This window comes from Saccostrea echinata, unplaced genomic scaffold, assembly GCF_033153115.1.
Source record: "Saccostrea echinata isolate AGI-Se365-2 ecotype Australia unplaced genomic scaffold, CSIRO_AGI_Sech_v1 ptg000076l, whole genome shotgun sequence".
Classification (NCBI taxonomy): domain Eukaryota; kingdom Metazoa; phylum Mollusca; class Bivalvia; order Ostreida; family Ostreidae; genus Saccostrea; species Saccostrea echinata.
Genome location: NW_026889825.1, coordinates 1,627,325 through 1,754,929, shown reverse-complemented (window position 1 = coordinate 1,754,929; position 127,605 = coordinate 1,627,325). Strand labels below are relative to the sequence as shown.

Sequence of the window (127,605 nt, the reverse complement as noted above, 5' to 3'; positions counted from 1 at the left end):
TTACTACTCACCCAACACAGGAAAACACTGTGATGGCTATCACCTGAGTGACCAATGAAACAGTGCACCCAATATATGTTATTATGTTGAGGGCCAAAGCATGGATGCTTTCAACCTAAAAAAAAAGATTGAGGGAAAATGTTCGTGGAGCCATGTAATGCAGATTCATCAGTATTTTTTCTGTTTGTATTTCATTATATCACAACCATTCTTATGTGGAAGCATGGAAGTTATGAAAATAAAAAGTACTGGTATGAAAAGAGGAATATTGTGCGGGTAATAAAGCTGGATTTTCTTGACAATAGCCATTTACAAGTTCTTGAAAACGTCTCTTTTCGTAGAAATAGAGATACTGTGGTAATGGATTCAGGTTCATCGGTTTTGCTTGGAAATCGTACAGTTTCAGGGGTATTCTGCGCTAAATTTATGTTCTCAACACATCTCATTCCTTTTTGCCCGATAAATAAGGACAAAGAAACAAAATGTATGACTTTTCTACACTTTATACAACCATTCCTCAAGATAAATTAAGAAGAGGCCAAAGGGCCTTTAATTAACGGTCATTCTTCCCCGTTTCAAATTCGCCCACTCACAGTTCTGTTAAAGAAATTATACTGTGTTTTTTGAATTTGCACCGTTTTAAATTCGCTAATCTGTGAGTAGGTTGAAAGGGGCAAGATAAAACGGGGGCGAAATTTTCCCTGTATACAGTATTAATTTTTATGGTTTTAGCCCTCAATCCCAAGTGGAGCGGATACCATGAAATTCACCAATTTTGTTCTACATTATATAATAATTGATGCTATATACCAAAATTGGTGAGATTGGTTCAGCGGTTCTAGAGAAGAAGGTGAAAATGTTAAAAAAAATTACGAGAACGACGAACTATGACGAAAAAAAACCTAACAGATAACACGATAGCAAAAGAGATAGTCACAAGAAGGATTCAGGTGACAAAAAAAACTTACCATCCTAACACCACTTTATTTTTACCTTGAAATCCTTTATTTGCATAAGTATTGCAAAATTTGTCGTATGATTACAGAAGCATGTTGTATTCCATAAAGATGTGAGTAATACGACACATCCGTCATAAGACCATGACCTGTGGTTACAAAGGTATCTAAAGATGATATGCGTTGTCAAAGTATTGAAAGGTAGAAAAATGTAAATAAACTTAGCACAGATTCGATGTTGATAATCAATTACAATACATGTAATTTTATGTCCTAATTTAATGAACCCACCTTGTTTGCTTGTCTATAAAGCCACATTTTACAGTGCCATTTTCCAAATAGCCATCCTACATAAAAGTGTTCATCCATTAATCTCTTTAATTTATAAATGAAAAAAATAAACAAAACAATAAAAGCAAACAAACAAACGAAAAGAAAAAAAATAATAAAGGGAATGTGTCTATATAGTTATTTGCAATGAAAAGTCAAATCCCTTCTCAAGCTAAAATGTGTAATACGGCCAAATTATATTTTTTAAAGAATTGTTCCCGCGTTTTTGCAAAAAAAGAGTTTCTACTTAATAAAATTAATGATTATATTTATGTAAATTTAATTATACTTGCTTGCATTCACCTGAATGATTGAAGCATAATGTTGCAGTGTAAACGTATGTTCCAGACTGATATAATCCCCCTCCTTAAAAGCAGACAGGGACAACACTGGACTTATCCTTATTACGTCATCTGTGATAGTCCTGGGAAAAATTACAGTTAAATTACTTATTTTCGTGTGGATTGAATTGTCTTTGTTTTCAAGGTTTGAAGAAACACACTAATTCGTGTCCACCACGAAATGTAAAATGTCATATACAAAACTGCTGAACAATTCTTCATCCACGAAATATGATACCCATGAACCCATATTTTTTCTTCAAACCACGAAAATTTGACACCATGAAAATAAGTGATTTACAGTTATAGACAGATATTTACGGTACCCTGTCTCAGATGACTGAGCAAATTCTACTTTGTTATGAATTAAACCTTACCATATGTTATTTCAGACTTAATTTACATTGTACTTAACTATTGTCTTGTTTTCTTGTCTTGTTTTCTTCATGTGTTTAAAAAGAGCAATCTATAAGTATAACTTTCTGAACATTATTTATTGATAAGGTATCAAATTTTTATACAAAAGGCATGGTTATAGTTACCCTGTCGTTCTGTTTTCCATCAGATTCTTGTCAATAATAATCACAATTATCGTAATGTTAGCTGTATGTAATAAACGAAATTAAAGTCAAGGTAAATAAAAATAACGCTATATCACACATCCAATATAAAAGTTGTGTTTGAAAATGATATCAGTAAATACAAGTAATTATATTCAAATGAAGAACTATTTATTGAAACACATATCATGTTTGTAAAGAGTTCCCACTGCTCTCTACCTGGCGTTCAGTTGAAATTTATTTCTGTGAAACGAAAGAGCTCCTCATTTAAAGCTATAATTTTTTTATGATGAAAATCATGTAAAATTTATTTTAATCAACAATTATCATCGATAGAAATTAAAACTCAATTAATATTTCTCATAATATTTCGTAGCATGTTGAATAATAGATGCTTTGTGTATTGACGTATGTATTTTAATTTTCAATATATTTTGTATACCTTCGGGAGAACCATTAATCAAGATGTTTTCAAAAAAATCAGCATTTCCTACATGACCTTTTGAAAATAATTGAGTTGGCTTGTTCCCACCGAGTATGATATTGGAACCCATCTTCCAGGCGTTCGTTTTTATTCGCAACTCTGGAACATAACAACCAAATTGTTAATTTGGCAATATTGCACGAAACTGTCCTAAATTATTTATTCATTCTAAAAGCGCCCAAGATAATTTGTCACTTTTATTAAGTTTCAATTTTACTTCAAATAACAAAGTTCTTTTTTCTACTTTGAAAGTGTCATATTTGTTTCAATTATTTATCTTTATAGTAAATATGTTCCTCATAATAAAAGTTAATAAAGCAAAAATCTAATAAGATGGAATTTACTTGAGTGTTAAATGCTGATCAACCAAATATTAAGACTTGGTGACTCCTTAGACGATTTGAATTTATTGTTATAGATTCCTAACTACCTAAAACTGGTGTGGGTGGTTATAAAAGGTACATTTTCCGCATATATACCTATGTTTTCTCTTTCTTCAATATATACATCGTCCAAGAAGGAACTCGATGTCAAGTCATGTTCAACAGCTTCTAATACGGACGAAATGTTCATAATATGAGAAACGCTTGCCTACAAAGAAGATGTACATAGTAGAAAAGTTATTGTATTTTTCTTTTTGTCTGCTTATATTTTTGAATATCAAAGTGTTACTACCGTTCACGGTAGCTCAGTCGGTAAAGCGCTCGCTTCGTGATCGGGAGGTCGTGAGTTCGAATCTCGGCCGCGACAGACCTAAGTCGATAAAAAATAGGTAGCAACTGTTCCTTCACCATGCGCTCGGCACTTTGAAGTGAAAGTTGCGGGTCCTTCGGATGAGACCTTAAAAACCGAGGCCCCGTGTCACGGCAGGCGTTGGCACGATAAAGATCCCTCACTGCTCAATGGCCCTGAGTGCCGAGTAAAGGTCAAAATTTGAAGCCCTTCGCCGGTATATGGTGACGTCTCTATATGAGTGAAAAATTCTCGAATGGGACGTAAAACAATATACAATCAATCAATCAAAGTGTTACTAATTAAATTACTCACATATTGACCATTCTCTGCAGTTACCGATAGTATGGCATTATAAATATCCAAATACATCTAAAACAATAAAAAAATGAAATAAAATTGTGTTATAGATTTATATAAATAATTTGTTTATCATTTAATTTTCAAGCCTGAAAAATATTTCATTTTAATCATCTTATGAAAGTTACATTTCTCAAAGTGTAGCACTATTTAAGTTTCCTTTGTTATCAAGGAGGGTATCAGGAATACAAAGATCAATAATCGTTACTGACCGACGCTCATCAACTTATCTCATCCATATTGCATCCTTCTAATAAACATTTCCATGACAGTACAGGAAATATACCTTCACACGTTCTGGAAAATTTAAGGCGCGAATTATCTCTCCCACATATCCCACAATTCCAGAGTAATTTCCTGCTAACTCTTTATAACAGTTGTTTTTCTCGATTTCGACCCTTGTTCTGTAGCACTGTAATTAGATTGAGACTCAGTGTTTTCATGACACTAATAATGTTTTATGTGTAATAAAGAAAAACAACAAAGGTCGTATAACCTATCATATTCTTTGAATATGGAAATATATATGAGAATATGGAAATTGAAGTATCAATGATTCTTTTTTCAGCCGATGCGAAATATCTCCACCTTAAAAAGCACTTATATTCTTTTTAAATTGTTTTGATCCAAAAGTAATTGGGAAAAATCATTGAAAAAATTAAAATGTTCTTTCATTTCAGGAACTAAATGGAGCAGAAAATCTTTGACCAGTGTCAAACTTGGTTTACCAAAATTCCCCAATTGTTGTAAAGGTGGAAGTCCTTTGAAGTATGTAAAAAAAAATGAATAAAGCTTAATAAATCAGCAAACTGACCAGATATATAGCAATAATGAGAGGATTGGTTGATGTTGTTATACGCCCATTGTAGAATTTTTCACTTATATAAAGACGTCACCATATACCTCAGAACCTCGGTTTATAAGGTCTCATCCGGGAAAGACCCGTGACTTTCACTTCTAGCGCTTGCGCTTGTCGAAGGAACAGTCACTATCTACATGTATGTTTAAGTCTTAGGTTTGACGCGAACGAGAATCGAACCCGGGCCATTCGATCACGAAGCGAACGCCAACAATAAGAAAAATCATTCAGCTTACTCATTAGCTGAATAGAATTCCTCTGATGGCATTTGATCTTCATGATAGATGTCACCCCACTCCCCACCCCATCCCCAAAAAATAAAATTTCTAGAGACTCAGAGTTCTCTGAAAAGTTTTACAGAAAAAACGTAATATAGAAGGGCCCCTTTGTCTAATTCATTTTTTCCTATTTTTACAGCAAAAGAAAACATAATTAACGAAACTATCACTCATAAAATAAATCAAAATAATATTGCATTCAAGGACAGATTTGGTCATGACAACTTATTTACAACAACAACAACAACAACAAAAACACTGTTCGTTGAACAACCTAGTCATCGATTTAAAATTCCTGTTCACACGCGTACATGTAATAAGGACTTGCTCACCTATAAAATTGACCTGTCGAGTTAAAATCGGACTGAAGAGTGTCTTTTATTAAAAAAAAAAAACTTATTCAGTATTTTCAGTCTACGTAACTAAGCCATAAAAATTAAACCCGGTTGTAATTACAAAAGACCGCAAAATGAATACAGGAATTGAAATTATTTTACAATATACGCTTTAGACAAATAAACATTTAATGGTTTTACAAATAATATTTGAAGCACCATAGTTAGCAATAGTCTGAGCTGTGAGTCAACTTTATTTTTATACAAAAAATAAAAAATAGTGTGCCTATGTCAATTTTTCAGTCTTTCGATAATATGAGTTAACCTGGAATTGCCGAATCTTCATTTCGCTGCCCAAATCCTTTATCTTGTCTCGTTGTTTATAATAAAAGCCAATAGCCGACCTTATACCCACTCTTAAGGAAAGTAAAGCAAAATAAAAACATTCAATAATCTTGAAAAAAAGATGAGATAATTTATTCGTTCTAAATAAACATCTACATTTATTAAAACATGATATTTCCTGTAAAGTACAAAGACAATTTTTTTAATCATTGTACTCTAGTTTAAATCTTAAAAACATGTTTTTCCTTTAATACGACAGTCTTTTCATGCTGAACTTTACATTGCTATGCCATAAAATTTCTGTTCTATGGAATGATTTGGATTGCTATTACATGCATGACTAGGGAGATAGAGGATACTCTCCTGGGATTTCCAGTTATTATATAGTTGACCTTGGACACTCCCCCGTAAAAAACACGTAGTCCGTTGAACCTTGGTGAGGAAAGTCATAAACACATATGTATATATGAAGGAAAGCGACTTGTCTTACATTCTCCTAATAAGTTTTCGGGTTTGGAAAAGTTGTTTATGTGTTGTTATTTATTTATTTATTTATTGCTTTGCTTCTTTTTTTCTTTTTCATCTCAAAAATTTCGTGTCGAATTTCTTCTTTTTTTGTATAAAATATATATTTATAAATAAAACAAGAGGCCCAAGGGCCTTAACGGTCATCTGAGTATAATACAACAATTTAGAGGATCCATAGAGTATTTAAAAAATGATAGATGAAGCTTCGTTGCACAAAAGGTAGAGAAGTAGGAAGATCAGGACCAACAAAATAATTAGTCTAATATTCAGTATAAACTCATAAATAAAGTTCTAATTTGCCCCTCACTAATCACTATCACCAAGCAGACTATCAACAAACTGTTAATGCTTCTGTACTATTACCATACTAAAACCTCTTACATTGACCTCTCAGGGTCTTTGAAGAACATTTAATAAGATAAGTTATTTTTGTCTCATTTTTATTTATCTATTATTTACAGGTCGACCTGATCATTAAAACTACATGTAAGAAGTACTCTTTGTATTATACAATAAAAATTCTTGCATAATCATCTTATTCTATTAACCTTTCAAGTGCATTATTTACAGTGATTAATTATCAAAGGTGAATGGAAAAGGGGAATAACTTCTCTCACTAGAATACAAATTAATAGAGCTCTGCCGAGGACCAGAACGCTTAACCAAATGGTCCGGATGTTCAAAAATCTGGTAAAAATGCCCTTGCTTATTAAAACTTCTACTCAATTTGCCTCCGATATGCCCAGAAGCAGAGAAAAATTTCACAGGCAGTACAATGCCCTAACACCAGAACCCCTGACCCAGTGGTCATAAAATTCACAATTTTGAAAGAGGCATCTTTGCTCATCATAACTATGTACTCAATAAGTTTGTTTAATACACAGGAGCAGAGAAGAAGATTTTCAAAGAATTAATGCATTTTCACTATATAATCGATAGAGCCCCGCCCTTACACCAGAACCCTGACACAGGGGTCATGAAATTCACAATTTTTGGAAGAGGCATCCTTGCTCATCATAACTGTGTACTCAGTTTGTTTAATACCCAGGAGCAGAGGAGAAGATTTTTTAAGGAATAATGCATTTTCACTATATAATCAATAGAGCCCCGCCCTAGCACCAGAACACTTGACCCAGGGGCCATGAAATTCACAATTTTGGAAGAGACACACTTGCTCATCATAACTATGCATTTAGATTGTTTGCTGAATATCCAGGAGCAGAGGTGATTTTTTAAGGAATGATGCATTATCACTATATAGTCAACAGAGCCGCGCCCTAGCACCAGAACCCCTAACACAGGGGCCATGAATTTCAAAATTTAAGTAGAAGACACAATGCTTAATACAATAATGCCAACAGTTTGACTGCATGATGTCCAGGAGTAAAGAAGAAGATGTTTAAAGATTGCATTAATTTTGATCGTTTTGGCCCCACCCCTCAGGCCTCGTTGCTCCCCTTCACCCATAGATGCTATGTGCCAAAATTGGTTGATATTGGTTCACTGGTTCCAGAGAAGAAGCTGAAAATGTTCAAAAGTTTACGACCGACGAACAACGACGGACGAAAAGAGATAGCAATAGGTCACCTGAGTAACTCAGGTGACCTAAAAAAAAGTAACGACATGCTTTGCTATGGTACGTTATGTTATACAAAGAGACAGTAAGAGACAGTCACATTACACAATAGGTCCACTTATTTAAAAAACAAGATTTGTTTGTGAAACACTGATGCCCCCGTATGGCAGCTTATGGCAAAGGGTCTCAAATGCAAGTCAAACCCCAGGACAAGAGTTCAAAAATGTTGGTATCCAAAGAAATGTTTTCTTTCGAGGAATATACCTGTGAAATATGAAACCCTAGCACCAACCGTTGAAAGTAATAGCGAAGTTTAAAGTCTTTAAAAGTAAGTAAAACGTCAAGGTCAAGATCAAATGGTGCTCAAGGGAAGATCTTGTCACAAGAGATACACATGTTCATGAAATGTGAAAGCCTTGGAACCAAACGTTTAAATTTTATGGCCAAGGATAAAGTTTTTTAAAAGTAGGTCACACTCCAAAGTCAGGGTCAATGCCAAAATTGTTGGTATCCAAAGGAAGGTCTTGTCACAAGGAATATACATGTGAAGTATGAACCCCCTGACACCAACTGTTCAAATGTTATAGCCAAGGATAAAGTTTTTCAAAAGTAGTTCAACTCCAAGGTCAAAGGGTCAAAGTGCTATCTAAAGGAAGGCCTTGTCACATGGAATGCACAGGTGAGGTTTGAAAGCCCAAGCACCAACTGTTCAAAAGTTATGACCAAGGTTAAAGGTCAAGTATAATATATTTTTTAAAATTCATAATTATTCATGATTATCAGCCTTTGGAACAATATGAATAATATCATATAGTCTGTTTATTTTTTTGTCACCAATTCCCATCAATAATCGTCGCCTAAATTTACCTGTGTGACAAGTGGACCTTTTATTGTAAATCGCTTCTCTCCCTTTATGCGTGACGTCATAAGAGACGAGAAATAGAAAGTACAAACTTTATTGCCGGGTTTGGAACATTATTGTTGGCGAGATGTTGCCATCGATGTGCGCTTTTAACTGTACCAATAAATTAAAACAAGACATGAGTATATATTTATTTCCTAAGTACCCGAAATTGAGGAAAATATGGACATTAAATTTAAGATGGTATTGAACCCAATCAATATGCGACGCCATGTGAGCGACATTTTACATGACCAGTTTACAGTTTTATTAAACATAAAACGACTCATGAATTTCTTGGTTTTATTTCAAATTTATATTGTATATTAGTTTGTCAGTTTGGGTTTTAGCCGCAATACTGTTTGAAGGGCAAGGTTTTTAGGATTTGCGTTACAGTTGAGTAGTAGACAAGATCACAGGCACTTGACGAATTGTTTGTATACATTGCCCCCCCCCCCCTTTCCTACTGAGAATTTAACTTTTAAATATACATGAATTCCTTGTCTGTCAGTTCAGGAATGTTTTTCCATTAAAGATAAAACATTTTTACATTACCATAAAATCAATGGTAAAATGAAATTGATGTAAAAAGTTAACTATTATACCAGATTTGTGGACAATTTTTTTTTCCCAAGTTCACTGATATGTCCTTTAAAGAATTATGACGTTCAATTTGCTATTTGAAAGAATATTTTTTTTCATGTTTTATACCCTGAATTGGTCCTTCTTTCGTAGAATGGCTGATATACCGTAAAGGAACAATCTCTACAACTTGAAAAACGGAAAATGATATCAAATATCGAAGTATTGGTATGATAGACAAGGAATTTATGTATATTTGCTAAGTTACCGCGTGGGGATGGGGGTATATACAGTAACAATTCGTCAGGTACCTGCGCACAAGAATTCATCTGTTCTTCGGACACTTCTTCCCGAGGCGCTGGTATACCCATCCGACAAATATGCGATAAGCGACATGTATGTAGAGTAGGAAATGATTAAGGAAATACCATTTGCATGTTGTTTTTTCATTGTGTACATAAATGTTATTCTTTCAAAGAAAAAAATTAGCATGGTGAAAGAATCAATAGCCAAGGGGGGCAGACTGAATGGGGGAGGGGGCGTAATTGACAAGCCAAAAAGATTATTGATAAAAACTTTGAAAAGCCAAAAGAAAAAATCCAAACTCAAAAAAAAAAAGCTTAAAAGGGGTGGGGAGGGGGTAGTCTTTTTCTTATTAAAAAAATGGATATATTGAGGTGTGGGAAATTGACCTCACTGTGACAAAACGGGGAGGGGTTGTTACCATCTTTTCATGAAAATTTAAAAAGTAATAAATTATACTTCTAGAAAAAAGTGAGAGAAATTAATTCTAGGAAAAAGTCAGGGGAGCATCCCCTACCTTGATACTTCCTGCCTGTACGTAAAGCATTTTCCTTGGATATTATACAAAGTGATTGTTTCTCAATTTTACTGTACACAATATTTGTTTTTCTGCAGCATTTTTTTTCTCTTGCTGTCGGCATCGTAACACAGTTACCACACAATTACCACATGAAATCAGAATAGATAGTTGAATATTAATTTTTTCTTTAATCTAAAAAATATATTAGGGTGATGTAATTGATTTTCAAATATTTTTTAATGAAAGTGTCTTATGGCGTAGCCAGAATGGAAGTGAAGTGTACGCAGAGAGCGGCAGGGGGGTCGGGAGGTGAGAGTGTTAGGCTCCAACTTTCAAAAATCAAAAATTTTATTAATACATTACCAGATAACCATGTCTGATGATTTAATTACGCTTCAATCACCCTTTCAAATAACATTTTCAATAGTAAAAGGTAAGGTCTGGAAATAAGTGGGGGAGGTGGGATGCCCCCCACCCCACCCCTAACTAGTGACTGCTGTTGAAGGCACAGAAACTTCTGTCTTTTAACAGTTATTTCATTCCTTTTCTGGCAAAATGAAAATTATGCCATGTAGTTTTTGTTTACAGAGTAAAAGACGTAGTAATATTTATTATTTTAACGCAAATTTAATACTTTCATGGAAACTTATTGGACATGTACATGTAGTATCAAAAGCACGGATATATACTAAATGTTAATTTTTAAATCATATATTTATAGATCATATCATTCAACGATGCGTTTGAATTTTAATTTCTCGAAGATCTTTTTTTTTTTTTTTTTTTTTTTTTTTTTTTTTATATATATAAAAATCAATGTATTAAAGAACAATTACAAATCAATGAATGATTTGCAATGGTTTAATAAAGGATTTCAAATTTTATTAAAGAGTCATGATAATTTAAAATTCAAATCAAAACAGTATGACACAAAATAATTCGAAGCACGAATATTTGTTGGATGGGAATGATTTTTTTGCGGATCTCTCTCCCTCTCTCTTTTTTTTTTTGGGGGGGGGGGTGTACGCACTTGCGTATCTGCATATCTACTAGGCAGCTACGCGCCTGGAGCATTCGGACGACACAGAATTGGTCGAAGAAGAATAATAGTTTTCATGTACTTTCCTTGATTGGCTCAAACATATAGAGCCTATTCTTAACTGAGGGATCTACCTCTGTTATATCAACATCTCCGTTCCCTAAAATTTGCCATTTTTAAAGATAATCGAGAGCACTATATCATATTTATATTACTTATACTATATTTATATTACTATATATTACTTATACTATATTTATATTACTATATGACTGCCGTCATGAGAAAAGGGTCCTTAAGGTCAAAATTTCACAAAATGACTTTTTGGTAAATTTTGATAGCCTGACTCTTTCTGAATGCAAAAATACATTACCTTTAAAAATATCTTATTTTTTCACTATTTTATGACCATTTTTGTAAGGCGCATCAAAACAACGTTGACGTCATTCCATGAAGACGTAATGACGTCGCAAGCGTAAAATTCGGTTTTAAATTATTCAAATAAACTTAATGATACGTATAAACTCTAGCCGATATTTGATTTCTTCTTCCAAGTTACTAGTTTGTCAATATAAACCCTGAAGTTGCCTTTGTTCTACTATGTTTACAATTCTAGAGGCAGATCCAGTTACATGGATTTGGGAAAAGGAGAGAGAGAGAGAGGGGGGGGGGGGGGGCTAGACAGGCTCTAGAAACGGATTATGTTCATTCGAAAATAAAATGCATGTACTGTACAATTCCATACTAGGCATTCTATTCTAGCTCAACTAAAGAATATATAAAGCACTTGTAATTAAAATATAAAAAAAAATATACACATGCAGTTCTGGAGTAAGGGAAGATCCAACCCAAACAAAACCTCGCCCTTTTCTCATGACGGCAGTCATATATTATCAGTTTCTGATGTTGATTGTCTCTTATGACGTCACAAAAAGGGGAAGTAACTCGATTGATAAACGTTGTTTTTAGCGATTTTTAAACAGGTAAATAAAAAAACCAGCGAGGTTTAAAACTTTATGAATATTGTTATTCCCTCTTTTTAACTATTATTTACAACATATATCATTTACAAGTGTTTCTATTTTCTATGAATTTGACCTTTAAAGTCTTATAAAATTTCGTAAAAGTGGGTCAAACTCCAAGGTCAAGTTCAAAAGGTCAAATATAATGGTACCCAAAAAAGGTCTTGCTACAAGGAATACACATGGGATTTATGAAAGTCATAGCTCCAACCAATCAAAAGATATGAGCAAGGTTAAAGTTTTTGCGGACAAACAGACTTACAGATAGACATACGGACGGATGGACAGGGCATAAACCATATGCCCCCAAATCTTCGATTACGGGGGCATAAAAATTAAAAGTATGAAGTCAAAATTGCATTTCAAGATTTTAAAGTTGGTTAAAGCATAAAAAAGAGGCTAAATTCAGGAATCAGTGCTATCTAAAATCTATTAAAATTTGTAAAAATCTTATAATGTGTCTTCTTTGTTTGGCAACATCGCAGATGTGAAATAAATACGTTTTACCAATATATATACGTACATATGAATAATATCAACAAAATTGAAAGATATCAAATTATTCTTTTTCATTTGGTCCATGAAAAGTAATTCAGAGCTTGTTTATTTTGCCACAATAGGGGCCACAAATTTCACAATATTTGCTTTTACAAATTGTATTTCTCAAAAAGTACTTAAATAAAGAAAAAAAAAAAAGAATTTCTTATACCGATTACTTTGAATAGAATGGATAGACTTCGAATTTATTAAATAACAAATTCATGAATCTCAGATTGTGATATTTGATAAGACACAGAACACACATGTACAAAGCGGCCATCACTGATGTGATAATTTAATTTACACTAAATATTATCTCGGCGATGGTTTTATTTTAATCGCATCTTTTCCTGTCTACGGTATTAATCTAAAGCCTATATACTTGAATGTACACTCTTGCATGATTGGATATAACCATGTACTTAATTCAGCATGACATATTCATTAAACGTAAATTAGAATATTGAAAAAAAAAGTTAGTATACCAGTTACATGAAATGTCTCCGAGCATTTAAGAATTTAACATTTCTAAAAAAAAAAAAAAAAAAAGTATTTTGAAAATCTCGAAGTCGTGTCAGTCATATCAAAGCTTGACTAGCCACCTAGTATAGATAAAGAGGGATAATGCTGGAGTACACATTTAATGTTGAAATATGTCAGGATAAAATCAATGATTCAAAAGAAATATCGTAGAATGACGAAAAAGTCTAAGTAATTCTGGTTTTATTTAAAACATTTCCTAAAGAAACTAAAGTTTCGTAATAAAAACCAGTTAACACGCATAACAGAAGTTGTTTGAAAACATAACTACATAAAAAGTTTTATATGAAGATGAAAAGAGAATTAATTGTGAGAAAGAGTAATACTCATACTTTGCAAAACTCTTGAAGCTATTAAAACCAAGATAAGGAAAAGGAACAAGAGGCCCATGGGCCACAACGTTCACCTGAGTAACTTTGGCCTTGCTATTTTTCACCTGATTCCCCCCCCCCTTGTAGTACTTATTGTGGCCCCGCTCTACCCCCAGGGGTCATAATTTGAAAAATTAGAATCTACACTACCCCAGGATGCTTCCACATAAGTTTCAGCTTTTCTGGCCCAGTGGTTCTTGAAAAGATTTTTAAAGATTTTTACTACATATTTCAATGTGAAAATTGGATTCCCTATTGTGACCCAGCCCTACTCCTAGGTGTCATGATTCGAACAATTTAGAATCTACACAACTCAGGATGCTGCCACTTACGTTTAAACTTCTCTGGCCCAGTGGCTCTTGAGAAGAAGATTTTTAAAGATTTTTTCTATATATTTCAATGTAAAACTTGGATTTTCTATTGCGGCCCGCCCTACGCCGGGGGTCATGATTTGAACAATTTAGAATCTACACTACCCCAGAATGCTCCCACATAAGTTTCAGCTTTTCTGGCCAAGTGGTTCTTGAGAAGAAGTTGAAAATGTGAAAAGTTTACAGACGGACGAACGACGGACAACGGGTGATCAGAAAAGCTCACTTGAGCTTTCAGCTCAGGTGAGTTAAAAAAAAAAAGCTCATGAGTCAGATAAATGTACCGTTAGAGTAGATTTGAAATTCACTGGAGAACACTTGACTCCCTTTGATCTGACAACTTTAGACAATGTTGAGTTAATCATCAAAAAGTCAGCAACCAAGTCTTGCGAGTTGGATCCGCTCCCCATTTGTCTGACAAATCAATACTTGGAGTCACTTCTACCTGTCATAACATCTATAATAACGCATCCTTTTCAGAAAATGCAGTTCCCCCCTAGCTTCAGGGAGGCAGTCATCATACCATTGCTTAAAAATAGGATTAAATAATGAAATCCTTTCAAACTGCAGACCTCTCAGTAATCTACCTTTCATCTCTACAATACTTCAAAAGGTAGTTACAAGCATCTTAAATTGTCTTTTTGACGCAATGCAGTCAGCATACAGGAAACAGCATTCTACAGAAACTACTATCCTTAAAGTCCATCAGGACATAACGCAGGCATGCATTAGATAACGGGTCATCTGTCGTCCTTGTGCTCCTCGTTCTGTCATCAGCTGCATTTGACGAAATTGCCCATCGTATTCTATTGGATAGGCTTAATAAGCTAAAAATGGAATAACAGTGGTTTCATGTTTAATTAGAAAATCGACGCCAGTCTGTGTCAATTAACTTTCTCAAATCTTCTCTTCCAAACACAACGTAGAAAAGATCCCACCTCACCACATTAAAAATGGAGAAAACAACTTATCTGTTGCATCGCTTGTCAAGAACCTTGGTGTTCATTTCGATTCCAATCTCACATTTGAGAGTCATGTGTCATCTATTGTGAAGACATGTTACTTCCATATGAGTAATATTGGACGAATTCACCATCTCATAACGACTGAAGCATGCTAAACTGTCATCAACGAACTCGTCACATCAAGGTTCTCTTATTTTAACTCGGAAATTATCCTATCTTGTGATTGGTCATCAACAGAATTACTTTGTTAAAAATCATTCTGATTTTACACAAAAGTATTCTGAAGTTGATATTAAAAGGATGCTGGAGTTCATTGACAACATTTATGTAATCTTCGGAGACCAGGTCTTCCATCACACTGTTGGGATTTCGATGGGCACTAATTGTGCTCCTTTATTAGCTGATCTAATTTATATTCCTTCAATTTATTCAAACTTCTATATGATAAGAAGTAAACACTTGATGTGGCCATCAACTCGACATTTAGATATATCGGCAATGTATGAGTATTATCAATCAAGTTACTTTCATTCATATGTCGATTCGATATATCAGAGTGAACTTGAAATAAAAGACACCACAGAATCTGTCACATCTATTTCTATTTCAATGTTTTACTGACTTTTGACGATAAGTGTATGAGAAACGAGATGACTTCCACTTTTTCATCGTCAACTTTCCTTATTTATGTAGTAATATCCCGCTATCACCTGCATAAATTATAGTGTTAACAACTCCCAACTTATTCGATACTCAAGAGCATGCTACGAATTCGATCAATTTTTAAACCGAGGCAGGCTACTAGCAGATAAGTTGATGTTACAGGGATTTCAACATCCTCGTTTAAAGTCAGCACTTCGTAACTTCTATGGTCGTTATGATGACCTTGTTAGCAAATACAACTTATCACTGGGTCGTATTTTGGCAGACTTGTTTCATACCAATTGTTAGACCTTTGTTTTTATACTGAAATTGACTAAGGGATGTTCCGTCTACCTGATCAATATATAGGTCTCACGGCGGGTGTGACCGGTCAACAAGGGATACTTACTCCTCCTATACACCTGATCCCATCTCTGGAATTCCCAGGGGTCTGTGTTTTATGCCCTTTTCACAGAATTGTATAATTGTTTATAGATTTTTGGAGATCGAACACTGTTCGTTATCTTCAACTTTTTCATCTTTTCTGTTTGGAATCAGCAGGACAACCTCGGACCGCTAATAGAAGGTGCAGTATACTGCAGACAGTCTTGTCTTGATGACATGGATGCGGAATCATATTTCTCCGGTCCAGGCGGAGCTACATCGGCTTCCATTGCAGTATTGACCACTATTTAAGATATTGGAGCTTACTTACTGCACCTTGTTGGGAGTGCTCCTGTATATCTTTAAATCCAGCCCGATCACTAAAATCGGAAACATCACTTAGTCATGTTGTTTCAAAAGTCCACACTAAGATTTTTGAAGATCGCACTTTTACTTGGGTTGTAGCACGATTGTGGAATGGACTTCCGACACTTGTGAAAGTTGCGCAAAAAGCTTTTGTTTTTAAAAGACTGCTAAAACGCATTTTTCAAGATTGCGTTTTAACTCCTATGATCTTTAAATTTTCTCAAATACTGTTTTTCTAACAGTTTATAAAGCTTACTCGATCGTTTTGTAATTTACTTTAAAATTCTGGACCATTTTTAAGCGGTTAGCGTATATGCTAATCGCTTTATGTCATGTAACCAAAGTTCTTACGCAATTTTTGTCGACACCGGAAGCTTCGTCAAAGCGCTACCTATGCGACATAGGAAGTTTCGTCAAAGCGCTACCTATGATCTGTTTATCATCGCTACCTCTACTGCCTTTCTGACTCTGACAGGTTAATACCGAGATAATCGCTCGGCTTGAATTTTAGGGGTTACCTGCAGAGTATAAACTCGTCGGTAAATCCTGCAATCGCGATTTATAGTTAATGTTTATTTTTGGGAGTTGAACGATTTTGTATAAATCATATAGCACCTCTCATGAACAATTTATAGACCGCCCTTATTATTTGACCTAATTATGCCACGATGGGCACTAGATGGACGGGTTGATTGCTGACTAAAGGGGTTGAAGGTTATTACTAACTGCAAAACGTAGGCGAAACTTTCGTGTTTGATTTTCTCTTACGAGTTTACCCCAGAGTATTTAGACATACGTTTTACTAAGTGAAGTAATTTACGAAAAAGAATTTTTATTAAAAGCCTTAAATACATTTTAAGTTTCTCTAAATTGTACAACTGTTTTATTAGAAACAATGGAATTAATTTCATATTGAAAAGTTATTTCTTCTCTAATTAAAAGATTATAAAAGTTTAGCTCACAGGGGTACATTCTGTTCTCTTTTTTTTTTAATTACAAACAATCATAAACGATCACATACTTTTATTTTTAGAAAAAAATATTTTATGGGAAACTGAAAATATAAAATTAATTCTAAAAAAATAGAAAACATATAAAAACTTAAATCGGCAGAGTGATCCTCTTCTAAAATTCAACCTTAAGGTTATAAAACATGCAAACATTTAGCTGAGAAGGTTTTTAAAAGATAATGAAAGAATCATAAAAAAAAATCTTGGCAATTGACAAAGATTTTAAATAATAATTGATTATTATTTGAAAACTTGTCAAATGTCTAGATCTGTTTAAAAACATGTAAATTGTAAACATATTTTTAAATTTGCTCAAACTGTTAATTATGATTTTCATTTTGAGTCTTTGAGACAGGCTTATTTATGGAAATTCACATACTTGTTATTACATGTACTAAAAAATATCAACGTAAATTGCTTTGCTGACATATTAATTTGAATATTGAAGAGAGTGACATTGTTAACTGGATAATTCTTGCGAAGGACAAATAAACTGTTAATCAAACAATTACTTTAAGTGTACTTGTGAAATCATATATTATACTTAGTATAGCTGGATTAGACAACAACTTTACTTTTCATGCGTTTTCTTTGACATCAAGAGTATTGCATGAAAAGTATGTGCCAAATATTTAGTATCTGTCCCTGTATATATTGTGCAATATCCTTGTCCTACTTTAAATGATTGTTGCATAATCATTTACTCATTTGAACATTTAAAATGTTTGCATGGTCAATAATGTACATTTTTTAAAACTTGACTATCTAGTTTACTTGTCCGTCTTCCATTGAGGGTAGTGCCTTAGTAGCACATAATTTAAAACGGAAGTACTCAGTACCTCAAAAATACAGAATCCCTTTAATGAACTTCAACATTTAAATGTACAAGGTTAAGATAACGAACAGTGATCGATCTCAAAATATCACGAGTATAAACATACAAATATGTTAAGATGGCATAAAACACGGACCCCTGAAAATTTCAGAGGTGGGATCAGGTGCCTAGGAGAAGTAAGCATCCGCAATTGATCGGTCACACCCGCCCTGAGCAATGTATAAAGTTTAAATCTATTTATAATAGTGTATTTGTTTTGTTTTGATCCAACTAGTTTACCTTCAATCAAAATTATAGCTACAGAACTGAAGCTCTCCGAAAAAAAATACTGACAAAATCTCTTTGTCTATCCCAATTTTTTCAGACCAACGAGCTTAAGATCTGCAGCTACTTTAAATTCATATATTCAAATATTTTAAATTATCAATTTTTTTTTTTAAATTGTGTGATAGCAACCTAACAATTACCAGATTTCAGAAACTATAGAGCATGGTAGATAAATCTACATCAATTTACTTTTTTCGTCCTGGGCACTTCTGGTCGCTACCTAAAGTGTTATTAAAAATTGCGCTTTCTGTCTTTCAAACTCAAGAAATCACGTTTAGATATTTCTAAACATGCATTTTTGACATCAAACGATAAAAGATGATGTCTTGGTGTATGAATGAGATGTAAGTGGTTTTGTCATTTAGTAAAATATTCCAAAGTTCGGAATGTCTGCTTCTTCTCTGATGACATTGAACAACAGCTACACGTACTTTAATATCATTTCATGCAAAGTTTTTTTTTTTCAATCTTAGAATCTTAGATGAAAGCATGCTAACCGCTTTTCAGTACTTTCAGTACTTTGATTATATAACGTAAATATTTAATTTCCCTTTTTTTTATTTTTTTTATTTTTTTTTTGATCCCGTTGAAATTACTTTTTAGGTCTTTCATTTTATGCATTTTTAAAAGTTTTATTTACCATCTGTAAATTTATATTAGTATACCTTTATTCCTAACCGTTTGGGGGTAATCTTATTACATAGGGCGCTCTATAAATGTTTTATTTGTATTGAAATTCATATAAAATGAATTTTCATATCAATTTTTGTCGTACATTACAAGTTTAACAATTCTTATGTATTGCCTATTTTGTGCAGCAACGCCATATTCTTGAAATCTTTTTATATGTTTCGTCCAATATTTGCCTGGAAAAAAGTAGAATATGCCCTTGTGTCGAAGTTGTTTTCTTGATCTTACTAAATTTCCTTTTAAATTTGTTACGTACAATCTCAATCTAGAGCAAACGTTTAGAAGTACTTTATGCCAACTTGCTATTTTTTGAAAGACCTTTAGTTGCATAAAAATGCCAATTGCCACCTAAAAGCAAAACATCGAATGGCATTTAAAATAATGCATAAATTGTCTGTTCTTAAAAACACCTACATGTATTTGAAATTTATGCAAAGTGCATGAAAGCAAATGAAAAACATTAAAGATATCATGCATTGCACTTTTATTCTTAAAACGTACTTTTCCTTTAAGGTCAAGATCTAGTAAATGACTTTAGACTGTCTTTTTGGTGCTGGATCCATTATGACGTTATAATCAGTTTTAAAATTTCTTTTTCCCGTACTTTACGGCTCTAATAGAATAATGTAGAAAATAAAGTTTTTTCATAGAATTCAATTTGAAATCATGTGAAAATTAATCCGGAAACCTATATTCAATTTGATATTAATATAAAGAAGAGGATAAGAAGAAACAAATTACCGTTTTCTGAGAGACTGTAGGCAATCTGGATACATTTCCTTTCTCCAATAAAGAAAAAACTCCCATATTCATGACTGATTTTATCAATTTTTTATCAAAAAACACATTGTAAAATATTATTTTTCGTCCTGTTTACCTACAAAATATGCCCCGATACACCTTATTTGACCAAGCTATACTTAAAAAGCATCTTTAAAGGAACTTATTTCTCAAATTTGAGAAATCTGTAGGCTCCTTTCATTTACTAGATCTTGACCTTAACAACGGTATAACAGTCACCTAGGCGCCTGGTGCCACTTCTTAAATTTCCGGGGTCCGTGTTTTATGCCCTGTTGACAGATTTGTATTATTTGTGGATTTTCTTGAGATCGATCAATGTTCGTTACCCTCTTCATTCATCCCATGCTTACCTTTTATATTAGTAAACTATATTATTTCTATGGTAAAGTATGATATTAAAATGATATTGTATATTTTAGAAAAAGAGTAATGCTGTGGTAAACAATGTTATTGATCAGTATGTTACGTTATATGATTTAAGAGATAGTCATATTGAACAGAATAACTACTTTAGAAAAAAAAATCACTTCAAATTTGAAACAATGTAAGTAGAAATGTCAAAGAAATGAACCAGTATACAATAAGAAACAATTGGGTATGCTTTTTTACACGTTTTTTTTTTCCAATAAGAATATTAATTGTAGATAAAAGCTTACAAACGAGAGGGGTTTCTGAGTTAAACCTATTTTACCGAATTCTGCTGTTTTCCAATGTATACAGGTGGCAGGGGATAGTTTCGTACTAAAGACCCGTCAAATTTCTTAAAAAATTGAGATATCCCCTGTTTGATGTGATATTTTATGTAGAAAAATGATTAGAATAATTATGGGACACATTTGCAGTGTAGCAGAGTGCTTGCTGAAAAAAATGATGTGCAACATGTAGGTGTCACTATGACGCTTATCATATACAGAGTTGTAAATGCGAAACTAAGACACGTGGTCAGTTGCAGAGGAAATTCAGCTGAAAAGCAGTAGGCCTTAGAAGAAGGTGTGTATCTCGGAGGGAAGGTGAATGGCCCCATATCATTTGGTGAATTTTTATTAGGGCATGCATTGATTTACAGACTACTGGGTGTTTTATCCTGCTCGCTCGGGCCTGGGTGTGGGTTGTGTGGGTGTGAATGAGGCCCAAATCTTGAAAAAACAAGCCAAAATTTGGGGAGTCCCCAGGTGCATTTTTGGTACATTTGCACTCCAATAGGCAGATTACATGTAATTTGTTGACATAATTTGTGAGCCATGGGCATATGAAGTGTAATTAATTAGCCCCTGGAAAACTGTACCCATGTACATGTTTTTATGGATCGCATGTGTATGTGTACCCCCTCGGCACATGTTTGGCATTAAAAAAAACTATCCTCTGCCACCACAGGAACAATAACGACAATGCTGCAGAATGGTAAATCGTTCCATTTCATTTAGTCAAAAAATGATAATTCAGAGTTTATCTTTTATGAATGTTTCCTCGTTAAAGCTTGAAATATTAAAGGAGAAGGTTAAGTTATTGCTCAAGAAGTCCAAAATCAATTCTTTTTCTTTGGCATGCATGTAACTGGATTTAAAATAATAGTTTTTTAAGCATATATGATCAAAACGATTGCTATGAGATTTGCCTGATGTTGTGCAGGATTAATATTTTATGAAATGATTACTGTTGTAAAAGATAGGCAGGAAATACTGTACAAAATTGATGCATTCAAAACAAAAACCTACCTTTAGAAAAGCTTGTCTGATTTCATCTATAGGCAAAGGTCCTGTAAAATAAAAGTTTCTTTTCTTATTAATAACCTAGTAATACAATGTATTTCAAGTTGCTTTTTTTCTAAATCGAACATGTATGTCATTCACAATGTAGCAATCCATAACCTTTCATCAGCATCAGTGCATAAATTGCTTTGTATGACAAAGAACATTTGGAGTTTATCTGCACTTAACAAGCTATGAAAGTAATCGTAACATTAATTCGAAAATAGTCAATCTTTTTTTATGTTTTACCAAACACTAGGAATCAGCTTCATGGTCTCCGTTTAGATCGAATGTTTGTAAGAGGCTACAAAGATTTCGCTTCATGTATCACTTGCTACGCGACAAAAGGAAAACAAGGAAAAAAATCGACCCAATAAAACGAACTCTTTTAGGGGATATTAAAATTTCTTAACTAGACGGTACTCTTTCTTATATCCCTATTCATACTTTGCTTATTGCCAACATAAAAGAAGGATAAAGATACAGATATAAACTTAAAGACTTTTTTTGTTCACCAACGTCTGTGTTGACAGTACATGACAGGGAAGAACTTAGCTTACCAAAGTCCGTGTTGACAGTAACTAACAGGAAAGATCTTAGCTTACCAAGGTCCGTGTTGACAGTAATTGACAGCGAAGAACTTGATGTGTTTTGCAAGGATACAGAGAATTGAACACCTGCAAAACGAATTAACTTTAACAGTTTTTATTGTTTCCCCTTAACCTACAATAACTGCATATAAACATATTGACAAAGTATATGCATCATGTACCAACTGGCATTTAACGTTTCATTTAAATGTGTTAATAAATCCGGATTTTTATAGAACCCGATTAATTAACACTTCCAAAGTTGAATTTAGAACCTGAAAAATCTCTACTTTTATATATTTTTGGGTAAAAATATTGCTTTTGTATTACATATACATTTGTACATCAAAAGAATTATTAAAAGCAAATAAAAATTTAAGTGTGTCAAATTTAATAATTTAAATTTTAAATAAAATACCTCTTGTATACATACGGTGATTGGCTGAGCTGCTAAAATTAGACTGTGCTGTTACTGTCTCAACTGAAACCTCAGTTGCCGTTGCTTTACCTTAGAAGACATAAAATGATAATCTACAGTATGTGCAGAGTTCAGTGCAGATGGATTCACACCAACACTGCATTTTCCCTAACAAAATCTGTCTATTTTTGACTACAGTTTACTTGATTAATTATGTAAACTTGTACTTTAATTAATACTTTGATTTACTACGAAATCTTACTCAAGAGCATTTTTTGAGATTCCAAAGCGTAAAATCTTCTTAATTAGAAAACAATGATATAAAATTTGGAAATTATATATATATATATATATATATATATATATATATATATATATATATATATATATATATATATATATATATATACAGGAAATAGTTCCATTAAATATAAAAAAAAAAACCGTGCATGTGTGAATTTAAGAACATAAAATATAACAACCTGAAATCCATAGTTTAAAAAAAACTTTGATTTACTATAGTTAAAACTTTGATACTATGTTAAACTATAGTTAACTATACTATAGTATTTTTGTTAAGGCCTAGATGTATCTTATGACTCTTTTAATTTGAAGTCTAATATTTTTTTTATTTATGAATGAAAAAAAAAAACAAAAAAAAACAAAACAAAACAAAACAAACAAACAAACAAAAGCAAAATTAAAAAAAAACAACAACAAACATATATAAACAAACGAAATATTCAAACATTAACAAATAAAGAAAAGATTTCCCCAATTTCTCTTTCTTCATAAAAAATGTCCTCTAGCTCTATAAGCATTCACATATATATAAATCAGTATATTCAAATATAATATGTATAAACATGTATGATGTTTAGGTCTTTTAATTCTAGTCAAATACAGCTGTACAGGTTAAAAAAATTTTAATCATATACTTTTTGACCTAATAAAATTCACAAAATTAAGTTCTTAGTTGCTCCCCATTTTACACGTCAAGTAACAGCCATCATGCAATTAGGCATGCTATGAAGTAAGTCCTTACAGAACTTTATTTTGGAAATAAGCACCGTTCTGGCTGTAATGCCTTCCACATAGCTTTTAATTTTTCTAAAGTTGTTGGCACGTTTTAAATCAGGTCTGATCAGACCCCAAGCGTTTGAATCAAGACTGTTCCGTTAAATTGGAATTGTCGAAACTACATTTTGTCTGGGAAACTCTCTTGCTTTTTGAGTTATGGCATGTAAAATTCATCACAACTTGTGTTTCCACCTTTTTTAGTTGCAATATAGGTCCTTCAGAAATGTTCGTGTATATCACTTTTCCCCCAGGGAAAGTTTACTGTAGTGTAAATCAAATATTTCTCAATTGCATTGTTTATAATCCCCGGAAATGTTTTGCTATTTACTAGTATTTAGTAAATGTTCCCCCTGAATTCGGAAAATTAAATGCGTATTCACAATGAACAAGTTATACATTCATAGTGTTTATTTGATTGCCGATACAAAAAAAAAATTAACCCAAATGCACGAGATTGCTGTTTAACAAAATTTTCAAATAGTGGTATAATTTTTACTATTGTTCTATTTACCTCAAATATGGAATTATGTTAAGAGCAACATGTACCTGGATGGGGCATCTTTGTAAAATCTTAGCATTAAACAAAACCAATGCAGTTGTTTTGTTTTCAAACCTGTAATTCTTTCTCACAATCTATTCATTCCTTTAGAAAATCTTAACAGGGGAAGTACTGGTCATAACCTGGGAGGAATTTATTCCGTTTGTTATATACATGTAGTACAAAACAAATGGGTTCATTTGATCCGTGTGCGAATAATGTATTAGGTATAAATGTAAAGTTTGTAGAAACAAAACAAAAAGTCATGTAGTTCAATTAGCACTTCTTGATCTGCTTCATTATTAGAAGTAATCATTTAAAGGCATAGATTTTATTAGGTCAAATGACTTAGGTAAATTAATTTTGACCAAAGTGTTTGTTAACAGACATGTCTCTCCAAAATACATTGTTCTTGGGATCAGTCAATTGTTTACGAAGTGTTTGAAAAAAATGGATTCGATTATTTTTATCTTCTAAATTTCACTGTTGGGAGCTCTGTTAACTGGACAGTGTGGTTAAAGTTTACATTTGTTAACAGTTCAAAAATATACAAGCAGTTGTAGATCATGACTTTTTTTTAAATTAGTAGTGTTGTCAACTAGTACCCTGTTAACTGGTTAATCGTCGAACGATGCGAGTATCGGTTAGTAAAACTGCTGCTCGGGTACTCGGATACGTTGAATTTTATAAAGTAGATCAGTAGTAATAATGTATTTTTGTTTATAAAGTCCCCATTTTATTTACCGTTATTTTAACGTTAGTCTCGACCTAGCGTTTTACAAATGCTATCAATTTGTTTTGATTAGTATTTCACAGTTTATCTAATTGATGGCTTTTATTGCCAAGGGGAATACAAGTTTTGAAGGCTTGATTTAAGGTACTCCGATCCTCAGGTTCTGAAAATTAGCTTTTCAGTAATTGAAATTGCTCACAAAAATGTCTCTGATTTCACATAGTAACGTGAATTTACCCACGAAATTTCTTCAAAGTTCATAATTATAGTTAATCATATTATACAGGAAAAATTATCAAATCTCAAATACATTTTCAGGAAATGCGAATAAAAACATCAGCTATGCATTTTTTAATGGAAAATTGATCAACAAATATAATTTAGGATAGAAAAATATAGGTATCCAGGCATTTGGATGAAATTGCATCTTTTTCATGCTTATACAGTATTTTAGTTCTTCTTTTTACTTCAATTGTCATATAATACATAGTGTAAAAAGCTTGTGCTATCATTGCTAGACATCACATGGCATGTCTAATTTCATATCATGCTAATAAGCATTGATATCTAATGCTAGACTAAAGGAAATTCGATTTCTCTAAAAATGAATTAATTTTTTTTTTCGTTTATGGGGTACAAATGTCAACTTTTTACAAGAAAGTTTCTAAGACTTCGAAGAACCTTGAATCATATTAAAATGCATAAAATGAAAATTGTTGCACAAAAAATCTCAATTTCAAGCTTCATTTTGAGACTTTTTAAATAAAATAATAATTTTAAGAGTTATCCTTCCTGGCTGAGGATCGGATATCCTTAATTAGAATAACCTCACATAAACCTTTGCTAGTCCGCAGTACAAAATTAAAGAAGTTGCCGCCACATGCATCGAAAGCATGGAAACATTTTTAAAAAAAATGGTTGAATTTAAATCTGCGAAGTGTAAATTATGTGAAATGGAATTTACATACACGGATGGGAGACCTATTATGCTTAACCACCGCAGACTGAAGTATAACTGTGAAACCAGCGATACATGAGCGCAAAACAGCCAACGATTACGGGGTGTTCGAGAACAAATTTATTTAGAACATATTGTTCATGTGCAGTGCATTTGTGTTTTATATATCCCGATATACAAATAAGATAAATTTAGAAATTATAACGACATTACATACAATATATATTACAGCTGAGTAGGAAGAATTTTTTATGTCTAAAGAAAAACCATCCGAGTAACCGGTTACTCGATCGGAAAAGTAAGCGAGTAACCGGTTACTAAAAGTCGTCCGATTTGACAACACTAGAAATTAGACATAGCCCATTTTTAAAGTATTGTCTTTCTAACATATTTTCTATTTATCAATAAAAATCTGCATTATGACTACTTAAAGACAGTATTCTCAGTCAGCAAAGCATGTTCATAGTGTGGAATTATCAAAGAATACAAAAGAAAAAATATGTATTATATAGACATTCCAATCTTTCTAGATATAACTACAATTTTAACAACAGACAACATAATTTTGTCAGTACAATGAATATTCATAAAAGTTGTAAGTAGAGATATAATAAGCAAAAGATTGGTTAGCGATACTATGAAGTTATTTGTTTTGATGAGTCTAATATTTATCCTTCAAATACGCTTCCAGTGCAGCAGCCAATATAAATTATTATGTTGAAAGCTGGTTGGAACAATGCTAGCATTTTCTCAAACATTATAGAAAGTTTTAATGTGAGTACAATGTGGAAAATTTAATAATACTTTTTTTGAAAAGAATCATACAAGAACATATTTGAGTTTTCTGAAAAGATTAGCATTTTCTTATTAAAAACAAATACATCTGCCCTGAAATGTAAATCGACCCCCTCCAAAGATTTTCTATAATTATAAAGAATAAAAATTGATATTCCCAAAACATTCGTGTACCAATTAATTTTTCTGGAAACACTAAAAATAATGACCCCCCCCCCCCCAACACACACACACAAACAAATACAAAAAAAGATGCTGAATTTCCCATGTGGATGAAGATTTACGTTTGATCTTAAATATTAGATTTTTTTTTCTTTTGAAATTACTGACATTATTTACCCTAAATTGCAATTAAAATTTCTTAAACAAATCGTACCACATAATGAGACAGATTCGTCACTTCCGGTCGGGCAATCCAGATGTCCGTCGCATAAAAGACTCCGTGATATACAGAACATTGAATCACATCCATACTCGTCATCTCGTGATGCACAAGAACCTAGTATGTGTAAAAATGTACGGTCATAAAATATACACGACTAAGAAAACATCAAAATATCTAAGAACACCCCCCTCCCCCCAAAGTTAAAACTTTACATAACGTGATGTTTACTGATCCGTAGAAGTAAGTTTAAAATAAATTTTCTGAAATCAGTCTCTATCTGTGGTATGTGGAGACATTCTGTTTTTAATTCTTAGAAAAATAAAAGCAATTTTTAAACTGTTACAACACATTCTTACTGATTTCACAAATAAACATTTGGTGGACATTGCAGTTTTCGTAGAAAGGATCCACCCGATTCTGTGTAATGTTAATTCCTTCACAGTTCGATCTTGGAAAGGAAAAAAAGAAATCAAGCAATTCTATTGAAATGATACAATATACATGTACATGTACTTTAAACTTTCATATATTTCATGTTTAATAAACTTTTAAAATAGGTCACATAAAATTTACACAAAGCTATTCTTTATTACCATCAAATGTTTTACGTTATTTCGTGAAATATATATATCAAATAGATTTAATTGAAACTCTTTATAATGTCTGTGTGAAGCAAGTTGAGAAACGTCTGTATACTTACCCGAAAGAACCAAGGTCCACCCAATACTGATTATATGGCAAGCTTGAACATAAAACCATATCTGTTTTAACATCAACCATATCTGTTTTAACATCTGATAGGAAGTATATTTAATGATGATTCTTAGATTCTCTGAAATGCTATGTTACCCAGTCGACGATATCGGGGCAAGAAATGGCTTTTTGTTTCATACTTTTTAATGAATGTTTGCCTTAGTCAATGTAATGACTCTTTCCTATATCGGAAGGACTTGAATTAGTATCAGTAACCTGTATTGAAATCTACTTATCTTTTAAGTGAATGCAGACTAACAAAACTGACCAATCATTTACTTTTGAATACTTATTGTACGAAAAATATGCAAAACTTCAATAGTCAAATAAAATGATTTGCAGTACCTTAAGTTTTGTGTGAGGAAATCTAGTTCATTTCTACTGTGAAAACGAGCAAGATCCGCGCCTTTTCGTCTGCATGTGTTTTGTCCATCATACCAACCAGAGGGCGCTGTCATCACTTTAATGCAATGTTTTGAAATAGTAGTGGTCCATCCCGACTCTATGTGACAATCTAAAAGTGAAATAATTTCTAAGAACACCTTAAACAGCTTCATTTCCACTACAATTATACATGTACATTGTTTTACAATAGAATAAAATCGCTTATACATTCAACATTTTTTAAATTAACATTTTATAATAAAGGTACATTTGTAATAAACAAAACCCAGCCAATTATAATAAAACGTAAAGTTGTTCAGCAAAAATAACATTCAACAGCAACAGACATATTAATTGATGTCTAAGTTAATTACGAAAAATGATAATTTCATCCCCACCTATGCTCTTTGCCTGACAAATATAACGATTGCTCTCATTGCATGAAGCTACAGACCACCAGCTGTTCCTTAGAATCACACACAAACTGTCGTTGGAATTTCCTGATAAAGAGTGTTTATTCTTCATATTCAACATCGTTTACTGAATGTTAAAGCTCAAATTAAAGAAATCGAATTTCAACCAATGAAAACAATTATATATATAACACGATAAAATTTTCTTAATTTTCTTTTTAAAATGTCAAAATTTCATTTTAATATATTTTTTAATATATTATTCTTTCTAATTTTACTTTAGAGATAGTCGTAGAAATCTAGTTAGTTTTACCTATTAGATTTGTGGATCCGCCTCTAAAGCTGGAGAAAGCGCTGATATCGGATCCAGATACCCATTTCCAAGATGATTGCTACAGTTTCAAATGTTTTAAAAAGTCTTAGAATTTCATTTTGGAAGGGGGAGGTTGAAATACTAGTAGTTTGTGGGGGGGGGGGGGGGTCTGAATATAATTAATATAGGCGAAACTTCCTATTAATTTCGTATAATTGTTGTCTATATTTCGAGGTTCAACAATGATTGAATTAATTATATTAAAAATCGATAAATTTGCAACCGTCTTTGGATTGAAAAAAATTGAAAATCTATGTAGTCTTTTTGTGCTATAACTACACATTATTAAAATCAGAAAACTAAGCTCTTCTGGTCTTTTAAACAGTATAGTGATAAAATTATAATTTACATTCCCTTGAAGTCCAATCCAGTAAGATTTTAATCGGTCTGGAATGACGTCAGTTTGAACAAAGTGTTGATCGGCTGCAGTGATGAAGCAGGCGAGATCTCCTTCAGGAAACAGACGACAGTAATCACGTGCGTCCCGCCAAGATCGCGGCTCTCGAAATGACTTATAGCAGCTGTTGAGTTGAAATGTCCAACCTTGGTAGCAAGATTTTTCTATAAGTAAAAAAAATTTGTAAGTTGTCTTAATATATCTATTTAGAATTCAGAACAGTAGTGATGGTTAACATGTCATAATTCTTTTTAACGCATTCATATCATTCAAAAGGTCTCTCTCTCTCTCTCTCTAATTGATGTTTCCATTATATGACATTTAGTGTTGACCTCTCTGTACTTATTCTTATTGTGCACTCTCTCGCATGAAACTGTGCTAATTTTTTTTAAGAAACCCCATGGCTGAACATTCATTTACATGGATCGAGTAAATGCAGGATAGTTCATTATAATATCTAGGCGCCATATTCATACTTCGCAGATATTGTATTTCAAAAAAGTTAAAAGTTTAGACAAGAAAAAGGAGGGATTTGGGAAAATCGTACAGTGAACAACAAATATTTTTGTTATTCCCACGCCACTTCCACTCTTTCTCTCTCCCTACTCCCACCTCTTCCCCCTCCTTTCTGTCCCTCCCTCTCTCTCTCTCTCTCTCCCTTCTCTCTTCCAACCACTCCCCTTCTCTCTCCTCCCTCCCCTTCTCTCTCTCTCACCTTTATCTCTCCGCACTCCCTCTCCTCTCTCTCCCATTCTCCTCTCCATCCTCTCTCTCTCTACACTCCGTCCACACCTCTGGCCCACCTTTTTCTCTCCACTCCCTCTGTCTCCCCACACTCTCACCTTCCCTCTCACCTATGCTACTCTCTCCTCCTCTCCCTCCATCTCCCCATTCTCTCTCTCTCCCCTGCCTCTCTCCCCCACTCTCTCCCCATTCCCACTCTCTCCCCACTCCCTCTCTCTCTCCACTGCCTCTATCCCACCCCTCTCTCTCCACTCCCTCTCTCCCCTCTTTTTCTCTCTCCCCACTCTCTCTGTCTCCCCACTCTCTCCCCACTCCCTCACATTCTCTTTATTTATTGTTTTTCTGTCTGACCCAGTTACTTTAAGGTCTCGTGAAATAAACTATATATATATATATGCATAATACAAAGATTTTTCATAGTTTATTTACAATAAAAAATAATGGGAAAAATACTTATTCTACACTAAAGAGAACATTCTTTACGTTATCTTAAAAGAAATTATAAAATGTTTATTCTTGATTTTTTAACTTAAAAATGGATTTAGCATAATTGTTTATTTACGCAAAAAATGAATGTAATTTAAAATTATAAGGGCGATAACGTCAAACAAGATACTGCTTCCCAGTTCACAATTATATCATTGCGTTGTTTGTTTGTGTATTTAATGAAGAAGAATTTTATATGCTTGAAGAACAATACTTATATATTTACTAACATGCAAGGAAGATGATATGTAAGCTTGAAATCCCAGTTAGATATTATTTATTAATATTATATCGTTATGAAAAGTAGATGTGCGGCTGATGCCCTAAATTATCAACATGCTGGAAGGAGGTCTGTAAAATATTCTTTATTTGACCAAGTATGTGATTAGGGTTTGACATTCACTATCCCTTTCCCTTGTATTCAGTTCACTTAAATTCTATATTTTTATAATTTTTGTCCTGTTCAGACATCGTGTCGTTGCGTTGAATGTTAGCCAAAACGCATTTGCATCATGACTCCCTCGCTGTTCTACGCATTACCCGTATTTCATATTTTCTCATTGCAAATAAATGTTTGTTTGATGCTTTATTCGAATACTGTTAATAAGCCTACATTTAACCTTTACTTGTTGCATGGTTCTACTCTACTAACCATAACTGTTGAATGTATAGTGTTAAATGATTTACCGTTGGGCCATCAGTGTAATTTGAGTAAATGTTCACCTTATAACAGGCCTTAGCCATGCTTCTGGGAAAATTACAATCATTTAATTAAGCAGTACTTAGAGCTATTCAATAAAAAAGAGAGCCATACAAAATGTGTGCTCAAAAATTGTTACAAGGTTGCCTCTGTCGCGCAAAGCGCCCTCCTCAAGTTATGTAACAATTATAGAGATAAAGTTTGTAAACCGTAAAACATTTGAAACAAGCATTCAATTCTTATTCTGAAGGAAGAATTTAAGTTATGGAAAGGACAGGGGATGGGGGGGGGGGGGTAGAAATTCGAAATTCCTTAGAATTTGTTGCTAAGTTTTGGTTAATGCTGCTTTCTTGAGGAAAAACATGGAAATTCAAGACTGGCAAATATACATGGTTAGGACAATGTAACACAAATAGCACAAGAAAATTTAGATTAATTGCTACTTTGCAGTGTAACCATGGAAACAAGGTGCCATTGGTTTAAAGTGATATTTTCTGCTGCTTTAGGACTAACTTACCCTTTCTTCAAGAAAGGTATTATTTGACTCATCTTAAATTGTACTTATATCTGATAGAACTTAAGTTGAATATCATATATTTTGATAAAGTTTGATGAAGAAAATAACACTGTTGCAATGGTTACCAAGAAGGGAAAATGTTCAATTTTGTTAACTTTCTAGCAATATTCAACCCTTAGCTTCTTGCATCCAGTTAGAAATGTGTGGTTGTCACAATTAAAGTCAGGTTATCTGTTCATAAATATCAATCATAAAAGTTTTGGGAATCTACATACAAGGGTATGTATCCAAGGAAACAAAATATCTTTCAGTTTTTATACATATTGTTTCCTATAGTTTCCTATAGCTAATTAAAGAAATTAATTTGAATTTTTTGAAATGTGAAAATTAGGATCACACCAATGCCTTTAAAATTGATCACAAGTTATATAGAAATGTGCTTTTCAAAAAGATAAGTTCAGATGAAAACATACAGAGAGTTAATTTGAAATCCCTTTGCGGTATTAAAACCATGGCAACCCTTGTCAACCAATAAGAAAAATGACACTTCGTCCTTGGTACATGTACATGTATATGTTACAGAGATTTTTTTTCTATTACAGTGTGTGCATGTATTTGGTTGCATTTCAACCTATTGCATTTATTTTTGAGTTTATGACTTTATTAAAATGAATGTATGAAATTATAACTTTTGAATATTTTTTTCTCCATATATACATGTAGAAATGTATTCAATAGTTGCTTTCTCTATTATGTTTTTCATACATTTAAGACGTCAGGCCTTCAACTTTTGGTTGTAGCATAGCGTGATACGCCCTCTGGTGAGAGATTGATGTTACGGCGTAAGAATATACTTTTTTAAAAAGTAGTACTTCGGAATAACTATATAATTCTTTAATAATGACTTCTTCACTAGTTATGCCTAGATAACGAGAACAACCTTACAGACAATATTGTGGATATTACTTTATTATGACAGCATCTAGTTTTATAGATTTTTTTTTTGTTTTAGTTGATACATGTAAGTATACTAAATGAACATTTCAAAATATTAAGACTATTTACCCCTATCTCTCACCTCTCAGAACCAATGCCCCAACTTCTGAGATTTTCCCTTTTTCACCTTGGTAACGAGAATATAAGCGGGCTGACTAAAAATTTAACCTCACGGGGCCTAAAATACTTCACTTAATATTATTTCTTATCGTGATTTATTGATATACTAGATGAAATCCCGCGCAAGCGTGGGGAATTGAATTTATACCACTACCGACAGAAAAATCTAATAATATACTGTACATGTATATTGTAGTTTCTACTGACAGTCTACAGGCTTATAGCAGAAGAAATACTTTATTCAAAATCCCACATGAAGTAGAAGTACGAAGTACGACTCCAACCCCCCCCCCCCCCCAACCCCTGTAAAACTTAAATAACAATATCATTAATTGACGTTTATTGTGAAACCTGTTATATACAATGTACTATGTTATGGATATTGTACTTCAGATGCTCTTATTTCATTTCCGTCACGAATAAAAGCAGTGAATATGCACATTTTACTGAGAAATAGATTTTTTTTTTGGGTAAAAATTCACAGTTACTTGGGTCTTGGTTTATAAATATGTATGTACCTTATTGATATGTAAAAACTGTACCTTCCTTTTTTTTTTTTTTTTTTTTTACATGTATACATATTTATAATCCAAGACCTAAAAGTACCTGTGTTAAAATTAGCCTTTATTTAACGCCCTATGAAAACACTGGCGGATTTAGAGGGGGCCCAACCCCCCTCCCGTTTTGTGTCCAAAATATACATAAAATTTAATAAATTATTTTTTTGGTGTGTCCGTGGGCCCCTACCCCCAACCCATAAATGGTTGCCCCCCTCCCCTTTCAAGATTCCTGGATCCGCCACTGGAATAGGCCGAGTATTTGTTACAAAAGACTGTATTCAGAAAAAAAACTAAAATGTATTAATTAAAGCACAAAATTATATAACATAATTGTATTTGATTAATGCCTTATTCATTGATATTCTCTTTTCATGTAAGCAAGTTTATTACGAAGTACAAATTGTACATCGGGTTCGTTGCCACGATGCTCTCAGTGAGGAAGATATACAAATTTTACCGATAAATTTATTAGGAAAACCTACTACATATACGTATGTAATAGTCTTTCGATATATAAATATATTCACAACTTACAGTGTTATCAATGATTTACCACTATTTCAATGACCATTCACACAAAAGCTTTTTTTTTTCTTTTTAACATCGGGCTCGATGCTATATGATGTTCTAGAAGCTTCCGTCAATATTACGATCGGTGAATGACGAAAATAAATTGCACATTTCCCTTTTTAATCGGTTATCACAACTTATTTCTTTTATATCATTTAAATCAAGTTTTGATTGAATAATTCAGTAATGACGTTTAATGAAATAAATAAACGATTGCTTGTTGTCAGTTTCATTAAAAATTGCCAGTAACTTTGATCCGCCAATCGGAAACGCCACCGTACTCACGTTTTTGCTATTTCATGGCTGTTTATAGAAAATAAAAGTAGACTTTTAATTTAATGTACGATACTTACAATGCTAGTGAAATCTAAATATAGTTTACGGACATCATCTTGTATCGTGTGTATTCTTAGAGGAGTAAGTAAGAACTCTGGTGCACCCGTTTCGGAGTTTATTTGCAAAATTTATTAATTTATAAGTATAGATGTGCTCCAGAAAAAGCAAAATTTATTTAATAGAAAACCCATTATTTAATTACAAAATAAGCCTTATGAGAAAAGATTTAAATAAGTTTGAATAATTCTTCCCGATAATAATTGATCAGGAAGAGTTATTATAAATATTTCATTTTTTCATTATTATTATTTTTAAAAAGTACCTGCTAAAATAGTAGAAAATACCACCAATAATTCCAAGTAAATACGTATGTCCATTTAAAAAAAACTGAAAAAAGTCGCCTGTGACTGAATGGTTATCCGAAGGATAAATTTTATCCTGTTCTGTACAAAGCTTAGGAACGGCTTTGATACTGTGTAACGTTGGTTTTGCAGAATGCTGTGTAACATCTTTGATAAGACAAAAAATTGTTTTGTAATTTATCAGTAGGTTTGCAGATAAAAACTGACTGCTTGGAGACATTGCAAATTATTTATTAGCTTCAAAAATCATGTATAAATATTTGTCCAGCTGTTACTGTTCCAGTCTTTTCAGTCCATTTCAGACTTATTTAATCCCCTGGAATAGAAAGTAAACCCTGTTATAGAAATAAAAGAAATTGCAATAAATATTATAACTTTAACGTAAGTGTGGAATTTTTTTCCCCTTTATCATACCAGTAATTGATCTTCATTTTTTTAAAAGGTTGGTCCGTTTGGTAATTCTATCCTACTTAAGCTCAAATGAGGAAAAACTTCGATGTAAAGAAATTTAAAAATCATATCGTTTTTTCCCATAGATTTTTTTTTTAATAGGAATGAAGTCTCCGGAAAGCTGTCGGTATTTTTTAAAATTAGTTTCCGACGTAGATATCCGGTATATGACAGTGGCAGCAGGACTGACACATATGCTGCTAAGTTGCGAATTGTAAGAGTTTTTGCAGAGCTTAATTGACATAATTTAATATGGCAAGATAAAGATGCATATGTAGTTATGCTGTCTATGTATATTGTAATATTAAGTTGAAATTCCTGCGACAGGAAGGAACGTAACTGCGTTGCATCTCGATCTATAAACAATGTAAGCTAAGGTAATTTTTATGGTTAACGTTAATGGTTTAACCCCGTTAGGTGGTCAGTCGCCCATATCGGACACAAAATTACTGACCAAATGGTTATTAAATTTCAGTTAGGTACATGAATTTGTGTAAGTGTACGTTGGAGGGGGTAGTGAGGCATATATGTAGCTACAAGTGCATTTAACTGTGCTTAATTGGTATAATTATGATAACTATGACACACGCCTACATAATTTCAGTGTGTTCTATTTATGTTCTTGAAATGAGCAGGTGCAGATGTTAATCAGCTGTATCAACATGGCTTTGCAACTATTATTAACTCTCAGAAAGATTTAATATTTTTCTCACATAAGACAATGTAAGAAGCCTGATGATTTAAATATGTATCTTATTCTGCGCTTTAACCATTTTAACTTTTAACTTGCTTAAAACAATAACTTAAAATGCAAAAATCAATTATTCTTTGAGTAGAAACATGCCTGAAAAGAGGGAGGGGATCACATTATTATCTATGCAAATCACTCTATCAGCAGTCAGGGGTGTATTACTGTATTACTGCATTAGTGTAATTATCATAATCATTTTCTTTACAGGTGATGTTATGTAATACAATTATTAAATATATATGACTTGATTGAAAAATTACATTGCTGATGAATGGTGATAAATCTTTGTCTTGACATATCTGCTTGCTTTATCATACAGAAAATATGGACAATGCCAAGGAAGATAGATACCCTATTGACAGAGGATGGGCCTGGGTTGTTCTCTTAGGTACATGTACTCATATATTTGAAAAAAAAGCATACCAGTACTGTTTTCTTGAGATTCTGAAGACCTTAGATAATCTTTCTTCTCAGTAATTATAATTTAATGATTTTAAGCTATCAGTATCTGTAAATGTATTGTTTGCACATTGAAGGCATGCCATTACAAAAAACCTGATTTCAGATTTATTGCAATCATGAATGCCTTCTTAGTTGATATTACTAAATTTTGATACAAAATGTTATTCAATTCTCCCTCTCTTTTGCTTTTTTTCTCTCTCTCTCTGTGACAACATTAAGTATAAGATTTCTCCATGGGTTACTTTCTTAAACACATGTTTAAAGGTAAATATTGAAGTAAAGTTTCATTAACTAATGCATTTCCTTTATAGCCTGTACCTTTCAACAGCTGTTTCTGATTGGGACACATGCCTCATTTGGAATTCTGTTTAATGAGTTCACGACTAAGTTTAATTCCTCTGCGACCAGTATCTCTATTGCTCTCTCGGTACAAACTGTAACCCTAAGTCTGCTGTGTAAGTATAACTAATTACAGTACCATAGATTATATTTAACTATATACATGTACATAAAAAAATGTTGAACTTGTTACACTTTGTGTACTTATCATTGTTTCAGTTATACCATGAAGAACTACTAATCAACTTTCAAATATGGACAATAATTAATATATTGACAATTAAGTTTTTGGAAAGGATAGAATCTTTTTCTCAACAGCAATTTCATTCTCATGGCAGTGGTGCCCATTGGTGAAATTATAGTGGATATGAATAAACTATTCACAAGTATTTAGTAGATTTTTTTTTCCATGGGCACAACTGCCTGTCATTTTTAGCTCACCTGAACCAAAGGCTCACGTGAGCTTTTCTGATCAAAATTTGTCTATCGTCTGCTGTAGTTGTCGTCATAATCTTGATACAGAGTATCCCTGAGTGAAGGGGATTAAATTTTGTTAAAATGTCATGCCCTCTTTGAAGGGGTGATAATTAAGAAATAGTGAAAATTTAGTGTTGGCCAGATAAGTTGAAACTTATGTGCAAGCTTAATTTATATTGTAGATTCAATTTTGTTCAAATCATGTCTGCCATAGGTGGGGTGGGGCCACAATGAATGATCAAAGTTTAATGTATGAATATATAGAAAAAATTCTTTAGAAATCTACTTCTCAAGAACAGCAAAGCCATGAAAAGTCATACTGATATGGAAGCATTCTCAGATAGTGTAGATTCAAGTTTGTTCAAATCATGACCCCCAGGGTAGGGTTGGACCATTACGGGCAATCAAAGTTTTACATAGGAATATATGGGAAAAATTTTCTTCTCAAGAACAGCAAAGGCTTGATTATTTGTAGAGTTGAACTTCAGTATCTCAAACACTGATATCTCGAATACCATGGATATGTCAAAGTGGTTTGGAAATCCCAACCGCTTATTCTTTAAGTATTTTACCTCTGATATCTCAAATTCTCAGATATCTCGAAGTTTTTTCTTTCCCATCAAGTTCGAGATAACGAAGTTTGACTGTATTTATATGGAAGCATTCTCTGATTGTATAATATAATTTGTTAATATTATGACCCCAGGCAGTGATTCATTTTTGTGTGAGTTCTGCATAAATAATGCATTTAATTTGCTCAGGGTGCATGATTTCAATAAATGTGCATCCCAGTGAATGCAGGAAGATCAGAAAAAAAACATATGTATTGTATCCATTTTAAACAGTGTAATGGTTGATTGCATCAAGTGCTAAGCAATATGCACAAGCAATTTTGGGGCAAAACAGGTATAAGCTACCTGTCTAACAAAAGTTCTGGGTTCACACTGCACTGTTATTACAGATAAGAAGCAGAAATTATAAATATTTTCGTGCTACAAAACCAAGTAAATACATGTTCATGGCAGGTGAAGGACTGCAGACAATTTTTTTGGTTTGTTTTTCAGCTCTCCTGGTATTAAACATCGGTCCCAGGCTGCTTCCCTATAGAGTTTTTATCATGCTTGGAGGGGTGGTGGGCTTTTCAGCATATATCCTGAATGCCTTCTTGCCAAACATTTCCTTTCTCATTCTTTCTCAAGGAATACTTTATGGTAAGTCCTTTTTTTTCTTTTCACCTTCTTCCCCATTTTTTTTTGGTATCTTTTTGAGTATGCCCTTTCTAATGCACTGTATGTTGTTTTACTAAAAGGTAAGGTTTGGGTGTAAGAAGTATACATTCATCATTTTTTTTCTTAATACAGACCCTAAAACATGCTACTACACCTTAGAAACGAACCGTACCGTTCCGTGCAAGAAGCGTACCGTACCGTGCAAGAAGCGTACCATACCGTGCAAGAAGCGAACCATACCGTACACAAAACGTACCTTTCCATGCAAGAAGCGTACTGTACTGTACACAAAACGAAACGAATCGAACCGTGCAAGTGGTGTAGAAGCACGTTTTAGGGTCTGTATAATTGTATGTGTATGAAAATTAGAAGTGCATATCAGTTTATTATGTAATTATGCTTCTGAAATCACAAAGCTTGAATTTTAAAATGATATGAATATACATATACATGTATATACATGCATATGTAAATACATTCAATTTATTATTAAAACATTTCCATTTGCCTTGCTTTATTTGATAGTAACTTTTTTTTTTGTTATACATGTATTCACATGCAAAATTCTTTAAATTTTTTTTCCCAGGAATGACACATGCTTGTACCCATGGTCCCTCCTTAGTTATTCTAGGACAATACTTCAAAAAGTATCGAGGATTGGCGACAACGTTAGCCAATGTTGGTGCTAGCGTAGGTGTTCTTGTGTTTCCTCTTATATTACGGGCATTGTTAAACACATACGAGCTTCGTGGAGCTTTGATAATACAGAGTGGGATTTTGTTGAATTTCTTTGTTGTTGGAGGTCTTCTGAGGCCATTGTCTTTCTATGATAAATCATCAAGAAAAAAATCAAAGAAACTTGACAGTAATGATGAAGAACACACAGAAAAACTATTACAAGATCAAAACACAAAAACAGCCAATGGCAAAAGTGTAGAAAATGAGAGGTCACATGCTCAGATGAATAAAAGGTCTGTTCCCAAGGAGACAAAAAATTGCAGTGAACATTCTCAAGACATTCTACATGAAATATCTGGAAGAGATCATCTTGAGCCTTTCATCAGGAATCGGACATATTCTGACAGTCGTAGAGAGCAACAAAAACGATGTCATCATCATCATCTTAAACCAGAAACTCACCATTCCACAAGGTCACTGAACAGAATTATTGACAATGTTGCTATAAGTGGTGATTTGGCCATTGCTTCTAGTACAGGAGATATTGTTGGTTCTATGTACAGCATACATAGCCAAGATACGAGGTTTAACAACAAGAATATGAATTCTGGTGGAGAAGCAAAGAAATCCCAACATAATTGTATGAAAATCTTACATGAAATCATAGGTTTTCATTGCCTGAAAATAAGAATTTTTCAAATTTGGATGGTTGTAGCTTTCTTTGCTATTCTTGGGGCAGCACAACTAATAACTTATGTCCCACCTCTTGCTGCTGAGAAAGGCATTGAAGAAAATGATAGAGTGTTACTTCTCACTGTTCTTGGTGCTTCAGATCTATCTGGGAAATTTATTCTCATCTTTTTAACAAGATTCAACATTTTGCCTAAAGACCTAATGATGGCCGCTGCTCTATGGATACTTAGTGTAGGAATTATTTGCATGCCCATGATGACTGAGTTTTCTGGCCTTTCAACTCTAGCCTCAGTGATGGGATCAAGCACTGGTGTATATTTTTCCTTATTTCCTGCTGTTCTAGCTGATTTTGTGGGTTTAGAAAATTTATCAGGTGCCATGGGGCTCACTATGCTGGTTCATGGTCTGAGTTTAACAATAGGAAATCCAATTCTAGGTGTGTATAAATATACAGTTGAACTTTGTTATCTCAAACACCGATATCTCGAATACCATGGATATGTCAAAGTGATTTGGAAGTCCCAACCACTTATTCTTTAAGTATTTTACCCTCGATATTTCAAATCCTTGGATATCTCAAATTTTTTTCTCACCCCCATCGAATTCGAGATAACGAAGTTTGTCTGTAAATGAATGTATAATTATTTGTTTAAAAAAAAATATCAAATTTATTAAGGTAGATTTGTCTTCTATATATATGTAGATTATGAATAAATTAACACCTTTAGTAAAACAGCTGGTTTTAATTTACAGGTGCCATCAAGGACGGAACGGGTTCCTTTGTTGGATCTTTCCTCTACGCTGGTGTCTGTACTGTGATAAGTGCCACTGCCATGACGGTCTGTTATTTCTATCAAAAGAAAAGGAATAAGCAACTCCCAAATCGCCATGATGTGATAGAGACCATAGTTACTGCTGATGGTACTTGTCAGGGCTAGTCTTTTCAAAACATTGTATTTGTGTTGTTGAATGTAGCCATTTTAAGGATTTATTTAAAAATTATGCAATGTACTTTGACTGTATTTTAGAAGCATGTAAATATATGTGTAGAGTCATCCAAAATTCATTTTTAAAATTACATCAGACATTTGAAGAATACCAGTATCTAGTATTCTTATGTATAATTGTGCTAATTAATGACACAAAAATACTGAGTTGAAGAAATTTTATTAAGTAAAAGTAAACTAATAAAATATTTTACAGATAAACATGATAAATGAGTCTGTTCAATATGATATGTATCATATGGCCATGAAAAATAATTGAGATATTTTTAACCCTTGGTGTAACACGTCTGGTTCCTGAGTCAAAATTGCTTTTATATCAACCATAATAATTTTAAACTTGTTTTCATATTTGATCTATAATTTTGTGTACTGGTAAGTTTTAACAGTTGAAAACAAATTAATGGGTACTCTTAATTTGATATTAAGTGCCCTTTAAAAAATGAAGCATCAAAGTAATAAAAAGGTTGTTAAACAGTTAAATGTCAAACACACATGTGGAGCAAAATAATTCTTGAACACCTTTGTTTGATATCAGTGTAAATAAGCGCTCACATTCTTTACTATGTAGATATTTGTTTGGATTTCTATTTTTATGATTATTTTTAAGGTGTGAATAGGTATCTTGGGTTTGTTTTGAATTTATAAAAATATCATCCTTTTAAAGTTGTTTTATTTTATACTCTAAAAGTGAAATGCTTTAGTTTGCTCAAATATTTTATTTTTAAGTTTTAGTCAATGTGTAGAAAAAATAATCACTTGCAACCATAATCTTTTCTTTCCTTGTCATAATAGATTTTTTTTCTGTCAGTATGAAAAAATGAATTTTCATGTCTTGTCTTCTTCTCCATTTCCAGTAGGAGAGAAAGATAGAATTATGTTTCATCTGACCTTAGCAAGAGCTGCAGTTGTTGATTTACTACTAGACTGTTCAAAAGAATTCATACTTTTTATTTAGTATTTTTTTTATTTATGTATTTATGCATGATGTTTGTAATTCAAATTTTCTTTGACTTACAGCAGCTTTTTGCATTGTTAAATTTTTGTTAAATTTTGACTTATTTTTTATACTGATCATAACCTTGATATGGAAAGTTAACGTTCCCTTTACCATTCAGGGTGCCCTATTTGCTGATCCATTTGTTGGTCAGTAATACTGTCCCTTTGTCCATGCTCAGAAAGTTTTTCTTTTATAACTTTAATCGTTTTAGCATTGAACTTTTTTGTTCATCCAATAAAGCTGAACTTATTAAGTAGGAATATTTAAAAAAAAAATTGCTATAGTAATCCCAGTTTTTAAACAAATCTTTTGAAAAAATGTTAATCTCTGTGATTCAAAACAAAATCACTTGCAACCAGGAAGTGTTGTTCCTTCTTGTCATAGCAGATTTTCCTATCACTATGAAAAAGTACTCTTTTAAAATTTTCAACTTTTATTTCAAAAGAAAGAGGGATGAAACTTAAAAAAAACTGTAAAATCACTTATTTTCATGGAGTCAATAGCTTTTATGGTTGAAGATCTGTCTAGTCTTTATTATAATTTTAACTAATTGAGGACATGAATTCCTGGGTTCCTTTCACACCATGAAAAACAACAAAAGTTATATCCCCATAAAAATAAGTGATTGCACAGTATTTCATGTTACCTTATCATGAGTTGTGTGTTTGTTGAATTATTAGTATACTTTTCTAAAGTATTGGTTTAATTGACTATTCATGGTTTGTTGGTTTGTAAATAATTTCAACATCTATCTTCCTGCTTAATTTTGTCCTCAAGTTCTCATAACCTTGATGTGGAAAGTAATGCCCCACTTACCACCTGTTTGTAAGTCTATTTATGTCAGTTTGCCAATGCATTTAAAGTTTCTTATATTACTTTAATCCTTTAATCATTATGAGGTATGTTGTATTTTGTCAGCTATCTAAAAATGAAGTAATTAAGGTAATGAATTAAAACTGCACTTGTTGAAAACTAATTATTGATACATCATATCCAAGGGGTTATACTAGGCCAGCATTGTCTTTCATTTTTTATTATAAACAATGTGCCATACTTTTAATATAGGCTATTTTTTTTAATTTCCAGGTGTTTATCACTCTGGTTTCTGAAAGCAAACATGATAGCAATTCCATGTTAAAGGTTTTTTTAGTTGTAGCATTAAGCAATATGACTATAGAAGTATATTTTTTTCCTTTTAAAAATGACATATAGGTTTTTTAGTTTTTTTTTTTTTTTTGGATGTTTTTAAATGTTATGTTGATCTGAGTTTTTATTATACGTGTACTATCAAAAAGAAACACTATACGTGTACTATCAAAAAGGAACTTATGTAAAATCCAGTATTTATTAGCCCCTCCCCCAATACATTGTGATAGAAAGAAAATAGAAAAGTTCCACTTTCTTTCCTCTGACATGAATGTTTATGTTTGAATTCCTTGATTTTTAAATGATACCTCATATGCTTTTACATATAAACTTCATGATTATTATTATGTATATTTTATTATATTTTGCACATTATCTTGATCTATTAATATCAACTGGAAAAAAGTATAATATAATTATAATGAATTGGATAAATGAAATATATTTATTCACTGATTTCTCTTTATTTAGTTGACCACTACTAGATCTCTTTTACTCTACTACACTAGCTGTATTGTAAAATCCATAAAAATCTGTTGTGATATTCAATATTTACTTAAAATGGATTTTTTTCCTTGTACATGTAATTTTAAAAGTACATTGTTGGGTTATTGTGAGGTTTATTTCTTAAAATTTCTTAAAATTTCTTAAAATTGGAATTTTCCTATTTTTAGTTCTTATGACTTTTTATTGATCAAAGATCATTATAATTATGATTTTTTCCCAACATGACGAGCATGCCATTGTTCTCTCTTACAAACATATTTAATTAAGCCCACCAGAGCCAAACTTCTCCTAAAATCATAGTGAAAAAAGTTTCTACATTTTATCAAAGCAATCATGTGATTTTTGATTGGCCAGTTTTTAATGTTCGACTGATTTGTTAAAAAAATTATTTGTTACTTGTTAGCATTTCATGGCTGTGGGAATAAAATTATTTTATAGTTTATAGTTCCTGTTCCTTAAGTAAAAATTGCAAAATTTTCCGGAAAATTTGTATTTTGTAATTATATGTATAATGAGACTCGGATATGGAAAGACTTTAAACAGGTCGAGACCACTAGCTTTTCTGACGTCAGCATAAATTTGCATGTAAATTAGCTATCTGTTTACTTTACCCGCTGATGAATGAGTCGCAATGCATTGTGGGCTACTACAAGTACTCAGTTGTGTTGAAAATAAAGGGCAACTTGAATTGTCCCTTGGAAACTCATTTTCAATTCTTTTTTGAGATTTATGAAAGAAATATTTAAAATGATGTATAGTCTTTCATTTCCATGCTCACATTTACAAAATTTGCTTTAGGAAGCCTTATATCAACTTATAATACATCGGCCTAAACCATTGTTCAAAGAGACGTAGGTGCTATCGTGTCAATAAAGCATTGAGGGGTTTTTTCCCCCACATGATATACGTGTACATAGTTTTAGACAGCAGTACAAGGTGCGCAATTATTATTTAACCCCTCAATATTATCAAAAAGTTTTTATGTACATGCAAATGTCAAAGCGTTTGTATGGTATTTGAAGCAACTATTAATCATCTAAAACAACTCCAATATTAAATGTGAGCATGGAGCAGTGTCTTTGAAATATAATCTTTCAATTTTGGCCTTATAAAGTGAAAAAGAAGCTCTACGGTTTTTCCGTTGACGAAGTAAATATTATGCTGTAAACCGACGAAACCACGCGTCGCTATTGAATCGTAAACACGTAGTAGACTGTCATGCTTTGGGACTCATTCAATTGATTGGAGAACGGGTGTGACGAAGACATCGTCACGTGTTGAAAATTGCCTTCCATATAAGGTAGTGTACCCGACCTGTTAAAGCTCTAGAGATGTATTTGTGTCGCCGATTGATGTTTTCAATTTACTTATCTGATAGGCAAAAAGCCATAACAAATTATGAAATCTGATATTTTATCGAAAAATAAAGAGAGAAAAAAATGCATCAAAGAATTTAAAAAAAATATATTTGTAGGTATTTATATACATGTACTGCATCAATTGGAAATTTTTAAATTTTGCTTAATTAATCAGAGAATACAGAAACCGGTAAATAATTAGGCAGCGATTGTGAACTTAAAGATAAACGGAAAATTTAAAGTAAAAAGAGAAGAAGAAATTATACTGCAGATCACTAAAGAACAATGTACGGTTTCAATACAAATCTTGCCCTATATTTTTCTTAAATATGAAAGTGATGGAAAACATTAAAACTCATGTTTTCTGAATCATTAAAAGTCCATGCAGAAAGATCATAAAAATCATTTTTTCTCACATGACCTTCTAAATGCTAACTGTGACGTCATAAACTTGTGCATTTTCCCGTATAAAAGTTGCAGAAGACATCAAATATCAATGGAATTTTCTTTCAGATAATGTTGTCCACAGGCATCGCCCACAAAGATTTTGAGATATGTGGTTTTTCAAAGAATTTTACACAACATATCCAAAAATTAAAGTGGGCGACAGCTGTGGACACTATTTTTTAAAGGAAAATAACCCTTGAAATGGGTCATTTTGAGGCTTTTTCTGCTTATAACAGAGAAATGCATCACATTAATGACGTCTTAGTTCCAGAATGGTCCTCCTTCATTCCATATTCTTTCCTGATTTATCACAGTCATATATTCAACTCATATTTAAACCAGTTTCCAAACTTTTTGAAAACATTAAATTTTTAGGGCACAATAAAGCCAAAACCGTACATTCTTCTTTTCGCGACACCTTATTTTGGCGAGGTTGTCTGGTATTTAAAAGCGAAACAAAGTTTTCACGAATTTTGGGTATTGTACTATATAATCTTTAATAATAGAACTATACGCGGGAATGAAATTCGCGTAATTACGCTCGAAAATAGAGTTATCGCGAATAAAAAAGTGATTTACAGTGCATAAAAGACTTTTGAAAAAAGAATATATTACCAGGTTACAAAATCCCGCTGTTTCACATCATTAATGCACGGGGAAAATAAAAAAAAAAATAGATACACAAATACAGTATGTCCACTTACATACATGTACAACATATTAATTCCTTTTTTCATTGATAAGAGACTTTGTTGCAGAAAGGGTGTCCTAAAATCAGAAAATTGGCTGTTACTTAAAAACAAGTGAAATTTCAAACATGAGAAAACTGCATCGGGTTCGAATCGCGACATGTATTCAAGCAAATCGATGGAAGCGTTTTCGAAAAAAAAAATCTTGTTAAAATGTACATGTATGCCATAATAATGAGTGAAAAAACTTATTTGAATAATAAAAAAAAGTCTTCCTATGAAGATGAATGATTCTCATTATGTTCATTCTGTTTCAATTACATCGAATTGTACACTGTAGTTTGAAGTTGAGTTGGCGTGACTTCCAAGAAGTATTTCAGTTTAATATGTCCCCCTCTTTTGAAGTTGATTTGGCACGACTTCCAATGTGTACCTCAATTTAATGTCCCCCTCTATTGTTTATTTTCCTTAAACTGTTGATCACCGGCTGTTTCTCGCGTTTTAAATTTCAATTTCCGTATTTCTTTCAATCCATTGAGTTTAATCACAGCGTAATGTATTTAATGGCAATTCTTGTTCCTTCGTAAATGTGGATTATTGAAATTTTCAATTGCCTTTATCAGTGGTATTATGTGTGCCATTTCATTATATCTCATTTAAACGATGCACTCATTTAACTCTGTTCAGTATTTTCTGCAAATGTTTATAGTTACTTTAACAACAGCAAACGCATTTTCCATCTTTCTCGCTATGTTTTTTACAAGGGCAGTCTACTTTGGTTCGGGACAAAATGTGGTAAAATGTCTCATATCTATGAAGCAACATCCCAAAAAACTGAAGCAAGAGCATGAGAGAAAATATTAACAAAAAGAGAAAACCAAGAGGCTCAATCACTATTGGCGGACCTGATGGCTGTGGAATCGTTACATTTATGAGGTTCTTGATTTCGTTCATGGAAATCATAATAGCTAGCCACAGACCATTCAGAAATAAAAAGGCAAAGACTGCTTTGTATCGGAACTCTGACAATTTCTCTGTATCATTCTTCTTTTTATCTGGATCATCATCTATGGGACGAAGATATGTAGAAATTAGTGTATTCCAAAACTGCTCTTCCCTCTGATCAAGCTTCTTCGTTCGAATTTCCTCAGTTTCGTTACTTGTCCACGATACTTCGTCAATCTGGGTCAGTTGGGAAGAGGGATGTGCGCTTGATCCTGGGGCGCGTCTATTTCTGTCATAGCCCTTTTTAAAGATACTTGGTCCACGAACACCTTCAAAGGATGATTTATGCACATCCTTAGACATGTTATCCGTTCTCTCAATAGGTTCTTCAGGTACATCCTTTGTCTTTTCGTTGATAGCTTGAACAGATTCTAAAGACTTCAGTAAGACAAGATTTTTGAACCATTGTATTATGGAAATTGATGAATTTGATACAGTTTTCCTTGCTTGCTCAACCATTCCTTCAATCATTTCTGTTGTCACAAAATATATTTCTTTTTCTGTCTCTCTTCTTCTGGACCGCCTATCGGCATGTTTCAGTACAGCAGTAGTATTTTCCCTTGTTCCCCAAGAGATGTTGTTTAGATTGCAGATTGCGTAAATAATCAAAAACAAATAACCTGCCGGAATGCATATGAAGTAAAGCAAGCCTTTTAGAAGGTCTCCAAGCTCGTCAGGGTGCAACAATCCAGCAATTATGAACATCCCCGTCAAAATGTAGAAAAACATTCCCGTGGGTGTAAACCAACCGTCTTTGAATATCGACACAAGCGTCCCTGCTAAAACAGCCATCATAAGAAGAGCATAGGCCGTGCTCAAAGCCATCGCAACATTCAATTGTGTGTCATCCTTACACTTCAAGCAGACTATTACAAAAATTATTACGGGGCAAAATATTATTGTATACGTCAACCACGCTTGGATTCCAAAGACGGTACCGAGAGCCGATTGAAGAGCCAAAAGAACTGTTGAGGGTCCGAATAGTGAAGATAAAAATAAAATAACTTGATAAGTTACAAACAAATAAGATATATTCGGATTCATCTTAGTTGTTCTTGAGGAACTGGAAAGGAGGTCCATTAAATTTGCCATTGTGGATGGAATCCACCTTCTTCTTTGTTTAAAGAACTCTTTAAAGTCTTCTGGAGCAAAAGTTGCCGCCTCTGCTGCTGCACTGTATTCGATTTTATATCCTTGTTGCAGCATTAGAGTAGACAGCCAGCGGTCCTCGCCTGCTCAAATTTCAAAACAGTTGTCAGATGATGATTCAAGGGGAAATACTAGTAATAAGATTAATTTTTATTAAATATTTCACGGTATACTTAGAACATTACCTTGGTCATACTGAATGTAGTGGCGTGGTTCTGTTGGTAGTGTTGCATAAGTACGCATGATGTTGTCGTCCATCAAGGTTTTCACTCTGAACAAGCTAAAACATCCGGGACTACATAGGACACTCCCAAACACGTGTTCTGCAGACTTCTGCATCCAATGGCCCACAGCGTATTCAAACTTCTGATACCAGACAACAGGCCCTGGGAAAAATAAGTTGTTTATTATTTTTCAATCGTATTAGTTATTTACATTTAAGAGATTTTGTACAATTTTGTCTAAAATGTTTCCACCAAAATAGAGAAAAATATGCTTTTTTTTTTTTTTTAAAAAAATCATCAAACGAAACCCTTGTTTAGAAGAAATGTTTGAGAAAGTATAACTGAAATGGACTGCACCATACCCGAACCACATGGTTTTATACGTCCACAAACAGATCCCACTCTAAAATTGACTTTCATCCGGTCAATTAGAAGTTGCAAGGTGCTTGGCTGAAAGTCTACATCTCCATCTAGTGCAAGGATAAACCAGTTCTCCGCCTTTTGATTTAAAGAAGAATTCTTATACATAAACGTGATTGTTAACTTACAGCTTTTAATCTTAATCCGTATACTAGCATTCGTGAAGATTAAGGTTCTGTTTAATTTTTTCCTCCTAGAGTTTAGATACATGAGCAATAAAGAGGGAGATTCTGCTGGGATTTTAATTTTCCATGAAGCTACTTTACAGAGAAATCATTCAAAAATTTTAATGTACATGAATATTTTTAAATCGCTATAGTCACAGTAAATTAGGAAAAGGTTAAACTTACCTTTTCTCTTAAATTTATTGGAAGAATTTCAAAGATGGATTGTGTTGGTTTCGGATTCTCAATTTTGTCTCCTCCTGCACACTCAGTGATTAACTTGTAACCAACGATGTAATATATATACATGATCTGTGAATGAAAATTAATGATGTTGAAGTTAATGCCCATAACCTTCCAGTTTAAGAATGATATAACGGCGTAAGATATATATCCTTTAAACAATCTACTTAGTGCATTTCTTTTGTCATAATACACATTTTTAAACACTCGGATTAATAATCATATACAGGAAAAAGAGACACTGTAAAAAATGTGAATTTAGTTTACTTTTTAAAATCATGCTGTATAAAGAAATGATTTGAAGTAATCTCTCTTTCACCTGATTATTCAGCATGTCATTTTCTGCTTAGTTTAAGCATAAATAATTTATGCAGTTATGAAAACATTTTTTTTATAGATATAAACCGTTTGAGACACGAGTCCGACTTGTCTCTCAAACATCGGAAAACAGTTTAAAACGTTCATATATGGCCATACAATAACTCATCCGACTAAAATATGTATTTTACAAAATACTTTCTCCCCTTAAATTTATCATTGGAATTCTAAAGTGTACCTGTGACCAACGCTTTTTGTGTCTTATTTTTCCTTTGAATTTTAGATGAACAACGAGTTTACATTCTTTCGTCAGATTCCATTCCACACGACCTCCATATGGTGTTGCGTACTTTGAAGGAGATCCTAAGTTCACATCGAAATCACTGAAATTTAAAAAAAAGTTATTACGTTTGTCAGAACAGTAAGAACTACACTGTAGCCATTATCAAGTTCTTTTCAATTGATCTGTATTACCTGATTTGATTAGAAAAATGGGATGTTTAGATGCATAATTAATTAGCTGTGCTCCTATTTCAATATTTTCATATTGGTAGAAATGCAAACCTTAACCTAAGAGCGTGTCCTTCATTTTTGCAATGTTGTAATATCCTGCTATCACCTGCATATACTGTTAATTCGATACTCAAGAACACTGACAGGCTACTGACAGATACGTTGATAATACAATGACCTTGTCAGCAAATACAATCTATTATTAAGTTAAATGCTGACTGACTTTTTTCATACTATTTGTTTGGCCATTATTTACACACTGAATTGTCTACGGATTTTTCCGTTATTTCCCCGATCATGACAAGGAGCACACGGCGGGTATGACTGGTCAACAGGGAATGCTTTTTCCTCCTAGGTATCTGATCCTACCTCTGGAACTTCTTGGTGTCCGTGTTTATGCCCTCTTCACAGATTTGCATTGTTTATAGATTTCTTTTAGATCAGTCAGTGTTGGTTATCTTTACATTTTTCATTCCTATCAAATGCTCTTTTAAATAAGGCTTTGCTCACAGAAATTCCACGGGTTCAGATACTTTAAAGATGTTAAAACACATATTTTCAAACCAAATTCAAATGTGGAGTACAATTAAAAAATATTATTTACATATTCTAAATAGTTATGTATAGTGCCATTCTATTGATATTTATGAAATATCCTACAAATGGTTTATAGTACCAGTGGTACCATGACATTATCATGCTACACAAAGCTGATCTCCTTACATTCCCACTTCTTCTACAACCTCCATGAACTGTCTGACAAAGTCGTTCTCTTTAAGATCCAGTCCATTTGCCCCCATTTTGGAAGTCTCCATGGCATCATCAAACATTATATGAGCTGAATATAAGATGAATTTACATTGGATATTTTATCATTAAACATAAATTAAATGTGTCGCATTTTTTTCTTCAATATTTAAATTTAAGGAATATATCATATAAGTAAATTAAATGCAGCCAAGGCAATTTCATTTTTTAAAGGAACTAAATTATTACCTTCAAATCCATAGTTCCGCTGTACATCACGTATCCTGAAAATCAAAAAAATACTACATCGAATTAAAATGCATTTCATGAAAACATTGTTTGTCAAAATCCAAACCAATGCCTCAGTCATAACTTTGGAAATGCATTAGCTAACAACGTCATGAATATTTTTAACAGAACCTGAAGATTGAAGACAGTAACTGTTTCATTTCAGTCCTATTCTCATGCCACATTGTAGCACAGATGAAGACTTTAGTGCTCTCAGGGTCATCATAAATTTCTAATTCTTTCTTCCGTCTTATTTTTCTACTGTGCAGCAGTGAAAGATCCACCAATGGACCACAGAAATTTGGAAAGACAAACAACCTGTAAAGAAACTTATTCTCTTAATATTGCATTATCATGCAATGTCATCGTATAATTTTTGCTTTCTTGTGCAATGCCACTCTTTGGTTATGAAATGAAAAACAGGAATATCAACAAATTGATAATGTTTGTTCAGAATGTGTGAATCAATATCACATCGATGAATCAGCAACCTAGAATGTAAATATGTAAGTTTTATTTAAATCTTAAGTAAACAGGGAAACCATATTATCAATCTTTTTATTTACTATATTTGCATAACCTACTTGTTCGCCGAAAAAAGAGTTTCTCCGTGTTGGACCTCCCAAATATGCTGAACCATATTTAGTTGACTTAAACAAGCCACAAGAAAAACAAAGAACAGTATCCAATTCGTACTGTTATTCATAAATTCAAAATATCGGTAGATGAAATCTTTTTCCTCGTTCTTCAATATAACTACTAAGATAACATAGATGGGAGAAGCTATGGAAAGAGGGACTGAATATCCTATTCTCTGCATCTGAAGTCTACAGGCTAATACTCCGACATGCATTGTCAATATTGCTCCGATGACATGTGCCAGAAATGGACCAAGGACTTCCCAGAGAGGGATGCCTTCATCCACACATGCTGAGATGTTTTTGTACTTTTGGTGGGATGAGATGACTGTTCTGTTGGGAGACATTGTGCAGTTGGCGGGAATGAGGCCTTCCATTTTTGATGTTGACATGAACATGCGATAAACATCTTTGATTTCCCGAATTCCCGGGCAGAGTATTGTCCAAAATAAAGCAACAGTTATGCAAATCCTCAGAAACCTCGAGACGAATTTAATAACTGCATAATTTTCCTCCCTGTTTATTGATTCGTTCTCATCCTCTTTGTTTCGCAGTTGCGGGATCCATCGACTAGATAATGTAAGAATAGATACAATCGTCCATACCAAAAGCTCCCCAACGTCTGGATCCCGTGCATGTATATTCTTTCTTTCTGAAGTACCAACAGAAACCAAAAGTATTACAAGTGATATAAGTAGGACCACGGAGCTTATAATATTCAGAGAAATTTTAATCTTTCTGCATATTTCTCCCTTTTCTTCTTCTTTTCCTCTGCAGTACATGACCATATGAATAAATCCTGGGAGGAATGTAGTGGCGTTGATAACAACACATGCTTGTATAGGATCCATGTAAGGAAGAACCAGAAAAATAAGAACAGCCAAGCCAAAAGAATGCAAGCATTCTCTAATTATTATCTGAAATAAAAACACCCATATATACGTTATATAAGTAATGTTGCTTAGTCACATACAATATCAATCGACAGCCTTAAAACACAAATAGTATAATAGATCTATTGAAGCAATAGCATTCACTAAAATATCAAATCTAAATCAAGAACGCTCACTTTATGGTGCAGGGGATATTCCATACCTTCATTGTAATATCCCAAGTAGCCGTTTTTCTATTTCCTAGCATAGCTTTCCACAATTCATTTAGACAATTTAAGAGGTCAGGGGTAATAGTTGAGAAGAAAAGTAAGTAAGATATCAGATCCTGATTCACAGTTCTCTAAAAATGCAAGAATTCCATTCAATGAATAATTAAGAAGATTAAGATATACAAGATTGTTATTTTTATCAATGCAATTATATTAGAAAAATCAAATCGATAATCTTTATTGATAAGATTGCCACTTTCTCTAAATTCTTTTTCACTTCTTAACATTTAAATGAAGATGACCTACATTAGGGAATTTGTTGTGCTGTCCTAGGATACTTGTCAAAACTTGTAGACCACCTTTGGCAAAGACCACTCCGGTGGTGATAATAAGCACCATGAAGATGTAGGTCAAGACTTTTAAAATTTTAGGAAGAATCTGGTTGACTCTTTTGAGATCATCTCTTTCCTGTGGCCAGTGATCCATTCGAAATATATCCCATTTCGGGGAGTGTTGTCTTCTGAAGGAAAATGGGTCAATCAGATAATGACAATTATGACGTCATAAAGACTTGTTATTTGAATAGTATAATATGGGAATTCTTGACTTGTTACCAGTATATTTTCCTCGTACAAGACTATATGGCACTATTTATCAAACAAGATTTATTCAAAGTTTTAAAATATACAAGTAAACATTTACATTTTTTCTCTCTTGAAATTGTTTACGATGTTCCAGACGCGTAATATATAACATACTCATTTGGACAGACATTTTCGCTTTGATACAGCAACAACTGTTTGAGGACATTACATGTTTAACATGTCCAATGATAATTTATTGTTTAGTTTAATATTCTTACGATAGCCCCTCTGCCATTTTGTATCAGGAATGATGACCCAGCTGTAAAGAAAAAAAAGAAATGTCTAAAAATGTCAGGTAAACACAGCACATCAAATTTTATTTTTATCCAAGAAGGTCCAAAGGTATACATGTATATTGACTGCATTTTGGACACACACACCCCTACTCTCTTTTTTTCCCCTAGAAAAAAAAAGTTAATATATAAAGAGAAAATATTTTTACTACGTCAAAAATGCGGACTTTTTTGATTTATATAGGACTTATTTATTTATTTTATTTTATCAAGTTATATATTTCAGTTCTGTGCCAGAGATGCATTATTTCAGTTTTCATTTTTTTTTAAATCTGGGGAAATGATTGAGGATTAAAAAAACCGTTTACGGGTAAAAATATCGGTAAAATTGCTTCAGTACCGTTTCAATAATATATTCAAGCTTTTTTTTCAATAATAGTCATTTTAGCAATATTTTTGTTTTTGAGCACAAGAACATAAAAAAAGTGGAACAAAGGTATAAACATTAATTTTGAAAAAGTTATCTTAGATAGTGAAGAAGTGGTTCTGCATGCAAAATAAATTGAAATGAAATGATGACAAATAAAATCGTATTTGCTTTGAAAAAAGCACAGAAATTATCATTTTTGAGTTATTATTTATAAGATACACATGTGCATGTGTATGACTTACCAAGAATATCATTAATCGACCAAATGAATACCAAATGTAGACTCATCAGATTTTTTTTAAATTACACAAAAAGACAAAAATAATCTGGTTTTTAAACATTTTGCTCTATAGAAAGAATTATTATTATTATCGTATCTTTCTTCTTACATGAAACAAATATATTTTACTCACTTAACTTCTCTAACTTGATCAATACAGCATTCCTTATTTGATATCAAGCTCTTGTCCTGCTATTGATGCGTCCAACATGTCGTTATAGGCAAAAACTGCTATCCTCAACCTCAGACCACTGCTTTAGTTAACACCGGGAAATATTTTGTGACTCAATTAGTTCACAAATTATATTAAGTCAATATAATTTTTTTTCTAAAGATATATATCATATAACAATTCCTTTTTAAAAATTTTATTTGATCGTTGAACCTTTTCTTTTTCAATCATGCCAATTCTACTTGTGAAGATCGCTTTTATGAGATTTTAATTTCCTTATGTATTCTTTTTTTTTACCAGGAAATTTCAGTAAGCAAAAGACGTTTAACAGATTAAAGTTCATTTCTTAAGAATATTTTTTTTTTAATTTTTGTTTCCGCAAATATTGGTGTTTAAGAGGCCTTGGTTCTGGAGTTTTACGCCCTAAAACCTTTTTAGAAGTAAATATGACTATAGGTCAAATCGCACGAGCGGCGCAGTGGTTAGATTTGTACGTTCAAGACTTTCCTAAAATTTCGATATACATTCGAAATTCTGGATGATTTTACTGAGAGAGTTATTTTTCAACGAATTTCTTTTTTTTTATTAAAATAAAATCCATAGAAACAAATATTAGACTATTGTTTCAAGGAAAGAAATATATTACAAGGATGCATCAGGAAATTTGACATAACGATAGAAATTTTATCAGTTCAAACTTTTTTTAGATAGCGGCAGCCTATTTGGTAGGTAGCCAAATTCAGATTTGAATTATACATTGCTCACATTTTCTCCAAATCAGTGAGGTTGAAAACTTCTTAAACCCATAATCGGTAGAAATGCGGGGTGATTCATCCGCATCACATTACAAGCTATTATAAATAGGTGAAAGAAAATCAACGATAAAAATTGTTTTGAAAAAAATTAAATTCATCGTAGATTTACTATGTGAATTTTTTTTTTATTAAACATTCATTAAACAATTACTCGTATGGCATAACAAACTTTGACAGCATAATACTGTGACACCCTCATCCATTTCCCATTTCCAGCTTTTAAAAAATGGAACAAAACATTTAAAGTTCTTATAGCTTCCGTGATCTTAGGAGCTTTTAGGACCCACGTGTTTCACAAATATTGATAGACCTAATTGATGTCCCAATCTTCCGAAGTATTTACAGAATTGTTAAGTTTAGATTCCTATTTTTCCATGCAGTCTGCACATGCAGTTATTTTGTGCAGTGAACTGTTTTTTTTTAATGGTATTAAATTACATAATAAATTAACTGTCATGAATTCTATCATCATATTTGACAAATAAAGCAAATATATTGTGAAAGTCCAGGGAAAAAATAGCCCCAATTAAAGCTTAAAATTAACACTTTATTAGTAATATCTAAAAATAAACATCACAGACCCCCACTTTTAATTTTCTTTTCTGAATATATTTGGTAATTTTAACCATTCTGATTAAATTCAGTAAAATGAAATAACTTTCAAGTGATTTTATTTCTTGCTGAATTTTTTATGCCAGAAAAATGATATTTATGAGTGCAGAAAGGTCAAATAATTGACCATGCGAAGTAATTAAAAACTTTTTTGTTGTCACATATTTAATTTGTCTATTCAAGATGAAATGAGACTGTGTTTGTTCCATATTAGAGGAAAAACTTTGAGAAATTTATTTATGTGTTAGACGTAATTACAGTGCAAAAAGGTCATATGAAATGCTCCATAGCGCCAAAAGAAGCGCATTAACCCATTTCGTGTGCTGGTTTTTAATTGAGCTATGTGTGTAGATTCTAAAAATATACTTGATAAGAAATTCTCAATACTTTTGATAGCAGGATCTAACCTCCTTAAAACCGTTCTCATGAAATATTTTTTGTAATGAAATTCATGTGCTTTGCCTTTTGACTAGGAAGTTTCTTCCCTATGAGTTCTAAAATTTACAGACTGACATGTAATTTTATTATGATTTATCATAACGCTTATCAAACTGATTTCAGTATGTATAATATTTCTGCAATCAGTATTTACAAGAATGATTTTTTGTCTATTTTTTATTATGCAGAATATTTTTTTTCTTTTTTGCACAAATCCTCTAATATCAATACACCCAGTGAACCTTTAAGTTACACGAATTAAAGTTCAACTCTTTAGTAAAATGCATTAACATTAATTATGGAGGGATGATTCGATCAGTATTTCTGAAAATGAAAGTTTATTTTCAAATATGCAATTGTTTATGAAGAGATCTGGTCTTTTTAAAATTTATTTATCAAAGACAAAATTTGCTTACTACGGTGCCACATCGAACTTAACTTAATAAGTAAAACTGACACATATTTCAAGTTTATAATGGTTTATTGGCGGTTATGGCCACTAAATTTATTTAAATTCAATTGCACATATTACATCAAATCATTTTTTTTTTGTTTTGCAATGTTTATGTAAGCAGATAATCTTATTGACCTATTGATCTTTACTTACAGCGTATTTAATTTTTTAAACATTATTTTGTGCAATTAAATGTCCTAAAGGAGAGGACGTTCTAAGTTTTAAGAACTTGTGTCTGATCCTTTTATTTTAACATCTTAACAATAAAATGTGTTCAAACCAAACCATTGACATTCTACAATGTATATTATCCACCAATGGCTGAAAGGGAGATTACTATTTCATAAGCAAGAATGCTCAAAGGCTGAAATGAGGACAATACATGTACTCTTTTCAGCGAGATCTGTTAGATATCTATCTATCTATCTATCTATCTATCTATCTATATATATATATATATCTATATAGTTAACTAATTTCACTTAGTAAACTATACTTTTCCATCGAATATACTCTGATACTTTTACACGTATTAATTTGGATAGTTTGTTTCTTCACAATCATTTTTGTACTTTTATAAAAGTCTCTATAAAATAATTAATTTGAAGTTTATTGTCTCATAAACTCAAAATAGCGGTAGCCACGTGAAACTGAACACATACTCATGACGATATAATTAATGATTGGTCAGAAAAAGAATAAACACAATTATCAATGCCAAGGTTGAATTTTATCAAATCAAAATATATTTACTTTTAGTAAGATGCAATTACAAAATTATATTGTAATAATATATTTTTATAAATATTGCAAGGAACATTCTCAGCCAATCAAAATAAATATAGCCATCTGCTTGTAAAAATAACACCATTGGTACTCCACAATTATATTGCTTCAGGTGTATAATATTGCTAGTTATGGCATTTAATATTAATATTCTACTGACTTTTATGGACATGAAAATTTAATTCTAAAAAGACTTTTTCATATAATTTTTAAAATGATAGTTAATGTACTTGTGAAAAACATATTTCTACAAATATTAGACTAACAAATCGATGACACACCGAAGAAGGTCAGAGTTGTTGTGCTAATAAAATGAATATTAAGAAAAGTTCAGAATTTCAAAGCTAACAACAACATCAGCTTCAAAAAAGGACCTTTAGAGAATCATTTTTTTCCTCGATTCCTCGATGTACATTTTAATACATTTATTATTCAACCATTATAATCTTTTTTAAACCACCATCTCAGTATCTGACGTTTAATTTAATTGCTTTATAAATGGATATAAACTCTTAATTCAAATTCGAACCCATAATCTTGGTTATAAACTGCTTAACAAAGTCATTTTTATCTATACGATTTTGATATGTATGTGTATCGATGTTTGAGTTTACTTGATCGTGAAAAACCCATTTCTTCTCAAGAGCTAGCTCGAGAGCAGTAGTTTTTTTTATTTTCTTTCTTTTTTTTTTTTTTTTTTTATTTTTTTTTATGGGAATGACTCAACACTTACCTTATATCTGTTATAACAATTAAATATTTATCATATAATTATACATTTGTCTTATACTACCATATTGAAATTATAAGCAGTACAATCTCAAAGAAGTTTTGATTACATAAAAGGTTATATATATTTTTTTATATTTTAAAATTTTGATTTTAAAAGTATTTTTTCCTCATAAACGGATCATTATGCCACTTTGCTTAATATTTTTGAAAGCGAAGATGGATAGCTGTTTTAGAGAAATAAATGTATATAATAATTACACATTTGTTCTGGGACATAACTTTTCAAAAGTACATTCTTCAATACATTCACTATCAACTTTTTTTTGGAATTCACAAGAAAATATATCTATAAAAAATTCCGTATCGTGGATAGCAAATTGGAAATCATATTTAATTAAATAAAACAAGCAATTGTATTTCTTATTATATTAAGAAGAACTTGAAAAATTTTAATAAGTAAGATAAAATAATAAGAACTTGATATAGTCTTAAAACATTTTGAAATTTTGATTTACTTTTATTAACAATAGCTTACTATCATAAACTATACTATTACTACAATGTGTTTTTGAAAAAAAAATCGTATTAGATTTCAAAGGTATGACCAAAATGATGCACTTACTAATTTATTTTTTTTTTATTTTAAGTGAAGTGTTATAATTGTCACATAGCCCTTATTGTGTTTTGTCATATAATGTTAAGAATCTGTGTGCGCATATGTTTGTTTATTAAAATTATGGTATTCTAATTTTTTTAGACTTTGGAATTCTTCAGAAAAAAAAATCAATCATGTTCAAATTTGAAAAAAAGTTTGTCTGTTATCCGTTGTATTCTGGTATGTTGCACTGCTGAAGTAAATATAAAATTGTGAATATTGTTTTCTAGAAGAAAAAAAATTCCTCAAAAAGGCTATCGAGTTTTTAATAACTGAAACAATGATAGGATTTTGATCCAGTTTATTAAATGTTGGAAATTCGAACAATTTTCAGAAGGTATTTCTAACCTATTTCATTACCATACTCTAACTCCTTCATTCAATTCAGTTGTCACGATTTTTATGCTTTTTATCTTTTCTTCGAGATTATATTTTCAAACAGCAGTTTGTTGTCGTTTTTTCCATAAAAATATTGTTTTAATTGCAAAATACACAGAGAATCTGAAAAAAACCTTCTTAAATGCATGGAAATGTTTATATGTTATTCAAGTTTTTCTCATCTCGTAAGGATGCAACAAGCATGCAATGAACAAAACTCCACAGATATAGAAAACAATCCTGTATGTGATTGGTTGATTGGTTGCAGTTTCCAGATCCTTGCAAGATTATTTCACTCATATGAGATGGCACCAGTAACAGGCGAAGGACTTTAAATTAGGGCCTTAACTCAGCATTCAGGGCCAATGAGCTGTGAGAGTTCTTTAGCGTGCTAAAGTTTTCATCAGAAAGACCGGCATCTTTCACTTCAATATTCGGAGCGCTAGGCAAAGGGACATTTGCTACCTATTTTATATCAATTTAGGTCTTTTACGGTCATGAAACCACTATCAGCCGAGCACGGTGTGAGCGCTCCACTGAATGAGGTTAAGCTACCGTGACGGTCCCTCTGGATTTGTGAATCGTCATTATTTGAATAAAGAAACAAGAGAACCCATGGATAGTTTTCACAGCTGTACTAAGTGATATTACAGCAGTCGACTGTCATAGAGTGTGTCCAAGCTTCACTTGTTACAACAGTCGACTGTCATAGAGTGTGTCCAAGCTTCACATGTTTTAACAGTCGACTATTATAGAGTGTGTCCAAGCTTCACATGTTACAACAGTCGACTGTCATAGAGTGTGTCCAAACTTCACATGTTACAACAGTCGACTGTCACAGAGTGTGTCCAAGCTTCACTTGTTACAACAGTCGACTGTCATAGAGTGTGTCCAAGCTTCACATGTTTTAACAGTCGACTATATAGAGTGTGTCAAAGCTTCACATGTTACAACAGTCGACAGTTACAGTGTATATACAAGCTTCACATGTTACTACAGTCGGCTGTGTATGTCAAAGTTTTACATGTTAAGACATCGAGAAGGTCAAATTATATCGAGGTTCTATTACTCGTTTGCTCTGCTAAAAAGGTATTGCGCGAGCTAAATGTCAAATCGAAGGAATCTTAACATCGCAAATTCACTGATAAAAAAAAAAAATTACAATTCGGTATAATATTAACAAAGTTGGAAAATGAAGTAAATCCGATGCAGTGACCCTATAATTGTGCATTAAATCTACTCTCTTTTTTTGGACAAGTTTATTTTTATTACTTTGCTAAGAAATGTTTTCTATTCAATATATTCCTATCGTAGCAGTAAAGAACGGGACCTCGGTTTCTAATGTCTCATCCGAAAGACCTGTGACTTTCACTTCTCGTTATCGATGTTATACTTTGGTTGAATAGGCGCAGCGAACGAGAATCGAACTCGGTATCTCTCGATCAGGAAGCGAACGCCACAACCACTAAGCTACTGCGACCGGTCCAAGGAGCGGAGAAGAATATTTTCAAAGAATTGATGCATCTTCTAGATATAATCAATAAAGCCCCGCAATTAAAACAGAGAACCTGATCCTGGGGCCATGAAATTCAAAAATTTTGGAATAGGCACCCTTGCTCATCTTAACTATGCATTTAGTTTGTTTGCTTAATACCCAGGAGCAGAGAAGAAGATTTTCAAAGATTTAATTCAATTTATAATATATTCAAAAGAACCAAATCAAAAACTCCTGATCCGGGAGCTAGGGATTTCAAAATTTTGAAAGAAGCACCATTGCCCATTATAACATGCAATCGGTATGTCTATTGAATACCCAGAAGCAAAAACAGATGCTTAAAATTTTCACCATCTGATCTATACATTCCTGCCTTAACACCAGAACCCCGACCCAGGGACAATGAAATTCATAATTTTGGGAAAAGAAAATTTTGTAAGAGGCAGTACTTTCTCATTATTACTATGCATTAGTTTGTTTGCTTAATACCCAGGAGCACAGAAAAGTATTTTCAAAGAATTCATGCATTTTCACTATACTCACAAAGAGCACCACGCTCCAGTACCCCTGTCTTTGGCCACAAATTTCAAAATTTTTGGAAGAGGGCTACTTGCTCATCACAACCATGCATTTAGTTTATCTGCTTATTAACCAGGAGCAGAGAAAAAGATTTTCAAAAGAATTTGCATTTTCAATATATACATATTCAATAGAGCTCCATCCTAACACAGAACCCCTGACCAAGGTGCCATGAACTTCACTATTTTTGAAAGAGGCACAATTTGCTCCTCATAACCATGAACTTAATTTATCTGCTAAATAGACAAGAGAGGAGTAGAATTTTTGCCTTTTCACTATATGAGCCCCACCTTACTCATGAACCCCTGTCCTTGGGGCATCAAATGTCATAATTTAGAAAAGCCACCCTTGCTCATCTTAGCTATGAACTTAGTTTATCTGCTTAATACCGAGGGGCAGAGAAGAAGCTTTTCAAAGAAATGCATTTTCATTGTCTAATCAACACAAGACCCACCCCCTCCCAAAAGAATTCCTGACCCAGGGACCACGAAATTTACAATTTAGGCAAACGTACCCTTGCTCATCATAACCAGGACTTAATTAATCTTCTAAATATCCAGGAGCAATAAAGACTTATGATTTTTCACTTTATAATCAATAGATAGACCCCCCTACCAAAACCTCTGATGCAGGGGCTATGAAATTTGTGAATAGACACTCTTGTTAATAATAATTATGTACTGAAAATGTTTAATTGTTAACGGACGACGCACATCAAACAACGCACGACGGCGGACGAAAACAGGAAGCAATAGGTCACCTGAGTGACTCAGGTGACATAAACAAAACTAGCACATATGATTCAAAATAAAGTATGAATATGCAAACGTTTACTTTAATTGAAATTGGGGAAGTACATTCATTTTATATAGCATATCTTAATTTTAGTGATATTCAAAAAGTGAAAAAAATGGAATTATATCTTAAATGTTGAAGCACACATGAAATAACATATCACTCAAATCAACTGAAACTACTTCTGTATTATAATATCTTCATGATGTTCCTAGAAGTATATGTTGACTAGGTATTTATTCCACTATTCTCGCTCTCTACCTGAGATTTTTACTGAACTCACCATAAAACCGACACATATACTTAGTCTAGTATTAAGATATATACATGTGATAAAGATATAATTCATTATCTTATACATATGCTTATGTCCGTAGATGCTAAGTCATATTAATTGGTTAAAACAATCAGTTAAAATAATCAGTTGATACCAAAAGTACTATTATTAAACCTTTTACTAAAAAATATTTATTTGAGAAATTATTGTATTTGACAAAATAATTTTTATTTTTGATATGTTCGATGCGCACTGAAATATTTGTGGGACATGTTTATGACCTTGTTTTAGTTAATACTCTAATCCAATGAAACTTAGGTTAAAAAGTTTTAATTTACTCCTGTATCGTGGGATTTCTGTAACAACCTCCTCCGCTTTCAAGTTTCTTTCTGTTTCTTCGTACAGTCTGTCTTAAATTTAGGCCTTGACTCTTTCTTTTTTCATAGTGTCCTATGTGGCTCTTAACCATATTATCTTTTCTCTTTTCTGCACTTTCTTCAATTACAGATTCATTGCAGTAAATGTCTTCTTCTTTATCTGAAATTTTATTTAAGTTAGTATCATCATTAGCCATAGGAGACTTTGCAAGTTCTTTAATTACAGATTCATTGCAGTAAATGCCTTCCTCGTTAGCTGAAACTTTACTCAAGGTAGTATCATCATTAACCATAGGGGACTTTGCAATTTCCCCGATATCTTTCTTGATATCGTGTGTCTTTCGTTTGAAAACTTTAGTTATTGCTAAGATGTGGAGTAAGGTCTCGTGCCTATGCATAAGCATTTCCACGAACTGCAACAACAAAAGTGTGGTGAAAACAACTAAGAACACGAATCCAAGTGGTTCAATGGTAATTGTATCTGTTATTTTAATGTTGATGATATATTTTACTTCGTTCATTGCTGTCAAAGTAGCCAACCACAGTGCATTAAGGAAGAAAAATCCAAAAGCCACTTTGTTTCTTAATTCAGAAAGCATTTCTTTGTCTTTGTCTACTTTTTTCTGATCTTCCTCTAATGGATAAAGGTAATGACGAATTAATCCCTTCCAGAATTCCTCTTCCTTTTGATCTAATGTGGATATTTTCGTGTTTCTCACATCTTCTAACGCCCATGATGTGTCGTCCAGTTGATTTGGATCAATCTTTGGTATTCTGCGTCGCCTGCTTTTGAGAAGTGATTTTTTGCTAATTGCCTGATCAGATCCTTGATCTGTTTCGTCCTTACTTTTTTCGAATATATTTTGGACAGCTTCCAGAGATTTCAGAATAACAAGATTATTCATCCAACGGAATACGGAAAAGAATGCTTCTGAACAAGAAGCCCCTGAAACATTTGTATTTTTTACTTGTTTTATCATTCCACTTATCATTTCCGTTGTAACAAAATCTATTTCCTCTTCCGTCTCCCTCTTTTAGCTCTTTTTACCATTTTGTCCGGCATTTTCCAAGACTGCTGTTTTATTTTCTCTCGTACCCCAAGATACATTATTCAAATTACAAATAGCATAAATTACCAAGAAAAGATATCCTGCCGGAATACAAATTAAGTAAAGAGCTCCACAAATAAGATCAACGAATTCGTGCGGATGAAGGAGGCCAGCAATGAGAAATGTGCCAACAAGAATATAGAAAAACATTCCTGTGGGAGTATACCAGCCTTCACCAGCAATCGACACCAGTGTCCCTATAAATACTGCCATCATTAATAGAGCGTAAATGGCACTTAAAACCATTGCCCAATTTAGTTGCGTGTCTGTTTTACATTTTAAACAAATAAATATGAAGAGTAGTGTTGGACCATATGTCAAAAGATAGGTCAACCAAGGCGCTACGCCAAAGATTGAAGCAACGGCAGACTCAAGCGCCAGCAAAACAGTTGAAGGACCCAAAACCGATGATACAAATAAGATAATTTGATAAAAAATGTAGAAGTATGAAATATTCGGGTTCATTTTCGTTGTACGGGCGCAACTTTGTAACAAGTCCAAAATGTTGGCCATTGTAGAGGGCATCCAGCGTCTTCTCTGGTTGAAAAACTCTTTAAACTCTTCCGGGGCAAATGTTATGGCTTCTGCTGCTGCACAGTATTCAATTTTGTATCCTTGTTGCAGCATAAGAGTACAAAGCCACCGATCTTCGCCTGTAATAATATATAAATATTTTTTAAATATATATATATAGGTAAAGTTATTTATGTGTTAAGATGAAGGTTTTGAATGTAAAAATCTTTCTGGAGGAGAGTCGATAATCCAGCTCCATTCTCAGCATTTTTAATTTTAAAATTTCTATGACATCTCCCCAAAGATGATATATATTCATACTCAAAAATGTTCATTTTAGACAAGACTATTTTTGGTTTGCAAGTAGTTCAAGGTACCAGTGAAATATCACAGTGTACCATCTGCAGTCGATCACTTCACTGAACAACTAACTATTGCATCATTTTTGGTATATTATATTGCAACCTAGATATCAAGTCATAAACTCGACACAATACACTTAAACTTACGCAGTACAGTTAAGGTGCCAAGTGGAAATATCGGCGATATTTTTTAGATAGTAAATAGATTCGTTTCAAGGTTTTAAGACTTTTTTTAATATCGGACAAATTAATGTTGTTCAGAACTATATGTTGAAGATGATGAGATTTTTAATTAAGACTTGTCACGTGATACGGTAGTCACTACAAAATATACTTGCAATATTGAGGTCATCTATAAATTCCAATATTGCAAGGCATAACCATGTTAAAATCTAGGATTAATTTATTATTATTTTCAACACTCTTTGTAGTTTGTGAAATGTGCTGCGAGCCTCGGTAGATTCTACTTATATAATTGTTAAAATTACATAACTTATACCTCTTGTTGAATATTTGGTGGTTAACAAGATTGAATATAAAGATATAATTAATTCATTTGCAATAATTCATCAGGTTCGCAGAACTTTTCAAATATCTCGATACTTCTTGAGTTTAAGTGTAAAAGCTTGTCATGATCCATTGAGGATATGCCTTTGTAATATTTCGATTTATTAAGACCCTTCTATTACCCTCCAATAAATAAAACTTGTCCATGGAATGCAGGGAAAGTATATGAATAAAATCATTAAATAAACATCGCAACCAAGTTAATGCCCTAGCTGTTATATATCTGTATATGTATATTGATTACAAAATGCTTTTTCATTGTAAAAAATATAACTTGATCCGCTCTCGCTACGTCAAATTTTACGATATGACGTCACATTGACAACTGCATTGCCATCAGTAAATTGTTTTTTTTATTGCTGTGTGGGATTTAACTAACAACAAAAAAGTGCATTTTTAAATTTCGGACAGTCTTTATAAGGCCAGATTGGTTTTGATTAATTAAAAAAATCCAATTAAGTTCTCAAAAAGGTTAAAAGTATCCTTTATAACTCCAATTTATCAGTTATATTTACATTCCTATGTATCAAATATTAGGGATGGGTATCGGCAAAAATTTCGTATCGTGATATATCACGATTTTCCCCCCAAAAATATCACGATAAATCGTGATATTTTTACACGCATTTTTTACTACAATTTCAAATGAATTTCCATAATATTTCTTAAAAATATGCTATAAAAACATAACTTTACCTTTTAAATTTTCATTTATTTAATATAAAGCATGTTTTGATGCCGTTGTTTAACTGTTTAAAATATTTTTTACACTTCCTCTTATTGTCATTCAATAGTTTGAACAAATAAATGAATAATTTCCGGAATTTATAGTTATGTACCAAATACCGGTATTTTAGTCTCCGCATCACGATACGTATCACGCAATAAAAAATCGCGATATACCGGTATACCGATAAAATCACGCATCCCTATCAAATATGTACCTTGGTCATATTGGAGGAAATGGCGTGCCTCGGTGGGTAATTTTGCGTACGTTCTCATCACATTATCATCCATAAGAGCTTTCACTCTAAACAAACTGAAACATCCAGGACTGCAAAGTACGCATCCAAACATATGTTCAGCCGACTTCTGAAGCCAATGACCTATTGCGTACTCAAAACGTTGATACCAGACCACAGGACCTGTTTATGCAACATCACATTAAGTGAAAAAAAGAACAAAGTCTGTGCTATTTTTAACAAAATTGTTTCATTTTCAACTTACACTTGTATGATAGATCACAATAGATTACAGAATAAAAAAAGAAAAATGCATTGACATTTCATATTCAAACATTTTGTAACTTGTTATTTCTTAATATTATAGCTGTATATAACGGGCTTGCTATGTATAATTACCTGAACCTCCGGGTTTGATTCGCCCACATGTTGCTCCAACTTTGGGGTTTATCTTCATACGGTCTATTAAAAGCCGAAGAGCTTTAGGTTGGAAGTCCACATCACCGTCAAGTGCCAGAATGTAGGTATTTTCAGCCTATTTAAAAATTTTATATCTCGAAAGTTGCAAAATAATTTTATATCTCGAAAGTTGCAAAATACATTATTTATTGTGAAAAAATGTGTCATTATCCTGAATAAAAAGGTTTATAAATTTATTTTTTAACAAATAACAGACATTTAAATATAGATACTCGCCTTTTGCCTCACGTCTTCAGACAATAAATCAAATATTGAGGGCACGTCATCAAAATCTGTATTGGGTTTGATTATTGGGTTTTTTTCTTTCATGAGAAGTTCGTATCCAATGAAATAGTACATGTACATAATCTAGTCAAAAATATTTAAATATATTATTCTGAATTATTTGAATTTTAAAAGCTCAAAAGGTTATTATAACTTGGGTTCTGATTTTATACTACTGATGTATAAATAAGATTTCAGATTATATTTCTGAAATATATTGTTTGTAAGCTTACTTTTTTATCTGCACAAAATTCATAAAATAATCAGAAAACAAGAAGTCGTAATAGCTGTGTCTATCTACCTGAGACCACCTTTTCTTATGCCGTATTTTATCCTTATCTTTGAGGTGAACTATTAGCTTATTTTCTCCCGGAAGTTCCCATTCCAATCGGCCACCATATGGTGTGACATATTTTTGGGGCGGATCCAGTTCAATCTTTCTCCGATAAAAGGCACTTTGAATGAAAATAAATTCAGATGGGCTGTGTGGACAGATATGTGTCAGAATATTTGATATTCAACATACACTTACCTGGCAGCTTCATCCACGATTTCCATGAACTGCCGGACAAAATCATTGGGACCTCTTGTTTGCGTTGTTTTATTAGTTTCCATGGCATCATCAAATGGAATGTGAGCTTTTCAACATAAAACTGACCATAATGTTTTAACAATCTAATGACTTTTTTCCAGGGGGTGGGGTGTACCCTTTGATATACCGTGATTGCTTATTTGCAGTGAATTGGGGAAAAAAATCAGAGATAAAGCCTTTCTTATATTTTATTTCTTTTTTCAATTATGGCATACTTTTGACTATCTAAACTTACCTTCAAATGTATAATAATCTTTTTCATTGTTCCCCAGTTCATTTTTGCTATACTCGTATTGGAACTGGTGGTGATCAAGTCTACAATCAAAACAATCTGTGCGTATTATTTTTATAATATTCACATTTAAGCTTAGTACATTTAAATTTTGATTTCAGTTTAGGTATCTGGCATAATTTACGGAGGTATGCATAATTTAAATGACGACAACAAAATTAATATGCTTAATGATTAATTCTCTTCAAATATATCATTTTGTCCATAAGAAGGTTTTTCAATTTTATCTGTTTATTTCTTTACAAGCTTGGGCAATACTGTTCATTTTTACTGCATATCTATATCTTTGATTTTTCATAGTACCTAAATATAGATATCAGAATCTGCTTCATCTCAATCCGATTTTCGTGCCACATGGTGGCGCAGATATAAACCTTGGAGTCTACGCAAGATGTCTCTGTTTTAGTCTCTGTCTCAGAAGTGTTTCTTTTCTTCCGGCTGTGTAACAGTGCAAGATCCAGCATTGGGCTACAGAACAGTGGTAGAACAAACAGTCTAGACAAGAAAACAGTGATAGCATATGCGAGATATAAAGTGAGACTAAACAATAAGTATACACGTTAGAAATGAAAACAATTCGAAAACAAATTTAATTCGTGATATAAAATCTACTGACTTGTTTGCAAATTCCATGCGCTCCTCCCGCTGCCAATACCAAGTATGACGACAAAGCCAGGATTGACCAATCCATCCAACGAAAAAGAACGCAGCTAGTAAAGACGTATTGTCTGCTTTCAGTAATAAATATCCTTCCTCAAAGCTCTTGTCTGTTTGATTAAGTACAAGCAATAGGATTATTTAAAGGGGTGTTGCAAGAGTAAGTGGAAGTGCAAAACCCCATTTCTGCATGCGTAGTCTACTAGCTAGAACGCCGAAATCGGTTGTCAATACTGCACCAATCGTATGAGCCAGATATGTGCCAATCACAAGCCAGTATGATATTCCTTCGTCATTGCACGTGACATTTTTTTTAACTGTCAAGTTTGAAAAATTAAGAGATTCGGAGCAATTTATGGGGAGTAGTCCTGAAACATTTGTCAATGACATGAATCTATAGTATGTATTCCTAATTCCTCGAATATTAGGACAATAAAATGTTGGGAAAAGAGCAATCAAAAGACCTATTCTAAAGATACTTGATGACAAATGCGAAATCACGTATCCTTTGTCTTTAACTCGTTTATTTGTTCTCTGTTCAATGAATCTCCTGCAAAAGAAGGAGTATGTTTCGATCCACCTCACCGACAACAATACCGCTGATACCAAAATCCAGGCAATGAGCTCTCCTTTGTTTGGTCAACGTTTTGCATTTTTAATTTCACTGGACTGAATGAGGGTGTATGGCACAATAATGACAGCAGGTAAAAGTAATATTAAGAAGAATACATTTAAAAACTTTATGACTCCTTTACGAGAATGGCATGCTTTTCTGTGGCAGTATGACACTAAGTTGACTAAGGCCGGTACAAAGGGCACGGATATTGTTACAAGACACGTCTGTAGTGGGTCAAGGTAAGGCATGACCTTGAAAAGCAGACATCCAAGGCCAAAAAGATGACAACCCTCTCGTATGTGTATCTTAAAGAAATGTTCTACTCTATCAAAAGTTGCAATTATATAACACATTTTGAAAATAAACTTGGTTACGAGTAAATGTGATACACTTGTCACTAAAACTAATATCGTCTTTATTAAAACTTTTTATTAAATTGCTACGACTTAAGAAAATTCAGAATTTTGCATCAAAGAAAACTTACCAATACAAAACGCACACACGTTGGACTACCAAAAAGAAACATGAAAAAAGTTTGCAAAATTTTGAGAGCATCAGGTATTGCGATCACAAAGAAAAGTAAGAAATAAAATCCTGGGTAATGGTTCTCTAAAAAAAAAAAGAAAGATAAGAAAAAATATTTTCAACATCCTTCGTCAAAATTCATTCAGAAACGTACGAGTTAATCTTAAGACATTTAGTATAGGTATAATCAATTACGTAAATGATTTACGAAAATAAACGTTCTGGATCTAACTCAGAGGAGAAACTATTGTGGTGATTGTTTAAGATCTTTATCTATTAACCGAATGTGTTTATTTAATCTCAACGTCCGTAAGATAATGAAATAATGTAGCTAGGCATGTTTACATTTGTGTATAAATAACAATTTGCAAAAAATTTTACTCAGCTACCATATGTATTTTAAATATGTGTTTTATTTCAAGAATATTTAAAATTTATTTATTTCTATTTGTATTATGCTAAAACTTAAAAAGAAACTGTAGAATGAAGCTCGATAACCATATTTGCAAATCTTTTTTCATGGTCGCCAAGCAGTGACGCCAGAATTTGTAGCCCGCCTCGGGTGACAATAACGCCACCTATTAACGCAAACAACAGGAAATTGTAGAAAAGGAACTTGAAAACTCTGAAGAACTTGTCGGTAAACCCTACACAGCATTTGGAATCCTCAGGTAGTCGGTCCTTCCGGAAAATGTTCCATACGTTATTGTCATCCTCAGGCCTGTAAGGGTTTTTGTTAGAGTAACCTGTTCCTACTCGGGATTCATGCAACATACCATTTAGACCATTGTTATATATTAGAGATAATAAAATTAACACTTTTATATTCTTGTTAAATTTTTATAAATAATCTTAAGAGCGATTTTCTAAAGAGCTCCCCAGAAGAGGTTTTTTTTCCCTCATTTTTTTTTCCAACTCTCTGCAATTCCATACCCGCTTTCCAAGTAACTCTATAGTTTTAATAGTCGAACAATGTTTAAAATATCATTTCCCTTGAGAGCATAACTATTGATACTTAATAAATCATATTTCATATATAATTCTCGTACCTGTGTTTCGTATCCCCATTTCCAACTGATTCTACGTCTATTTCATCCATTTCTACGTCTGTCGCAGTCATACCTATAATTCTACTTGATAGATTTAATATGCTTTTAAATAGACTTTATGTGATAATGAAGACAATACATCAAGGTTGGAGTTACTATGGTTAGGATGAAAATCCAGGCCCGTAGGAAGCAATTTCAGTTAGGGGCGGCACAACCAAATATTTTCAGCTTGGGGTGCACTACCAAAAGAAATTCCTTGGCAAGCAAAAAAAAAGTGCTATGTTTCCTATTGTATACTATATATCGGCAAAATTTTTTTATTGGGGGGAGGGGGGCACAGACAAGTGCTCAGTACTTTGTAGGGAGAGGGCGTAATAAGTTTTTTGAACTTGTGACCATTACCTTTGTAATTAGAAATTAAAATAAAATATGTTCAAACCAAAGATCCCTAACTTTTACTTCTTAGTTCTGAGCGCTTAGCGAAGGAACATTTGCTTATATTTCTTATTGAGAGAGATTTTTCGTGGCCAGGCTCAAGACTCAAAGAACATAAATTGAGAACAGGCTAAAGTCAAAATTTTAATTTTGAATATCTTTATTTTTATTTCACATACATGCTTAGGAAGTTGCAAGTTCTTCATTATTCAAATACAAATTCATGATGATAATTTTTTTATTACCAAAATTATTATTAAAATTATATCGATCTGAAATTTTGACATAAGTCTGTTCTCAGTTGATGATCAAGACAAGGATTTGAACCCTTAACCTTCCGATCACGGAGCAAGCTCTCCACCCGCTGAAATACTCTGAAGATCTAAATGATATTTAAAAAAAATTGGTATAACAGTTGATTTGAAAGATGTCAGTCAAAATGCAATCCAACGATAGGTTGTATTTGCAATCAAATTCATTATAACGACCAAAGAATTTGCAAAATGTAGACTTTAAGGGATATTTGAAACCCTGTAACATCATTTTCTTTTCTAGTAGCCTGCCTGTTAAAAATTTATCGTACCTGGAGCATGCTCTAAAGCATCGAGTCAGTTGGGAGACATTTATGTCATATGCGAGTGATCGTGGAATATTACCACATACATGAAATATGTGGAAATAACGAACAGTATTCGAGCTCAAAAGTCCATTAAACATTACAAAATAAGAGCAGAGCAAACACGGACCTCTAAGACATCATATATGTAAATAGGGAAAGTTGACAATGGAAAAACTGAAGTCGCTCCGTTTGTCATATAGTTTGGTTATTACTTGGCCATTAACGTCTAAAATCGGTATAAAATCCAATATTATGAAGCTGATACGGTGGACTCTGTGATATCATTCATTTTGAGTTCACAGGGATATATGGAGTTGACATTTTAATGAAAATAACCATTATTTTTAATTGTTAACACGTCCTCAATATATCGAAATGTCGATTTGAAAAAAGGGATAATGCTGAAAGTTTGTGTGATATTTATTAGAGTCCGTGAATTGGTGCAAGATAATGAAAATAGGACAAAATTTCATGGAATTTGATATTCTCTCTGTGCCATTCTTAAGCTAGGCTCAACAAAAGTTGAATGTGTCTTATTTATTCCTAAATGCTTTAAAAATAAAAATAGATTTTTTTTTAAATTCACAAACATAAACAAGCATTCTGAGAGTATTGCATTAGCAATACACGTAATAGTCCCCTACTAAGTGTAATCTGGTTCCCGTTAAAAATTGAAATTCCATTAATCCGTCAAAAATCAATGAAGCGGAACGAAATGCAAACTTGATCTATAACTCGTCAAGGTAAAGTCACATACCAAAAAGTCAGCTCAATATCTGCAGGCGTTTAGAAAAAAATTGCGGAAAACCCTGAAAAATTGAAAAGGCCGTAATCCCGTCAAAAATCATTGAAGCGGAACGAAATGCAAACTTGATCTGTAACTCATCAAGATACACTCACATACAAAAAATTAGCTCAATATCTGCAAGTGTTCAGAGAAAAAAAATGTATTAAAAAAAAAAAGTGGGACAGACTGACAGACAGACAGAGGGACAGCTAGACAGACAGACAGACAGACAGCTAGACAGACGGACGGACAGACTCAGAGGAAACCTTTAGTCCCCTCCGGTTTCACCGGTAGGGGACTAACAACAATCAGCCCCTACTAATCAGATCATTAGCCAAAGATTGGATTACAGAAAAAAAAATTGGTCAGTATACGTGTACATGAAATTAAATACGTAAATGTAATGCCTCAATTCAATATACATATAATATAGAATTTTTTGTATTATTTTCATTTTTTACCTTAATAATTTAATATCACTGATTATTTCTATTTTTATCATTATTTTGTACTACACGTATGTGTTTGTGGTTTAAGTGCAGAGTTAGGCAGTAGATTAATTGGTTCAATTGTAAAGAAGGTCAACATGACATGTATTCCTTTTGTTTATAAACTATAACACATAGATCAGGCACGGTAACCATAAACACATTCAATCATTCGGACATATAAGATATTTCGTATCAAACGAATATAGCCGGCCGAGGCATAAAGAATTAGATATGTCAGTTGAGATTTTAATTAATTTACTCATAAAACAATGGTCGCGTGTTGTCCGAATGAATCCTTATCACATGGGTGCTGGAAAGGTCGACAAGTTGTGAAAATGTCATGGAAACCGGTTCTGGGGTATAAAACGGCAGTGCGCGCCCTGACAACCTCAGTTGCGGTTTCTTGTTAATAAAATATCTGAACTTTTTATTCAACTTGTCTTCCTTTAAGGTACGTATGTTTTATTGTATAAATATATATCTAAGTATATTCATCATTTTAGAATCGGTGTAATGCTAATAAATTGTTTACTTGAAACTGCTTTGTAAAATTATTATGAAACAGAATTCTGTAAAAAAGAGAAAAAGTTTAAATGTTCATAATTGTTACTTATTAATATTTTTATTTTCAGAATGTTTTGTTAAATTATTACTTTGATTTTTATTTGAGTTGCGGTTTCTTGTTATTAAAATATCTGAACTTTTTATACAACTTGTCTTCCTTTAAGGCCAGCATACAGAGGCTGAACACAAGTTGCTCATATTTGGACCCTCACTAGCTGAGCGAGGACAATATAAATTAAACACAACAATTCAAACTATAACACATACCCTAGACATCAAACGTTGTTCGCTTTGCAGTAAGATAAAAGCTGAGTTACATTTTTCGTTGAGAGAAAGGCAGACAAACACAAAGTGCAAATTCATCTACCTGAATTTATGATGTGTAAACAAAACAGTATAGACAGATAAACTGATTATTTTTTAATCTACATATTTCTGAATATAATCGATTGATTGATTGATTGTATGTTCTTTAACGTCCCTCTCGAGAATTTTTCACTCATATGGAGACGCCACAACTTGCCGGTGGAGAGCTGCAAATTTTGTCCTATACTCGGCACTAACGGCCATTGAGCAGTGAGGGATCTTTTTCGTGCCAACACCTACTGCGACACGGGACCTCGGTTTATACGGTCTCATCCGAAGGACCGGTCTCCACGTCCCACAGTGGGATTCGAACCCGCGACGTAAGGATCAACTCCTTACTTCGCGACTCTAGAGCAGGCGCTCTAACCACTGCGCCACGCGGGCGACGAATATAATCTTTATTATATTCATTATCTACGTGAGAACACGTGAGAACATATGTTTATATATATTTTGCATTCTGTTTAAGGCTCATCCTATATTATTTGGCCCCTCGTAGTTTAATGCTCTAATGTGTATAATTATGAGCAATTATTCAAATCTTGATTACTTCAAAGCTACATCATTTTTTTCGTTAAAGCTGCAATTTCTTGTTTATTTTTACAGGAAATGAATACATAAAACTGTGTATCTCAAGAGAATGAATCATGTTTAATCAAAGAGGACCAAAAGAAAGAGCCGAATTTGAAAATGATTTCACAGGTTTCCTTTGTATCAGTGGCAAAATTGTTCAAGAGGGTACCATAAAAGAGTGTCAATTTTTAGATATTACAAATTATATAAATTTTGGGTTGATTTAGTGGTATTCATTTCTGAATTTTTACAATACATTTCCTAAAGTCCCCAAACAAAAATTTACTTTAATTAACTATAATTTACTATAGTAAATAATTTAATACTTTGATTTACTATGGAACTTTACTCTAGAATTTTTTGGAGACTTAAGATAGTACAAAACACTCATTAAATCTATTTTAACTAATTTCTTAAAAATTACATGAGAAAAAAGAATAATATCCCTATATTGTCAATAATCAATGATCTTTGTAAGAAAAATAATAAGCTTTGACATGTTTTCGTAATATTTTTTTTTAAAGAGACATCCTATATATATTGGTCACTTGGGAGCTTACATTTTAGAATGTGTTTATGCTGTCTAAATGCGATAAAACAGTCTGTTATTAAATGCAGTGTAACTTTTAATCCATAAATAGTAGAGGGCTGATATTTGGATATATATATGAGGAGTCTTCATTCTTTATCTAGAATAAAGGTCAAGGTCATATTAAAAGGTCAAAGGTCAAATATTGTGACATCATCTACTGAATCTTTCACTTTTTTGTCATTGAATTTTTTTTAATAGCCAAAATATCTGAAACCATCGATTCAGTTTTCTGTATTTTGACATTTTTATCTGTGATCCATTTCAATCAATCTGTTGATTTTTTGTAAAAATTGAATCATACATTTTCTCCTAAGAGAACTTAAAGTGTAGCATATTTACGTGTGTATTTTTTAATTCCGGGGCTACGTATGTCCTAGTTTTACATCATATCTTACCAATTTTACCAGTATCAATATATTTTACTGAATTTTAGTATAAAAAAAATTGCCTTTATAAAAAGCATCACACAAGTTTGCAATAGATCAATTGATAATTTTTAAATAAGGTACATTCAATAGTCTGATTTCACAATTTTCTTTCAGGAGTCTGATAAGCCATCTTTCAAACTATGTGGGCAAAAATGTGCGGTTGAATTTCTTTCATATTAAATATAAAGAAAGGTTTTGTATCCTAGAACAAAATATCAAAGTTTCAAGAAAATTGAATTTGAGGAAAATTTTGGCCTATCTATTGTGTTCTACCTTAAATTATAAATATCTCTTAAATTCGGTGTTGATAATGTAAATTTTAGAAATAATGCTTGAATATTCCGGTAATATATTTTTTTTTTTGATAAAAAAAATGGCAAGTTATGCATTATTTGTTTGTTTTGTTAAATGTCTCTTCGAGAATTTTTCACTCATAATGAGACGCCACCACTTGCCGGTGGAAGGATACTCGGCGCTTAAGGCCTTAGAACAGTAAGGGATAATTTTCATGCCAGCACCTGCTGCGACATGGGACCTCGGTTTATACGGTCTCATCCGAAGGACTGGTCTTCACGTTGGTAAATTTAAAAAGAAAACGTTAGCGCTAGATCATGAAACTAGTTTCACATTTATATCGAAAATAAAACTGTTGTGGAATAATGAATATTCATTCTTTCTTTAATAATGTACTTTGCTTTTCCTTCTAAAATCACTTAATTTCTTTCATTAAACTTCATTAAATATGTCAAAGTTGTGAAGCATTATAGGTTTATAATCTGATATACGATATCTAGCGTCACGAAACATAACTTGTGTAAGAAGAGGTGAAGAAATATTCTATATAATTAGACCTTTCCCTTTTCACTAATGTACATGTAATCCAGTATTAAGTAAAGGTGAACAAATTTTCAGCATTGAAAAGAGGTTTAAGCAATATATTTTGTTGTGTTGTTTTGAAAAAAAAAATTATAAATACTTTTCAGATTCACAGGAAGATAACTATGGTGATGAGGAAAATAAAGATGAACATCATAAACGTTTAATTATCAGTCACCATTAAACGAGAAGAACCATTGGTAAAATTTTTAGTTGTCTCGAAGAACCATTGGTACAAAAAACTGAGAATTCACCATTACGGAGTAAACATTTTATAATACGATACAGAAACATTAAAGAAAACTCAATCTATCTGATGGGTTCAAGAATTGGAATCAGAAAGATAAGATGAAGAAGAATACTAGGTTCTATTACAGTCAACCAAAACACCACCACTGACAGCAGTTAATATAAAGATTGATGATTTATAAACCAAAACGTATTTTCCCAGGAGACCAAAAGTGATAATTGCAAGAAAATTGGAAGAACACACTATGTATTAAATTTGGCTATATCATTATTCCAGGAAGTCCGTCCTTTACAAAGAAAAATGAGCTAGAAATATGTACGTATTATAGACATACAGACATATTAAAAATGCTGATGATAGGTCAACTTTATTTCAATCTTACATCTCAACAAAAGCCAGCCTTTTTTTCAGTTTAAGACTTGTACAAAGGAATCAAAACTTAGATAATGAAGATTTAGTAGTTGCTAATGAAGACAGGAAATGTGCTCTTGACACAGGAGTGTGTATGATGGGGGTATTAATTCCTTTCAGGGAGTTGTAGTAATTTTAGTTTTTAAGACATTCTTAACTGACCATCAAGGTTGGAGGGAAAAATATTATTTTTAAAAAAGTCCGGCAATATTTAGATTTATCTCAAAAAGTCTGATAAAACGTGCGATGGTTTAATTTGTATTTCAATTTTTAGGCATTGAAGGTCTGTAAACCAAAACTAATACAATACTGGCCTAACTATTGAAAAATTAGGGGATATATAGAAAACAGTTCATCCATTTGTTGGTCCGCCATATTTTGCTTATATCATCTACATCTTTTAAACCTTTTAACATAATTTGATTTAATTTATAGGGATATAATTCTATTCTGGGGTTTCACAGGGAGTGGTAATAATATGTAACACTTTTAAATTTTCTTCAAATGAGATAAACATTTAAACTATTCAATAAAGTACTGTGGTGCAATTCCCGTCCTTTTATATAGATGTTTATAACTGTGTGTGTATAATTTCTCTACAGAGTAAATATACAGTTCATGACATGTTCTAGGTTCAGCACGATTAAGGTTATTCAACCTCGAAATCAATTACATGTATCTACCATAAGTCGCATTCTTTTATTATGATACACGCTTATTTCACAACCAGTCATTCAATTACTTTTTCGTTCGTATTTTTTTTTTTATTGACCACTGTTCTTTATCTTCATCATTTTCATTCGAGCACGTTTTGATTCGATTTTGGTTTCAAGAAAAAATGATTGTTTCTTCAAAAGACTACAGAAAAAATGACCAACAAAGCCAAGCGAAAACATTGCTATTCTAAACTTGCCAAAAATCTCACATTCCTGTCAAAACAAATCTATCTCGTCCATTCTCTAGTGCCATTCCTTTGATCTTTTCCTTAATTTTTCAAGACCTTTTTGTGTGCTTTACTTTTTTGTAATCCAATGAATTAAAAACGAATAAAATGTCAAGGAATGATACTGTAGGTACATGTGTATACTTAAACTGAAAATAATAATCAACGAGGAATATCTTTACAACAATAGGCCCTTGGGCCACATCGCTCACCTGAGTACTGTGGCTTGGAAAAAAAAAGGAAAAATCAGTTCAGTATTGAAAAGCTTTAATGCATAAGTGGTACCGACCTACCCATAAAAGGGGGTATGATTTGAACAAAATTGAATCTACACTAACTAAATATGCTTACATATTTCTTTGACTAGCTGTGACTTTTTTCCTACAAGTTTGAACTTTCATTATGATCCCACCCTACCCCGGTTGTCATGATTTGAACAAATCTGAACCTCCACTTTCTGAGGATGCTTCCGTATTCATATGACCAATCATACCTTTGCTGTTTTTGGGAAGAGAATTTTTTTTTTAATTTTAATTATTCCTATGCATAACTTTAATCATCAATTGTGGCCCCACCCGATCCTCAGGGGGTCATGATTTTTATCAAACATGAATCTACACAACCTTAGGATACTTTCAAATAATTAATAATCAATCATGGCTTTGCTGTTCTTGAGAAGATTTTTCCTATATTTTCCAATGTAAAACTTTGATCGTCCATTGTGACCCCACCCTAACCCCAGGGGTCATGATTTGAACAAATTTGAATCTACACTCTCTGAGGATGGCTTCACATGAGTTTTTTTCTTTTCTGGCCCAGTGGCTCTTGAGAGGAAGATTTTAATGATTTTTTTTCCTATATACTCCTATGTATAACTTTGATCGTCCATTGTGGCCCCACCTTAGCCCCCGGTGGTCATGATTTGAACAAACGTGAATCTACACCACCTGAGGATGCTTCCATATAAATATGACCAATCATGGCTTTGCTGTCCTTGAGAAGAAGATTTTTCAAGATTTTTCCTATATATCCCTATGTAAAACTGTGATCGTCCATTGTGGCTCCATCCTACCCCCAAGGGTCATGATTTGATCAAATTTGAATCTACACTACGTGAGGATAATTCTACATGAGTTTCATCTTTCCTGGCCCAGTGTTCTTGAGAAAAAAAGTTTTAAAAGATGCCAGTAATTTTTCACTAATTTGTAATTATCTCCCCTTGGAAGAGGGCGTTGCTCTTCATTTAACCAAATTTGAATCCCCTTAACCCAAGGATACCCTGTGTCAAGTTTGGTTGAAATTGGCCCAGTGGTTCTGGAGAAGATGAAATTGTGAAAAGTTTACAACGACAACGACGACAGACAACGGAAAAATTTCGATCAGAAAAGCTCGCTTGAGCCTTCGGCTCAGGTGAGCTAAAAAGGAGAAAAGGTTTTAGTTAAAATTTTGGCATTCGAGGGAAAACACAAAATTTCAGACAAATGGGAGGATATCCCTTATGTAATACTAGAGCAACCCAACAAAGACATCCCAGTTTATACAGTTATTAGAGAAGATGAATTAGGAAAGAAAAGAAATTTACATAGGAATTTACTCTTACCTATTGGTTATTTATCAGAATCCACAAATTTTCCAAAACAAGACAAACCCATCCCTAAGCCTCGAACCAGGCTGACAAGGAAGAAAGAGATCAGATAGAGAGAATTCAGTGACTGATTCCCAGTCAATTTATGAGTTCTTTTATGATGATGAAACATATGAGATCAAAACAGTCAAGACAAGAAGATTTTTAAAGATGGATGAGAAGGATAGTGCTGATCAGCAGGTTACATCAGAGAAACCACAGGTTACATCAGCGAAACCACAGGATGTACCAGAGAAACAACAGGATATACAAGAAAATGATGAGATTATATGTCAGCGGGTCACGGTCTTGGTTTTTTCAGTGAAAACAAAACTGGTTCGGTCTTATAATTTAATTATGGATATAGAAAAAACCTGGAAAATAGAAAACACACACTCACAACACTCATACAAAACAAAAGACATAGACAAACACGAAACATAAAGACATTTAAACATTAAAGAAAAGTAATGGTAATTAAGATATTAATACGACTGCCAGAAGATCGTTACATATATTTAACAAGTAAATGAATTAACAAGTTAATGAACATCTTACCAGGCATCCAGTATTAAAATCAGGAATAAGTAATGCACATCGATTGAATGGATCTAAGGTATAACAAATAGTTACGTTATCTGTTACCGTAAAGGCACAAACACTTGGGGTGGGAAATTTGGCGGGTTTCTTACTTTATATAGTGCACGAGTTAGTAAAAACATGCATATAAATTAGTATAGTGAAATCCATTGGTTCATGGTAGGTCACTGGTCAGTCATACGTATATGAATGCTAAAAATATAAATTCACCTGTACAAAACAAAACACTCGCACATGGCTCTCACATACCTGCAAAAACGGTTGTATTCGATTGGCTATGCGCGCCAATCGGAATACGATACTAAATATTTCGCAAAGCATAATTTTTATATTTAATAATAATAATAATTTAATTACAACTGTGACATATAAAAGAGAACATAGAAATAGTACAAGACAATCAGGAAGATGCTAAAGAACTTAAAGAGACAGAAACTGAAGATGTTCAGGAAGAGGTACACTTACCTGAAACATCCTTACAATTACAAAGATTCCAGAGTGGTTTTTCAGGCAAGTATATAACAAAGTCAGTTCTGCAGTCACCATGGGAAGAAAAAATAAATTGAATACGAAGTCTTGTTTCTAACACCAATTAATTTTCAGAGATGGAGAAAGATGCCGCAGCAACTATACTAAACATAATTGACCACGGTTAGAATGACGAGGACGTCATTTGCCACCTGGGGGGAATATGTGGAAAGGTGTAAATATTTGAAAAGTGTATATATTTTTAGTATTTTAGGATTTTGTTTTCATTCGACATGCTTAGTAGTTTTGTCTACAAAATAATTTTGTTATCATTATTTACAGGAAATTCATGTAATTTTACTTATTTATATTTCAACAGTTTATTATTTATTTAAAGTATACTATACTTTAGAAACTATAATTATTTAGGAATTACTTTAGTATGAATATAAGTTTCCCTTATAGTAATTAACTTTGAGAGGTCAGTGACCTATGAAGTGACCTGTCAGTGAGATTTCATTGGTCGAGGTTTTGGAGGGAAATCGCTTTGCGGGCGGTGTATTTTTGGTCAGAACTGGTCATACCAGTCTTTGTGACATCTATTTGACAGGATGTCTTGGTTGATTTCCTGATTTCATTAATTTTGGGTGTAACAGTTTACTGCGTTTTCTTTGAGTGTTGAATTCCAGGATTTCAGGTCTGTTCTAGGTATTATTTTCATATATAATTGTGATTTTGATTGTGTGTGTGAAACAGGTGTTTGAATGGTTAACGTAATCTTGAGAGATTGTGTAAATGAGCAATATAAATATTTTATCCGACATTTCACTCTTATTCAAGGATGACAATGTATATATGTAGGACAAAGTGAAATGAATAAATAAGTGTAAAGTTGTAAAACTATCTTTATAAATAACTTGTATAACTATTATTATTATTATGTTATTAATATTAACGTTCGAAATTTTACCTTTTGTTTCATTTAATTTAAATAATTCTTTCAAATTAAAAGCTAAGGTGTTTTTCATTAAATTAAGCAGTTATTATCATTTAAGATTTTCTATGTCAGCTAAGGGGGGTTACTCATTGTTGTATATTCTTTATAGGACTCACAGTTACTGTACATGTATTATGTAATCCAGATTTTTGACCATATTAAAGGTAATTTATAAATTTTATGTGTTGTTCCAATATATGAATTTGTTGCCAGAACTTATTTTTTGAGCTCAGTATTTGTCATACATGCCTATATTTTGTGTTGAATTTCATGTGTATTCTGTCCAATGCATGAAATTGTATTTGTGTTAATGTTCAATATGAAATCACATAAGATTATTTGATTCAGGATTATTTAATTTCATATAATGATTATGATAATGATTTTCTTTCATTTTAAATGACTAAATAATAAAAGAATTATTTTTATGATAAATTGATCTGTGATAAAGAAATATTTTTATATTAATTTAATTCAAAGAGAATATGGATCATAAAGTATGAGACTGATTATAATGATGACATACTATAATGGAGTTAAATGTATATATATATATATATATATATATATATATATATATATATATATATATATATATATATATATATATATATATATATATATATATATATATATTTTTTTTTTTTTTTTTTTTTTTTTTTTTTTTTTTTTTTTTTTTTTTTTGCCTTTTTTAATAATTGTTATTGTTATTACAGGGTCTACTCTACTGTTTCTATTATTTAATAAAATACCAGTATGAACCAAAAACCAAAGTCGTTTTTATTCAACGAACCCTATTATAAAAATTTAGCGTAGTCACCGCTAAAATAAAAAAAAAAAAAAACTTATTCTAGTTTTTTTTTTTTAAATGAAGATTATACACGAATATTTTAAACACTCAGGTATAATTATCAGTATTAAATAAACTTGTCCACCTGGCCGAATTTATCTTAGGGTAAGTAGAAGTTGATCGTCACTTTTAACGATTTTAATTAAAGCAATTACACAAACAAAAACTCATTATTTCACAACAAAGTGTGATTCAACTAAGTAAGTTTACAACGGAAGATTATGTAATTATATATGTTCATATTTCACAGGAGTCGTGTGCAGTAACCCCGCCAAATTCTATCGGTTGTCTTGGTAAAATTTACGTGATTATCAAGGCAAATATTGAATACAACCAGTAATAATAGATCAATGAATCTAAGATTCAAGTTTTTTTTTAAATCTTTTTTCAGAAAAAGGCGGCCTAATACTACATTTTAGAAGGGTAAATCATGAAGTAACTACGCTTTACTAGCGCTTTCGCCACTATTACATTGTCAAGGTAAATGATAGGCTGATTTGCTTTATTAATAATAATTTCATTTATTGTAATTAGATTTAAAACAAATTAAATATTATATAGAATCTTAAACATGTATCATGATGTATAGGTCACACTTGAATCAGGTTCGCGATTTTGAACATTTACTAATGGCAGATTGGATAGTCTGACAGAGAAGCATGAGTCAACAAAGCCCACTTTTGTATTCATTTATTAACGAAAATCATGAATTAGCCCATCGTTGTTTGTCCCAAAGCCGCTATAATATGAAGCCCGATTTGTAAAGTACACACACGGTATTATTCTAGAATATACTAGTATACCAAAGAGAGAAGATCCCTAAATTAGATCGTTATTATGCGTAAATGAAGATGAATCAATAATTAGGAGTGATCTAACTATAATATAGAACAGTGCTGTAGGGATGCAGAAACTAACCATTTAAAAATTTCCTGAATTTCCATTGAAATTCAATACAATTTTTTTAAATATTAAACATCCCGTAGACTGAGGGACAGACAGCTAACTAGACAAAGATACAAACAGAAAACCACCTTCATTCAACTTTGGGACAATGAATTGAAACCAACATGACTTAATCTTCCTTACTGTTTCTAGATATAAAATGTACAAATTTTTAAAACAAGTGTTTTTCCCTAATACAATTTCATATTTCATAATTTGGCAATTTTAATATATAATTTGAAGTCAAATATAAGAATATAAGTGCTTAAATACAAGAACATATTTACATATATATTTAAAAGAACTTAAAATGAGTCTATTTCTCTAAGCATTTAACCACCTGAGATTAATACAGATCTTATCATGAAATCAAATAAAATAAATATGTTATTCCTTATCTAATATACAAGTTGATGCGAATAATTTCTGAACAAAAACGATCGGTCTTTGTCGAAATTTTGTAACTTAAAAAACAAAAACGTATTTATTAAATGAAAATAATAATTAATGAACCCTATATTTGTCTTTTACAGATATCGTAATGTTGCTTTTGGACATGTTTTCTGACTATATCTGTAGTTAATATTAAATTTGATAGAACGTAATTAAATAGATGCTTTAATTTACTCCTGTATTGTATGATTTCTGTAACCTCTTTGCCCTCGTCGATCAAGTGTCTTTATGTTTCTTCGTACAGTTTGTCGTAGGTTTAAGCCCTGACTTTTTCGTTTTTCATAGTGTCCGATGTGGCTTCTACCCAAATCATTTTTCCTCTTTTCCGCAATTTCTTTAATTACAGATTCATTGCAGTATATACCCTCGTCGTCATCTGAGGTTTCATTCAAGCTGGTACTGTCATCAGTCACAGGCGATTTTGCAAGTTCCCCGATGTCTTTCTTGATATCATGTGTCTTCCGTTTGAAAAGTTTAGTTATCGCTAAGATGTGGAGAAGGGTCTCGTGTCTATGCATTAGCATGCCCACAAACTGCAGCAACAAAAGTAAAGTAAACACGACTAAAAATACAAACCCAAGTGGTTCGATGGTCACCGTATCTGTTATTTTAATGTTGATGATATACTTCACTTCGTTCATCGCCGTCATAATAGCTAACCACAGTGCATTAAGGAAGAAAAATCCAAAAGCCACTTTATTCCTTAATTCAGCGAGCATTTCCTTATCTTTGTCTACTTTTTTCTTATCTTCATCTAAGGGGTAAAGGTAATGATGAATTAATCCAATCCAAAATTTCTCTTCCTTTTGATCTAATGTGGATATTTTCGTGTTTCTCACATCTTCCGTCGCCCATGACGTTTCATCCAGTTGATTGGGATCAATCTTTGGTATTTTGTGTCGCCTGCTTTTGAGAAGTGATTTCTTACCAACTGTCTGATCAGATGCTTGATCTGTTTCGTCCTTACTTTTTTCGAATATATTTTGAACAGACTCCAGAGACTTCAAAATAACTAGATTATTCATCCAACGGAATACGGAAAAGAATGCTTCTGAACAAGAAGCTCCGGAAACATTTGTGTTCTTTACTTGTTTTATCATACCACTGATCATTTCCGTCGTAACAAAATCTATTTCGTCTTCCGTCTCCTTCTTTTTGCTCTTTTTACCACCCTGTCCAGCATTTTCTAAGACTGCTGTTTTATTTTCTCTCGTACCCCAAGATACATTGTTCAAATTACAGATTGCGTAAATTATCAAGAAAAGATATCCTGCTGGAATACAGATAAAATAAAGAATTCCCCAGATAAGGTCACCAAACTCATGTGGATGAAGGAGGCCAGCGATAAGGAATGTGCCAACAAGAATATAGAAAAACATTCCTGTAGGAGTATACCAGCCCTCGCTAGCAATCGACACCAGTGTCCCTACAAATACTGCCATCATTAATAGGGCATAAATAGCACTTAGAACCATCGCCCAGTTCAGTTGCGTGTCTGTTTTACATTTAAGACAAACAAATATAAAGAGTATTGTTGGGCCATATGTCAAAAGATAGGCCAACCAAGGTGCAACACCAAATACTGAGGCAACGGCAGACTCAAGTGCCAGCAAAACAGTTGAAGGACCCAAAACCGATGATACAAATAAGATAATTTGATAAAAAATGTAGAAGTATGAAATGTTTGGATTCGTTTTCGTTGTACGGGCATAACTTTGTAACAAATCCAAAATGTTGGCCATTGTAGAGGGCATCCAGCGTCTTCTCTGGTTAAAAAACTCTTTAAACTCTTCCGGAGCAAATGTTATGGCTTCTGCTGCGGCACAGTATTCAATTTTGTATCCTTGTTGCAGCATAAGAGTACAAAGCCACCTATCCTCTCCTGTAAAAGGAGCATATTAACAGTTTAAAATATATACATTTTAGCATTAATTTTTTTGTGCCAAAAAAGCTCCTATTGGATAGAGAAATTCGCTGCAAAAGAGAAAAGAAATTCCTGTTCTATTCTCAATTATTTTTATTTGCAAATATCTTCTTGATATCTGCCGAGAAAAAAAATTTGCATGCTGAATCTTTATTTTAAAAAAAAAAATAGCAATTTTGTTGTACGTACCTTGGTCATATTGCAGGAAATGGCGTGCCTCTGTTGGTAATGTTGCATACGTTCTCATTACATTATCGTCCATAAGAGCTTTCACCCTAAACAAACTGAAACATCCAGGACTGCAAAGTACGCATCCAAACATATGTTCAGCCGACTTCTGAAGCCAATGACCTATTGCGTACTCAAAGCGTTGATACCAGACTACAGGCCCTGTTCGCATTGAACAAGAAGAAAACAAACTATAAATGCTTCTTCCATTGTAACAAAAACACTTTCAAAAATGTATCATATTTAACCTAATATATGCAAGATCAACTAATACATGTGAAAAATTGCAAAGCGTTAACTTTTCATATTGAAATTCTGTTTCTTCAAAATATTCCTGTACATAGTATTTTATCTATACATGATTACCTGAACCCCCGGGTTTGATTCGTCCACATGTTGCTCCTACTTTGGGGTTTATCTTCATACGGTCTATTAAAAGCTGAAGAGCTTCTGGTTGGAAATCAACGTCACCATCAAGTGCAAGAATGTAGGAATTTTCAGCCTGTGCAAAGAAGCGTTTTAGCACTGTATTTGAAAAAGTCGAGAAAATATGTGATTGTGAAACAAACTGAGGCATTATCCCTTATTAAAAGCAATTAATATTAAGTATATGAAAAATCATATATTTTGTAATACATGTAATACATATATTTTCTAACCTTTTGCTTCACTTGTTCAGACAATAATTCAAATATTGAAGGCACGTCATCAAAATCCGGATTCATCACGGTTGTTGGTTTATTCTCTTTCATGAGAAGTTCGTATCCAATGAAATAGTACATGTACATGATCTAGAAAAATATACGAAAATATACAAAAATTCTGAAACATTTAATTTTTCAAAGCTCAGAAAGTTATGTCAACATCAAAACCAATTACATCCTTAATAGTTGTATCTATTTACCTGCGACCATCTTTTCTTGTGACGTATTTTTTCTTTGTCTTTGAGATGAACTATCAATTTATTTTCCCCCGGAAGTTCCCATTCCAAACGACCACCATAAGGAGTGACGTATTTTTTAGGCGGATCCAAAACAACTTTTCTTTGATAAAAAGCACTTTAAATAGAAATAAATTTGGATCACAGAACTGCTATGAATATTCTTTCAATAATTTCTATAAAAGCTGAGAAATGTTCTCATCTAAGTAATGACACAAAATATACTTTTGTGGCTGAAAATCAAAACTCAAAATGTTAAAGGTTGCTCAGTTCTCCTGCAGACATGAAGAAGTTTTGCAAAATTCTAGTTTTAAGTAGATTTTAGAAACATTTAGCAAACTCTAGTTGCATCAAGTTCAAAAACTGATAAATAACAGCACTTTTTCTCGTTCTTTTGACTTTTAAGGACTTTATATGGACAGACATTGTTTGTCAGAATGTTCATCTTTTAGATAAACATACACCGTTCACGGTAGCTCAGTCGGTAGAGCGCTCGCTCCGTGATCGGGAGGTCGTGATTTGAATCTCAGCCGCGACAAACCTAAGTCGATAAATAATGGGTAGCAACTGTTCCTTCGCCATGCGCTTGGCACTTTGAAGTGAAAGTTGCAGGTCCTTCGGATAAGACCTTAAAAATCGAGGCCCCGTGTCACGGCAGGCGTTGGCACGATAAAGAACCCTCACTGCTCAATGGCCCTGAGTGCCGAGTATAGGTCAAAATTTCAAGCCCTTCACTGGTATATGGTGACGTCTCTATATGAGTGAAAAATTCTCGAATGGGACGTAAAACAAAACACAATCAATAGATAAACATATTTTAATTCAACTTGTACTCACCTAGCCGCTTCATCCACGATTTCCATGAACTGCCTGACAAAATCATTAGGTCCTCTTTTATTTGTTGATTTATTAGTTTCCATGGCATCATCAAAAGGAATATGTGCTTTTCAAAGAAAGAAAAAATGATTATAATATTCTATAAGTCTGATACCATTTTGCAAAATACCCTTCGATTTACCATGCTATCTATTTAGGCTATTTGAATGGCTATTTTTAGACAGAAAGTCTTCCTTATATTCTATCTGTATTTTTCAATATCTCTTTATATATATACTATATTTCACTAAGCACTTACCTTCAAATGTATAATAATCTTTTTCCTTATGCTTAAGTTCGTTTTTGCTATACTCATATTGAAACTGGTGGTGATCAAGTCTACAATAGATATAATTTTTTTTACAGATTTTTTCTAAGAATACTAATATTTACTCTAGGTATAATCCTTATACTCGTACTTTTAGGATGCATAGAAAAATAAAATTTTAAAGCAACACTTAAATAATGTCAGAGTAAAACGCCAAATATCGCTTTATAACATTTTTTATCATTTTTGGTCAAAGATAATGTTTACAATCCAATCTATTCCATTTTTATTGATAATACAATTAAATAATACTGCATATTAATGCTTGAAATATACAGTACCTAAATATAGATATCAGAATCTGCTTCATCTCAATCCGATTTTCGTGCCACATGGTGGCGCAGATATAAACCTTGGAGTCTACGCCAGATGTCTCTGTTTGTTTCTCTGTTTCAGATGCGTTTCGTTTCTTCCTGCTGTGTAAGAGTGCCAGGTCTACCATTGGACTACAGAAGTGGGGTAGAACAAACAGTCTGGAAAACATAATAGTGACAGATTTTGAATACTACTCAACAATAAGTATGCAGTCCTTCAATTGAGAAAGTACCAAAATTCAAATACAAATTATGGTGGTAATTATTTGATGTTATACTGACTTGTTGGCAAATTCCATGCGTTCTTCGCGCTGTTTGTACCAAGCATGACGACAGACCCAGGATTGTCCGACCCAACCAATGAAAAAGAATGCAACTAGTAACCATTTATCGTCTGCTTTCAATAATAAATATCCATTTACAAAGTCCTTGTCTGTTTCATTAAGTACAATCAATAGGATGACGTAAAGGGGTGTTGCAAGAGTAAGTGGAATTGCAAAACCCAATTTCTGCATGCGTAGTCTACTTGCTATAACGCCGAAATGGGTTGTCAACACTGCACCAATCGTATGAGCCAGATATGGACCAATCACAAGCCAGTATGATATCCCTTCGTCACTGCACGTGACAGTACTGTTAACGGTGGGGCTCGAAAAATTTAGAAATTCGGAGCAATTTTGGGGGAGTAGTCCTGACACTTTCGTCAATGACATGAATTTATCGTATGTATCATTGATTCCTCGAACATTTTGACAATAAAACGTTGGAAATAGAATAATCAATAGGACTATTCTAAAGATGCTTGACGCCATATGTGAAATCACGTATCCTTTATCTTTTACTCGTTTGTCTTTTCTATCTTCTATGAATCTTCTGCAGACGAAGGAGTATGTTTCGATCCATCTCGCCGACAACAATACTACTGATGCCAAAATCCAGGCAACAAGCACTCCTTTATCTGGCCAACGTTTGGCACTTTTAATTTCACTAGACTGGAAGAGGGTGTATGGCACAATTATGACAGCAGGTAAAAGTAATATTAAAAAGAAGATATTAAAAAACTTTTTGATTCCTTTGCGTATTTGGCAAGCTTTTCTGTGGCAGTATGATACCAAATTGACAATGGCGGGTAGTAAGGGCACGGATATTGTTACAAGACACGTCTGTAGTGGGTCGAGATAAGGCATGACCTTGAAAAGCAGACATCCAAGGCCAAAAAGATGAAGCCCTTCTCGTATGATAATCTAAAAAGAAATTTAGTATTCTGTCAGAAATAGGGACAATATATGTTACACATCATTTTAATTATTAGGATACATGTGATATAAATATATTACTAAAGCTAACGTACAAAGTAAAACATTTTTTTATGATGCTGCTATGACGTTTAGAATATTTAGAACTATACATCAAAGAAAACTTACCATAATAAAACGCACACATGTTGGACTTTCTCGACTACCAAATAGAAACATGAAAAAACTCTGCAAAAATTTGAGAGCGTCAGGGACTGCGATCACGAAGAAAAACAAGTATGATATAAAATCCTGGGTAATGGTTCTCTGGAAAAGTAAAAAAAAAAAAAGTAAAACTAACGCCATTCCCATATGTTACTGTAATATACAACTTTACGACTTATTATACTCAAATAAAATATTAATACGAACATAGATTTTTCCTAGAACCAAGAGCATTACCTCGGAGCTTTTGAGGATAATGTTTTCGGTTTTTCTCCAAGAATAGTTTTCTTTATTAAAGCTCAATGCAAGCAAAACTTTAATATAGTGAATAAGTACTGTTGTAGCGCTTAAAGATTTATGATATTTCTCTTCTCGCTAAGATATTCATGAAACGTCATTTTGAATTAAATTGGAGGAGTTATGACTGTTTTATCACTAATTATAGATGATCAATGCGTAAAAACAAAACCAAAAATGGTAACGTCATTGAGCGTCTTGGAGCACCGAGCTATTAAACAATTATGTGTGCAGACAGGAAAATTCCCGAAAGAGAATAAAATGTTTTTAGATGCTGCTGGGGATGGCTTTCACGTATCTAGTACCAAAGTGTTTAAGTGGTAACAACTTTGTAAGAATGGAAGGATGCATATGGACATTTCTTGATTATAGAGTTGACTCCTGCAATACTCCAATATCCTGCTCATCGCATGGACGTTGCGCCTATGGATTTTGCATCGTTTCTCATATCTGATTGCTGAACTGCGTAGACATTGTTTTAAAGATCTTACCAATATCCGATACGCCACAAAAGACATTAAAATATACATTATAACATGCCTTGATATACTTATTCAATTTTTAAGTCGGAAAAAGACATGAAAAGTCTATAGAAATGAAGAATATTTAGAACTGTGAAAAAAGCTTCACAGGTCTGGAATCAGGTTGTCGCGTCACTTAACGTCATAAAACGTCAAGTGATTGCTCCGTGAATCCTAAGACCGCACAGTAAAAATCAAAGTATATTTTCAAACCTTTAGTAAATGGACCTAATCTTTTACATACTAATAAACAAAACAAAAGAATTTAATTGGACATACGTCATTCTTCAAAGTTTACAATAAATTTTCCGTAAATCAACGTGTCCGTATATCTGTTCCTTGCACAAATAATATCAATATTCTTACATGGTTTTATTTAAATAATTTTTAATTTTCTCCTCTTCATAATTTTTTTTCATATAATGCTTAAATTCAAATGTGTGTCTTTTAATTTTGGAAACTCACATTTACAAATCTTCGATCTTGGTCGCCAAGCAGTGACGCCAGAATCTGTAGCCCGCCTCGTGTGATGATAACGCCACCTATTAACGCAAACAACAGGAAAATGTAGAACAGGAACTTGAAAACTCTGAAGAACTTGTCGGTAAACCCTACACAGCATTCGGAATCTTCAGGCAGTCTGTCCTTCCGGAAAATGTTCCAAAGTTCACTACCATCCTCAGACCTGAAAAGGAATTGTACTTATTACATTGTTGCAGTAGTCCTCTTCCCCTCCGGATTAAACTCTTCAAATTCATCCCTTTAGTAAAAATTTAGCAAATCAACACTATTTTTATTCTTGTTAGACTTTTTTATGGACGAATTTTTTGAGAAAGTTCTTGTCATTATCTGTCTTTATGCCATCTGTCTGTCACACTTTCTTGTCATCGCTTCACTCCATTTAAAGGTTGCAAAAATAATCTTTTCGCAAATGATTTTCCATGTCATGTACAAAATAGTTTCAGATAGTTTGATTAATGCAGAATGATTCTCCACGGGCTCGAAAGAATATGGGTCCAGAGGAAAGCTTATTATTAAATATTATCCTTCCTTTTATTTTTGCTGTATTTAATTTCATTATCGAATAGTTCCAATGAGGTTGCAGATGACATTAAAGTTTCGGATGCTGTTAGTTACCTTCATTCATTTTTTCCAAAAATAGTTTCTGTACACGTATATAAATCTTTAATCAAATCTTAATTTTATTCCCATTTAAGTACCTTAAAATGTGTATATTGATAAGACTTACTTTCATTATCGTCATGGCAATCTGTGATATCAACCATGAATTAGATGCTGTATGTGATGTATATTTTCTTAATTATAGAGTATAGGGTGCTAGGATTTTTATGCAGTATGTGGAGATAACAAACAGTACTCGAGCTCAGAAGTCCATTAAACGTTACAAAATAGTAGCAGAGCAAACACGGACCTCTAAGACATCAGAGGTGGGATCAGGTGCTATGGAGGAGTGAGCATCACCTGCCGACCGGTCACACCCGCCGTGTGCTCCTTGTTATGATCGGGAAATAACGGGAAAATCCGTCGACAATTCAGTATGTAAATAATGGCCTAACAATTAGTATGAAAAAAGTCAGTCAGCATTTGACTTAATGATAGATTAGATGAAGCAAATCCATTCCGATGTTACTGAAGTTGTATGCATATTATACATTGTGATCTATGCTAGTCGGTTAGCCTTAAAATTCTAAGTGTGAACTTAATTTTCTGCACAAATGACTAGGCAAAAATATTTGGAGCAGATTAGTTACCGAAAAAAGCCATGTCCTACCTTTTTGCTCGCATTATAACAATGAGGATTGAGGAAAATGATACCTTTTGTGTCTCATCTGACCGTTTATGAACAGTCATGTGTTTTAAAATCTATTCTGTAATAAGTTTACACAAACAGTAACATTTTTAAAAATGATTTTCTTTATATGCTTCTATTCTTTGTTGTAGACTTTGGCCTTAGAACTATACCTCATTATAAATGAAAGGAATGTTGTTACAATGTTGTCTAATGTTAATTATACTTTCTAACCAGGAAGTTGGAATTGTTTTTACTAACGTCAGAATGATGATGACATTGATAACATTTCTCTTTTTTTAAGTTGCGAACTTTCACTTCTTAGTTTCAGTGTATCGACAATCTCGAAACACTAAAATTAAGAAGTGAAAGTTTGCAACGTTAAAAAATGATACGTTATCAATAAATTCTTTTAAAAATAATTAATGTTAAGGGTGATTAAAGAGCAGACTTTTTCAATTCATCTTAAGCTAAAAATTTTTACTCGTATTTTGAAACTTAAAATGCAAAATGTGCGCATGCATTTTATCAGTAAAACATTATACCCTTGTAGAAAATTACGACATTCATATACATGTTCATTTATCGTGGTTATGCTACATCCGCCTTGGTATGTTACTTGTAAGGTTTCTCATACACATATGATGAGAAACACATATCTATTGTATATCAGTGGCCCCTTTTCACAAAAAAATCTTACGACTAAGACCAAAATTTGACAACTCTGTAATTTCTTATATTAATAAAAGTAGTATTTTTTTTTCTCAAGGATTATTCACAATATATCCTAATGTAATAGACATATAAGTTTTTTTTTTTTTTTTTTTTTTTTTTTAGATCTATTAATATAACTTAGATACTTTTTAGAGAATTTAATATTGTTTGTACTAATCGTAAGGTTTTTTTGTGTGAAAAGTTCCACTGAACATCTATGTACAGCAAAGAAAATCTATAAATCAATTGAAAGAATAGTAACTTTCCGTGCACAGCTATTTAATTTGGAGGCTATCTCGTAGTGTAGAATTGATCATTATATGCAAATACATGCATGTTAAAGTTTAATATATAAAGATGTTGTACCTTTTGAAAAGATCCAGCAGAACTGCGTGATCAGAATGACCAATGAATCTTCTAAAGAAATTGCAAATTATTTTAACCCTTAGTAACAAGTTTGATCAAGAATTCATATTCATCTTTTGTTAATTGTTTTTACAAAATCGTAAGTACTTGCATTTGATCATGAATTCTTACTAACCGTGCGTTGATAATTAGAAAATTATGTATACTCTATCAATGAATAATCTTCATTTTTACTATGGGTCTCAATTTACTAGATGACTTATATATATATATTATATATTATATATACACCATTACACATAATTTATTCCTTCTTAAATATCTTTAAGTACTTTTAGAATGATTTCAATTTTTAAATTTAAGATACTACTTCAGTGACCTTGATCTAGCATAAGCACTCCTAAATTGTTTTATGACAACCCATGTGACCATATTAATCATCGAACAAATAAACAGCATGTAAATATAGGTGTTTACTAAAAGGAAATACCTTAAATCTTGGGATACTGTGAAACATAATCTCATTTTCTGACCTCTTTCATGAAATAAACACAAAATGTGTGTACATTTTAGAGCAATTCACAGAGTATCATTTTGGAAAATAAGCAACATTTCAATAACCAAAGGAGTGAATGACGCTCTCTCTCTCTCTCTCTCTCTCTCTCTCTCTCTCTCCTTTGCATATTGAATTATATCTTATTTTATCTTTTGGTCTTTTGGTTACACATCTAGTTTCATTGTTTAAATTCTTTATCTTGTCTCGCTTTTTGAACTTTATGTACAATGTGAAATGTGATAGTTCCGGATACAGTGCCCTTGGAATATTTGGGAAAAAGCGGGGAAATTTAAGGTTTGCATGCATATATAATTAAGTTGTTTAAAAGGGTAGAATAATTTGTGCATTATGTTTCACATTTTATTATTTAGGTGACACTTTAGTATATGTATCTCAAATACCATTCATGAGATACAGATGAAAACAAAACCCTGCCAGTTTAAAAGAATAACACTTCAGATTTCGGGATGAGATCATAGGATAAAATGTAACTTGACGGATGGGAATTAATGAGTTTCCCTTCATTAATTACTTGGTGATCGGATTAATATGCACAGACATTGGTGCTATATCATAGTATGATACTGTTATATAAATATACATGTATATATGTAGTCTTTTTACAGAATTTTAATATTGACATTATATCTGACCCTGTTTAATAAACGTTTTACGTAAAAACGTGAGAACATTTTTCAAGAAACATTTTTTTACACAAATATACATATCAAAATCTTAAGAAATGTCTCATTTCATTTTTAACATATATGAACTAATGCTTATATTTGTAAGAAACCGCTTAAACAAACGATAATTACCATAAAATACATCTTTCTATACATAATTATTAAATGCATGCAAATCGTCAACTTTTCTCTGGCATAGTAAGTAATTTGAAATGGTTATACACTATATTTTAAGATAGATTTTAAATGCTTTGTGGAAAGGCTTGAAACATATCAAGGTCGAAAAATCAACAAAAAATTGAAATACGTTTTAAATTCTAGCTCCTTGATATCTAGTTTATTAATTATTAATGGGTAGTTTCAAACGTGTCGTTTTTTTAATAGAATTCGTTGACTAGTTTCTGTCGTTTCTTAAAATTTTGAACTGATTCGAGAACAACAAGAGGCCCAGGGGCCACATCGCTCACCTGAGCACTATGGCTAGGAAAAAGCAGAAATCACTTCAATCTTGAAAGGTTGAAAAGTTTAAATATAAAAGTGATTGGGGGGGGGGGGTGTCAGGAATTGAACAAATTTGAATCTACATTATCTGAGGATGCTTCCATTTAAATATGACCAATCATGGCTTTGCTGTTCTTGAGTAGAAGATTTTTAAAGATTTAACCTATGTATTCCTATGTAAAACTTTGATCACCCATTGTGGCCCCACCCGACCCCCAGGGGTCATGTTTGAACAAACTTGAATGTACACTATCTAAGAATGCTTCCATATGAATATGACCAATCATGGCTTTGCTATTCTTAACAAATAGTTTTTTTTAAAGATTTTTACTATGTGTTCCAATGTAAAACTTTGATCGCCCATTGTGGCCCCACCCGACCCCCGGGGGTCATGATTCGAACAAATTTATATGTACACTATCTGAGGATGCTACCATATAAATATGACCAATCATGGCTTTGCTTTTCTTAACAAATTGTTATTTTTTTAAGAATTTTTACTATGTGTTCCTATGTAAAACTTTGATCGCCCATTGTGGCCCCACCCGACCCCCGGGGGTCATGAGTTGAATAAATTTGAATCTACACTATCAGAGGATGCTTCCATGTAAATATGACCAATCATGGCTTTGCTGTTCTTGAGAAGAAGATTTTTAAAGATTTTTCCTATATATTCCTATGCAAAACTTTGATCGCCCATTGTGGCCCCACCCGACCCCCGGGGGTCATGATTTGAACAAATTTGAATCTACACTACCTGAGGATGCTTCTATGTAAATATGACCAATCATGGCTTTGCTGTTCTTGAGAAGAAGATTTTTAAAGATTTTTCCTATATATTCCTATGTAAAACTTTGATCGCCCATTGTGGCCCCACCCTACCCCCGGGGGTCATGATTTGAACAAACTTGAATCTACACTACCTGAGGATGCTTCCAAGTAAATATGACCAATCATGGCTTTGCTGTTCTTGAGAAGAAGATTTTTGAAGATTTTTCCTATATATTCCTATGTAAAACTTTCATGGCCCATTGTGGCCCCACCCGACCCCCGGGGGTCATGATTTGAACAAACTTGAATGTACACTATCTGAGGATGCTACCATATAAATATGACCAAGTATGGCTTTGCTGTTCTTGAGAAGAAGATTTTTAAAGATTTTTTCCTGTATATTTCCTATGTAAAACTCTGATCGCCCATTGCGGCCCCACCCTACCCCCGGGGGTCATGATTTGAACAAATTTGAATCTACACTACCTGAGGATGCTTCCACATAAGTTTCATGTTTTCAAGCACAGTGGTTGTTGAGAAGAAGATTTTTTAATGATGCCATTAATTTTCACGAATTCTTAATTATCTCCCCTTGGAAGAGGGCGTGGCCCTTCATTTGAACAAACTTGAATCCCCTTTACCCAAGGATACTTTGTGGCAAGTTTGGTTGAAATTGGCCCAGTGGTTCTTGAGAAGAAGTCGAAAATGTGAAAAGTTTACAGACGGACAGACGGACAGACGGACTACAGACAAAATGTAATCAGAAAAGCTCACTTGAGCCTTCGGCTCAGGTGAGCTAAAAACCAATTCTACCACTCTCCGGTATTCTACTTATACATGTAATAATAGAACGAAGTCACCAGCACATGGAACATATAACTACTGTTTTCTTTAATCATATTTTAATAATTCACTCACCCGTGTCTCGTTTCCCCATTTCTAGCTGATTCCACATCAATATCATCCATCTCTAATGTTGTCGCAGCCATATCTATACATGAAATATTCCATGATTATGAACACAAAACAAGATGAATGGTTACGTTATAATTATTGTTATCAATATGCTCCCTTACCTGTCAATTCTATTTAAATTTTCATACGAAGACCTTGTGTCATTCATTTCAACAAATTAGTAACCCATTTTGAATGTGCAGAATGGGAGAAGATATTTAAAACCTGGATAATCGTTCTCATTCCCGCTGTATTTTCATTGTCAACCAGATCAAAAAAAATAATTAAAAAACCTTGTATTTGAACTAGGGATGTCAAAATATTTATTTTCTTTAGTCGAATATTCGATTGCTTTATTCGAACGATAGTCGAATATATTCGAAACTTTTTCGGAAACTAAAATTTTATTTCAAACTTCACTGGTACATCACAAATTTTACCCCCAAATCCCTTTTTTTTTTTTAAAGAGTTACATCATATGTTACACACAGATGTTCACATGGACCTAAAATGTGGATAGTGTGTTTTTATTTACTTAAAATAGACAGCTAATTTCTCCAAAATATACGATTTTCCCGTCAATCATGTTCATAAATCGGTCTGTGAAGTCGATGTTTTAGGATGCATAAAAAAATGAGAGTGCGATATATTTTTTAAATCTAATTAAAATAAAGGGGGGAGGGGCACACATGGTGTCTGTGATGATGTTAAATATTTAAATATACTTTTTGTACTAAGTATCAAAATGTCTTTAAAATATGTAAAAGAATATTAATTTTATAATAATTATCGTAGTGTCCAAACATGTCACGGCTATAAAGGGTACATGGTTATAAAGAAACAGGGTGACATGCGATAGGGATATTTGTCTAAACTATCAACTTCATCTTCGATTGGATATGTAAAATTTTCAGAATGTATTTTCTTAAATATTTATTATAATGCATTAGTAAAATACAGGTTATTCCAGGTGAATCCCAGACGGAGATCAGACTATAATTGCTATCAAAACATATTTAACACCTATTGTTCTATACCTAATTATCAAATGTGTGCAAAACGGGAACACACCTGGGTACATGTATGAGATCAAGCCCAATTAATAATTTTACAAAGAAAGCGCAGTATAGCGAGATAATTTTATTACAAAAACAACACATTAATTGACGAATAATTCTCGCAGAAGTGAAGCATTTCTAATCACTGTACTTACTGCTTGTAAAGTCAGCAGTTTTTAATGAGGAAAATTATCTTATCGACAGTGTCTGAGGGAAGACGGTTTCTCAATTTTAGGAGGAGAATTCCATCTCTTATCAATCTTTTATTGAATTTATTTATTCGAATGTCGTTTCGTTATTCGATCGTCGGTCCTTTCGACTGATGGTCGAATAGTCGACTATTCGTTGACATCCCTAATTTGAACAAAAAGGATGAATTTAACAAATGCATAAAGTTGTGCAAATATTTCAAGCTTGCCTGACTTTTGGATAAAAGCATTCGTATTAAACAAGAGTCCCATGTGCCCACAAGGATCATCTGAGTCAAATTCTTAATTATGCTGGCAGTTAAGAAACCGAAAAAGCGGTCATAAAAATAAAGTTGATTTCTCGAATAAAACTTTGCGCCTCTGTTGGGTCCTGAGGTTACCCTTTGATCCATATTTCGAAGAAATGTAAATATGGATGATACTGAAATAACTGCAAATTTTAAAAGTTCTTGAAATAAAAATAAAAAAAAAATCCATACATTGCCCTTCAAAGTTTATCGATTTTTAATTCTTTTATTTTTATTTTTATTTATTTATTTATTTTTTTTTTTTGGCGACTGTAAGATTCGGGGAAATTAAAAGAAAATTGAACCAAAACTCCATAATAATGTATTTGATAAACATGCATATAAATTTCCCATCCTTGCCCTTGTAATCTCGAGAAGACTTTACGATTTCTTAATGTTCTCCCATTGTAAAGGCCTGATCCCTCATTTCAACAACTCGAATTTTTTTGCATATGATACTTTGTGGCGTAATATGTTAAAATAATTTTTTGGCGAACAATTAACAGATGACACACAACTGATAAGGACAGGCGGACGCCGAACACTTTTTGATCAGAAAAACTGAATTGAGCCTTTGGTGTGCTGTAATGTCTTGAATGGATCTAAGTAACATTCCCATATAATATTATCGATAATTGGATAGTTACATAAAGTACACGGTACACAAATAGTTTTAAACATATGGAAGATATATCATGTTACCTATAGCTTTTACATTAATATGTGGCATTTTATTGGCACTAAATATTAAGTATGAAAATATTCTTGCATATAAAAAAAAACAAACAAACTGAATACCGTACAAGACAAATTTGCAAATATATGGATGATACAAGGTTGAAGTTTTTTTTTTTAACAGCGAATGCTGCGATGCATACATTCAAATTTATTTATAGCGACGAATGCATGTCAATCTCAAAGCGTTTTGACATGGACTTGCTCGGGTTTAGAAATATGCTAAAAAGCATGATTTTTTTCTGCTTCTTAAAATTTGCATACAATACAATACAACAATAACATACAATAAAATCAAATCAACAGTTTACTATAATCATATTTAACTTACATTTTGTATTTGGACATTAAAATAGTTTGTTTCAAATAGAAATACATGTACCTACCACATTATTTCCCAGTGTAATATAACCCCAGTAGAAACCCTTTAATGTTTGCATGGCTGTTGAAATTTTATCTTCTCTTTGTTATATGTAGCAAGATTAAGGACACCTATCCTTAGTGTCAGAATCAGGCAGCTCTATGATATATATTTTTAAAGTTTAAATATAAAGTGCACAACAGCAACGTTGACCCTTTTTTTCCCGCATTCTTTTTTTAGTATTAGCAGTTTTGCCATAAATGGCCTTATGAATGATATGAAAAAAATGCACAAGTATGAAAGATCCCCCCCCCCCCCAAAATGAAATATGACCATAATTTTATTTTTAATGCAGAAAAGTGTCTAATCTTTTTTTTTATTTTTTCGATTTCTTTGTTTACTTTTTATGTATATAAATTCAATCATTGATGTGATTGCGGTACATTCTTGGAGGAGACCAAGGTTTAAATTTGAGTCAATATGTAATCTCAGAAATTCAACCTCACTACGAAATTGAGTTCCGATGTAAATAGAGATGTGGTAGTGTGTACATGTAATATGCAATAACCCCTCGGGTTATTGAATCCCTCCTTGACAACTGTTACCAATGTTTCTTATCATGGCACACAAGTTTACTCATATTGAATTCGGTTGATTTACGATAAAGTTATTTGTGTTCCCCCAATACGTGCATATTTTTCAATGTGACCCAACATGTCAATTTTTTTTCTATTATACAAGCTGTATTGTAAACCTTTCCCTGTATTCTTGGATACTTTTATATAGCTAGATCGAAATAAAGTGTGATTAGTTAATATAATTAACATGTACAAGAATTGCATATAAAGTGTAAATTTCTATAGTGTGATTCGTCTTATATTATTTTAAAAAAGAATACTGTAATATTATAATTCTAACCGGCAAGTGTTATAATCATTTTGAAATGTTCTGGACATTTTAAGGTCGGTTGAAATAGAACGATGTCAACTGTCACTTGTAATTTCCATGAAAATTAAGACAATGAGGATATTTTTCCTCGGGTTCAACACGGATATATTTCTTGATAAACACAAACACACCCGATCATAAACTTAAAACGGAAATATTTTGACAGATATAACCATTATAAATATGCTTATGGTTTGTTTGAAATGGAAGTTTGTCATTTTACATCAAATTTACACTTAGCAAGAAAATATTTCAAAATGAATGTCAAGATCACTTCCTGGTCTGACAGGTTTGAAAACCTAATTTTTTTTTTTTTTTTTTTGAAGGTAAAAATTTTCGTTCCCCCGATCGATCGATTAATCGAGAAAAAGAGGAATTTTTTTGCAAGATACATAAAAATAATCATAGATCAAATAGGATTTGTATCACGCTGATTAGTATATGCAAAAACGAGAAACTGGTCGCAAAAAGTAATTTCCTCGTTAAAAGATACTAATAAGTAAAGAGAGTAACCCTTCGAATGCTGATTATCCTCTGATATTTAGCTTCTGTTATCTGAGTATAGACTGCCACCCAAACATGGCGCCAAACGACTTGATCACAATTATTGACAATACATAAATATGTCTTCCACTCTTTATTTATAGGTCATAAAGAAAGGTTAACTTGGGTTGTGGTATTAAATGTCAAAGGTGGTTATAAAGGAATACCCGATAAGCTTACTGTTATCAATGTTATAGGATACTGAATTTATTAATAAGTTTATTGAAAAATTCAATTCAATAATGTCTTGATATATGTAAATTTCTGTTTCCAATAAACTTTACCCAAAACTTGCTTATAGTTGAGAAAAATAGTTCATATGGCCTGGGACTTTTTTCTTTTTGATTCGGTTATCAATTATTATATTTTGATGAGTTGTGAGTTTGTAATTAATTTCGTGTGTAGTTCCATGGGATTACTCCCTATATATGAGAGGAATGATAACTGAATTTATTACATTTTCAACAGTGAAATACTGTGATTTATTTATTGAATAAAAGTGATATTCTCTCACAGTGTGAAAGGATACCAAAATGATATTCTCTCACAGTGTGAAAGGATATCAAAGTAAGTAAAAAATAATTTCTGGCCTGTCATAAGATAGAGATAGTAACTAACCATCTTGATAGAGCTAAAACTGCAAATTTCTTCCCAAATATGTTGCTAAATTCTATGCTATGTAATGTTTTCAATCTCACAACTGGTAAGCTATGGCGTCTCACCGCTCAACTATGACGTCAAGCCTATGACACTGTGTTAAGAATAGACAGAGGCAAAGGGAAAATCAAAAAAAAATGTAATAAACAGAAAATTCAATGTTTTGTAGATGAATATGGAATTTATTTCGCTCGTGAGACAGGATTTTTTGATATTTTCACTCGTGCTTTGCACTCGTGAAAATATCAAAAAATCCTGTCTCACGAGTGAAATAAATTCCATATTCATCTACAAAACATTGAATATCCTCTATGTATACAGCAAATCGTCTCCCGGGAAAATATTCATTATATGGTAAAATTTCCAAGGATAGGTTTACTATACTAGTAGAAAGTATTTATTCCTAGAAGAAAACTTTACTATATAGTATTTATTCCTAGAGAGAAGGTTTATTATATAATATTTATTTCTAGAGGGAAGGTTCACTTTATAGTATTTATTGCTAGAGGGGAAGGTTTACTAAAATACTATATAGTATAAAATATCCCTAAAGGGTAGGTTCACTATACAGTATTTATTCTTAGAGGGGAAGGTTTACTATACAGTGTTTTTTAATTACTAGAGGGAATATGTATAGCATTTATTCCTAGAGGGAAGGTCTACTATATAGTATTTATTCCTGGAGGGATTTTTTACCATATAGTTTTTATTCCTAGAGGGAAGGTGTACTCTATAGTATTTATTCCTAGAGGGGAGGTTTACTATATAGATTTTTTTTCCTAGAGGGAAGGTTTACTATATAGTATTTATTCCTGAAGGGAAGGTTTACTAAATTACTAATTAGAATTTATTCCTAGAGGGATGGTTCACTATACAGTATTTATTCCTAGAGGGGAAGATTTACTATATAGTATTTATTCCTAGAGGGAATATTTATAGCATTTATTCCTGGAGGTAAGGTTAACTTTATAGTTTTTATTCCTAGAGGGAAGGTTTACTATAAAGTATTTATTCCTAGAGGGTTGGTTCACTACATAATATTTATTCCTAGAGGGACGGTTTACTAATATATTTATTATTCATTCCTAAAGGGAAGGTTTACTATATAGCTTATTCACTGTATTTCTAGAGGGTAGATTCATTATATAGTATTTATTTCTTAAGGGAATGTTTGCTTTATAGTTTTTATTCCTAGAGGGAAGGTTAACTATATAATATTTATTCCTATTGGGAATATTTATAGCATTTATTCCTAGAGGAATATTTATTTATAGTTTTTATTCTTAGAGGGAACGTTTACTATATAGTTTTTATTCTTAGAGGGAAGGTTTACTAAACATTTTTTATTCCTAGAGAGAAGGTTTACTATATAGCATATATACTGTAATTCTAGGGGGTATATTCATTATATAGTATTTATTTCTCAAGGAATGTTTACTTTATAGGTTTAATTCCTAGAGGGAAGGTTTACTATATAATATTTTTCCTATAGGGAATATTATAGCATTTAATCCGAGAGGGAAGGTTTACTATGTAGTTTTTATTCTTAGAAGGAGGCTTTACTAAACAGTGTTTTTTTGAAAGAGGGAGGTTTTCAAAATATATTATTTATTCCTAGATGGGAAGGTATACTATATAGTTATTATTCCTAGAGGGAAGCTTTATTAAACAGTATTTATTCCTAGATGAAAGGTTTACTATATAGTTTTTATTCCTAGATGGAAGGTCTGCTATATAGTTTTTATTCCTAGAGGGAAGCTTTACTAAACAGATTTTTTTTTCCAAGAGGGAAGGTTTTCAAAATATATGATTTATTCCTAGAGGAAAGGTATACTATATAGTTTTTATTCCAAGAGGGAAGGTTTACTAAACAGTTTTTATTCCTAGAGGGAAGGTACGTTTACTATATAGTTTTTATTCCTAGAGGGAAGGTTTACTAAACAGTATTTTTTCATATAGGGAAGGTTTACTATATAGATTTTATTCCTAGGTGGAAGGTTCACTATATAGTTTTTATTCTTAGAGGAAAGGTTCACTAAACAGTATTTATTCCAAGATGGAAGGTTTACTATATAGTTTTTATTCCTAGAGGGAAGGTTTACAAAACAGTATTTATTCCTATAGGGAAGGTTTACTATAAAGTATTTATTCCTAGAGGGAATGTTTACTATATATCTTTTATTCCTAGAGGGAATGTTTACTACATGTATACATGTATAGCAAACATTCAGGGAGGAACCCCTAAATGATATTGCGATAAAAACGTATAGTTGCTTTTACATAAAGGATACTTTATGAACACAACAATGTATCATTTATACTCGCCTATACGTCGGTTGAATTTTATAAAGTTATTTAAAAGGACTTTGTCAGTGACCTGCTATTTTTGCCAGAATATGTTAAAATTTCACATCAATATGTTATTATATTTACCTGCGCTTCAGGGTATATTTTAAGAGATGAATTTAATTTTTGAGAATTCATGTTTTGAGGACATGAACAACGACGCTTCACGACGGCATATTTCATGAAGAGCGGTTGCGCTTTATGATCAATATGCAGGCGTGAAGCGTTGTAGTTCTTGTACCTCATGAATTCTCAAAAATCAAATTCACATTTTATATTTACATTATTTTTCTGATGATTTGCCACATATTTTTGTCATTAAACGATCATCATTGGAAAAAAAAAGTTTGCACTTTTTTTTTTACTTCAATGACATCACAATGGAATTATTCTTACTCATCAAACGGTAGTTCATGAGAACATGAACTTTTTCTAATTTACAAAGAATCTTAAGGAAAAATATTTGGAAATGTAAATATTTGGGTATGACATCGATATTTGATCTTTTATTAAGAATTAAAGCAAACATAAGATCATTGAAATCTGTGAAAACTTGCAGATAATTCATATTGTAACCTAGATCTACCTTTCCTGCATGTTCCCACGTTCTTCAATGATAATCATTGGCGATTACATAAATATTTTGTCTTGAAGAAAACTATCGATGTTTTTAGGATTCGCTTATAATGCGGACACAGAGTTCTGAACCAAAATTTACTTCTCTAAAATTCGACTAAAAGGTAAGTATGACTAAGAGAAAATTCGTAGATATTCTTCGTAGCATCATAATTTGCTTTACATTGAAACTTTATGAAATATATATTCTGAATTTCATCTATTCAATCACCCAGCGAAGAAATATAGGACACATTCAGCATAAGAAACTACCTAGTAATCAATTACCAAAAAATAGATGTCTAAATCTAATTCATAAGTCGCTTTTTGAAGGATGCATTATTAATGGCATTATCAATGGAAATTTATTCAAAGGTTCAGAAGTTGAAGCTTCTTGGAAATTATTCTACTGAAAGACACACCTTAACACTCATTTTCCATAATTAATACATGTACATGTAGGTCGTTTACATCACCAGAAACCATATATTAGGTCTATAATTTAAGCGTATGCCCCGAACAGATGTGTTCTCCTGACAAAGTTTTAGACCATTTGAAGCCCTGGGACAGAAATCAAAATATGACACCATATTGTATATCTGCAACATTGTCAAATTACCAAAAAATGTTACCTTTGAAGAGTCACACACATTTACTTTAAACCGTATCCTCAACAGTATTTATTTATTCGATCCTTTCATGCTCATGCGTTGGGTTTACTTTTGCAATTTCGTCACATCCCTTTGTAAATTTTTGGGATTTCCTACATGGAAAGAAAATTAAGTTTTCTACCCTTTTCCAGCTTCATTGGCTTCAGCAAGATATGATTAATTGAAATGTTATATAATAATATAATAACACAAAAGATTACATATTCAAATGAAGTTTAGTAAACTTCAGAACTCTTCAGAATTATATATATATATATATATATATATATATATATATATATATATATATATATATATATATATATATATATATATATATATATATATATATATATTACAAAATACGGATATTTCAAGGTAACACTTTAATCTAACCTGAACTTTCCTTGTGCTCTCAAGATAAGCGAGAAGAGATACTCAATCATTTGACGTGTAAATATTATTTTAACTGTATTGATTCTGCCTATACATTTCATTATGTCATTTCAAATTCTTCTTGCTAAGGGACAAGGAATCTAATCTTTTGCATATCTTAGTCAGAAATGTGACTGATACTTGATCTTTTTTGATAAGAATACAGGTGTTGGTAAGAGTCCTCTCAGAGCTCCCCCTTTTAATCATTCATTGTCAGAAAAGAGGCAAACATAAGATTCCAAATCCAGATTTTTTTTTAAAGCTAGCTAAAGCTTGTTCTCGAAAATTCGTTTGACAGTCGAATATGGTTAAAGGCAAAGTTGTTCAATAGTAATGTCCCATAGTAAAGAACCTCATTCATGCAACCCCCAACTCATTCCGTTTACTTTACAAACCTTGGAAAGAATTTGGAAATAAACCTTGAAAGTTGCGGGTCCTTCGGATGAGACCTTAAAAACTGATGTCCCATGTCACGACAGGCGTTGGCACGATAAAGATCCCTCATTGCTCAATGGCCCCGAGTGCCGAGTAAAGGTCTATATTTGAAGCCATTCACTGGTATATGGTGACGTCTCTATATGAGTGGAAAACTTTCAAATGGGACGTAAAACAACATACATACAATCAATAAAATTTTAAGTAACAGAAATGATGTCTGCAATGATTTTGCGTTATCAAATTCTAAACAAATAGAAACGATAGACTTATGACTCCCTTTTACCCGTAAAAGGTTTCTCAGAAAAAGTGAGTAAATTGTTTTCTAGCTTGAAAGGAAGTGTATTGCCAAATATTTCTTCCTGCTCTGAGAGATTTGTACAGACAGTAATTGGTCATTTTCACAGGCACGGAAGTTGATGGGAAAAGGTCTGAGGACATTTCAATTGTAATTTTGAGACTGTCTCTGAGTAATTATTTTGGATCAATTTGTAAACTATACATGTTTTATTACTAAACGCTTCAAAATTCTCGAGGGTTAAAAACATATCTTTGTTTAAGATAGAGATAATTTAAAGTTTTCCTTTTAACATTTTACAATTAGCTCACTATTATGAAAAACCACTGTCAAACCCTTCCATTTCAGGATAAACCTGCCCTACGCAACCAAAAATCACGCCAAAGTAAGTAGCATTAGTTAAAGTCATAAAAATATTCATGTACTTACCTCACATATCAAACGTTGTTTTATCGCTGTTTATTATATAGCCCATATTAGGAAATACCGAGTTAAATTTCTCGTTGAGGGAAAGGTACCCAAATACAAAATGTGAATTTATAACCTTGTTCTTTACCTTCTCGTTTTCCTATCTAGATCAATGATATATAAATAAAACAGCACAGAAAGATAAACAGATTATTCTTTTATCTATCTGCATGTCGTCGAACAATAGTGATAGCAAATCTTTATCAGTTTAGTGTCTAAATATGAAAACAACAGTGTACTAGACCTCATGTCATTTATTTGTATAGGTTGCAATTGGACGTTGTTCCTATTTATTTTATTGAAAAGCGACAAATTCTAAGCGCAAGTTTGTAAATTCTCATATTGCAGGAAAAATATGTTAATACACAGAATGTATGTTATATTATATTTTATCAATAATTCGAAAAAAAGATACTACATGTATTAAAAACCGGGTATTTTTTTTTAATATTTCCCAAGAAGGATCTTCAAATTTTAATCAAATTGATAGGTGATATTTACGACTCAATTTTATCTGTAAATTTAAAATGTCATCACTTACTGGAAGCGATATCATACAAATCACATTTCCAATAACATTTCTTGTATGTATAGGAATCCTTATATGAAAAAAAAAAACAAGATGTCATTTTCAAAGGTCATGATATTACTATAAGTATTTCTATATTCACACAAAAAGATTTTTATTAAAAGAAAGACATTACTACATAGAGAGTATATAGAGAGTGGATTTTCAAAAGCTTTTCAAAGATTTTGCGAGGAAGTAATTGAACCAAATTACTTCAGCAAATATGGACAGTTTATCAATTTTACGGAAACATTATTCATATAAGCCATTCCATCGGTCACGGTAGTCTAGTGGTAGGATGTTCACTTCGTGATCGAGGCCCCGGTTCGATTCTAGTTCGCCGCGCCGCTTCAAACCTATTACGTAAACATAGCTAGTGACTGTTCCTATGCCAAGCGCCTCAAATTGGAAGTGAAAGTCACGGGTCTGCTGGACGAGGCATTAAAATCCAAGTTTCCATGTCATGGTAACCGTCTGCATGCACATCAAAGAACCCTCGCTGCTCAGTGGCCCTGGATGCCGGGTCTATATTTGAAGTCCTTCGGGCATACGGAGACGTCTCTATATGAGTGAAAAATTCTCGAATGGGACGTTAAACAACAGACAATCAATCATAAGCCATCGCGAAAGGTCATGAAACGTTCCATTAACCCTTTTTGCGGTAAATTACTAAATTTTGAAAAATATATTAATTTATTAAATACCGACAAATTCCGAAGGCTACTAAGATACTTATTCTGCACATAAAAAATAATTGTCAATAAATATCAAATATAATTTATGAAATAGTTTGGTATTTCACTCAGGTGGGATACAGGAACTCTTTGGTCTACTTTTAGTGAAATCAATAACTTTTATCTAGAAGTATTCACTTTCAAGATATTTAAAACAGACTAGTTTTGGAAGATATGTCAGCATATAATGTTGATGTATTACACTTTCGATAATACAAATATGTCCAGACTTGTGTAATTAATGCAAGCTATAGAATTTTCTCCATTGACTGCCTCCCACAAATAGACGAAAAGCAAAGTCACAGCACTTCAAATTTTTCGTGATCAAATATTTGTCCCCTTTTTGGTATGCATATGTTGGTCAAAAAATAGTTAGGTTCCTACAATTGAATACTGATAAAAAAAAAAGGACATGAAATACAATCCGATGACAGGTATTTGTGTCTGTTCATACTTCATACCTGCTTTATCACCCTACCGTTTTTTATCTTTTGAGATAAACTTGAAGTAATGAAAACCACGAGAACGAAATTCTTTCATTAAAGTTTATAACTGCATTATTTTTCTACCATAGAAAACAATCATGAATGGACTTAACCCCTTAAGCATAAGAAAAAAACTTACCGAACGCACACTGGCCCCTAGAAAATGTAAAAGGTAAAGATCACAAAAGAGGTATTCATTATGTTTTATGTACTGAGGTAAAGGTAGGGTGGGTTTGATTCCATTCCAATCATGGCCTCCATGGGCCGTTTATAGTGGTGGCCCCGCCACAGTTAAATTCCGTAAAACCAGTTAAAAATTAAACGCCATAGTACCGCCACACTTAGATCGTCATCAATCAGGAACATAGAGTTTATTTATCTCAAAAATGAACCTCTAAATTATGTGCCATGTTTCAATTTCTTATACTTAACCATTATGATTTACACTAACTAGTGCTCGATGTTAGGCGCACAATCAATTATTCTAGATCATCGCTGGACTTAACTCATGATTGAAGAGACAATGAAAGCAAATCAAAAGAAAGAACAGTAGTCAGCAAAATAACCGCATCATGTACAATGTAAGTGATTGCAGTATGATTATCTTGGAAGGTCACCTGTTGTGTTTTCAGATGACTTGCATGTATGTTTAAAATATTTATATATATCCAAGTAGTAGAAATGATGCTCATTTTTCCTTTAAAGAGTTTTCGTTATCTGCTGAGATATCATTATTTATCACAAATAATTCCATCGGGCAAACATGTAACCATTTTGCGTGCAAGTGCACGGACTATTCTGTTATCCAGTTGCAAGTGTTCATATCATTTTAGAACATTAATTAACTTCAGTTCGATACATAACATTTATGGGTTACATGTTGGTTTTTTTTAACTTTCTTTATTTTCTTTATGAAATGAAAGTACACTGTTTCAAGGGGATAAATCATAACGCGTTCAAAAGGATCGAAATAAACAAACTTGTAAGTTAGGCAGGCACAGGGTAAGGTTTTTCCACTGAATCAAAACGTTTCGACGTTTGGATTTAAAACGCTCTCAACATGAAACCAAAAGACACGTTTCTATTTAATAAAGATTTTAAACATTTAGGAATAAAACATATATAACTTACATAATCAATATTTCATGTGTACCCTCTGTGGGCTGAAACCAAGGGTTCACTTAATAGGAAAATATCGGGACATAGATTTCAAATTAACAACGAGGGCTAGCAGCTTCTATACAAGCATTTCAATTTATCTTATCATTCTATTTTTTTTATGAAAGTTGTTGTTCTAGAAAAAAAAATACCATCAAACTAATAGCCCATCGTTAAGAACAACTTTCCGTAGGTAACGAGAAGAATATTGGATTAGGAAACCAGGCACTGATTTTTCAATGTTTGCAATGACAATGACGATAGCGTTCTTTCAAGTCCACAGTGTAGCAATGTGAATGTGATGAGACTTGATTTTTAACAATATACATAGACTTAAGCGAAAGCATGGACATCGGTCTTTCAATATTCTTACTACATACATACACAATGTCTCTTTTGATTCACTATTACCTTATGTAAATAAACAATTAATTCTCCATCTCATCACATCCGCACCAAACTTTGTTCTATCCCTGTAAAAGATTTACTGCAAACCAACTTTTATTCGCTTGGGAGATATATTCGCGAGTTTCGCAACCTACTTTAAGTCGCGAATAGTTATCGCCGCGAACCATTTATTTTGCTTTGTATTTGTAGAGAATTTTTCCTCAGTCGCGAAAATTAATTGTCGCGGATTGATTTCAAACTGACAATTCGCGAATAAAAGATGATTAATAGTTGGTTTACAGGAAATAGACCACTTGTAAAGGCCAAAGAAAGTTCGAACTTGGATTCTTCAACACCATACTACAGGCTGGGTTCTTACTAATCACAAGCTTTTCAATTGCCACGTTTTATGGAAGAGAAGGCTGGTCCTTAAACCTAAAATTTGCCACAAAAGGACCAGTCTTGTTGAAGTCCACACTTTGTATTTCTTACAAATATTAATCGACTTGTGCTATCAAACTTTTTAATCACTAAAAAAGTTAAAAGTGCCTAGATATCGAACATCTGAAACATAATCCTCCTTCGTGTTCATGTTCTTCTTTATAGTGAACCCCCATCTTTCAAGTGGCGTCAGAGTTTTATTAGTACCATGAATTCTTTCGGAGATTATGCCAGACGATAGGTCAAATATAAAGAAGACCGTGACACATTGTCCGAATGAATTAAAAGTATAAGATGGATGTTGAAATCTTGCGTTAAACAATTGAGGTGCAATATGAAAACCATCTATCCTTCTGTCTTCGAGAAATCAGAAGTCAAAAAGAAGAATTAGACTATCTAAATTGTATTTAGAGGAATTTGGATTTGAGGATACAAGTGGTAATCCAACTTAAACCCATAGCTCCCATTCTCAGGAGGAAATCCTTCAAAGTCAAGTCAGTTTTAAATATTTTAATAAACCCAACAACCAAATTGAATTTGAATTCATATACCTATACTGGATTCAAAAACTACATAACAATCCTTACAAACAAAAATACACAGCGGGTTCTAGTAATTGCTCTACCAAGCCACTTTCTTTACTCCTCACAAAAATATTAACAGCAGTGAGGGAGAAACTTCAGGAGTACTGTACAGAAACATATTTGAAGGTGTCGTTAATCAGATGTGGATACTTAAAAACTCCAAGGTACTTTTAGGAAATTTGAAATCACATTTGTTTTCCAAAATCAATAACATGAAAACGTACGACTTTTCAACACTTTATACAACCATTCCCTACGATAAACATGATAAATGTATGAGCAGGCTTTTGAAATAAATATGGCTTTAAGTTTCTTAGCTTGAAACAAAACAAGACATTTAGAGCATACTATTAGATAAGCATATTCGTTCCTCCATTATGGCAGTAAAATATCTTATTGCAAGGACGTGCATGCACCTGAGCTGAATTTCGATTGATTAATACTAAAATGACTGTATCTTTCTTATTTATATATAAATTCTTTGAAATTAATATTTGACACATACATGTAAGTATAAATAGTAAGACACTATAAGATTGATTGATTGATTGTATTTTGTTTAACGTCCCTCTCGAGAATTTTTCACTCATATGGAGACGCCACCACTTGCCGGTGGAGAGCTGCAAATTTTGTCCTATACTCAGCTCGGCACTTACGGCCATTGAGCAGTGAGGGATCTTTTCGTGCCAGCACCTACTGCGACACGGGACCTCGGTTTATACGGTCTCATCCGAAGGACCGTTCTCCACGTCCCACAGTGGGATTCGAACCCGCGACGTAAGGATCAACTCCTTACTTCGCAACTCTAGAGCAGACGCTCTAACCACTGCGCCATGCTGGCGACCACTAAAAGAAGATATATGTGAGAATTTTTAAGCCTCTTTTTAAGCACGGAACAAGTGCTGAAATCTGATAAGCTAATGCTCATACAACTTCACCATTAATATGGTCGTTTTCAGATAAAATACTCTGTAAGATAATACTTAAAAGCGGTCAATAAATCATCAACTGTCCACTATGTCTTGATTAAATGTTTGTCTTTTTTCCAGTCCAGTCTACAATTCATCAGTCGTTTTTGGAGCCGTCACTTGACGGTTTGTTGTTTTCTTTTTTCTTTTCTTTTTTTTTTTTTACAAAGTCAATTGGGAAAACAGAAAAGTTACCAATAAAGAACTTTTGCACAACTTATTGAAAGTTTTGTCAAAATTAGATTTAATTTGGCATGTTCAAGAGCTAAAACGTTCAGTTGAAAAATTAAAACAGAATTATTTATTTCTAGGAGATCTGAAGTAAGCTAGGAATGTCTCGAACAAGGTATTGTCACCTATCTCTGAATAAAACCGAAACTTTGACATCTATTTTGTAAAGATCCAGTTTTTAAATCATAAGTTGGAATACCTTCAAGTTGTTTTTATTTCTGTAGGCATATTTCCGTGTTTCACTTGATAACAGTAAAGCGTGTGTTGCTACAGGCTTTGTTGAAAAACGGATGACATCTACATTTAGCATTGTCTTTATTTTTTATACAAGAATTTATTGAATTTCAAATGAAACTGGAAAAAGTTCAGTGATTGGAAAGATACGAATTTCTTTGTAAGACTTTCACTTCACAGAACCAACTTAAAAAAACTCTATCAAATGTTTCATGACTTTGATTATTTTTCATTACATAGTTGCAGAGCTTAAACTTAAGAAAATAAAAAAAATGTCTTTTAACATCATTTGGTTGTTGCAGAGATTAAACGTAAGAAAATAAAAATGTTTTTAAAATATTAGTTGCAGAGATAAAACTTAAGAAATTTCAGTTGGATACCGGCAGATTGGAACAGGATACTTTCAATATCGTTTACAATATCGTCACGGTAGCTCAGTCGGTAGAGCGCTCCCTCCATGATCGGAAGGAGGTCGTGTGTTCGAATCATGATTACGACTGACGTAAGTCGATAAAAAAAAAAGGGTAGTAACTGTTCCTTCGCCAAGCGTCGGTACATCGCAGTGAAAGTTGCGGGTCGGTCTTTCGGATGAGACCTTAAAAACCGAGGCCCCATGTCACGGTAGGCAGTTGCACGATAAAGAACCCTCACTGCTCAATGGCCCTGAATACCGAGTAAATGTCTTAATTTGAAGCCCTTCACCGGTATATGGTGACGTCTCTCTATGAGTGAAAAACTCTCGAACGGGACGTAAAACAACACACATTCAATCAACGATCAATATTGTTTATATTCGACAAAACATCCAAATACTAGCAATGTGGTTTCATCATTTTTCCCCTTGAACACCAATAATTGTTGTTTTAGTAGTTGAGATAGACCACGAAATTACTTGATTAACGACTAAAGAGATTACGATGAGGAAGCTATCCAAGCATTAAGAAATATTTTTGTCAAAACCACGGAAGTTGATCCTATGACAATTAATGAAACCACATTAAATTATGAGAAGTTGAGTGATTAATGATGTTAAAAAGAGGGTTTCTGGAGTTTGGGAGAATAAATGTTTAATTTCAATAGGCATGGGTACTTTGAATTACTCTCTCGACTTTCGAGAGAGCAATCAGATAGAGGCTTGATTTTTTTCAATATTACAAGGTGGGTTTTTTTTTGGTTAATGAATACTTAAAGAACAAGCTATGTAAAGTGTCTTTAATGTAGATTTTATTCAATCACAAACTACGCAAACTACGTGTATTACGGTTTTACTGTTTCATCTTTTTTTAGGCATCTTCAATTTCTAACAAGGAGAGCAGCATTTGCTCTTTTTAGTCTAAATAAATAGTTGAAGTCATACTTTGTGTCAATAAAGGAATCCATATTTCAACTAATACCATCATACTTATATGTTAATATGATGCATGATGATTAAATATTTGTGAAAGTATATAAAAGTGTATAAATTTACTCTTTCTAATTGTAGAAAATAGTAAACAATCATAACTATGCCTTATAAATTAGTCGGACTGTCTTACAAAGGGTAGAAAGTAGCAAGCAATATTTTTTTAAAAGAATTTCGCCCACCACAAGTAGAAAGTAGCAAACAATCATAAATATTACCATACCAATGGGGACTTGATCATGGCACATATACCTTTAGCTAATAAATAAATGTATGACTTACGCTTTAATTTTTTTTAAAAAAAATGCAAATAATCACAAAAAATGTTTGATTTACCGCCACAATTCACATAAAAATCGCAAACAATAATAAATTTCATCTGTTGTATTACTGCTCCCACAATTGACAGAAAATTGCAAACAATTATAAATTTTACTTGACGTCATTCACAGATGACTATATCATGCAAATAGGAACTTGATTCTTGATACATTCACCTTGAAGCAATAAATAATGTCCAGAATGGAAAAAAAAAGTTTTAAAACACTATATAGCATAGAGAGCACAACTTTTTTTCTTAAAAACTGTTGGCGTCTATTCCAAATACACCCATTTATAAATCTCAATAAAACTTCTGCCAAACCCACGCAAGTAAAGGTCAATTCAGTACCTATATATCTTTGAAGGGATTTCGAAGGTCAAATGGATTTTATTTACAAGAAATGTCAAGTAATAATCATAGCAGGAGCTAGTCATACACCTGGCACACCTGTCTAGGTATTCTGTGAATAGAGGAAGTCCACATACTTTACTGATTATATACCTAAAACAGAACGGGGAGATTTATTGTGATTATTTGTTTGTTGCTGATTTTTTTTTTTTTTTTTTTTTTTTTTTTTTGTTGTTGTTGTTTTTGTTTTTTGTTTTTTGTTTTTTTGTTTTTTTTTTGGTTTGTTTGTTTGTTCTTGTTTTTTTTTTTTTTTTTTTTTTTTTTTTTTTTTTTTTTTTTTTTGTTTCACAGGAATGGAATTTTTTTTCGTTTACATCTAATTGGGAAATAATCTGAACATAGACATCGAACCATGTTGGTAATACTAACTTAAGTTTGAGATATATTTCCCCAGTTTTCTACAACAATGTTCTTTTGGGAAACTAAATAATATAGTAAAATAAAGCTACATGTATTTTATCAAAATGCATAGGTGGGAATGATGAAGAAAAAAATATTTTTAAAATTTGTATGTAAAGAATGCGCAAACTTGAAGAATTTAAAATTAATTTGAATAATGCTGTTCTCTTCACATGTATATTGCAACATTTAAATAGTATTTATTTATTGTCCTTATTTGTTAAACCTGTTTTGTTGAAATCATCCTTGTTTAACTTTTCATATATACAATCCAATTTCAAATGATATTTACAAAAGGATGAATAATAATATTCTTCTTTTCTCTTATAATTTCTACCAGTTTTCATTTAAGAGGCCTTCCAAATTTTTCCAAAATTACTTTTTCACTTCATTGATAAATTTTGAAAGGCGTATTTTTTAACATTAAAATCTAACTTAAAATTCATTGGAATATTTGTTGTATATATTATTTTAAAATCTGTATCCAACAAATTCAACAACAGTTATTTCAATTACTTGAGCAATTAACTGCGATTGTTATGGGTCTTTTGACACATATCTGAAATTCACAATTTTGCACACACACAAAAAAAAATTACTCGTTCTGTCATATATATATATATATATATATATATATATATATATATATATATATATATATATATATATATATATATATATATAAGGAATATCAATGAGTACCCGGTTAACCGGGTACTCGTTCGAACGTCCGAGCATCGAATATTAAAATCGGTACTCGGTTTCTCGGATGTATAAATATTTTTTTCATTTTCAAAGTGCATATATTTATTAAAAACTTATCAAAAATTGATTTTTAAATATGCACTGTCCTTTTCTGTACAGTAATTAGCGTCACCTTCACCAGTTAATACCCGTTATCGCCTGTCGCTGTGTACATGCATATACAGTAATTACTGTAACCAGTCACACCGTACACATGTTCTCATGCACCTCTTGTGACCCTAATTTTTGGATGCATGGCTTTATTTATATGTTTTCAATGAACATCGTTTAATTATGATCTATTAATTATCCTTAGATTATTTAATTAGCATACGGTAGCGAAATCGGATATACGTAGAAATACCGCTATCAATTCAAAAGTGAAGAAATATTTAAAAATAACCAAAGATTTTTTTTTTAAAATGTTGAAAGCAAGCCGTGCATAGTAAATTTTGCATACACGGGGGAAAACCCATATATTTAAAGAAACACTGTCTAGTTTTTTTGGGTATGCCAGAACATCAACGGCAGTTAGAAACGTGGGATAATTAATGCATGACGGGTGAAATTGTAAATACTAGTATCAAGAACTAAACTACTTAACTTTCAGAGTTATCACAAAGAAAACATTTGGAAATGTAAATAATATTTAAACGACTCGCGATCACGAGACAAGACTCTTTCACTAGTCTAATCATTACAAACGTTGTTCAAAATGTCTTCCTAAACAACTGTAAAGCATGAATTTTGCAATAATTGTGTGTTTGTTTAAGCACCACAAAGTCGTTTTCGTTGGACTCGATGTTTATATACATGCATTTTAAACGGAAGAAAACATCGACGGGGTAAACAGGTCTCAATAAAACCAACAAACTTTTACATGTATACACATTTTTTTCGAGTACCCGGGTACTCGATCGGAAAATCGTCCGAGTAACCGATTATCAAATATTGACCGATTTGACATCCATATATATATATATATATATATATATATATATATATATATATATATATATATATATATATATATAAAGAAAGTCTACTGACCTGTAAAGATCTACCCTTCATCTGCATATTATTTATAGATATATTCAATTAATGATACTTAGTGTATATTGATTTCCACCATTTGCATATTATATGCACAAAGTTTCCTTTTCTTATAATATTTGAAAATGGTTGAATAAGAACTTATTGCCCAAGGGGGAAAAAGACTTAAACTTTTAACAAAAATATAATTTTCCTACGATAGAATGATTGAAGTAGTTATAAACTTGCTATCCTTGTAAAGTTGTTATTTAAGCTTCTCTAGATTATACCTGTTGAGTCTTTCTTCTAAAACTATTAATGTTTTTAAATTAGTCTTTCAACATTGAAAACTTCATAACTGAAAATTACGTAAAAAACAAAAGGATCAAGTAAAATTTATAATTTTTCCCTATTGTCAATCAATATGAACCATATTTTAGCAAGATTTTACCTGCAGAAAGGTATGTCGTAAAACCTTATTTTGGCACTTAACTTACGACAACTATTATATCCGTTTGTATATTTCCTACAAAAACGCAACAAAGAATATCAACATCGAATTCTTTGCTTTTTGTTTTCTTATCTTCATTTCTTTGAGCTTTAACAATAATTGTTGAAGAAACTGGGACTTGTGACCCCAATTTTACTTATTCGATTTAATTTTTCTTGTTATCTTTTTATAGACTTATATAAAAAAAAATTGTGTCATGTATATTAAAAAAAATAATTTTCAACCATGGAAATTGTAATATACGTTTGATTTCAATAAATATGTCTTATAAATAAAAGTGTTGAAATACGTTATGGCTTAAATAAATTAATTAAGGGTAAAAAATCAGTTTAAACACTCAATGATAAAGATCAAGTAAAACAATACTACACATGTATGTATGTTTAACTTCAAAGATGCAGCTATGTCTGTTCTTTAAAGACACTTGCTACAAGCAAAAAATTGGATGCATGGATTGGTGTATATTTAAGGACTAATTTCACTTTTAAATTATGCAGATATCAAATTCCTTAAATATAGAATATAGAATTGTAGATTTTCTATGATGTTCGAAATTCTCAAAGTTTGTCATTGTCCTTATATATCTATAGAATTTTTTTTATCACTTTATTTGACATAATTGAGAAGTTTTTGAAAAAGAAAATAAAACTTTTCGTGCCTACTAAACTTATTCATTTTACGTATATAAACATATATTTATTATCTTTATTTTCATACATTTTTGAAAAGAAAAGGTTTGTTTGTAGCAAGTGGCCTTATTGAAGAAGCAAAAAGAATTTAAGGACAAATGATAAAAATAACTTTCGTCATGTTTATATAAGTAAAATGAATACAGTATGTTTATCCACACGGATTTTAATTTTTCATTTAAAACTTCACCATAATGTCCTATATAGTAATTTTTAAAAAAAATGTCTAAATTTATAAGGACGACTGCAGAGAGATAGAAATTTGAACATGATAGTTTAAAATTTCTTAATATTTCAGAATTTTGATATCTGCATCATTTTCAACCAAAATAGGTCCAAAATATTTGTACCACTCCAGGCATACATTTTTTTTTTACATGTATTTGTATCATGTGTCTTTAAGTTAAAATGATACCGTGTAAGGTTAGGAAGATTGTGCTCTCATTACTCTCACTAAAATCAGCAACATTACCTGGAGCGAATGATTTGAAGAAATTCTGTGAACTGTTGTATCCGAGAGGCCTTCTTGGTGCTATCCCTGGAATAGAAGAGAGGGATCCAGCAGGCGAGCTATAACAACTATCTGAACAATGGGTCATCTCTACATGTCTTCCTAGGTACATGTCTTTGTGCATCTCTACAGAATCGACATATTGTAAGGATACATTTATACTGCTATTCCAAATGCTATAAATTTTCCAGAAGTTGGGGGTGTGTACGAAGCCATATCTCTTCCAAGGGTAATATTTTTAATGTTACGTCAGAACCTTCTTATGGCAAGTGTTAAAAGGTTATCTTGAATGCTTGTTTTTTTTTTTTAAAATAAAGAAGCGGGGAGTTCTTTATTTTAATAAAATTTCTTATCATTTTCTTATTTCGGATTATTAATCGCGTTTGGTTCTTCATCGAAAATGCTTGTTGTTCCCAATATTACATAATGTCTCACAAATAATTGCACTTCAGAACACTATCTGCATGCCCCGGATTGATCACATTGTTAAGGAAGTTCTTTCCTAACAAAAGTTAACAGATTGAAAAGGGAAAGGAAAAACTAACATCATTTAAATAATAGACTGTGATTTTCCTCGTATTTCTTCATAAATGTGGATTTGATAAATAAAACAAGGTGGAACAAGGCGAAGAGTTGGAATCAAATATGGAGATAACGAACAGTATTCAAGCTCAAAGTGCATTAAAACAATACAAATCGGGAGCAGAGCACACATGGACCTCCAAAAACAGTAGGTGGGATCAGGTGCCACGGAGAAGTGAGCATCCCCTGTCGACCGGTCACACCTAAAGTAGTACAATTTTGTAAAGTTTGACTAGATTGAAACTTATCCCCCATTTTATACGTTATGTTTCCCCAAACCAAATTATATATCAGACCACAACTAATGCATGCGAAAATTTGTGCATTCAAAATGCATGCAGTTGCAAGAAAATTGGCTCAAAATCTTTGATATGGTATAGAATAGTTTTTTCAAGATTTGACAATATTTGACGAAGTATTGTAAGTAGATTTTTTTAAAAAAATTATAGTTAGGCAACAGCGAAATATTGCTGAAAAGTATACACATGTGAATTTTGCTTCTGTATTTTAAGTACTTTAAGTACCATGAAAAACTTAAGAAAATATTCAGTACAGTAGACTCTTTAGTGCATGTAACTCCATGACTAAGTGTTCTATCATTAGACTCTGAGTACATCTATTTCAGAATCACTAGATAAAACCTTGGTCCAATGCATCCAAGATCTAACAATTGCTTCCTTAATTTATCTTCCCTTTTTTAAAAATCAAATGAATCTAAAGTGATCAAATGTTTTAGAATCACTAAGGATCAATCAATAGAACAATAGGTAAGGCCTACAGGTAGAGTATACTAGTAATCTGGATTTTTCTTTTATGAACAATGTAATTGGAAAGGTTCTAGACGATTACTTTTTCATATAAATAGCTCAACAATAAAAGTTGAAATGACTTAACAGAAAAACCTGTTCGTATCGTGTTGTGCGTTTTACCTCTTTAACCCCCCTGGGCAGGATGTTCTTACATGCACAATTTTTTTCCTTTTTAAAAATGTTGCCTTGAAGTCTACCTTAATAAACTAAACTTTTCTTTGAACAGCTATGCCTTTTCTAAAGAGAACATCTTAACCAAAAACTCTGAAAATGAGTCCTAATTTGACAGAAAGTATGTTAAAATCTTTTATTAAAAAAACAATGACTTGAAAATTTGCTCACTTTTTAAAGCCTTTTTAAAGGTATTAACATGATCTTAATTATAAGTTTTTGTCTGGTTCTGTTAAACTAACCCCATAAGTATATCAGAATATGTGGTCATTGCTGTTCACTTATACATGTACATGTACCAGTGAAAATTGAATCTTTATATTGTCAATTTATAGGTAAATTATGACCATACATAAAGATGACCCATGTAATTGTATATGTCATATTTTCTTTCAGCAATAAACATGAAATCTCAATTTTAAAACAAATTTAAATTTAGGTTTTACCTGGCCGAAATAACATCGGGTATATGAAATTGTATTATCTTTAAAGAGGCCAATTAATAGATGATGAAATTGGGTACATTTATGACTGACAAATGAATTAAGGACAGATGATAGGAACAAAGATATATAGATGATTGGATTGATGTATTATTTTGGACCTATTTTGGTTGTAAATGATGCAAATATCAAATTTCTAAAATATCAAGAAATTGTAACTTTTCTATGATGCTCAAAATTTTACTTTTCTAAAATCACCCTTATAAATCTATACAACTTTTTATCACTTTACAGGACATTATTGTGAAACTTTAAATGAAAAATAAAAATCTGTTCGGTGTTACCTATTCATTTTACTTATATAAACATGACGTAAGATGTTATTTTCATGACTTTTGGGGGAAAAAGGTTGATTGCATCACGTCCTTAACGAATAAGGCGAGTCCCTTTACTTTGTTTCAAATATAGGCCCAGTGATTCCATTTTGATTTGTATTTTAGTTTTATTTAACCACCAAAAGCAGATTTTCATACTCAGCTCGGTAACGTTCAGTCAATTGAAAGATAGATTTAACATTTGTCGTCTTTTCAGTCGAAAGCGTATAGTAAACTAGTGATTTCTTTAATTATATTTATGTATTTTTGTATTTAAAATTAATATATCTGAACTTCGTTGATAACATTTCGTTCCAGTAGTGCATAGATTATTTAAGTAACGGATGTATGCCAAATCTGAAAAAAAAAAAAAAACTGTTAGACTAGCTGTTCGGATCGAAACAATCTGAAAATAAATATCTGGAAGAGGTTGATAATTAAGCAACAGAAAAGAGCTAGGTTCTCAAACTCCATAAAATGGCCCTGTCCATATACCAAATAACTGACCAATTCCCATTATCCCATTTCAAACATCAATATTAAGTAGAGACTAAGTACTTTCATTTCTTTTATTAGAAAAAAAAGTTTCCTTTTGGAGTCCAGGTATTGAAAAACAGACTTTTTAAAATTGTAAAGTTCATGAATTTTTAAGAAATTGGGTGTATTTGAGCACCATCAGCAAAGGATTAAAATATGAACCCACCCCGCGATCCAAAAAATAAAACATGGATTATAAGCAGTACTTTCATTATATAATTCAACATTTTAGATCAAAGGTTCGGGTCTATACAAAATGTAAAAAAAAAAAAAAAAAAAAAAAAAAAAAAAACTTAAATTTTTGGCCATTTTTGAAGAAACTTTTAGGATTTTATCAATTTAAGGATAATGACGAAAATCATGGAATCATAATACTTGAACTAGCAAGAGGATTAGGTCATTTTAATAGATAATGCAGTCACCAAGGGCCCAAGTGAAATGAAATGTATTTTCAACTAAAACGGAGCATTTTTGATATTTCAGAAATTCACAGGGCCAAAAAAGGTCCTAAGTAAAACAATAGAAAAATTCACATCAATTTGATAATATGCTTTCACGAATACTGCTTTGTATTATTGGATCATGAGAAATTTTAGACAATTTAAAAAAACAAAAGAATGACGTCAAAGCGTAATTATTTCTTAATCGAGCGTGTTTGTAAACAACGTTTTTGTGAATTTTTTTTTTATCGAAAGAATTGCATATAAGTAACAAAAAGTAATAACAATTTAAAGATAGGTGAAATTACTGGAAACCCCTGTTTTAGCATCGAGTGAAACTTGTTTTTTATTTGATTCATACCTGAATTGTATCTATGTAAAAAGAGTTCTTGTCATAGTCACACGGCACTGGTTTGTTTCCATGAAGAACAAAATCTGGATTTTTTTAGATTTTATTATGTTCAGATTCTGAACCCAAACTTTGGCTCAGAAGGAAAAATACACTTCTGTCTCATTTAGTTCTATCTGAGGCTTAAGTTGTTTAGCAAAAAAAGAAGCCCAATTATATATGCGTGATGTATTTAAATATGTGTTGTATGAAAATTTCCGAAAGAAATCTTTCTTTTTATCAGACCTAGAAATGTATAGCATATTTTTTAAACACAGTCAAGATTAATTAGTCGCAGTCCAAAATACGCGAAAGAATGAAACACACCACTCCAAGTTGGTCTGATATTGAGTAATGATGGCTCTTGACCTCTCAATATTAATCCTAGCATTGGCATAAAAAACTCAAATATGTTTTCAAATAAAGATTTAACTTCCGCCTTGAAGATATGCTTATCAGAAACAGTTTTTATCTTCAAAGACAATTTTTCACCATGCAATTTTTCTACCGCGCGATTTGATAATTTGAAACTGCTTTTCCTATAGCGCAAATTGATTGACTGTAATTAAATCATTTTAAAGTTTTATAGTATAATATTTTTTTAATGTGATAAATCATCTATGCCGAAGTTTAATCGATTTTTTATGTGACAGAACTACGATAAATGTTGAGTCAATAATTCCACTATATATACATGTACCTAGAGCTGAAGTATAATCAAATTTTTATGTGATAAAACTTAGATAAATTTCAGTCAATTATTCAAGAATATATCTTCAAATTTCAAATATTGAAATTACATGAATACAAAGACTGTGCATCTTTGAAATTCAGATAAAGAAAATTAATTTCTTAAACAAAAATGCATCTTTACTTAATTGAAAAATTCTTGTACTTGAAAGGTTGAGATACAATTATTCGCAGAAACAAAACAAAGACATAATTACCAAACTTCCGTTTTCAAAACTTCTGTTTCGATTCCTGACTGGGAAAAAATACAAATTTTATCGATATCGACACTCTTTAAAAACTTTTATTAAACTTTAAAAACTTTTTTTTAAAATTCTATAGAAGCATGTGTAATGCAGGTAAATCGCGATCTTTGCCTGGCCCAGCTCATTTCTTCGATCATATAGATCGATATTCATTCTTTTGTTGTCAGGTTTATTTATTTATCTTTTTTCAATTTGCCTTTTTTGACTTTAAAGAATGTCTAAAACTACTATTTAATACTCTGATTAAAAATTAGAAGTATGAAATATGCAAGTAAATAATCTGTTCAATAATCCATTTAAAGTGTTTTGTACATTATTTGACAGTAATTTTTTTTATGTTCCTGACTTTTTCTATAATCACCATGCACAGTGTATTAGAACGGTAGCTCCTACTTTAATAATATATTTTGAAGCTTTAAAGGGTGCTCAATTTTGAAAGCTTTGAAAAATAACTCTCTAAATTATGGCATGTCAAACGTTGCAATATTCAGTCCTCAATTTGTATTGTATAATTTTTCATTTGTATTGAACATTTTTTTTATTTGTATTCTTTTATCTTCCATTTATTGTATATTTTATCATTTTTATTGTGTAATTTTTCATTTGTATATTTTTGTATTTGTATTGTATAATTTTCCATTTGTATTGTATAATTTTCTATTGGCACTCTAGGACTTACGTGTCATAGTGTTCAAAATATATACGTTAAAAGATTTGGAATCTTAATCGATAAAATTTAGAAAGTACAATGCATGCACGTCACTGTGACCTACTTCAATACCATAAAATACATTAACCGTTTGATGATTTTGGGCATCTTTGTATCGAAGATATTTAGCTTTAAAAAAATGAAAATGAATCATGATTAAATTAAATTTTATAATGATTTACTTTCAAAACTTTTAAGACTTCAAGGTGTGTCAAATAAAAAGTAGGCAAAGGTTATCTATTGTTTTGTATTTGACACACCTTGAAGTCTTTAAATCCATCGTCTGACAAAGTTTGAGAATCCTAAGCTTCATAGTGTCAAAATATGCTTCTAAAACAATTTGACAACTAAAAGCTGCAAAATTCAAAAAGAAGTTCACTTTGACATACTTTGAGTCAACATATTTCAAGGCAAAAGGATGCACCAATGATAAAGATTTGACAATCCTAGGCCTCTTTAGTATTCAAGGTAAAAGACTTTGACAACAAATAAAGATTTAATTCAAAGAGAAGGTCACTGTCACCTACTTTTTGGTCGACACACTCCAAGAACCCAAGATGCATCAACTGACAAAGTTTGGTGATTATAAGCCTCTTATTACCCAAAATATTTGGAAAAAACATTGAAATTCCAAGTTCTGACAAAGTTGGATGATTCTAAGCCTCTTATTATAAGATATATAATATTTAGATATACATGTAGGCATGAAATTCAGCAAGTAGGTCACTGTGACCTATTTTTTGGTTGACATACTCAGATGACATAAGATGAATCAACTGACAACGTTTGATGATTCTAAGCTTCTTAGAATCCGAAATATTTATATATTGACATGAAATTCCAAAAGTAGGTCACTGTTACCTACTTTTTGGTTTACATACTCAGAGGTCTTAAGATGCATCAAAGGACACATTTTTGATTATCCAACGCTTCACAGTGTCCAAAATATGCATCTAAAACAATTTGAAAATGAAAATCTGCAATTCAACGAGAGGCCCATGGGCCACAATGCCCACCTGTGTAACTTTAGTCCTGCTTTTTCTTGAGATTTTAAAGAGATTTTTATATTCCCTTGAAAAATTGTGACCCCATATAATTGCCCCACCAAAACTCTTAGGGGGTATCTGTATCTACACACCATGAGGATGCTTTAGTATCATTATGACTAACATGGCTTTGCAGTTAGGGGGATAAAAATATTCTTTTCCTGTATACATGCATTATTTCAAATTTGATCCTGAGTTTAGCAAACCCTAACCCGGGATCCAAAATTAAAAAAAATTAAATTCACACAACAGGGGAATGTTTGAAGAGAAGATGGGCGTACTTGGCGAGTGATCTGTAGGAATCGAATGTACGAATTATTTATAGTTTAAATGTCCAGTCAAACCGACGATTTGGTCGGCTGACCACAGCTTGACGGACTACAGAGTAACGCACTTAATTAAGAAAATGTCACATTATTGCATTAAAATACCTTGTAAAATTGTAATATTTAGGTCTGTTTATCTTAACAGTTACAAAAAATAGCAACTTCACATAAATGATAAACATCAGTGTGTAAACTAATTTGGAACAGTTAATGGAAATGCATGATAGCATCATCATTGGAAGAATTGCTTTCGCTTTCGGTGCAATAGAAACCAAATTGAAATATGAAATATGGAGATAACGAACAGTATTCAAGCTCAAAAGTCCATTCAAACAATACAAATCAGGAGCAGGGCAAACATCAGAGGTGGGATCAGGTGCCATGGAGGAGTGAACATCCCCTGCTTAATTTATGTCATATTTTCATTTTAAGTCATATTAATAAAGAAGTATCCACAGGTGGTGTAGATTCAAATTTGTTCAAATCATGACCCCTAGGGGTAGGGCGTGACTCGAAGTTTTACATAGGAATATAGAGGAAATATCTTCAAAAATCTTCTTCTCAATAATAACTAAGCCATTATTAGTCATATTTATACAGAAGCAACCTTAGGTACTGTAGAATTAAGTTTGTTCAAATTATGACCCCCCAGGGTCAAAGTTTTACATAAGAATATATAGGAATCACCTTGAAAAAATCTTCTGCTTGAGAACAGCAAAGCCATGATTAGTCATTTGATTATAGAAGCATCCTCAAGTAGTGTATCTTTCTGCTCAAGAACAGCAAAGCCACGATTAGTAATATTGATATGGAAGCATCCTGAGGTAGTGTAAAGTAGTGTAAATTCAAGTTTTGCCCCCCTAAGCTTTTCAATATCTAAATGATTTCTGCTTTTTCTAAGCTAATGTGCGCAGGTGAGCGATGTGGCCCATGGGCCTCCTGTTTATAGTTTCCGGGGCTCTCTCCATTTTTACAAGCGTTTTCTCGTTTCTTTGAGTTAAAATGCACATATATACATCATTTTAAAATCGTGGATATATGACCCAGAGATAGCAGATTCATAGAAAAACGTGTAAAAATGTCAAATTTTGTACCAAATGAATCATCTAGCCATATTTCAAGGCATATCATAGCAAATAAGACACAATATTTACCATTCCTATTTCACTATTTTACATCAAATGAATGCTAAAATATCACATCTGTAATACAGCTCAATAATTTTCACTTCTCAAGTACGCCTAGATTCCTGCCGTATGCCGCCCCTCGTTCTTAATGGTTCTAATGTTTCTTTAGAGTTATTTTAATTTTTTTTATTTAGTTCCATGCCAAACTTTGATCCCCTTCTGTGGTGCCACACAACCCCGGAAGCATGAGTGGAACA

The 127,605-nt window shown here is 32.4% G+C and overlaps 4 protein-coding genes across 4 annotated transcripts; 1 reads left to right on the top strand and 3 right to left on the bottom strand.

The window, feature by feature from the left end:
- Positions 1 to 36,374: 36,374 nt before the first annotated feature.
- LOC133176511 (monocarboxylate transporter 5-like) lies at positions 36,375 to 41,309 on the top strand. Its single transcript, XM_061311629.1, has 5 exons — positions 36,375 to 36,438; positions 36,824 to 36,967; positions 38,393 to 38,539; positions 39,144 to 40,364; positions 40,682 to 41,309. The coding sequence occupies exons 1-5, from the start codon at positions 36,375 to 36,377 to the stop codon at positions 40,864 to 40,866; spliced, it is 1,761 nt and encodes a 586-aa protein (XP_061167613.1). The 3' UTR covers positions 40,867 to 41,309.
- A 5,484-nt stretch (positions 41,310 to 46,793) lies between these two features.
- On the bottom strand, positions 46,794 to 53,376 carry LOC133176546 (chitin synthase chs-2-like). The gene is made up of 11 exons (XM_061311662.1): positions 53,197 to 53,376; positions 52,884 to 53,021; positions 51,735 to 52,705; positions 51,283 to 51,468; positions 51,112 to 51,146; positions 50,839 to 50,953; positions 49,841 to 49,985; positions 49,228 to 49,353; positions 48,820 to 48,955; positions 48,419 to 48,619; positions 46,794 to 48,316 (listed from the first exon to the last, which is right to left on the bottom strand). The coding sequence occupies exons 1-11, from the start codon at positions 53,374 to 53,376 to the stop codon at positions 46,794 to 46,796; spliced, it is 3,756 nt and encodes a 1,251-aa protein (XP_061167646.1).
- Positions 53,377 to 62,999: 9,623 nt separating this feature from the next.
- Positions 63,000 to 71,101, bottom strand: LOC133176545 (chitin synthase chs-2-like). Its single transcript, XM_061311661.1, is given in 14 exon segments — positions 63,000 to 63,245; positions 63,333 to 64,804; positions 66,538 to 66,738; positions 66,955 to 67,090; positions 67,252 to 67,383; positions 67,601 to 67,754; positions 67,832 to 67,937; positions 68,127 to 68,206; positions 68,487 to 68,678; positions 68,800 to 69,761; positions 69,941 to 70,035; positions 70,038 to 70,065; positions 70,480 to 70,702; positions 71,031 to 71,101. Coding segments are annotated over 14 exon segments (4,098 nt in total).
- Positions 71,102 to 84,268: 13,167 nt separating this feature from the next.
- LOC133176562 (chitin synthase-like) lies at positions 84,269 to 119,513 on the bottom strand. Its single transcript, XM_061311677.1, has 13 exons — positions 119,363 to 119,513; positions 97,513 to 97,585; positions 91,656 to 91,875; positions 90,337 to 90,474; positions 89,195 to 90,156; positions 88,880 to 89,071; positions 88,530 to 88,609; positions 88,232 to 88,337; positions 87,359 to 87,512; positions 87,114 to 87,245; positions 86,821 to 86,956; positions 86,416 to 86,616; positions 84,269 to 86,184 (listed from the first exon to the last, which is right to left on the bottom strand). Exons 1-13 carry the CDS (start codon positions 119,511 to 119,513, stop codon positions 84,473 to 84,475), a joined length of 4,257 nt encoding a protein of 1,418 aa, XP_061167661.1. The 3' UTR covers positions 84,269 to 84,472.
- Positions 119,514 to 127,605: the final 8,092 nt, after the last annotated feature.

Excerpts from the sequence above, each read along its gene's own strand:
- LOC133176511 (XM_061311629.1), top strand. The coding sequence starts at position 36,375 with ATGGACAATGCCAAGGAAGATAGATACCCTATTGACAGAGGATGGGCC. Across the intron at positions 36,439-36,823 it reads GGCCTGGGTTGTTCTCTTAG|CCTGTACCTTTCAACAGCTG; the intron begins GTACATGTACTC and ends TTTCCTTTATAG. Across the intron at positions 40,365-40,681 it reads AATAGGAAATCCAATTCTAG|GTGCCATCAAGGACGGAACG; the intron begins GTGTGTATAAAT and ends TTTAATTTACAG.
- LOC133176546 (XM_061311662.1), bottom strand. The coding sequence starts at position 53,376 with ATGGATCACTGGCCACAGGAAAGAGATGATCTCAAAAGAGTCAACCAG. Across the intron at positions 52,706-52,883 it reads CTTGGGATATTACAATGAAG|ATAATAATTAGAGAATGCTT; the intron begins GTATGGAATATC and ends TTTTTATTTCAG. Across the intron at positions 49,354-49,840 it reads ACAAAAAGCGTTGGTCACAG|ATCATGTATATATATTACAT; the intron begins GTACACTTTAGA and ends TTTCATTCACAG.
- LOC133176562 (XM_061311677.1), bottom strand. The coding sequence starts at position 119,513 with ATGTACCTAGGAAGACATGTAGAGATGACCCATTGTTCAGATAGTTGT. Across the intron at positions 91,876-97,512 it reads AATGGGGAAACGAGACACGG|GTCTGAGGATGGTAGTGAAC; the intron begins GTGAGTGAATTA and ends ATTCCTTTTCAG. Across the intron at positions 90,157-90,336 it reads CATGTGTGCGTTTTATTATG|ATTATCATACGAGAAGGGCT; the intron begins GTAAGTTTTCTT and ends ATTTCTTTTTAG.